Raw genomic sequence first — 137066 nt, forward strand, 5'->3', positions numbered from 1 at the left:
GTGAAAGTGCTTCTCTTAGAATTCAGTCTCCAGCCTTCTTGCTGAGAAGTGAAATGTTGGCTTGTTTTGTAGGTTTGTGCAGTCAGGCACCGATTATGTGATTTCTCATGAGTTAGTGTGTGTGTCGACTACAAGAGCTCCCCCCAACCCGTCATCTCCATTGGTTTACTTTGACCTGTCGAGAGGGCAGATTGATTTACTGTTAAAAATAAAAAAAATAAATTAAGTTACAAGTTTTGATACGGCTTCATGTTTTGTGTGCAACTATTCCAAGAAGAATACTGTAAATGTGAATGTTTTGAACAATGTCTGTATTTATTTCTTGCTTTGTGTCTTGTTTGGGTTTTTATGATATATGAGATTGCTGGAAGTGTGCTGTCATTCATCACATCTCAGTATCTTGTAACGTATCAACTGAAGCTAATACAAATATATAAACATTGTCAAGGGTCAAGTGCACTATAGTGAAAATCAGTAATCAGTGTTGGAACTGTGGGATGAACCAAAATGATACATAATAAACACACTAACATTAGACTCTTATTGTCTCTGTTATTCTTACCCACTTTTATCCTTACATTACCATGAATAAACTGCATAATCTAGTAATCATATCCAACCTTTAATATCTCAGTGCGCCAGCAGCTTTAGTCGAGTCATTATTACCGTTCATCAGAATATATGTGTGTTACCTTTCAGCAGCGCTGCTGTCCATCCTAATGATGCTTTACTCAGCCAGGAGCAGGACGCTGTCAGATTAATTAATGTGGCTTCCTGTGTGGTTACAAGCCTCTAGCCTTCCTGTTTAGGAGGAGCCTACTGATCAGGTTGAGCTAAAAGAGCTGTGAAGGACTCATTATAACTCTGATGACTCGCTGTTTTTATTATACAATTGTTTTATTGTTTTTCAGTGGGACACTTCTGGTCTCATTGAAACCTTGAGGGATGATTCTGGAAGTAAAGACATTCACTTGTTAAACACACAACACAAACAAAACATAACAAATTATATTTATTCCAATTACTATTATATAAGTATCCCTGATGACATGGTGACAGTTTGACTTGCAGTTACTGTGTTTTTGCAGTTTGTTTGACAGCATTTGGCCATAAAACCTGTGTGCCGCCTTTTCTTGCAGAGCTTTCCTCACCCTTTAATGCAACACATTTGGGTGCCCAGCTGGGTTGTACCCCTGCTGTGATGCCATGGCCCACTTACTCTTTCAGATAAAAGACCAGGCACTCTTTGCTCCTGCGTGTCTGCCCCTCTGCCAAATTTCATGAGCCAAGCCCATAGAAATCACTATCACTGACCTACATGGCCTCTGTTCCCTCACTGTCTCATATGCATTGACACAGACTTCATTCATGTCTATTCATACATATGTAACGGAGAACAATTGCTGGCAGAGCCTATTAGTAATGTTTACTTTGCATGATGATTGACAAGACAAGATGTGACAAAGGAGGGGAGAGAGTTAAAGTAAATGTGGCAACCAGAAGAGATGCTGATGAGCTGTGCAGGGTATGCATGAAAGAGAAAGTTCTTTCTTGAGTAGGAGATGGCCAGATGAAGTGCAGACAGTATTTAGATAATGAATTCTCCAAAAAAATGTCTGGCTCAGTGAAAGCTGCTTTTTAAGAACGGTCATCATCTATGAAAAAAAGTTCTATATTTTCTCAGGCACAGTCTTTGATAATCACTTGTCTTTAAAATCTTGAGCTTTGAAATACTGATTAAAAATCTGAACTTCATTATGTAAAACTTTACTAATAACCAAAGTTGATTGGACATTTTTAACATTTCCAGTAAAGCCTTAAAATCTCCAAGGGGAATGTAAGACTGTAGTTTGAGGACAGTTTGCAGTTCATTCCATTTAAAACATGCATAGCATCTGAAACCAGTTCTGCCAACATCAGTATGTACATGAGGGACATCTAAGGTTAGGGAGGTTAAGGAGCCTGGCACATATAAAATAGTATCATTGCAAAAAAATGGACATTGAAGTATTGATTTGGAAGTACTATGTTATTTATGTATAACGTAAACAGCAGTGGACCAAAGATAGGCCCCTGTGGCAATCCATTTATGATTGTAAGATGGTTTGACTGAGTACCATCTCACACAATGACAGAACTTTTGATTAAAGCGGTCTTATTGATTTAGACCAAAAAACAACTGCAAGGGAATGGGAATGTCTGTCTCTATAAAGAAATGGCAGACGTGTCTATTACTATGCAGAGAAAGGAGTCCAGAAATGTTCATGGCATGTGGTTCAAATTGGTAATGCTAACAAAATTGCTCAGCTCATATAATTATATAATTATATGGAAGATCATTTACATTTCATTCAAAGTGAAATGTTAATTCATTCACCCCCCTCAGTAATTCAATAAACATAGTTATTTTCCAGTATTTAATCAACATAATGCCAGTATTCTCTTTTTTCATTGACTGGAATTACGGATTGAAGCAGCTAATTGGATGTCAGACTCCGCTGCATAAACTTTAACGACGGCCCTCTGAAAATCTTGTTAGACCAATCACTGCTAATTTGTTGCTTGACTAGCTGTGCTTGGGCGGAAACAAATGTTGTGTGTGGTTATAAACATGAGCAGAGCAGGAAAACCTCTCAAGAAACATTAGGGCTCCGTATACTGAACGAGGTAGGGGCTGTTCCCCTGCAAAAAGCTATCAATTCAAAGTTCAACTTGAAGTTAAATTGGTTTCAATTAAAGTAGCAGTAAATATGGAAGTTTAATAGTTCTGTATACTGAGAAAAAAAGAAATGAAAGTTCATCCCTCAAAAACAGCAGATATATTGATAGTGTTTTTTGTGAGGATATTTCCAAAATAATATGTACATTATCACAGCGGCTGTGGTTTAGTGGTAGAGCGGGTCATCCACCAATAGGAAGGTCGGCTGTTCAATCCCAAATGTCGAAGTGTCCTTGGGCATGACACTCAATCCCAAATTGCTTCTGAGGGCTGTGCCTTCAGTGTGTGAATGATCAGTTAGTTTCTTTGAACTGATGAGCAGTTAGCATCTGTCATCAGCATGTGAATGGGGTGAATGTGATATGTAGTGGGAAGCACTTTGAGTAGTTGGAAGACTAGAAAGGCGCTGTACATTTACATCACATTGAATCTTCTGCTTCCTTATTTTCCGCTGAAGAAGATATCTTTTTGTCAGAACAACAAGCATGCACTTATACACAGCCACCTACGGATGTCTGATGAATCAAGCCTTTTATTCCAGTTCACATCATATAATAATATACATCTCATCAGCAGCACTTTCTGGTGCTCTTGATCATACCCTCACACAAAACATAAAGTCAGTACTCCCGTCATTGAAAAATGGGTATTGATTTTTCTCCTCTGGACTTATATTTTGCTGTAAATTACTGGTTTTCACACAGTTTAAAAAAGGGGACAGTGTATCTTCTGACATTTCATTTCAAAGAGGTGAAGGTTTATTTTCCATAGGGGAGCTCAGATTTGACTTGAAAAAATGTTTTGTGTCAGTTTGCTTGCAGCAGGAATAACTTTCTGTGCATATAATCTCTGTCCTGAGCCAATGGCCTGTTAATGCAACACTTGCAATGATGGCTAGTAACATTTTCATTCACAGGGCACTGAAGAATAACATATCTTAATGGTTACTGCCACAGTGTATTCAAAAGGATGACTTCACTTATTTCTAACTGTAATTAATAAATTGGGCAATCTACATGACATTTGGCTATTACATCTCACCACCTGAGATTTCTTTTCCTTTGGGCAAACTAAATGTGTTTCCTCCCCAATGAACAGTGCTAGAGGACAGAGAGGATATACTATGATGTTACTGCAGTGTAAACTCTTTACTCCTTCCTCGTATTTATCAAAAAAATTGCTCAACTTATAAAAAATGTAAAATATAAAATGTTAAACTTCACACAAACAGCGGCAAAAGAAAAAACAGAGTCTACATCCATAGTGGTTTTATGAGACCAGGCACTGCGGTGCTTTGAGCTAAATGCTAATGTTAGCATGCTAATATGCACATAATGACAATGTTAACATGCTGATGTATGATGTGCACCATTTTAGTTTAGCATGTTTAATTAGCACTAAACACAAAGTAGCCAACAGCTGAGGCTGATGGGAATGCCTTTAGTTTAGCAAGTGTTTAATCTTAAACCAAAGTATTGGACAAACTGAAATTTTAACCTAATGATGGTGTTAGATTGAAAGTCAAACATTTAGCAGTGGAACTGCAGGTCTAAAGCTGCAGGTTTTAAACTGATGAGACTGTGTCTCTGCACTTGTATGATGGTTTCAGTTGCTTTGCATCAGTGACACTGTCTGTCCTTGTTGTTCCTCCTTTTTCATGTATTTGTTTAATGACCTTTCTGTTCTAGAAACTAAAAACACCAGTTGGTGCCCCGAGGCCACTTTGCAAAACACAGAATATTTATTGGATTTTAATATTCTAGCATAGGCGTGACTTCACATTCCTGATTATGTGACAAATGGCCATGTCCACTTCACCTAATAAGTGAGCCATGAATGAGGCCCACAGACATACAGTAGAATAGAGTGTGAATCACACTAATAGTCTGAATATTTACCAGTTGGTAAACAAACAAAATGATCACAAAAGATTATTCCACGTAATTTCATGGGTCTCGCCCTCCCTTGTCCTCCCTTTCACACTGCAAACAGAGTGATGACTTTTGAGTAGCGAGGCAGACAACAAATGAGAGAGTCTCTGTATTTCATCAGCTACAGTATCTCACAAATCTAATTGTGTTTGCGGTTTATTCATGGCCTCACAATATGCAAATATTTCTGATGAGTGATATGTGTGAACTCAAATGTACTGCTGACTTAGAGTATAATAAAAGGGCAGTATTATTTTTACTTTCTGTTTATGCAACCAGTGACCACTGTCCTCAGATTGTGTAAAATGTTTTTTTTGTGAGGAGAATTCAATATACAATACAGATATTGTAAATAATACTTAACAATATTAACAATCTGCAGGGTTGACCTCATTTATCATGATGCAGACAAACCGTCTGCCGTGAGTGATTAAGAAACATGTTTGACCTTTAGGTTGAAACAGACTCACTATTACTGCACGTTTAAATTAGATTAACATTGTACCTATTGATCCTGAGCTCAGGAGTCAAAGATGTAATCACATTTTTCATCATCATCATTTTTCCCTTTAGATAACACTAATACTGACAGAATGGAGCACAACATAATGTAACTAATGCTGTAGTGGATCAGATTCTGTCTCTTTTCTTGTAAACTGTATTCAACAGGATCTTTTTTAAAGTGACAACATGATGTGAATGGCTGAAATGTTTGGCAAAGAATGTCTACATTCAATGTCTGCATTGAAAGAAAAATCAAACATTATCACATTGCAGAAAAGATGCCATAATAAAAATCTCTTCACTTTTCAGTTTTACAGTGACCAAGAAATGATTACAGTATTTTAATTTTTACTGGATGGCAAAATAATGAAAACAATACATCATACAAGGGAAAATAGACCTGCTCACATTCTCTGTCTTCTGTGGAAAATGCATTTCATGACCACCATTACCATATAGGTGAATATTACACACATCAATTTATCAAAGCATTCTCAACATTGCTTTTAGTAATCTGTATACTGTATCTTCCATTTCAATCATTTGGTTATCATTAGGCCCAGCATGCTCCTCTTGGCTTTCCCTGTTTCTCATAACACAAGAAATCTGTGGCCTATACATCAGCGAGTTTAAAGAAGTCAGAGTGAAGGTGACGGCAAATGAAGGTTTAACAGGACCTGAGCAGGACCTACTGACAGCGTACAAGTGTGTATGTGAAAGAGATTCAGAGAGGGAGAGACATAAATACATATTATATACTAGTGACATATTCTATAATACAAGTATATAACTATATGATGTATGGTGCACACACTACAATGAAAGCTAATGTGTCCAACCTCTATTCCCCCACAGTGCCTTTCTCCTCATAGCTACATAGGGGGTTCAAGGAGGGACATTAAAGGATAATTCAAGTTAATTAAAACATTGTAGTCACCAAAGTCATCAGTCAGAGATCTGGGAACAGGGCGACATCGCTTCAATGAAGACTAACGGGGCAACATACACGAGTGGTTGACGATCATACAGGTTGTAAACAAGCCAACAGTTCAGCTAGCAACTAAACCACTTTATTTAGATGTAAAACTCAAACTGAGCACATCCAAAAATGTCAGTAGTAATCCCTCATTGCACAGGAAAACAACTACGGTACGTATAGTTCAAAGAGGAGCTGCAAAGCATCATGGACTGCAATAACAGCAGAGAGACAGGTAAACAGGTAAGGTGGTTTAAATATTCTTCAGCTAAGATGACCATCAAATGATAGGAAAGCCGTCAAATAAATCCCAGTGATATCTGTGTTCACAGCGGAAAGTTTGGGTAATAATTTTACCATTCGCCTTCGTTTTCTCTGCCACATAATTTTGGCTAACCTGTCTGACCGCTGGTGTTTTTTGCTCCGTCGGACTCGACCTTTTAGCAATGTCGCCACATTCCCAGATTTCACCATTTAGTAACTGTCCTGGAGCTTTCATCATCAACAGACTGGAGCATAGAGTTAGTTCATGCAACGCACTCAAGTCCCACTTGCATCAGTTAACTGGCATCATCTGTGTCGTTCATGCTTTACAATCGCTGGCTCATCAGCTGACTAGTGATGTCCATTCATATACATAAAGGTGTACAGTGTGGCTGTTGTAACCCAACACTTCAAACCGTTATTGATGAGCTCATGCCAATGTCCTTTGCTGCTGCATCTCCACCACCACAACCTTTTCTTATTAAGATTTAATGTTCATGTATGTTTTTTAAGAGGGGATAAGTTCCCTCATCAGAATCTCTGAACACTTACACACCATCTGTTTGAAGTTTTGTGCCCTACTTGGCTCCTGTCATCCTCTTTTCTCACACTTACAACTGCCTTGAAGCACTTTGGACAAGATGACCATCAGCCCTCTTGATTGCCTCTTTTATGTGCAGGATCGACAAGTTTTGATCTTGATGTTGATAATCCTGAGGGTTTCGGTGTGTGCTCGGGGAATGAGGCTTATATGCAGGGCTGGCTAACTGAGCTCTGACAGGTTTTTGTGAATCTCCCACATCCTGGATACCCCAAGGAAGATAGAAACTGCAGACAGAGGGCTCACAGACTCGCTTTGGATAAATCATCCCATCCAATCCCACTTGGTCCTCAGCCAGTATTATTTACATATTCAAATTAACCGCAGGATTAACTTGAGGTTTGCGTTGTGAACTCACTGAAGCGGATGTATTATGCATCTGTCTTGTGCATGTGCTTGAATTTTCCAAATTTATTAAAATATTTGTACTGGTGGGAGCCTTCAGTACCTTTGAAGTACAAGGGGCAGAGAGAAGCAACCATGTTATACTTTCTGCTAAAAAAAATCCTTAATTTCTGCTTCTCAGCCCCCCTCTCTATCTTTGTTTCTCCGTATTCCTCTAGTCATGCATCATCAGAATTATAATTTATCATACAGTCAGGTCTCTGTGAGTAAATTGCTTGCATGCACACAACCAATCACATTACTTTGGCAAAACACAAGAGAAGGATTTTATAAATACAAGGAAAATCTGATCCCGCTCAACTCTCTGTCTCTGTCAGTTTGCTTCCTCTTAACAGAATCCTGTCTCCAGTGTCTAATGCTCAGGATGCTCTGGTCTATCATGTCTCAGTTTCATTTTTCATGGCTGCTTGTGTGTATGGCACTCATCTTCCACTTCAGTAGACAACTTAAGACCTTTGGAGTGAGACAGATTGGTGCTATCTGGTCTTGATTTAAGCTTGATAGGTGATATGGGGTGTGTACCGGCGAAGGTGCCACAGGCAGGTTTATATGACAGTAAACAATGCTTTATCTCTGGGTGGAAAGTGGCTGGTTGTCCCCTCCTAACCTGCTGTGGTATATTACCCTGAGGGGGAAACACACACTTCCTTTTTAGTGTGTGACTTACAGCCTGAGTGAATGAATTGCCTTGAAGTATAAGAGTGTGTGGGCTGTTTATGGTGAAGCAATTAGAGGATCTACTTGTGCTTAAAACACGCACACATGAATGCTATGAATGCACATGTATTAATTAGCAATAGAACACACGTGTGGGGTCTGGGGTGGTCTATGTTTTAATGGATTTTACGAATATGGGAAGGAGCTTGTTCAAGCTCACATGGGGGTGTTAATGGATTTGAAATCTTAATACAATAGTCTCATACCAAATGTTTGTTGCAAGAGTTTTTGGTCACTGTAATAATAGAAGAGAAGATCGATACCACTCCATATATTTACACTAAATATAAAGCTAGAGCCTGCCAGTGACTATCTTAGTTTAGCATAACCAGCATCTATTAAGCTCACTAATTAACACGTTACATCTTGTTTAATCTGTAAAAGAACAAAAACAAATGTGAAAGTTGTGTTTATTAAAATGTTATTTATTAATATGTTTCAGTGCTGAGTCACAGTGGAGGGATATGTCCTGGCACTCACATGTAGGTTTGCTGCCTGGACAAAAACAGGCAATAAAACCTACACGGACAAAGCTAACCACTCGATTTGGCAAACTGAGATTGCTGAAGATTCCTATTATCGTTGCCGGAACTTTTGAATTAATTAGTTTAGCTTTTCCCCTTTGCTTTCACACCACAAATTAACTGCACCAAAGTTCAGCTGGCAGCAGACTGCAGACCCTCTTTTTCAAGTGGTCTCGCACCAGAGTTTCACACCAACGTAAAGGAAACTAGCCAAAAGGATAAGCGCATTTGTACCTGCGAGGCATATGTAACACGTTTTAAAAAGTGCAATGTTAATATATTTTTATATTTTTGCTTTGTGTCACATGTATGTATGTGAACAAAAGCTTTGTAAGAATATCAATCGTCTGCCTCATATTTCCAGACGCCTCTCAAAGTCGTATCTCTTCAAACCTCACTGCATTCAAACTGCAGGGATAATAAAAGAGAAATAAGTTAGTGCTTCTCCCGCTGTGCTGGGACCCCTCATAAAATGCTTTGAGTACCGTGGAAAATCCGAGCGGACAGACTTTGGATAGAAGGGAAACACTGGCCGCGAACCCAACGTTTAACGAGGCTCCATGGGTCCCTTAACTTTAAGCACTTTGGTTTTCCGGCTGTGTCGCCGTAGGCTCTGTGTGTCAAAGACTTTCGACACTGGTGCGTATCCGTATTTCTCCACAGTAGATGTTGAAATTTGTGGCTCAGAGGTAATGGATGCTTGCATTTTAGCCAGGTGAGATCAGAGGTTTTTGTAGGCTGACTGAAACAACCGCTTGGTGAACTTTTTCCAGCACAGATATTCAGTCTGGCTAAATGTCACACCCTGTTGCATAATGTTCTTCAATCAGCCATTTTGTGCTACAATTTGGTTGACAACATGGTCTAAGAGGTAAATGACCTGTCAGTGTGATTTTACATCAAATCATTCTCAAATTGAAAAACGGTCTTTATGGACTCCTCCTAACACTCCCATTAAAAAAAAAAATAATCTTAAAAAACTTTGTCCCTGGTTCGTGTAAATGTACACTGAATGTTTATACTGAACAGGCATTCCACATCACTGAGTAATACCTCCTGAATTTTAAGACCATTTGAGGATAGAGAAACATATGCGGATGAATCAAACTTTGAGCAATGTTGATTTGTTCAACACTCTGCCAATATGCAAGCAGACAGACAAGTGAAAGTGTACTGACATGTTTTGCCTCCCTAGGATCTAGAAAATTGGATTGCTTGAGTAATTATTTTGATGCTGTGAATAATTGCATTCTTGCTGCCATGAGTGCTAAAATATCTGGCAGAAACCTACACCAAAACAAAAAAACACAGCAAAGATGTGAGTTTGAGCACCAAATGAAGAAGGGGCAGAAATAAACTGTTGTTGCATGGAAAGCCTCTCAACCACCACAGCATGTACCCTATCAAGGGCCCTCATAATTAATCATTTGCCTCACAAATCCCATTAGTGTATAATGAGGGAACAAGTGCTATTAGTATGACATGACTGACACAGTTATCTCCTAAGACGTACAGCATTATAAGCCCTGTGCAGACTGACAGGCTCACCTCTGCTTTCAGAACAAACGTAAAGGAAACTCTTTTTGTTTGTGTTCTCTCAGGAGACAATATCAACTCCACACCATCAGGCTGTGTTGGGCTTTCTACTATGACTGAAAAGATACACTGGTTTCTTTCCAGGTTTCTTTTGAGACAGCATGACTCAGTTCTTTGGTGAGGTCAGAAGCTGCATCATTAGTGGTGCTGCACAATGTGCAGCAGCCTTCAGCACCCGCAGATGAATTCTCCCTCAGTGCTACTGTCATCCCTGGAAGGTTAGAAAAATATACTTTCTACAAATTCTCCTTCTCGCTCCTGTTTTCTCATTTCTGCAGCTCTTCAAATTTTGACAACCACAACACCTCAGGTCTCCCCTCCCCCTGCTTCACTACAAAATAAGATACTAAGATGAATGTGGCAGTAAATATCATCACACAAGTGGATCAGTGATATGCTTTAAGGCATTGCTTTGGCACTTACGTTCTTAATATCAAAGGGTTTAAATCAAGAGGGCCTACATGATTATCATGCAGCGAGCATTGTCTTAATACATCAAAGGCTTTGAAAACACAGAGCTAATTTAAGATTATAATTTATGAGTGTTGCGTTGTAATCCTGAAGGAGGAGTTATTTTATTAGGTAATCTCTACTCCTCTCTCCGTAGACTTGTGAGGGATGCTAATTTCCTGAAGAGGCAAACACCATCAAGTGCAATTTAAAAATCCAATAAAAATTTTGATTGTTCTGAGCTTTGTGAATAAATTGACTTGGCCTTTAAAATGTGGAATAGTGCTGTGAGCGCATCATGTTGAAAACAGAGCACAGATGACATGATGGTCTCTGAAATTAGTCAGTTAATACTTCTGGGGACGATGTGCCAATCATGAACTAATGAGTGTAAAAAAATGATTTTCCCTCCTGTAAAATGATCATGAAAAGTTCTTCATCTTCCTCCCTTTCATGCAGTGCTCCGCCCCATTGCAGAAGTGGTGCATTTTCGAATGCCTGAATGCAGCCACTACTGTTAAATCCCATCACGACTCAAACGTTCTATCTCTCACGAGCAGAGCATAGAGACGGTGCTACAGATTAGTCCCTGAGTGAGAAGATATTTTGATGGTTTGATTTATTTTCTTTGGACTGCGGCACTGAACACAGTAAGGGTTCCTTTCTCTCATATTATGCTCAATATAGTGCTATAGCTGGCGCACACATACAGGCTGTCACAGGGGTATGCATCCGCACATTCTTACACAGCATGAAAACTGTATTGCACATACCCACACACACACATTTTGATCCAGGTCTTATGACACATTTTTTCTTTTGTGAGACACCAAACAAACAGAGAAACAGGCAAGAGCAACATCTGAAAGAAACCCAGAAACATTTTATGGTCAACTCCTCTGGGTCATCTTCACACATGACTGGACATTTCACAGATCTACATCTGATGTTTGCCCATGTAGGTCAGCATGTTTTTCGGTCCACCACTTTGGTCCAGACTGATTTATCTCAACACTTAGTGGCTGGATTGCCATAATATTTGGTACAGACATTCATGGTCCCCAGAGGATGAAGCCTATTGACTTTTCCCATAGTGCTAAGCGTTGACATTTGTGGTTTGGAGGATACATGTTACACCTCAAATTTTGTGTTATTCTTGAAACCCCTAAACATATGTCACCAACATTGTTTAGCTGTATGTTACTTCATGTGCACAAATTGACTGAGCATGACTTAAGTAGTCTGTGCACACAAATGATCAGTTATTATATTGGCTTCTGTATGGCATGCTCGTTAAACACGAGAATCTGTGGCCACAAAGTGACAATCTTTGGCCTCTCAGTGCCCCAGGCATGTTTGCTCATGGACCTTGACTGTGAGCTGGGTTGGTGTTGGGTGCTGCAAGGGTGAGAGCTGTGGTTCACTGTAGCCAAGTAGAAAACCAGATGAGCTGCTATCACACCTTGATGAATAAAATGGGGCAGTAGAGTCTTTTTACCAAACAGAGGAAAACGTGTTAAATGTGTCCTTTCTCTATTGTCCTTGTGCAGTGAGGCTCAGTTGTAATGAATTTCTGGCCACGACAACTGAAATTACTCCAAGCCTTGGGTGAAAGAGTGGTTCAGTGCACAGTCAGTACACTTGAGTTGGAGTGAATGGACATGAATGTGCCCGGCATAGAAGAAACATGACCGTCCATGGCAACTGTGATCTGAGCAGTCGTGGTCAGCACCTGGAGACGTGATGGTTTCAAGTGACCTTGAAACATTTTTAACACACAGATGAAGATTTAGACATGGAACACTTTCCCTCGCAAGATAGCTTTCACAGCTGATTTCTGAGCACACATGACACATTTTTGGATTTGTTCAGCGTACTGTGAGATTGTCGCTCTCAGGGAACATTCTAAAATGCCTGAAATAGCCAGCTGCTGACATTTTCCTGAAGTTTCACAGGCCAAGACCAAGATGGCGGCTGTTCAAAGCAATTTATGGCTTCTTCCTCTAACTTTCTGTTTATTGTTCCATTGAATCTACTGAAGAAAAGCCTATAACAGGAGGGTCTATGACAACTATGGAGATTTCACCCTCATTGTATCTTCATTATTACATAACTCCTTCATTATTACATAACTCCTCAATCTTTGCCTTCATATGCAATACAGTTTGCATACAATTTCAGACTTTGCATTGAATATTTTCATTTAAAGATTCCTTTTGATGAATTTGGTGTTAGGGCTGTCGGCAGGGGACAATATTTATCAGAAGAATGACCAAACAGCTCCATACACATCTAACTTCATCATCATATGCAGGAGGACAGTATGTCTTCGTCTCTTGGCTGTACCATTAGGATTCAGCAGAGCCTGAAATTGCATATACAGTAGCTGCCTATAGAAAGGCTGAAAAATATTCACATGAAGAGGTGAACTCAGCCTTGTTAGTGTGATAACAACTTTAATTTGTCGTGAGGAGGGAGCCGTCCATCGTGGAGACAAATTGTGTCAGTCGATTCTGTCCTGTTCCACACATCAGGTGCTGGTATGTGATTTGAACCTTTAGAATAAAAAAGGGGCTGTACGGCGCTGCCAAGCCCGAAGCATCACAAAGACACAAATGGAGTAAGACTTCCTTTGTTTTCCCTGCACATTCATTATACAAAAGCTCTCAACCCTGAAACACTGACAAGAATAGTGTTGTTGGCGAGGAAAATGCTGCTGAATCATCAGATTGTTGCAGAAATGCTTTAAAGTTTGTGTCATTGGAAAAAACACCCATTTTCCTTTCCCTTTGGAGTCCATAATCTCATTAAATCATTTAAAAAACACAGAATGAAATGTACCTTTTATCATGAAGTAAGTGCTGCAACTATTTTCATCTAAATTCTTTCATCTTTTTCCTCCTTTGCAAACACATGTTGCAGCTTGTTTCTCCAATTGCTGTTTGCTCAAAAAAGAGCAACACCAAAGAATATTTTATGTCTGTATTCTTGTGCTAAATGGATTTTAAAAAAACACCAATCAATTTGGCTTTTACAAAATGCAATTTTTTTTATCAGCTTTAAGATGATGCCAATCCGACCTGAAAGGGAGTAAGAGACAAACACAAGCCAAACTGAATGACAGGAACGTAACAAAAATAGCTGTCAGAGTATTTTCACAGTGCAAAAATCTATTATATACACAGTTTCAGCTCTTATTTACATGGACATGAACATACAAAATATACACAATCTCTCTTCCCCAAACCCAAAAGATTAATAATATGTCTTACAGAGTGCACCACATCCAAGACAAATCACTATTATAAAGATGAAGAGATGAATTTCATACTAAAATAAATAACATTCTTTAAAATTACATGAGAACATGTACAGCATAAAACCTACTCTGCCATCATAGGATGATGATGTAATTTTTTGATATTGATTGTCACTCTCCGTTCCTTCCTTATTCCAGGCTAGCAACAAAAAAGTCATTGAAATATATCATTGCAAAAGATCCAAATGTCTGTTTTATTCAAGAAGGAATTAAGGGGATTGTTAAGTGAAGCTACAAAATAAGATGGCTAATGTTTTTTGTTGCTGGCTAAACTGCAACAGATAGTAAAGAGCTGCATCCTTAACTTGACTGATTTGATTTGGTGACCTAATTAGACCAATTTAATGTTATTAGCTCCTAGTGTTGAGTGTTCAACTTTGTTCCCAGATAAACCTCCATTATATATTTGAATGTGATTTTCTTTGTAGGGTCCTATTTATCTGGTTATAAAATGTTATTGCAGAAAGCACATATTCACAATGTATCTTTAATTATATTAATTATTTGTATTTGATTGCATATTAATGGTAATTAATAAGCCAGTAATTACAATGTGTAATACAAGTGTGTTTTCCAACATACTATCAACTTCAGAGTCTTATTCTATGTGACGAAATGTGCAATTTGATTCTTAGCTTCACATTATAGGTGGAAATATACATTTCAAACTGTACTTCATTATAACCCTCTAATGTCTCATATTTCTCACACAAATCTTGGTAAAAGTTATTCCAGTTGACAATGACAAGAAAACCTAAAAATCATCACATTCAACAGATAACACAGTAGCACCCATGTAGACAGAAAATGTAGTGAGTCTGTGAGTACAATTGCCACATTAAGTTTAAAAATTAAACAAAGTCGGGTAATAATTTATATTTTTGTTTTTGTCAGCAAATCCCATGAAAAGACCAAAACTAACAATGAATTCATCCTACTAACAAGTATTTCCTGTGTTGTCAAAGCCTGATATATCTTATTCCTCTGTGCCATAGAGCTCCATTGTTTGATTGATTAACACAGGCACTGTAGTTTATTTTGAATCAATCCCACATACACCGTCCTGCTGCTGTAAATACTCACTAGAGCACCAAATGTGTATAAATGCACAGCTGAAAATAAACCCAAACAAATTGTACTACTATTTACTCCTGTTTGAGTAACATTTCATAAAAACTACAGTGCCCAGATGTTTAAGAAAATTCCTTTTTTTCACAGTTTTTAAAGATTTATATCTTCATTGGAAATGAATGGGCTTCCTGCTGAGTGCCACAGACAGGGTAAAGAGGTTGGAAAGTATTGAGAGATGGACTAATGCATTTTTGGTTTTGTCTTTTCATGGGATTTGTTAACAATAACAGAAATACAGAATTTCCCCAGCCTTATCCTTAAAGATGCTCCTAAGCCGTGTCTTTTACAAAGATTTTACTTCTCTGAACTTTTCCCCTGTCACGTAAACAGGAAAGGGATTTTCAGTTAAGGGGTCAACAAACAAATCACAGCAGTCTGAGCCAGCTAGAGGGTTTATTTGCTCTTGGCTACACGCGCTAGGATAATAAATGTTTTTCCCTGGCTGAATTGAAATGTCTGTTATCTGATAGTTTAGAAGCTTATTGGGCTTCTAAGTAACTTTTAAACATAAATGCAAGGCAGGATTTATCCAAGTTTCCACAAAACTGTTGATTTTTAAAATGTTTACTAGTGACACAAAGCAAATTCAGTGTGGCCTTTTGTTTGTATTCACACTTAAACGCACTATGGCCATCAAGATTTTTAACTTCCATCAGCCAGAATCTTATGGCACAGTTACGACAAAGCAACAATAAAATTACAAGAGTAATATGAATGTATTTAGGACAAAGAATAGATTATTCATGTTTGTTGTGCAAGATTGTGAACACGCCTTTAAGACTCTGTGCATACAGTTTGGATGTGATCTTCTCATCATTTCACCTTTAGTGAGCCTTTCCTTTGCCCTGGATGCTCATTCATACAAAAAATTCATGAATAAATATGCATGGAGGAGAGAATATCACTTTTTCAAAAAACAGGAAATAAAAGGCATTATAAGCACGACAATGTGCACCTTCCACACTTCAGAGAAACTGCTTGTTTGTCAGAATCATTGGCACAACTGAGAGCATATTTGACACATAAACAGTGAAACAACTCTTGTGGCTGTTCAACCTCAAAATAAAGTTTTTTTATTCATACATCTTTTGTGCATTTAGCTTCTTTTTGCTTCTCAGCCCTGTGATGTTCAGCATCAGCACAAATACAGCAACTGCAAAAACAACAAAGCAGTCAGGAGTGCAGCATCACAGGACACACACTTAGCACGTAATTAGGAATTGACAAGAATAAAATATTAATAGAAAACAAAAATAAATCCTTTTAAAACATTTGAACACTTTTTTTCAAATGAAACATGACATGAACATACATGAACATTATGTACACAATTCCAGAGCTTCAAGCACAGAGGGTCTTTTGAAATTTGACCTCTATCATGGCACATACGTTCAGGTTTGTGAAGTTTGTTTGTGTCCGTGTGTGTGTGTGTGTGTGTGTGTCTGGACATGGTGCGCCCCTTCATAGCTGTGACCAACGTACAGTACCCTTTGGTATAGGTGAGGTTAGGAAGGATTGGTTCTTCTACTTCACCTTAAATCAATCAACCATCAAAATCATTATTCACCTCTACCTTATGTCAATCAGAACCAATATCACCATCACTGTCACATTCAGTAGCATCATCTTGTACAGAAAACATTGCCAGCCTCCTTGTCATCACAGTCACAGTTATTTCTGTCACCACACCTCCGTCACTGTGAGCGTTAGCTCACACAGTTTAGCAGCTTTAGGAAGTGACACATGTCAAAAGCAGCTCTTGTCTCATGCCACAAGTTCTTGACATCAGAGTTCTCAAAAAGCAGCTGCAACAGCAATGTAAAGTAAAATGAAGTGTCAGGCCTGTAGCTATCCATCTCCGTCCTAATGAGCTTCCAGACCTGTATTATCGTCCAGGGCTGAACAAACCAGCCTCACTGGTTTAATCACTGAGATCTGGCAAACCGGATTCATTTTCCTTTCTTAATGTACATCTGAGTTGCTCTGCTGCTCTTCTTCAGCCGCCCCACCTCTTTATCCTCAGTGTGGCTCAAGCGTATGTCTCTCCTGATTTTAGTGCCACCAGTTCAGAGTCCTCTGTGTGGCGCCCGTTCAAGTGTTCGCTGTTACAGTCATGGTGGTACATAAAGGCGGGTTCCTCTGTGATGGAGGTGGCTGTGTAGGATGTGGAGCGCATGGAGCAGTGGTCCTTTCGTCTCTGACCCCACTGGGTTTTATACTGCATCCACTGCCTCTTTAGAGCTGCCTGCACCTGGATGACACACAGGTAAAAGAGAGAGTTCACTATCATGCTCAGAATCTATCTCAGAATCGTTTTTGAAGGTAATGCTTTGAACCGAAATGTCGGAATCAAGCATGGTAAGGTTACCATGGAATCTAAAAGTGGTATTTTTGTTGTCTTGCCATGGGAAAACATTACTCGTTGCCTTTGTCTTGTCATACAGACCACATCTCAGAGCAAATGTCAAAGGTTCACGTCACAAACATTTCTCTGAACTTTTTTCTGTTTTGCTTCTCTGTTGCACTTTGACCACAAGATTATTCCACCAGACATCCAAATTTACATGCAAATCAATATGTGAGTAAGGCAGAGCCAATGTAAACACCATCTCGTGACAATATTAATCCAACAGACGGTGATCTTAACTGATGCGAGCGTAACTGCTGCAGCATGTGTGGCCCGCTCAAATTTCAGTCACATTAACAGATGCCAGTTAGGAAATGTAAACACCAAACTCACATTTCTTGAAATGTGGCCAGATCATCACATTATAAAGGGGACGAAAGAGTTAGTCTGTACTGAGCTACAGTGGTGCGAGAAAGTGTTTGCCCCCTTCCTGATTTCTTATTTTTTTGCATGTTTGTCACACTTAAATATTTCAGATCATCAAACAAATTTAAATATTAGTCAAAGATAACACAAGTAAACACAACATGGAGTTTTTAAATGAAGGTTGTTCTTATTAAGGGAAAACAAAAGCCAAACCTACATGGCCCTGTGTGAAAAAGTGATTGCCCCACCTGTTAAAACATAACTTAACTGTGGTTTATCACAAATGAGTTAAATTTCTCTAGCCACACTCACACCTGATTACTGCCACACCTGTTCTCAATCAAGAAATCACTTAAATAGGACCTGCCTGACAAATGAAGTAGACCAAAAGATCTTCAAAAACTAGACATCATGCCGAGATCCGAAGAAATTCAAGTAATTGAGATCTATCAGACTGGAAAAGGTTATAAAGCCATTTCAAAAGTTTTGGGACTCCAGCGAACCACAGTGAGAGCCATTATCCACAAATGACGAAAACATAGAACAGTGGTGAACCTTCCCAGGTGTGGCCGGCCGACCAAAATTACCCCAAGAGCGCAGTGACGACTCATCCAAGAGGTCACAAAAGACCCCACAACAACATCCAAAGAACTGCAGGCCTCACTTGCCTCAGTAAAGGTCAGTGTTCATGACTCCACCATAAGAAAGAGACTGGGCAAAAATGGCCTGCATGGCAGAGTTCCAAGATGAAAACCACTGCTGAGCAAAAAGGCATTAAGGCACATTAAGGCTCATCTCATTTTTGCCAGAAAACATCTTGATGATCCCCAAGACTTTTGGGAAAATACTCTGTGGACTGACAAGACAAAAGTTGAACTTTTTGGAAGGTGTGTGTCCCATTACATAAGTAATACAGCATTTCAGAAAAAGAACATCATACCAATGGTAAAATATGGTGGTGGTAGTGTGATGGTCTGGGCCTGTTTTGCTGCTTCAGGACCAAAAACTCCTGAAGGAGAATGTCCGGCCATCTGTTCGTGACCTCAAGCTGAAGCAAATTTGGGTTCTGCAGCAGGACAATGATCCAAAACACATCAGCAAGTCCACCTCTGAATGGCTAAAGAAGAACAAAATGAAGACTTTGGAGTGGCCTAGTCAAAGTCCTGACCTGAATCCTACTGAGATGCTGTGGCAAGAACATAAAAAGGCAGTTCATGCTCGAAAACTCTCCAATATGGCTGAATTACAACAATTCTACAAAGATGAGTAGGCCAAAATTCCTCCACAGCACTGTAAAAGACTCATTGCAAGTTATTGCAAACGCTTGATTGCAGTTTTTGCTGTTAAGGGTGGCCCAACCAGTTATTAGGTTTAGAGGGCAATCACTATTTCACACAGGGCCATGTAGGTTTGGATTTTGTTTTCCCTTAATAATAACAACCTTCATTTAAAAACTGCATTTTGTGTTTACTTGTGTCATCTTTGACTAATATTTAAATTTGTTTGATGATCTGAAACATTTAAGTGTGACAAACATGCAAAAAAATAAGAAATCAGGAAGGGGGCAAACACCACTGTATATGTCAAAGATTTAATCATGTAATTACATATTCATTCTCCCCTACATCTGCCATCTATAACTGCTATTAGGGTGTACAAGGACCTTCCCCTCAGCCATTCCACTGGCTTCCACTCACAGCCAATCAAAGATATCAAGACAAATATTTACATTTTGTCTTCAGCCTGTAGTTTGAGGGATGTGCGCAGCCATTCCTTGTGGATACATTTACAAATTTTGCACAGCTGCCACCATGATTATCCAAAAAGGGTACATGAATGTTACTTTTCTCTATTGCATGTTGACTGAAATGTCACTCTGTATCAATCAGCAACCAAATCAAAGAGTATGCTGCTTCTTTCTCTTCACTGCTCTGCACTTCAGTAATTACACAAGCAACAGATTTTCATGCAACCATTTGGTGCCGCCAAATGGGAACTCATCAGGGGCGTAAATTATTATGCTGATGACATACTGTAAGTCACCCTTCATAATCCCTCTATTTAGTCCCTCATATGATCAGTGGTTATGGTGTTATATCAAGCTATTGATTAAAACTCCCAACTTTAAACTTCTAAGTCAGAAAATAAAGACATTTCTTAAATATGGGACAAACTGCAAATGTTTTCAAAAACTCTACTTCTTAATTCCCCTGTAAGATGGTTACCCTTTCAGAAGTTTAGTAAACTTCAGAATGACAACAACAAACTCAAACTTTTCACCCTCCAGAAGCCTAAATGCCTGGGAGAACGCAATGCTCCAAATTCGACACTCCCTCCCTCAGTTCACCTACATTACCAATAAAGCTGAACAAAAGGAAAGCATCTCCTCGTAGCTTCCTGCTGAGCTTTCAGTAACTAAAGAAATGTAACTTCAGGATACACTATTCATAAACAAATGTTTAAAAAACTATTTATTACTCTTGTGCCCCTTCTATTCTCAAATCAATCTGACACACCTACGTTTCTGAACAGTAAAACATTTCATTGTTTTCAGACAGAAATGAGTAATAAACAGCACCTTTTTAGTGGTGACATGTTCTTAACCTGCAGCTGTGTTGCAAGTATTTTGTTTGGTAATATGCACCACTGAAGCACAGTGAAAAACTGAAATTGTAAGAGCCATAAGGTGACTCCTGCATGTTTACTAAATCTTGTGTTCCTGTCTTATATTTCCTTTATCAAATTATTTTCTTTCTAAACAATTCAGCACTATGTACATATTGACTGATTGATTAAACAAGAACTGGAGTGTGAACTGAGTTACTAAAAACAGAAACCAGAGCTACAATCCTCCAGCAGTGCAATGCATATAATTTTATTCTGTAACACCCTAATACTACTGTAATTACTGCGTGTATATTAACACACAATGATCCAATGATATAAATTGTGACACTAATTGTGATAATGAGATAAAAGAGCAGCCAGGGCTTACATGTCTTGCTTGATGTCACAAATACAGCATGAAAGTGGTTTGTCTCACTGACCTAACATCACAATGGGGCCATTGAAGAAACAAGGCAGGTCTGTGCAGTTTGGCCTTGAAATCAAAAAACAGAATTGAAACCAGCCCCAGGAACCCGTGTCCTGATTATGGGAGCTGAATTGGTCATTATGTGGGTGAAGCAAACAAACCCTCTCATTCCCTTGTGACAGTTTGTGTTTGTTGACCTTGCATCACCCAGAAAGTGGGCTCCCCCTTTAGACATATGCCCTACACATTGTTTATACTACATGTGTTGTTTACATTGTTTAAGAAGATGTTGCTGTGTTCTGGCTGCTCATGTATGAGCTAATACCCGACCTATTTTCCAGGCTGAATGTATAAAACGCAACTCCACACTAGGTTGCTAGTTCCTGTGTGCCAGATACTTCACGCTGAGTATTTAAATCTGCTGATCTCTCAGTTTATGCATATCTGCCCAGTTTTCTTCTCATGCAAAAAATACCTCATAACAACCTCACTGTCTCTATATAACAGAGAATTTCACTGCACAATTTTTACTTATTTTAACTCTATATTATAAAAGCATATTAGTTTTAAACACACAGAAATATTTGTCTGTAACTGCCTGATCAGTCTGTGCTATTCACACAACCAAGGGATCTACCAACCTGTTAAAAATGCATAATTCAACCTTATAGCACGTATCATTGGTGCTTTGCTCTGCAGGGACCATGAGCTTGAAAGCATCTGTCACACAATGAGTCTGCGGAACTGAAAGGTCTCCACAACACCATTAACCCCAGGTCTGGGCTTTAATGGAAATCTAGCTCATTTGTTTGGAGAAGTGTTTGAACCAAGTTAAGGATGCTCGCAGTCAGACAGCTGCAGACAGACTTAGAAAGACTGACAAGAGGACTTGAAAGGAGAGTCAATTTCCAGCTGGGCTTGGAAACCACACAGTCATTTATAAACTGTGTCTTACTCTTCACCTGACATGACCCTTCAGCTTTTACTGCTGCAGCACTAGATTGGTCTCAGCAGAGACAAGCAGCACAATGCTTTACAACCTGTTACAATTGGGCTAATGACAGATGTAGCATCTCTGTGAAGTTACAACTATTTTACTTAAGTATTCAATGCCAAAACCCAACTTTGAGTCTGTGTTTGGCTCACTTCTTGATATGCTGTCAGGCACGGATGTAAGATGCCAGAGGTCTGACCTGGAAAAACAAAATATGAAAAAGTTTTGCCTGATGTCGTAAGCAATGAGTGGTTTTATTGCTCCATGACGGAACATCTCCCAGAGTAACATGTGCAGGTTGACCTTTATAAAAGGGCAGTTGCTCTATCAGTGTTATTTTGTCACATATGGCTGGTGAGAAATTTCTACCTTTGGAGAGAGCCAGGCTAGCCATTTGTCCCTGCTTCCTGCCTTATGGTAAGCTAAGCTAACTGTCTCCTGGCTCTATTTTATATTTAGCTTACAGACATGAGAGTGAATTCGATCTCCTCATCTAACTCTTGGCCAACAAAAGCGAATAAGGGCATAATTCCCAAAATGTCAAACTTGTCCTTTAACTTCACACAACACTGTGCAGTAGCCAAGCACTGTAGGGAAACCAAACTGCTAATATGTGTAAATACATAAACAGAGCTTACCTCTCCATTGAAGAAGCAGAATATTGTTGCCACCAGTAATCCCTTAAAAAGCAAACAAATAAACATGATTAGCAAATTTTTTGCAAAAGTAGTGGAATTTAATCAACATGTGTCACTTTCTAGTAGTGAGGTAGGACAGCAACTTCACAATCATATAGAGGGCTTTTTGAAAAAAGAAAAGTGCAGCACAGAGAGTAATTGGTGAAGCAATGTAATCCCTATCTGGTAAGTGAATGCAGTGACTGCCTACCTGGACATTTCATTGCCTGCCTGTTGTTTAATTAAGTGCCTAACTGGTGGTCAAATAAAGATAATGGAGTGGCTAACTGGTTCTTTAAAGGGTATATCAGCAGTGAATCACATCAATCAATCACAACAAACACGAGGCAGAAAACAAGGTTTATATGGGTGGAAACTTTCAAGCATGCCAAACGCCTAAATCTCGAGCCTGATGGGACCTGAGGGCACTGACAAATGTGGGCTGGGTTCAGGATCATCATCATCATGCATGCATACTGAGAGTTTGGGACTAACACATAAATATTACTATTAAGTATTACTTTCAATATTAAAGGTACATTGATTACAATTCTTGCTTACTTTTTTCTTTCATCAATGACCAGATGTGCAAAATACCTCGACCCACAGGAGCAGTGAAGCAGCACTTTTTTGCGTTTTAATTTACTGTTGAATTAACTTTGAACTGAGCTCCTACCTGGTACTTTAATGGACATTTGGATTAATTCAGTGCCTTGCTGTCAGCTCAGTGCCTACCTGGTAGTGCATGAGTATGTGCATGATGTACTCATAGACCTCCCCAGCTAGCCGGTTCTCTGGCCTCCAGGGGAAAATGACAAACTGTATTCCCAGCAGGGGAACCAGGATCAGGGTGGCTCTCACTGCCTTCATGTACATGTTGGACTCTGCCCGGTGTGTGTCTCTCAACTTGGTCACTAACACTCTTATAATATTTAGTAAGAAGAAGAGGTTCACCTGCAGAAAATAAAACAATTATGAAAAACAAAACATAATAAAAATAATAGCCAGTAGATCTTTTATGTTTTAAGAACTCAAACTACTACCAAAATAACAAACCAGTAACAGTATGTATTTCTCTTCTATTGTCTTGAAACAGTGGATTAGTCAAACTTACAAGAAGCGCTGCCACTATAGGACCATGGACTGCATAGAGCAGATGGGTTTCCACGCTCATCCAACAGCTACAGAAGGAAAAACATATCAGTCAGTGCTGTCTGCTGCCCAAAATACACATACTCACACACATACAAAAACATGCACACTCTCACTCTCTGTCGCACACAGACGAGCACGTATGGAAACATCTCCTGTTTATTTGCAGAAGTTTCTGGAACATTACTCACTTGTCATCGAAATACGTTTTCCTTGCCACAGCGTGGATGGATGCAGGCACGAGAGGAAAGCCTTGGACAGGAAAAAGATGGTGGCCACATGAGATCTTGAGTGAATTTATGCAACAGTAAAAGTGTGGTTAATTTGGTCAGTTGTTTTGTTGGTCTTAGAATTCCTCATCAAATACATTTTTACTTCGCAAATATCATTTTATATATTCTTGAAAAGGATATTCACAGTGGATCAACTTTGACATCCTAATTTCTACAAACTTTCCTATCGTAATTTTATTGCTCCAACCCCAAAAACAACACTGCATGGCTAATTTCCTGTAACAATCCTGCCAAATCTGACATTGTGTTCATAAAAAACTTTAGAGATTGGGCTCAGATTTGCTTTTTACTTTTCATCTGGATGTAAACACAAGTCCATGAACGGTCCATTTTCAGACACCATCGAGGCCCTGCAGCATATTGGCCACAGATGAACCTGACTAACTGGCCGGCCCTCCACACACACACACACACACACACACACTCACACACGGCAAAAACAGGCCTCAAGGTTATCCTCCCATTTTTAATGATGACTATCCATTTAGTTCCATCGCCTACTTGTTTGACAGACTGTACCCATTATTCCTGTTTTGAACGAGGTGAAAAGAGGACAGCACTAAGCACTAAGCAACAGGTGGGCCAATAAAGCTATCAGCATGTCCAGGTTGACATACTGTAGGAGGATGTAGGAGGAGTAAATTGTGGTTGCTAGATTGTGTCCCATCTTGTTGATTTGCTTTTCGATGACTTTTCAATCTGCGATAGAGTCCAGTAGGGACATAAAAAAATTGTCTTAACAGATACACAAAGAGAAAAAATACAGCCAATAGAGTTTTGATCAAATGCAGACGGACTCACCCCAGCCCAGGAGGTAGTACCAGTGCAGATGCTGCTCCTCTGCAAACACAGCCACCACAATGAGCGTGTGCAGGTAGATGCCTTCACAGAGCATCCAGAAATAATTGCAGCCCAGCATGTACATGTGGAAGAAGTGCAACACTTTACAGCCAACCTGCAGAGACAGCCAAAACAGGAATATTTGTTATTTGTCTGTTTTTGACTTATATCTATATAAAAAGATATCTTTAAGACAGTTCAATTTAAACAATCCTGACATCATCCCAGCAGGACACACACACAAAAAGATTTAAGAGGATGTTTCTGCACTCATCGCACAAAATCATTAGCCAGTATTAACCCTTGCAGACAGAGAAAATGTTTATTCATTTACCCCCTCTGGAGATGAGCTGAGATGGAAAACATGATTTTTCTTTGTATTTGAAGTGCTCTTTTATTGCATTAGTCTCACTTTGTGCAAGGAAGTGAGAAAAAGCCATGAAGTGCATACTAGTCTCATTATTATTATTAAATTATTATTTCTTGAAAGAGATGACTTTGATGACATATCATTATGTCAATCTTATCTAACCACAGTCTACTAATGCTATAATTACCAAGACACTTATGGATGTGCCATAAACTGTAATTCAGCTACTGACTGCTACACACTAGTTCCAATGAACCTGACTGTACTGAAAGAAAATCCAAACTTCACTCTTAAAAATAACTTTTCTTCCACAAAAGTTAATAGTGAGTTAATTTCACATTTTCTTATGTGTGCCTTTGGAAATTTTGAGACTCATTGTTTCATTTCTTAGGAGATTTGTTAAGGAGACAGGTTTTTGTCTGCTTAATCGACAGGCTCCTCAGCCAATGCGTCAGCTGTGTTGGCTGCTGCTTGCTCGTCACATCTCAGATGGCTTCCTTCCCCTGTGCCTGAATTTGGATTATGTGGCTCCAATAAAAGCCAAGATGGCTGCAAGTGGTAACCCAAATCCATCTTGAAACTTAAGGGTAATGTAACAAATTACTACAACACATCTGTTTCTCTTCAGTCTATGGTAACTACTCAAAAAGTACAATATCATACTGTATAATATTGCAAAAAACATGTTCCCTCCTAGGCTTTTGATCACAACATTTTATTAAATAAGCTTTTTCACATGTTTTGCTGCCAGACTTCTCTTCTGCCTCTCTTATTAATCTAAAGCTTGTGCTAAACTACAAGAAGACAAAATTTCACAAGAGCACAAATTCTTGAAGTTTGTACTCCGATCCAGGCTCTCAATGGAAATAAATGAAAGACTTATAAGGAATTTCGTTAGACAACAGATTGTCCTACAAAACATGTTGAAAACCTCAACCAAAAACTAAAAAATTATAATTGGATTCTTACATGGCAGCAGTTTGTTTCTCCTTCAAAACAGAAAAAAACATTTTACAATCCACTATACTATCTGTACTGGATTATGAAAATATTATTTATACTCATGCTGCTTCCACTACTCTTAAACCACTGGATGTCATTTTCCACAGTGCCATTTGATTCAAAGTTATATGAAAAGGGATGGTCATCATTGACAGCAAGAATGCATCAGCATACCTGTGTTTTCAAATACAAGACTTTGCTATCTAAATTGCTGAGATTAATATCCTTTGTTGAGTTGTCACTATCAGAATGAAGTGCAAAGCATATTAATGTTCGTCCCTCGACCTCTGAGGGACTTCAAAGTTCTGCTTTTATTTTAATAATTGTTGTGATTGTTTTAATGAGTGTGTCTGTATATGTAGTGATTGTTTTGTGTGACAAAATTGTCTTCTTGTAATCTTAAATAAAAATATTTGTCTCTCTTGCAAAAGAGATCTTGTTTTCAATGACACTTCCTGAATAAATAAAGCACAATTTATTAACTAACTGACTTCTTACTCTGAAAAACAATGTTCCTGTGTTAAAAGAGTGTGCATGCAGCCACAGTATAATTCAAAGATGCTGGCATTGCTGGCATTAACTGCTGCTCTCAGGGGTCATCTTAGATCAAAACACACAACAGTCATTCACTTCTAAACTTTTAGCCATATGTCTCTCGATCACTTTCCTACGTTTCCCTTTCCACTCGAGGAGTCTCCACTATTACAGACGTGGACTCGTATCTGTATGCAGAGAGTTAGGCCACTCACTTTTCATTAATTCACAATTTGTGAAAGTTACCGACAATGTTCTGCTTTACAAATCAAGCTGCTATAGATCATGTAGATGTTTCTCATGTTTTCAGCCTCCTCCCTGGTTTGACATAAGCTTTGGGGATTCACTCCCCCACACTGCTGGCAGGCCAAGCCAGACTCTACATCACCACACCAGAGAGAATAAAAAGAGCTTGTTTTCTCTGTGAGAGCAAATCTCCACCACAATCCACCATTCCTAAATCACCAGCGCAGAAAACAGACTCATAAGTCTCACTTTGGCAGCAGTAAATTTCTAAATGTTTCCCAACAGACACGCGTGAATCCCTACCGATGGTGCTTGTGATTTCTTTTTCTGCTCCCTCTTGAAAAGCAGGGCCATGTGACCAATTTTGTTTTGACATGTTGCGGCGAGTTAGCTCAACTTGACAGTTCTATGTCAGAAAGTAACAGATTCAACACAAACCCTTTTGACAAGTGGCGAGGAGGAGAGGCTTGAAAGTGAGCCATTGCGCAAAAATATATATATTTCCTCACATTGATGATGATGGCTGTCATTCCTGGCTGCTTCCTTGGATACGTTCAGAGACGGGATGTGAATAAAGACAGCAGTCAGGATGAGCCAGACAGATTTGGTGAATGCATGAAAAGGAACAGCAGCAGGACACAGAATCAAACCCAAATCCAGCTGAAGCCTCTGATGTCTCCTGGATGTTTCTAGTACTTTGTCGGGCCAGAGATGCTCCAGCTGAAAGCAGGCTGGGGCTAATTGGATTGTAAGCACTGTGAGCCAACTTCTACAATCCTATCTGTTGTTTTTGTATGGCACTTTGATCATCTGAAGTTCTTTTTTTTTTTTTTTTTAGTTTTTGCACATTAACATATTGGGGGGATGAAGGTTTTTAAAGTTTTTAGTAAGTAGGCAATATTCTGAAACAGTTTTTCATTAACTTGGACTTCTAGAGCCTGAAGGTGTTTTATTTTATTCAGGACATAAAAGTAAAGATGATCCATTTTTTTAGAGTTGAAAAACTCTGCAATTACAACTTTTAAGAAGCAGCACGCACTGAGTTAACAGGCTTTCATTTTTTTTTATTTCCAAAAAGGAGTGGTTCTTGAAAAGTAACACATGAATTTATGTTCAGGCCTGATAGTAAGGCATTCCAACAAGACAGGTTTATCATCTCTACCAAAGCAGACCTAAGGATTTCAAAGAATTCACTTAATGCATTCAATGTGGCTCCAAAGCTCTGACAGGAGAATGTGGAAGAGAGCAAAAAACTGTCTGTTGATCGTGTAACACTGCCAAGATATGGCACAGTGAGATGAAATACTAATTAGGATATATTTATGTCTGTTGTACAAACTTTTAAATATTTAAAATAATGAGCAACTCCAGTTAAATTTTGCTTCCTCGCCTTGCAGAGCAAATTCATTTGAAAAAGTTCATAGAAAAATTTTCTTTCTTGCATTTTTATTTGGCTTGGCATAAATTATGAATGCATTTGTATCTCATTTCAAGACAGTGGAACTAATCCTCCTCCTCACACTGTATTCTGCTAAATGGCACTTTGTAACCATGCTAGCATCTGGGTCTAGGGATGGCAATGTCGGTCGTCTGTTTGTTGGTCCGCCACGTATTAGGTCCAAACTGAAATTTCTCAACAAATATTTTTCTATACAATTTGGTAAAGACTTTCATGCCCCCCTTAGGATGAATTGTAATACTTTTGCTAAACTAATGAGCTAGCTGCTAGCATGACTGTGACTCTTAAAAGTCAACAAGATATGTTGTGTTAGTTTCCATCCCCAATATGGATGTATGGCAGCATGGGCAGTCACATTTGTTGTAGTCCTGGTGGTAAATATTCGACAGAGGCCGCACTCACCGGGTTTCTGCCTACCACTTCAGGGTTATTGACCACTGCTACGAGGTAGATGATGGTGAGGGCTGAATTGAGCACATAGGAGCAGAAGAGGTTCTTGTGCAGGGTGATCCTTTGGCAGCTCAGACTCCTGTGTGAAGAGAGATGCCATGATTGATTTTGTGACATGCTGGCAGGCCAGGACATGATGTGATAATTAAAAAAATAAAAATCTCCTCTGACATACAAAAATACAACATAAAAGAAGACAAAAAACTTGCTATAACAGATGAAGTACAAGAAGTAACTCATGACTGGCAGGCTAATAGTTTAATAGGGTAGTCAGATGTTGTGACAGTCTGTAAAATATCAAATAATTGGGAGCTTTCATCTCAGATCATTTTTTGTGGTTGGTAAAAAATCCCTGGGATCAATGAGCTGGATTGCCTCTAAATGCTCTGTACTGTAGCTACATGCTAGAAGCGCTGTTAAATAATGCATAATGGATCCCAAGGGTGCTTCCTCATTACCTCAGCTGGCCACTCAGAATTAATACCATAATGAAATTCTTGACGGGCAAAGTGAAAATAACTATTACAATCAAAATTAAATGTACCATGCTTACAGAGTGTTTAAAGCTGAATGAAACCTTGCACCAAATATATAATATATTTAGCAGAATATAGCCTTATATAAATATGTCCTCTACAGTTTAAGACGTTATATCCTTTTATTGCTTATGGCCAATTTTATCTTTGTTGAGTCATGAAAACCCCAGAGACCCATGAAAAACAGAAAGAGTGCTAAATTTCCTCAAGCCAAGACAAAACAGCATATACAACTGCACATTTTCACTGTCTTATTCAGAGGCCATGGTTATCTCTAGCAGAAGAAAAGTCTCGCTTTAGCTCCAGTCATAAAAGGAAATGCAGGAGCTGCTGCTGAATGCTTATATACAAGGGGTTTTTCTCTAATAGGGGATGTCAAAACACAGGCTGAATCCTTATGGCAGTGTTGTTCGGACTGTCACAGGTCCTAACGTCTTCAGGTCGACTGTTCCACCATCTCTGTTTTTCCACAGCAAGCTGGAGTATTTTTATCTGGGAATCCTGACAGTGTTGATGTAGAGTTGTAAATAACAGAGTAGTGCAGCTGTACACCATCACATACCACTGTAAGCTTCACATCTGGAATGTGAATCTTTTAATAAATTAAGCCTCCAATATTTTAAGTGTTTGGCTATAAATTTATTAAGTTAAAAAGAAATAAAGATTTTCTATGCCAATAACTTTGTTACTTTGTTGAGATCTTAATTTGTTAGGACTTTGATCTTGATGAATTGTGAATGTCCTGCTGAATTTCTGTGTAGCTGAGTTAAGAGTTTGACTCTCAGCAGGTCGTGGGGTTTTGCGATAATGCACCTGCCCTCAACACAGCTGCTAGATTTATGAGTGTGTATAAAAGTTTGCAGCAAACTGAGGGTCTCTTACAATATCTGTTCTGGATAACAGCTGCGTTTAGGAGGTCAACACCCTTCAGCACGTCAATACTTTACAACTGCAGCATTCAAGAACAACAGGGCCAACACAGCAACTTTTCCAAATATTGTTACAGAACATAAAGTAATTTTTTTCCCCCTAGGCTCCATATACAGGTTTCTTCACGGATATCTGCGTATAAACAGTATCTGAGTATAAACCTTATTGCGCCATTAAATATAATGTTGATTAAGTTCCTTCCTTCCTAAAGAGATAAACTATAAAGTTTCAACATTGAGTGGCCAGGCCTCATCATTTCCAAATTTCACATACATTAACTGAATATTATACCTCCCTTCCCCTTATCCGCTTTGTTATTTTGAACTCTAATCTAATTGAATTTCACCAGCAGTATCTCAATTAATTGTGCACTTTTCCCCTCTGGGATTAAGCAGTACGTTGGGATGAACAACCTTCAGAATCAGAAATACTTTACTTAATGAGCAATGCACTCAGGTGCACACGTTTCTAATAAGAGCAAAGCACAAATGTATTCAATGGACTTCACAGCTCTCCAATTTTGAATCCTAAATATCCATGAAATAAATGGGCAGCACAAGGAAACCAAGTTGGCGTGAAATTAGCGACAGTTAAGTTGTGTATAAATTACACTCAGTGAAGCAGCGGAACTATTTTCAGGTTGATAGTTTGCATTCATTTGTGACAGCAGTGCGACAGAGAAGATTTCTGTCTTCTGTATTGATTTAACACTGTGCTAATGTTAGAGTCACTATTAGATCATGTTACTTGCCCCAGAGCAGCTCTACAAGTGTATAAACAATCAACAGTCTTGATTATATTATAAAATGTGACTGAAACATCAACACTCATTAACACTGAGAAACTTTCTGTGTGTGGCTCTGGGGCAAGTGAGTGCGTAAAACTGTTAAATTCACTCTGCTAGTGTGGACAGAGGCAGAATGAAGATTTTGCTGACTGCAAATAAGACTGAGACCAAAGCACTGCCCATGATGAGTAATGAAATGTCTGGAGGAGACTATAGTGAAAGCCCAACACCATCTGTGTGCCTGTCAGATTCACTGATGACAGTAAAGACATGATTGAGCCTTTAAGGGCAAAGCTATCACTGATTAATTATCCCAGAACTATGACAAACAGTATCAGCCATTTGCACCACGTTAACCATTCACTAACAAATATAATGTGCATTATCAAACCAATAACTGCAACTGCAGCTAAATTCTCATATGGTTAAAATCTTAAATGGAGGGTAAGAACACGACATTGAATCCATTACCTGAAGTAGAAGAAGATGGCCAGAGAGATGAGCAGGGAGGCTATAGATAAAGCATGACCCACAATTGCCATGTAAAACAGGATATATGCTGACTGTAAAAAAACACAGACAAACAGGACTGAGTAATAGCAAATAACGTGTAGCCTTACTCCTTGGGAAAAATCTGAATTAGAGCTAAAGTGAAGGTATACGGAAGAAATATGATGGAAATGAGGTGTCACATGTTGTAGTTTGTGAAAAGTAAGCATTTTTATGGCACAAATGCATTCTGTATACAAAATGCAGCATGTGACACTTGGCACTAAATAAAGTGCCATTAATGTTAAATTTTGTACAATCCTCAACAAGAAATAAGAAACCTTACTTGTTGTGAGCATCACTCCTATTATGCTATTTTATTCATCAGCATAATTCTTGAAATATGGGTGCCAGTTCCAGTTTAACTGTATTATTTAAACCACTAATTTTGAAGACAAAATACACACTAAATGCCCATTATGACCTTCTGCACGAATTTTGAAACTGCTTTTCACCAAACTTTGGTTAGTATAGTAGGTCAAAGTTGAACTAGTGCAGCAATCAGCTCATCAAAAGCTTATAATGGACAGAATGGGGATTGAATTAAACATTTGCCTATGTTTTCATCCTCAAATAAGTTGTATCAATAAGATACTAACTAAGGGCTTGTTTAAAAACAAGTCTGATCATTGTCCCCTTTTGCAAAGCTGGTGGATAAAATGTAAGTATGGCAATAAGGTCCAGGAAGAAAAAACAAAAAAAAAATATAACAAAAAAAACAGGGATATAAGTCTAACCTGCAAGAATGAAACCAAACCACAACTACTTTGAGAAATGCAGATATTTACTGAGTACATACTAAGTAATACAGTCTGATAAATGAAGATTGCTAAAACAAAATAATATACCATTTGTTAATTGGAATAATGAAACAGGCTGACACTAGAATCGCGAAATGATGCATAAATGAATGAATATAAAATGATAATCAGCTGTTGGTCACAGTAAAATGAGATTATAAAGACTCAGGGTCAACAAATCTTGCAAAGGATCAAACTACACCAATGTTTTTGCATCTCAGTTGATGGTGTGGTCCTTGCTTGTGAAAGAAAGAATTAAGAGCTTAAGTTGGCATCAACTCAGTCTTATCAGAAAATCCTGGAATGTTTATTTAGCCTTATTTCTCTTTGGGATCATATTACTGAGGCTATTTGTTCTCAGAAGTTTCCTGAAGCTGGGAGGCTGGAAAATCAGGTTTCTGTGGTAACAGATGGAGCAACTGATTTTTGGTTCTGATCGATCAGCAGACTTTAAGTCTTTCTCCCAGGTTTTCCAGGACAGCTGTTCCAACTTGAACTAGTACACTGACTGGATGTAGCAAGATGGAGTTTCTTGCAGTTGTTTGCAGAAGTTTTGTTTACAAGTTTCCGTTATTTGCAATTGGTAATTTTCTCTGTTTGACATGAGAGAGCAGAGTTGTTGTTTTTTTATTTTATTTCCATGGATATTCGCATGATGAAATTTTTTGAAAGTTTTGGAAAACTTGTTGACATTAAGATAGAGGGTGCCTAATCATCAACATTAAAAATGAAAAAGTTTGCAAAAGGAAAGCCAGAAAATTTTAAGTAGTAAAAGTTACAAGGTGCAAAAATGTCTGGGAAGGCACTTATGGTTTGGAGTGCAAATGTTGGATTTATGCAAGATTTGGCGTGAAGCAAAATTTGGCACTGTGTGGTTGCACATATTCAACCAATTACTTTCATCACCCTGTGCCATTAAAACTTGTAGACAAATAGTTATAGGTTGCATAAAAACATTAACAAAACACCTTTCAGTTGTCCAACAACTCTGTTACTAAGGACAATTTTCAGCAAACACATTTCATGACCTCTTGACCAAACCAACCTCTAGCAAACATTACAACAAGTATGGTATGACCATTTTCTGTAATCATATACCATGAGTTATACTGTAGCAGGGATAATATTGATTAAATCGTATAACTAATCTGTGAACAAGTGCATAAATGAATTGCAGTGCTGATTAAAAGTCATGTGAGTAAATGCAAAATGTCTCTCAAAGTCCATGAGTGTGACTCTGATGTCCCTTCTGGCAAAATACTGGAATGAGCTATGTGGTGTCCTGGTCGGGTTTCCATGTGGTAAACGTTGTTAGCTTCTTGGTACAGCAGCCTGGTGCTGTTGGTGATAAGAATGTTGTTAATATGTGATGGTGTCAACATGAGATTATTTGCAGGGAGACTCCTCTGTCCAGGCCTGTGTTTTATGACAACTGTATAGCCTTAGGGACAGAGGGCTTGGAATAGTTTTATGGTTTTGTTCCAACAAATGCAAAATCTGTTTGAACTGTAAAACAAAACCTGCTTTACCTGTGAGATAAGAACCAAAGTACATTTTTAAATGTTCTATTCTTGCAAATAAACACATGCAGCATTAAATGTCAGCATTGCCTTTGGACTTTCACCTGATTCAGACCAGGTGTGATCTCACCCTATGCATTTACATGTTACTTTCCATCTCTAAATATGTCTGTGTCTGGTACAATATTTATGGGCAACTACATTAGAACTCTATATTTCCAGTTGCCACATTTTCTCATATCTGCCCACCCTCCAAATACCAGAGGACTCCATGCAAACAAAAAGATTATGCTGACCCAACCCACTTTGACCACCACGCAGTAGATCTATGATAGCGGGCTACTTGATCTTAAATGAATTACCTTCAACTTCGCTTTAGTGTTTTCGTTACAGAGTGTGTAGTTGGACCAAGTCCTGTTGGTATCCGGGTGGCGAAACCACTGCCCGTCCTCGCCACAGTACTTAGTGGCCTTTTCTGAAAGTAACAGTTAAGTAATAAATAAAGATTCTCCAACAATTTCTTCAAATCCATACAGCCGTGTCCATATACTTAGGTTCTGCATTGGTGAATAATTCATCCTCAAAGCAATTAATATTTTATAGTTCTTGAAAAACAATCAACAAAGGTGAAACATCATGAGAGGTTAACAAGGCATCAGCAGACCTTTAAAAGGGCAACTCTTGCGTCCCACTGCTCACCTGTGGGATCGAAGTCGACAAAATAATTGGGGCAGTTTTGATAGGTGTAAGTTCCCGCTGGAGTGTCATCCCAGCACAGCCAGCCATCCCAGTTACGACTGCAGTGTAGTGCTGTGACACCAGCAAAGCAACAGCGAGAATTATACATCCGCAGTGGAAAAGTACAATAACAGAAAGCCACGATAATGATTATCTCTACCTGATTTGTTATAAGGCGGATTTCGATTCATTTTCTCAAAGCACTTGTACTGGCTGTCAAGGATTTTCTTTCTCACAATTTCCTGCTCTTCTGGATTAACCATGGGACTGACTGTGGCCTCATCAGTGGGCTCTACCTCAGTGTCCCCTGAGAGCTGGGCGGCTGCCTTTATCACACACATCACACACACACACACACACACACACACACACACACACACACACACACACACACACACAGAGCCATGATCAGTCAAACAAATCAATGAGCAGGGAGGTTAAAAAAAGCATGACACACAATTATGACACATATGTGGAGAAATTTTACTTTTTAGTTTGTCCTGTATCTCTTTAGTTGAAAATCAGCATAGATGATCAAATCATATCAGGAACTGTTCATCATGCTTTCTACAGTAATGCTATTCCAACAAAAGAATTGGAAATTCTTTGTAAATTGCTGCATTATTAATGTAGTCAACCTACTTAAAATCACATATAGGTTTGCTGAAAGAGTCCAACTACTTGATGATAGATAATATTGTATTAGCATCTTTACTAAAAAGAGCACAGCACTTCACTGCCTTATCTTTGATTGATGTTCAGTCAAAAGATAAATTCAATTATTTCCCCAAAAACGATGCACTAATTTTTCATCCCGAAGTAGTGTCTGCACGGATTTTAAAAAGTCAGGGATACAACCCCATCCCCAGTGGAAATTACGTCCCAGATAATCTCTATGTAAGGCTTACCCTGTGAAATCCATGCTACTGTATGATATTGTATATGCTCTAAGGCTTTAGTATTGGAAGCTACATACTATTTTATAATTGTGGAAGTGGCCACACGTCTTGAACTTACAGTACATTACCTTCAACTTCTCCTTAGTGTTGACAGCACAGAGTGTATAGTTGGTCCAAGTCTTGCTGCTCAGTGGATGGTGAAACCACTGCCCATCTTCTCCACAGTACTTACTGGCCTTTTCTGAAAGTAACAGTTAAGTAATAAATAAAGATTCTCCAACAATTTCTTCAAATCCATACAGCCGTGTCCATATACTTAGGTTCTGCATTGGTGAATAATTCATCCTCAAAGCAATTAATATTTTATAGCTCTTGAAAAACAATCAACAAAGGTGAAACATCATGAGAGGTTAACAAGGCATCAGCAGACCTTTAAAAGGGCAACTCTTGCGTCCCACTGCTCACCTGTGGGATCGAAGTCGACAAAATAATTGGGGCAGTTTTGATAGGTGTAAGTTCCCGCTGGAGTGTCATCCCAGCACAGCCAGCCATCCCAGTTACGACTGCAGTGTAGTGCTGTGACACCAGCAAAGCAACAGCGAGAATTATACATCCGCAGTGGAAAAGTACAATGACAGAAAGCCACGATAATGATTATCTCTACCTGATTTGTTATAAGGCGGATTTCGATTCATTTTCTCAAAGCACTTGTACTGGCTGTCAAGGATTTTCTTTCTCACAATTTCCTGCTCTTCTGGATTAACCATGGGACTGACTGTGGCCTCATCAGTGGGCTCTACCTCAGTGTCCCCTGAGAGCTGGACGGCTGCCTTTATCACACACATCACACACACACACACACACACACACACACACACACACACACACAGAGCCATGATCAGTCAAACAAATCAATGAGCAGGGAGGTTAAAAAAAGCATGACACACAATTATGACACATATGTGGAGAAATTTTACTTTTTAGTTTGTCCTGTATCTCTTTAGTTGAAAATCAGCATAGATGATCAAATCATATCAGGAACTGTTCATCATGCTTTCTACAGTAATGCTATTCCAACAAAAGAATTGGAAATTCTTTGTAAATTGCTGCATTATTAATGTAGTCAACCTACTTAAAATCACATATAGGTTTGCTGAAAGAGTCCAACTACTTGATGATAGATAATATTGTATTAGCATCTTTACTAAAAAAGAGCACAGCACTTCACTGCCTTATCTTTGATTGATGTTCAGTCAAAAGATAAATTCAATTATTTCCCCCAAAAACGATGCACTAATTTTTCATCCCGAAGTAGTGTCTGCACGGATTTTAAAAAGTCAGGGATACAACCCCATCCCCAGTGGAAATTACGTCCCAGATAATCTCTATGTAAGGCTTACCCCTGTGAAATCCATGCTACTGTATGATATTGTATATGCTCTAAGGCTTTAGTATTGGAAGCTACATACTATTTTATAATTGTGGAAGTGGCCACACGTCTTGAACTTACAGTACATTACCTTCAACTTCTCCTTAGTGTTGACAGCACAGAGTGTATAGTTGGTCCAAGTCTTGCTGCTCAGTGGATGGTGAAACCACTGCCCATCTTCTCCACAGTACTTACTGGCCTTTTCTGAAAAGAACAATTATATGATAAATATACAGTGTGTAGCACATTATCCAAAGAATTCACTCCTCTATAAATCTGTGCAATTGTTTCTAAAAACCTTAGTCCCATTAGATACAAGATATAAGCAGACCTTTAGAGTCTCACTGCTCACCTGTTGGGTCGAAGTCGGAATAATAATCAGGGCAGTTTTGGGAGGCGTAGGTTCCCGCTGGAGTATCGTCCCAGCACAGCCAGCCATCCCAGTTACGACTGCAGTACAGACCTGCAACAAAAACATGATTAAAAATGTTTACAGGCCTCTTGTTCATATGCTTGTCAAACATGAATCCTCAAATAACAGAGCAATCACACTGATGTCCAATAACAGTATTTGACAGCAGACCAGAGTTACACTGTGAGTTTCAGTAGACAGTATCAATACCTGATTTGTTAAAAGGTGGTTCTTGATTTATTTTCAGGAGGCATTTGTATTCATTCTCAAGTATTTTCAGTTTCTGTGAAAAAAAAAATAGATGTTTCAACATTACAAAAATATTTTACAGATAAAGTGAGGATTGACCAAAAGTGTCGCTCAACTCCCAACCATTATCAACACTGATTAACAATAATCTCTTTTAGCCAGAGCTATTGGTCAAACCCACAAATGTGGTGTACATTTAACTGCAATAGTGGGGCAGAAAAGGGCAGACAAAAGGAGGCTGCAGTCTTACTTTGAAGGGAAACATTTGTTTCCACTGAAACCAAAAACCAACCACAGGTGTCATTTCAGTAGTTAGGTGTTTCCAAACCCACATCCAATCAAACAACTGCCTGAGAATTTCCAAGGTTCAGGATCCATATTTTTTGCTGACAAGATCTGTATGAACTTCTTCCCACAATAATAAGAAGACAGTAACTTCTTCACAGACCACATGGACTTTCCCCCACATGATAATGACTTGTTAGCATAAAATAATATCTTGTTCCCACCAACATTGCTGAGTCTGGTCGATGGGGCTAAGCTGGAAGCTCTGCTGGTTTCTGCAGTGGTGGACGAATGTTTTTTTCCCTACGACACCAGGCAACTAAATAAGTATGCTACCATAACTTATTTAAGTAATTATACCTTCAGTTTATTCTACATTAATGCACATTTGTATACTAAATCCACTTTGTACCTTTATAATGGATCAAAAGGTACGCATCTGCTCTCATGTGGATGGTAAATCTGTGTAAAGTGTACTTTCAAATACAAAATTTTACTTGACCTGTACTTCTATTGATAGAGTGTACAGTACTGTACCACTACATACTTTTATGCTGTATTTGTACTATATATGGTTTGAGGTCTGAGTAGTGGAAGCTAAATACATATTACATATTTTATAATTGTGGAAGAGGCCACATGTGCCGAACTTGCAGGGAGACCTACAGTAGCAATATTGTTAAGCCTAGTGACCAACAACCTGTATGCAAAAAAATGGAAATATTCCACAAAGTGCAAAAACAGTACTGTTCATTACCCTCAGCATCTTCTCATGGGTGGTTGCACACAGTGTATAGTTGGTCCAAATCCTGTTGGCCTCTGGATGGTGAAACCACTGACCATCCTCCCCACAGTACTTAGTTGCCTTTTCTGGAAAGAACAATTATGTGATTAAGTCCAACCTCTCTAAATACAGTCAGCAGAGGATTAAAGGTGAATTCATCATGAGAGGGTACCAAGACATCAGCAGAATCTCACTGCTCACCTGTTGGGTCCAAGTCGGAAAAATAATCAGGGCAGTTTTGGGAGGTGTAGGTTCCCGCTGGAGTATCATCCCAGCACAGCCAGCCATCCCAGTTACGACTGCAGTACAGACCTGCAACACCAACAGTCACAAAAATAAAGAAATGTTTACAGGCTTCTTGTTCATAAGTTTGTCCAACATGAAAACTCTACATATAAAAATCACATTGATATAAAATAAAAATAATTTGTTGGTAGACCAGGGTTGCAAAGTGGGTTTCAGTAAACAGTATCAGTACCTGATTTATTATAAGGTGGATCTTGTTTCATTTTCTCCAAGCATTTATTTTTGTTCTTGAGGATATGTTTTTCCAAAACACTGCCTTTTTCTGTGTTAACCCCTGTGGCCTCTGTGGTTGGCTCTCCCGCAGCATCCCTTAAAAAATGGGGGACTTCCTTCTGAGAAATAAAAAGATAGTTCAACGTACTAATTAATGTACAGAGCAACTGTGGCTAGATTCATCTTGTTCTTTCATTACTTATAGGTAAACAGCCAATGACCAAATACCTCTAATTTGTTTTTTGAAGCTGGTTGACAAATGGACCAAGTCTGGGCCCAGTTACCCAGTTCATCACAATATTTGGTCACTTTTTCTGTAAAGTAAAAAAAAAACATGTAATGGTCTTAATGGCAGCTTGACAATGGTATAATCCATCAGTGATGATCCTGAACACTTCATATACCATATCGAATTACTTATAGGTGCATTATTGCTTCTGTTTGAGGTTCATGTCCAGCAGAGAATCTCTATATTCTTTGGTTCTGTCTTTGTTTTTCAGCAGTAGTATGTCGGCATCATCCGAACACCTAAATTGGACCCTGAAACTTGGCTTTACTGAACAACTGCGATTAATTTAACTTGGCATGCATCTTCAAACGTTATGTCAAACAGAAAATTCCCTCTTTGGAGTAATTTTCTGGCAAATTCTCAAATGTCGGGTTTAAAACCACATGTACTGTAGAGCTATGACTGGGCTAAGAATGAGATCACATTATTCCTGACAACAACAACCATAGCCCGACTGCCGAGGCTTCTCCGACAGCTCATCAACTGTTCAGCAACCACTTCCAACTGTACGTCTCCCCCAAAGCCTCATATCAGCAGCATCAGCTTTCAAATAAGGAGCCATAAGGGGACTCTTAACGTCACAGGCATTTTGGGAAGATCCTTTATGAGCCTTCTCTTACAAAACACCTTCTCTCTCTTCTCATTCATATTCTCTCTCCCCATCCATCTCTCTGACTCCGACTTCTCTGTCTTTTTTGTAATCCCTCTTTTCTTTGCTTCTCTTATTCTCTCTATAAACACTTCATTCTTCTCTCTGCCCTCTCCCTCACTTTCCCTCTCTCCATCATATCACATCTCCTAAATCAGACTTGACTCTGGATCTCTTCAACTAGACATTATTGAGCCTTGCATTCCTCACAATATAAAAACTGCTCATACTGTAGAAACTACTTATACTTTCATCCAAACATTAAGTATACTTACATAATCAATTTCCACAGTCAATATCAATATAAATGAATGTCTGTTTTCATTCAGTCTGACTGAGGACTGAAAAGGCTAATGAGTTACCCTGTAAATCTCTTATACTAGCTGTCCTTTACACTCACTGTTGTGTAAGTCTTCCTCCAATGTAACATTCAGAAGCAATAGTGATTTGTTTGTTAAGTAGACTAGCCATGCTAGCGGCTCTGCAAGGCTATACTTATAGGCTTGGCGGTGCTTTGAGCTAAATGCTAACATTAGCTTGCTGATATGCTCACAAAGACAATGCTAACATGCTGATGTTATTTGGTCATTAACCAAACTGTTGGACAAATTAAAATTTGACTTGATGATGGCGCTAAATGAAAAGTCAAGGGTTTGCCAAAGTAATTACAATTTATCCTGAGGGGGGAAATAAATGTCTTCACCAAATGTCATGGCAATCAATCCAATAGCTTTTGAGACATTTCCCTGAAAACCACAAATGTGCACCTGGTGGAACTAAATGAAGTCAGGGGATCACCAAAGTCATTAGGCTACATCCTCTGGGAGCCATGACTGTCGGTACAAAATTTGGTGCCAGTCCACACAGTAGATATTGAGATATTTCACTGGATAAGTGGCGCTAGATGAAGTTATTAGGAGTCATCCACTGGGCACCATGAATATCTGTACAAAATTTTTGGCTTAAAGCCTTTTGGCTTAAATGAAGAAGTGTCATGTTTCCTCTAATTTGTTGTACTTTGCAGTACTTTTACTTTATGTAATTTTTATCTCTATTACTCTAAGATGTACCTGTGTTCTTTTGTCTCTGATGTGGTGTTAATGCATGGGGTGTGACACTTGGACATTGACTATGGCATCTCCCACTCTGGGATTCATTATCCAATAGATTTGAAATCCTGTTCAACCAATGCTATATACCTGCATGGATTTCATTGGACTACTAGTCAGCTGATGAATGAGCCAATGATTGGGAGGCACGTATTGAACAGCTGATGCCAATCAGCTACTGCAAGCGCAACCTCAGTGCTCTCCCTCAGCTAACTTCATACTATATTTCTTACTTAAAGTGAGGCGTTTCATTACATTTTAAAATCATATTACAATATTATTCTACTGTTGCTACTACAATATCTGCAGTTCTTGCATTATGAGTTGACAAAAGCTCAAAACTCATAGCACAGCCTAATAATGAACTTTCCACTGACTGTCTCATGGAAATATCTAGTAAAATCATATCAATTCTGGCCAGTGGACCGTTATATCATACAATCAGCCCCATGAGCTTTGACCTCCATCACACACAGGAGTTTGGATCATTTTCTATGTTGCCTGATGACCTGGAATTAAAAAGTTATGCAGAAAACCCTCTCAACTTCCCACCACTCTCAATTCAGTGAGCTTGTTGTTGTGTATTGGTTTGAGGAGTGCACATCTTTCTTACCACTTGGGTCCAGGTCAGGGTGATCTGGACAGTTTTGTGTTACAGATGTCCCGGCCGGTGTCTCATCCCAGCACAACAAGCCATCCCAAATACGTCCACAGAACGTACCTCGAGAAAGGAAAAAGGAAAAAAGTGTAATGACTATTCTGGGTTATTACCAACACACATTTTCTGTATCTTCAGTTGTGTATAGTGAAAGTGTATGTCAGAGTAACATAATTTCTCTACAGCCTTGAAAGCGATTACAACCCCACAGCTGCTACTCCAAAAGCTCTTTCAGATCAGTTGCGCTTAAACCTCTGTTGGCAACACTACCATTACCTTGAACAAGAACAACAACAGTGTTCTGATCCCAATCCACTGCCTTACAACATCACTACACCTGTGATGCTCTCCCAGAGGTAATCCATCTGGCCTTAAGAAGCCTTAAAATGATTTGGGCCTCTCACCGGTTCTGTTTTCTTGGTGATCTTTGTTGGACAGCTCAAGACATTTGTATTGACCCTGGCTCACCGCCTGTGACTGCCCCTCTGTCATGCTCTGTCCGGGCTTGAGCAATGGGTCTGAAATTGACTCAGTGCCTGCCACCGCCCTGCGCTGTGGAGACAACATGACACCAGAGGTGAGAGCAAGGAAAGAAGGAAGAAAACATGTTCTATACTGACTTGGAACACAGTATGGAGTGTAGATAGGGACTTGTTAGTGTGTGTGTTTTGTGGTTGGTGCTCTGATCTACATTCCCTTGACTGCCAAAAATATGATAAGCATAAATATTACCTTGGATGATGTTGTTAGCTACATTTGTAATATTTCACAGTTTTATCATGTTTAGATAAAGACATGCACCCTTACATAAGTTCAAAATCTAAATGGAAGAATAAGCATGGGAAGTTTTTGAAGCATCTTCAAAGCTGATCTGATGAGGATTTCACTCTGCTTTGAAATTCTAGTCATTCACCATTCATGTAACTCGTTAAAGTGTGTTTGGGAGCTCACAAATGAAGTTAAGCAGCTGATTTTCTCCAAATGAATCTTATCTCTGCTCTATTGTTTGTATTTGGAGGTAGCATTTAAAATGAAGAAGCCTGCCATGTGAAATGCTGATTTTGATAATGCTGCTCACTGAAGGATAAAGAGGCCATTTTGCTGTGACTTATCTCGCAAATCTTTTGGCTGAAAATTAAGCCTCTCAGAGTTTCAGGCTCATGCACTTGCATTTTCTGAATTATTTGAGGAATTTTAATACTTTGCCTGGAAGATTGTGTGCACATGCCTTACCACAATTGAGATGCAAACCTCCTACCTCCCTACATCTCTTTGTGGAGAGAAAAGGAATTCTTATTAGACCAAAATATGATTCTTACCCATCGGATAAATGCTTGTAAAAGGCGAAACGCTTTAAAAAAAACAGTGACTTTTGTGAAAATGCTGATGTCCCGTGTAGCAGTTTAGCAGCCGTACATATGATGTCACTCCAAACATTGAAGTAAATGACGTCATACATACGACCACCAGGCCACCACCAATATCAACAGATGAAAAAGATAAAAAGCTTCTCTCATGTCAAGGCCTCTCTTCACCTATTACAATTCAATAATCTTCCTCAATCAACATGACAATACCACTCAAAAAAGAAAACATAAAGCAGAACAGAATAGCTACATTAGGCATTTGACAGTTGGCAGGGATACTATCCAGGACCTCAGTGTCATGCTTGATGCTGAACAGCAAAGGAAATTGAAACAGTAAACTTCCATTTCACACTGACACAGAAGAATAGTGGACCAAATGTTTTTTTCATAAGGGACAATGACTCATAAAATGCTTCTATTTTTCTGCTGAAAAACGAAAGTGAACATGTCCCTAGCGAATGATGCCGACATCCCTGTAGACTGTTGGTAACAGGATGAATATTGTCTCTGAATTTTCGAAAATTTAGAGCCATGGTGTTGAAAATACCATTTATTATAGACAATTAGTGTAATGTGATTTGTAAGAAGAGATGCAAGTCCATTAAAAGGACATTTCAAAGTTTGATTTGTTTAATTATAACACCTTCATCAGGCAAATCAGTATACTTTTAAATGACAGAACACAGGGCCAAAATGTGTCACCTTAAATGATTTGTCGGCAATATCACAATCGTGTTTACATCTTTGATTGATGATTGCAACACCCCCATAAAGCTAATTGCTGTAATTTCTCAAACACTGGAGCACACTGTGACTATGACTCACCTTTCAAAGATGAATTGAAATCAGATGATAAGTGCCTCAGATTAAGATTTCACATTTGGTGGGCAGGTGTACAAACCACCAATGCCCACTCAGACCCTGCAAACACCCTGGCAGTAAACTCAGAAAACACAGACATGATGTGCCTTGCGATGAATTGCTGGAAGACAGTCCCAGGAAATGTTGTCCACAATAAAATACTATGCAGAGTTATAGTCCCACAACAAATACACAATGAGGCATTACAGGTATTACATTTTCCTTTTGTGCCTATATTGCAAGATATCCAATACTGTACATCATCTGCATAAAATAATAGAGATCAGTTATAGTAAGAAGGTGGCAAACACACACAGAGACACATGCAGCCATGGATCACATATACTCTCTTTTGGGTCATTCAAGTTTGTAATGAACATGCTGAGCTAATTATAATTATTAATTATAAAGGGTGAGTGAAAATTAATCATGAGATTTTTTGCTGAGAAAAGAAAACCACTAGACCACAGCATATGACATGTCCATTTTTTGAAAATTGAATCCCATGTACAGCATACATAATGGGCAAATAAAGATATAGGGTAAGTTTACCTTACAGCATTCCCTTGAATTAAAAAAATTAGAGCTTACCACCAGGAGAAACCAAAGGATCCAAAGGGAGCCCGCTAACTTCATATCTTTCTCTCACAGGCAAATCTCTAGAGAGAGAGAAGAGAACGACGAGTTACCACCATAAGAAAACAAGTTGTCTACTGTGAAAGTGACTGACTGAGCAAACATATGGCTGTTTCAAATCAGCATTACGGCCTCTCAGGAGAAAACAGCAACAGCGATCATTAATCTGAAATGCAAAACACTGCAGCAGAAGCACTGCAGTCTGTGACATTTCACACTTTTCCTCACTGTGTGCGTGTGTGTGTCTGAGAGATAGAGAGAAAAAGTATTGTTTGAGCAAAAGGAGGAAGAAAAACACAAGACAGAGAAACAGTCAGACAAAAATAGTTGATGGCCATTAATCATCTTGTGCTGAGCCTCCACTCCTGTAGGACGCCAGCAGCAGATCTGCCAGTTTAGTAACTGAATGCATGTGAGATTAGAATTCACTTCAGGTCTCTTTGCTTTGGCTCGCTGAGTCCCTGTTGGAAGCCCATCACTCTGCAGTTTGAACAGTTAGGACGACCTACTGGTTGTTCTCCACACCCCACAGTGGCCCAGGGGGCAGGCTTTTCAGCAGATAGACATGCGTGAGCAAGTCCTACAAGTCACTGTGAAAGGTTAACAGGATTGATAGTATTTGTTTTGGCTTTCAAATTCACACTGATGGTAGGCTACTTAGCATTAGGATGACAAATAAAACTGGAACTGCATCTGCCAAGAATTTAAGACTGAACGCTGATCTCTGACCACAGATCTCCTCGAATTTCCCCCAAATTTCTCATTTCTCATTCTTGACTTCTTGAAATAGCTCTACAAAATGCAGCTCTACAATATAGTAATACTAATTGCATTTGGACATTCATATAACTCACACTACATTACTTAATTTTTCAGTTTTTATAGTTGATGGTCACTATTTTTCCATGATGAAAACAACAGATAAAAGGATCAGTAAAAAAGTGGTGGAAGGTGGTGTGATGGCTTCAGCAAGAGCTCAGAAAACAAGAAAATAAACTAACAAATCTAATTAAGAAATTTTAAATTGCTGGCAGTGTTTTGAAGTTACAGTTCATTTGATGACTCTCAGCGTCTTATAGTATTTCCTGTTAGTATTAAATTGTCCAGTTGATTAATTTCTTATATACAAACAAAATAAGATACTTTATGACATATACTATATCTTAACAAACACCTGACAATCATTTCTTTGATTAATCAATTATCATTATGTAGTCTGTAAAATAATAAAAAAAAGCCCCTTAAAGTTTCTTTAAACCTAAAGTGATGTCTTCAAATGTTTGGTTTTTCCTTACCAACAGTCCTAAACCCAAAGATATTCAATAGACTATACAATGATGTGAAACAGACTAAAATGACTCTAACCTGATAATCAAAATAGTTGCTGATAATTTTCTGTTGAAAGAATGAATCTACAGATAAATTGTTTCAGCTATAAAAAAAATGTTTTATTTTAAATTTTATTGGCAATCACCATAAACCTCATTCCCAGTCTGAATCAGAATCTCAGTCCCAGTGCCAATCATTCTTTCTATCAGCCATTTTCAGCCCAGTACTAAACTCTGCTCAATATGTCCAGTATAACAAAATCCTATACAGTATACCAATAGTAATAGAATGGATATAATAATATAATAATAATAATAATAATAATAATAATAATAATAATAATAATAATAATAATAATAATATAATGGATCCAGCATGCTGAAAAGCTCAGTCAAGGACACAGCAACTAACCATACCATACCTCTGCTTTGAAAAGAAGTAAAGAAGGAACATAAAGAAGCACACAAAAATACCAATCAAAGACAAAGGGATAACAGAAGACAGAGGAGGTAAATGGAATGGCTCCCAAATGTCCTCTCGGAAGAGAAGATCTATAAAAACCATCATCAGCTAGAGAGCAGAGGATTCACACCAGTCAATTATCAGCTAATCACCTCTGGGTGTGCATGAGCATGTGAATTTGTCTAAAAGTGGGATATTCTCTGAGAGAGACGTGTTTCACGTAAGAGATGTAAGTCAAACAACAGTAGAGACACATCAGGACAAACTGACACAACTGGCTTCAAATTTGCTGTCAATTGTGAAACTACGAGATTTCATAGGTATAACTAATGTATTGTTGTGGACGAGAGAACAAAAGTGCATACAGACAGGTAAGAGTGTCCTCACCAAAAACAAAAGAAGCACTGGCCAACATTTAAAGGAATAGTTCAACATCTTGGGAAATACACTTATTCACTTTCTTGCGGAGCGTTAGGTGAGAAGATCAATAGATTAACTCTGATATCTGTACAGTAAATATAAAGCTAAAGCCAACAGACGGTGTGTTTAGCATAAAGAATGGAAACCTGCCTTCAACCGGTGCCCACTTTTCTTCAAACACAGAAACAGCTGTAGAGCCTGATGTGTGTTTTGGCTGCACCTCTTTACTGGATATGATCAATCTGTCTTTATTAACAGGTTATGTACCACAATCCTTTAAAGTAGCTGTAATTAAACCGCTTCTTAAAAAGCCCACTCTTGATCCAGGGGTTTTATCCAGCTATAGACCTATATCTAACCTTCCCTTTCTTTCTAAGATCCTTGAGAAAGCAGTCGCTAATTAGTTGTGTAACTTTCTAAATAACAATAGTTTATTTGAGGATTTTCAGTCAGGATTTAGAGTGCATCATAGCACAGAGACAGCACTAGTGAAAATTACAAATGACCTTTTAATTGCATCAGACAATGGACTTGTCTCTGTACTTGTCTTGTTAGATCTTAGCGCTGCGTTCAACACCATTGACCATCACATCCTATTACAGAGACTGGAACATGTAATTGGCATTAAAGGAGCCGCACTAATACTGGTTTAAATCCTATCTATCAGATTGATATCAGTTTGTACATGTTAACGGTGAGTCCTCTGTGCACGCCAAAGTTAGTCATGGAGTTCCACAAGGTTCTGTGCTAGTACCAATTCTATTCACCTTATATATGCTTCCCTTTAGGCAATATTATTAGGAAACACTCCAAAACTTTCATTGTTATGCAGATGATACCCACTTATATCTATCGATGAAGCCAGATGAAACTAACCAGTTAACTAAACTTCAAGCATGCCTTAAGGACATAAAGACCTGGATGACCTGCAACTTTCTGATGTTAAACTCAGACAAAACTGAAGTTACTGTACTTGGCCACAAACACCTCCGAGACACAATATCTGAAGATATAGTTACTCTAGATGGCATTGCCCTGGCCTCCAGCAGCACCGTAAGGACCCTCAGAGTTATCTTTGATCAGGATTTATCCTTTAACTCCCACATAAGTGACATTGCAAAAATCAGGCACATCCTGTCTCAAAATGATGCCGAAAAATGAGTGCATGCATTTGTTACTTCTAGGTTGGACTACTGCAATTCCTTATTATCCGGCTGCCCGAATAAGTCCCTTAAGACTCTCCACTTGATCCAGAATGCTGCAGCACGTGTACTGACAAGAACTAGGAAAGGAGATCATATTTCTCCAATATTAGCTTCTCTGCACTGGCTCCCTGTAAAATAGAATTTAAAATCTTTCTCCTCACCTACAAAGCTCTTAATGGTCTGGCACCATCATATCTTAAAGATCTTATAATACCTTATTATCCGACTAGGACACTGCGCTCCCAGAATCCAGAATTACTTGTGGCTTCTAGAGTCTCCAAAAGTAGAATGGGAGCCAGAGCTATCAGTTATCAAGCTCCTCTCCTGTGGAATCAGGTCCCAGTTTGGGTTCGGGAGGCAGACACCATCTCCACATTTAAGAGTAGGCTTAAGACTTCCCTCTTTGATAAAGCTTATAGTTAGGGTTGGCTTGGGTGAGTCCTGAACCATCCCTTAGTTATACTGCTATAGGCCTAGACTGCCGGGAGACTTCCCATGATGCTCCTCTTTCCTCTCTCCTTCTCTCCCTCTCCATGTGTATGCATTTTTATCCCATTACTGCATGTTACTAACTCGACATCTTCTCTCTCCCATAGTTTTGTGCTTTCTCGTTTCTCTCCTCTCTCCTTCTGTCGCTTTCAGCAGGTATTTTTGCCTCCGGAGCTGCAGAGACTGGATCTGTGGTTGTGGGCTACCTACTGCCCCCGTGTTCCTGCTTGACAACTGCTACTACAGTTGTTATCGGCTCTGTTACTAATACTGACATTATTTTTCCTATAGCTGGCATTCCTATTCTTATTAAGTTATTAATATTAACACTACAATTAGAATTCTACTATTTAAAAAAAAATTCTAGGTGGTATTTGCATTGTGCCCCCCCCCCCCCCAACCTCTCTCTCTCTCAAAACCGGGGCAGCGGCCGCCCACCATTTAGTCTGGTTCTGTCCAAGGTTTCTGCCTCTTAAAGGAAGTTTTTCTTTTTCTTGCCACTGTTGCCAAATGCTTGCTCATGGTGAGATTTGTTGGGTTTCTGTAAATAATATTATAAAGAGATTAGGAAAAGTGCAATGAGATAACTTCAGTTATGAATTGGCGCTATATAAATAAATTGAAACAGGAGTAAACAGCTAACCTAGGTATATCCTGAGGTAACAAAATCCTCCCACCAGCACCTCTAAAGCTCACTAAATAAAGATCCACTGTGTAGGATTTAGTGGCATCTAGAGGTGAAATTGCAGATTGCAACCATTTGAATATCGCTCACCTCACCCTTCCCTTTCCAAGTGTGTAGGAGAAACTACAGTGGCCACAAAACTCGCGAAAAACGCGAACGGCCCTATCTAGAGCCAGTGTTGGTTTGTCTGTTCTGGGCTATTGTAGAAACATGGCAGTGCAACATGGTGGCCGCCATGGGAGGGGACCCGCTCCCTATGTAGATAAAAACGGCTTATTTCTAAGGTAGTGAAAACACAACGATTCTTATTTTCAGGTGATTATACACTAATGAAAAAATATTTATAAATATTATATTCCATTTCTGCCAATAGCTCCTCCTAAATGTTACACACTGGACCTTTAACACATCCGTATCTTAATATCTCTGCTGCACATGTGACAGTTTAACTCAAACCTCCCAGCTATATTTGACTTTCAGCGGGGGGAGGTGTGGGTTCTTTTAACAACCTTGTCTTTCTGCCTTACACATTAGCTCTTTATACATCTCTAAACATAGTCCCCAGAGCATTTTGCAGGCCATTAGGTCCAATGTGATATGAACAGTAAGGCTTGAAGCATTTTTCCTGGAGCTATGTACTTTACAAAGGTACACAATAAATGTGTAGCTGACATTCAAACTTATTGGGTCTTATCTCTTTGTATATCCCTCTCATCAACTGGTTTCATTATCCCTATTGTCTTTGATTGTTAACCATAACAAATCCTTTTAAAACTCAAGTCTGACTCAAAATACATTTGTTCATGCAAGAAAATGTACTTTTGGTTTGTGGCAGTCATATGGCCTTAGGCTTTCTTTTGTTCTTCCTCAAATCTCTGTAAAAATTTAATAAAAGTGTCCTGATTTTTATTAGTATTATTATTCATGTGTTTTGTCTTTGGTCTCGATCTTCTGTCTCTTCCTCTCCCTCTTTTTCTTCCCGTCCTCCTCAGTTTACCCCTCATCTCCTTTCTTCTCCCTCTCTTTTTGTAATCCTTGCATCACTCTGACAGCAGCAGATGGAGCCACGCATCTCTTGTCATTCCTCTTGCAGTGAGCGGTTACAGGCACGGTGACAACACAGTTTTGTGCTGACATCACACCAGTGATGGAGGATGCAGCAGCTCGATGTGCCTCCCCCCGACTTTTCACCACTTCAAAGCCCATCACTCAGTCTGAAAGGAGCAGCCACACAGACGTGATTTGGCGTCCCATTCCCGGGCCGAGACAAATGAGCTGGATTACAATGCAGGCTCAGGTGGATTAGTTTGACGAATGGACAGATTGTGGACATTATCCACAAGTCTGTCATATAAGCCTTGTCTAAAGAGCAATATATTGCAGTAATCTACACACTACATGATCTACAAGCTATATTGAAGAACTTTCCTTACTGCTTACTGCTACTGAGGTTTCACAACTCTACAACAACACATCCATAATCACACTTCCCATTAAGTGATATTTAATGCACAACATGTCATGGCCTCCTGACTGTGCTTTCAGAGAGAGTTATACACATTGGTGAAATCTTCAGGTGCGCTGTATCTGTGTGGGCTTCCGTGAATATACACAATGAAGGAATATTGATATAGAGGCATAATATTGCATGGTAAACACGTTCTGAATGTATACTTTTTAAAATGCATTTTTCAAATATTATGCAGAAAAACATATCATCTGGTAAAACTTTTAAATTCTTTAAAAGACTGTATTTTGTGCACGTTTTAGGTCAATAAAACAATATAAACAAATAATATACATATGCATAGAAGTAAGTGATATGAAGAAAATCCTCTATTACTGTGTATGTAATTTTATATCACTATATCAATATTTATCATGCTATAGGCCACTTTCTAGTAAATGGACAAACCCTAAGTGATAAAATAACTAGACTACAATGTCTGTTTTTGGTCTAATTTAGTACTGGACTTAATCAAACTGATGCAAAAATCATAAAAATATCCAATATTTCCATAATGCAGCCCTGCTCATTGATTTGCAGCATTGCCACTAATGGATTAATACAACCAGACTTACTGAAAGGAAAGCTACCATGGTATATACAGTAAATCAAAATCCACGACAGCTCACAAATGTATCGTCGTCATAGAGCTCAGTTGCAAGAAGGGACTGTTTTTAAAACTCTTCCTTGGTGGAGCATTCAAACACATTCTGGCATCCGGAATCTAAAACCTCATGCACATCCCTTTAATGGCATTAATGCTTGCTTATTGGTTGTTTTTCAAAGGTTTGAATTTCTGACTAAAAAGCATGTGGATATAATTCAAAGAACTAAACTGAATGTAATTCTTTTAGCTAATGGATGTTTCAAGTCTCTGCAAGTTAATTTACAACTAATACTGAAATAAATGGAAATGTCTAGGTTATCAATCTCAAAACCTATATTACACTTTGTAGGGCTGGTATTTGCAGTTTGGAGGTACTGTGCTGAAACATAAAATGTTTTTAAAAAATGACTTATTATGATAAAGTACCATACAAATACGCAAGACTCCATCACACAGTTCCAAGCACATGGACTGATCAGTCAGTTTAAACACCCTGCTCTGAGTCTCTTTTCAGCACGTCTTTAAGCGAGCATATTTCTGTGTTTGAGTCAAGATCATGCTGAGGTGAAACAGGTAAGTGAAAGCGGTGAAAGCTCTGCTGTTTGCCTTTTTTCATGTTTTTGGCTTTATCATCTATCTAAAAATATACTGAAAAACCAGTCTCTCCAATTAAGGTAAAAAGTACAAGCTTGCATCGTTTCCTCACATTTACCTCCCCCTACTCACCCAAATTGCACTTTTCTCTGCGTTCTCATTTCCTCTCTGTCTTCTTTTCTTTTATCACTTCCATATATCTTCTGCTCCTTTAATGTATTTTCCCTTCTCACCTAATTTCTCCATCTCTCTCTCATCCACCCCCCCCACCCGTCTTTTCGCCGACTCCCCCTCTCCGCCATTCTACAATCTCCCCCTTTAAAAGCCCTGCCCTTCTGCCCTCCAGTTGCCTCTTTCTCCCCCTTTCCAGCTACATTTTCAAGGCTTTCTCTCTGACTCTCTGGGCAGATCCAACAGATCCATCAGCTAGCACATCCTTTAAACATTAAACAGGTTCCTGTTATGGTGACACATCATATTTTCAACTAATCTGTCTGTCTTTCACAGAATATACACACACATGGCACAGTCCTAGTCCTATTCCCTGTCCTACTGTACAGTATATGTGACCAAGCAATCAGAGAAGACACAGAACTAATATAATACTTAAATTACTTAAAGAAAAGCAGCATTACAGAGAATCAAATAATGTAGAATTGTTAAACTCTATCTTGTTTATGGATTAAATAAATGGGTTCAATGATGTTCTTTCAGTGGATGGAAGATCTTTTGGGATGTAAAGATGCTGTTACCAGTGAAAAAGTTTGATTTAAAGTTTAACCTTATGTTTCACTTTTTAAAGCATTATTAATTTGGATCTTCTCCTTGACTTGGAAAAAAACTGCAATACCCCTCCCCTAATATTTTAAAAAATAGCTTAATATGTTACTGGTATCTTAATAAATAATTTTAAATAATTCTTTTATGTTTGTTTGTTTTACAATTAATCTGCAAAGGAAAATTTAAATAAAATGTGAATCTGGGCTGAGAAAAAATTAAAAGACCCTTCCCTGCTCTCTCAAAAAAAGTCCCTAATCAATTCACTACAAGCTATAATGTTAGCTGTAATACCTTAACACCACTTGCTGCGAATATGAGAATGTGAAAACCAGTTTGCAGGTTTTAGAGGACCTGAAAGCCAAGCTGAACGTGCACCTCCTCCACACATAAGACGGTCCAGCCTCACACAGTGTCCTCCTTGAGCAAAAGAAGGCTACATTTCTTGGATGTACAGTATGTCTCGTTTAGCTGTTATGGCATATCAGAGGATCCAACTCCTGATTCTACATAGCTATAGGCAACTGTTTGGGCACGCTGTTAATAGAGATTCAGAAAATAATGATGTGTCGTTTTGCTGCGTCAAGTTCTGCAAATCTAAACTAATTTTCCACATTTTTGCCAATTTAGGCATTTTATGACATGATTTATGCATTTTTTACTTCACTAGATGTTGAATTGCTACTGCGTTTCAGTCTGCACTATGTCAGTCCTCAATATCAAGTGTTCATCAAACGGCCGCTCAGTAAATTAGTTAGCAATGTCTCAGCACTGGAACAAAACAATGACGGTTATAGTCCATCAGTCAATGCTGTTGTTTAGCTAATGCTTTTAATATGATGAAACGAATTGGATATTCATGTAATCTATGTTGATTTTCTTTGTAAAACCCAACACAAAGACAGTGGATTGATCACTTTTGAATGCAGACTTAGTAGCTTATCAGTCAAAAATCCTTTGACTGATTGTTTTCAACGAAAATGAGTCTTAAGTAAACATTACAATGATGGCCCTGCTGCAATTAAGGATTACTGAGGCCTGATTTACTGTCTAGTATGCCAAACAGCCCAAGAATGTGTGGATGGTTGACCAGTGGAAGACCAAACAGATTATGACAGGGAAACTCATCTCCATGATGAGTAAACAAATTAAGATGCATCTGAATACACAAAGCCTTCATAGTCTGGATTGATTGGACAGTTATCTCCTCCAGCATGATGTGATTCATCTTCAGGAGGTCATTGTATTTAATTGCAAATACAATCTTCCTAGTTACATGTTATGCATCCGTGAGTCACTTAATAATCCAAAATTTTCAGTAATGATTACCCTGCGGTAAGTGCACAAAATTGATTTTTATTTGAAGTTGTGCTGGAGGTGACCAGCGTCCATATCCTTTATTAAAAGCTCTGTTGTCTGCCCTTGAAGAGACATTTAGTGCTGTAACTACACCCTAAAGGAGTTATATTGCCTTCCAGCATTTGAGCTCAAGCACCTTTTTCTCAAATCCTGCTTGTTATTCACTGGTGAAGTGGCAGACATATGGTTAGGGGTGTTGAAGCAAGAGAGCATTGTGTGCTCTAGTGTTCCAGCTGTTCAAAACAAGCCTCCTGTAATAAGAGGTCTCTCCATGGCTCTGTGTAAACAATTGATTTATACCTGATCTCTAATGCCATGATATCCCACACACTTCCTCTCCTAGACCAGAAAGAAATTGAAGGGGCAGACAGGGGAGGGATGGGGACTGTAAGGGAGGATTAAGAAGGGAAACAAGGATAGCAGCGCAACAAGACTCTAGTGAATATCATCTCGTCATAGTCTAGACTTTGTCCAGATATATTAGCTTAATCCAGTACCCATGTTGTTGCTCCAAAGTATGCCGCCTCCCTTTCATTCTAATTCTAACTGGCATGGACTTCTTTCAAGTACTAGAAACATACATCATATTTAAATTGGTGTTATTCAGTGTTTGCCAGGCAGACTGATGGGAGCCATCTTACCATTTCCTTTTCTCCACTTATGACTCCATGGAACAGGTTGGAGCCCTCAGAGCCACTCTTCAACTCCAACAGCCTTAGGTGTGCCCATGCATCTTAGGATAACTGCTGTATTTTACTGTGGGGTAACAGCCCTAAGTGAACATGTTTTTTCCATTTCTGTGACATCCCAAAATGAGCCTAAATTGGACATTACAGTAGTTTTCGCAATCTGTCTGGAACATGTCTGGGAAAGTTACGTTGTGTACTATATTTTGCCTGCCATAAATAAAAAATGATGTGCATCTCTGGTTCTATACTGTATGTCTCCTGAAGAACAACAAATTATTTACATCCAGAACCTGTTCAAGTCTCAGATATAAGTAAATGTAGGACAGAAAGTAATGACAGAGCAGCAACTCTGAAGCTAGCAGAGATTCACTGGCTTGCTTATGGACACTTCAGCACAAATATTTGGCTACATGAAATCAACTCATCTGGTTGAAGAATGTTATTTGCAAGACATTCAAACTAAAAGTCTGCTTAAACCTGCAAAAACTGATTTTTTTTTACCACACGGAGCAACATTAGTATCATTTGGAGTCATGTTTCTGGCCACCGGACAAATGACTTTTGGTACTGAGCAGGTATTGTACAGTGAGCTTTTTGCTGAAAACATCTGCCTGTTGAAGCTATGAGAGCAGTGAGACTTAACCAAAACAGTAAAATAACGGGCCATAAAACCAAAACAATGAGCTGAAAGACAAAAAAACTCTGTAGAGCTGAGGGGAACTGCAGAGTTGGGTGCTAATTCTCTGAGTTCATCACTATGAGCGGCCCCTTTCACATAAAAGTAGCCATGCGCTCCATTGTTGATACAAAAATATTGATATTAGCCGCTTTAAAGTGAAAAATAATAACTGAAGTCAAGATGAAGAACCATACTTGATTGCCAAAAGAGAACTCCTCCCTGCATTCAGTTATATGCTCCATATGCATCCTGTCTGGACCTGCATCCATTATGCTCTGCTTTTTGCAAACTTCTTCCACTCCTTATTCCTTGTTCTCTGTCTCTCTTTCTCTCCCACTCTGTTTGGCTCTCAAGGTTACAGTCACGGTGGTCTTTGAATTAATTAGCGGCGGGACCACCAGGACACTAAAGCCAAAAGATCCAGAGTATTCCCCATCTGTCTCAGACCAATTTTCAGCTGAACCAACCGACTGCCCAGTTCATCCCACTGTCTGGCCAGCTTTAGCTCATTCAGACAACCTTTTTCCGTTCTTTCCTAACTTAAATGCCATAAAGTAATGGTCCTTGCCTCATGAAAAAACTATGATGATATAAATGATTATAAATACGTACATATAACAATAAGACATTCATATGATAAATGGCATGTAATGGCATTTAGAGTTGCAGATTGGAGAATGAAATTTAAAGGGGCACTTGTACTACTCAACTCGAAGATTATTCAGCTTTTGAAAACAGTTGTATAAAGATTACTGTGGCTCTTGAGGGAGGCTTCAAAAGTTATGACTCAGATTATGTCACCAGGGTTATCTCGGTGTGGGCTTGAAACTTTTATCAGAAAGCCTGCATTACAAAATGGAGGTGTGGGGTTTAAAAGAGTTGGCATTTAGGACGCAGGGAGGGTCTAATGAAAGATGCTATCAAGTTGCAAGTGTAGGATCCAATGTTTTTTGGAGCTTGACCCATACTAAAGACCTGTACCATTACTTTTGTTTCTCCTGTCATAACCATTCTTTTTTTAAATCTGTCTCTTGTGAATCCCCCAACTTTATGGAAGTACAATACTAATTTGCTAAAGTGCGAGATCCTACGATGCAGTGCCACACAATAGAACACCACAACCAAAAAAAAAAACAGCCTGAGAAATAAATTTAGAATTTAACCTGCACCTTTTGTGGAGACACCACCTAAATCTAAAGTTCTAGGTTTCAATAAGTATTTTCTGACATAGTAATTATTGCAGGCTTATTACATTGCACAGAAATTGGGGTTGTTGACTCCACCACTAATCAGAGATTTCTAATTATTTTGGAGTTATAAATACTTCTAAAAAGCATTGGAAAAATGTTTCTACTCTATTTTCAGCTACATCAAAACTGTAACACAGTAACCTGCTTTGTTATTCCAGAAGCAGCAAATCTGCCAATCAACAGAACTACATCATTACAGAACATAATAATCAGATGTTAAACAGTGTCAGCCGTGCAACCAGCCTGGCTAACAAAAGAGAGACACTGGTGTGATTGGCCCTTTCAAAGCTTCAGCTGATTTGCATACAGGTGATTAATTCATGTTAATGTCACCATATCCCGAGGGTTGCTGCTGAGATGGTGTTTGGTTGAAAATCTAGTTTCATGCCAATATTATCACGCTGTATCTGGAGCAGAACCGTGTTAGACTAAAGTGTATTGGAGAACTTTTTGACTTGTAGAAACACCTTCTTTTTTCATATCACCATTTAACAATAAGCAATCTTGAGGACAGCTGTTCCTTTCATTACAATGCAAGTCTGCATTTACAAGGTTTCATTTCCTCGATGTTTGCCATATGGTAATATGAGGCGGTCAGAACATACAACCAATACTAACAAGGGCTCCACTATAAAACTGCGTATTTAAAGTGGATTAATATACATCTCATGCATACATAGTTTATGATGCTCATCACTAAACATGACAGGATTTCCAATAAGTACAGAGACCACTCAGCTATGTTATCAGGTTTATTGAATATATCTCTCCCCCCAACCCTCGTTATATAATCCCCTGAATAACATTTTCTCCTCCTGATACCAGTAAACAAAGGAGTCTGTTTACGAGCACAAGCTTTGTTCTGTCAAATATGCAGCTCCCTCTCTGACACTGACATCTTCCCACTAAGTTTTTGTTTATTTCCTGAACCGATTAAGTGTCACTCTATACTTTCAGCCTCTCAGAGGCAGTGTGGAGAGCTTCAGGTGCTTACAGACATCTGCCACTGGATGGAGGGTATTTTCAGGGGATCAAAGTCCTTTCATCTGGCAACCTTTCCTTTCCCCAGCCTCTTCATGTCTTCTTGACATTCCACTGAGTGTACATCTCATCTGTCAACCAACCAACGACGTTTGTTTGTCTCATTTCCCAAAAGCAGAGAGCAGAGGACAGATGGTGAAAGCCGTATGACCTCTGCCAGGTTTGGGGAGTGGGGAAAACTCATTTCATCTCTTTAAAACACTGAAGGGATAGTTCGACATTTTGGGAAATATGGTTATCCACTTTCTTGCTGACAGTTAGATGAGATGACCGATATAACTCTCATGTCTGTCAATAAACAAATTAAATATAATTCTAATATAATATAATATAATATTACTTATTGCGCTTTAGAGGTGCTGGTACATGGATTTTACTACTGACAGAGCCAGGCTAGCTGTTTCCCCCTGTTTCCAGTCTTTATGCTAAGCTATGCTAACCAGCTGCTTGCTGTAGCTTCACATTTACCGTACACACATGAAAGCAGTATTGATCTTCTCATCTAACTCTCACCAAGAAAATGAATGGGCATATTTCCTGAAATTTCTAAACATTTCTTTAAAGGAGCAATTAATAAGAATTTTAGTTTAAACATTCAAAAATTAACTAAAATTAACAACAGAATGTGAATAAATAATGTTACATTGCCACTATGTCAAAGATGTCTATGTATTGTGTTCCAGAGATATCTACTGAAGTTAGCATGCTAACCAGCTAGCCCCGGCCCATCCTGTCTCATAATACCACTTTGTACCTCAAGAGGCGATAGTGAGTCACTGTGGCGTCCAGTCTGCCCTCAATCCAACATGAGAGGATGAAGAAGTAGTACTACCCCAAGGGCAAGAAACCATGTTCGGTGGCAAAGAAAGAAGTGATAGAAATAGAAGCAAAACAAGAGTTAGCATTGCCGTTGCTTTCCACTGCTGGAGACAACTATTGGCGAGTAAAGGGATGAAGTTTGATGCTGAACATTTCTTCTGGACTGGTAAGTAAACAGCTGTTAATGCTATCGTTGGCTATTTAGCGATAGCTAATAAAGGTAGTTAATTGTATAATGTTATTGACAGTGTTAATATGTTTGCTACATTAGCTATTTGTTGAAAGAAAGAAAGACCTATGGGAGGGACGGTGCATTTCTTTGTTTCTTAAAATAGGGGTGGACACCTCAACTTTCCTGTAAATGTAAAGGTATTTTAGGAGGACTGAGATTTCTATCAACATGCATATTGACTGGAATTGAATATAGACTGAATCACTGAAGTCCACTTGATGTCATCCATCTGGAGAATTTGAATCTTGGGAATTTTCTTTTTTTCCACAGTTTCCCCTTCCTGTTGCATGCATTATAAGCCCACGCTTGGCTTTGCAAGTTGAGCCCTCTAGAAGTCCTTCTTTTGAACAAGATCAAAGGTTATATCTTTACTCTAAACCGCCACATTGAAGGCATTACTAAATTATAAACAGGATCAAAATGCAACTGTAAAGAGCTGTATGGAAGAAGACAAAGAAGAAGGTACAATATGGCTGCACAGAGTAGCTTGTAGAATCATTAGCTGAGAAGAGTTGCTACATAATCAAAAATAAGCCCCTCTGGATCAGGGATCGCAATCAGACAGAAAATGAAGCCCAGAGGACAAGATCAGAGACCCCGAGGGCAGAGATCCATCCTGATCCTGCTACTCAAACTCAAACTCAAACAAGACAGTTCAAAAAGCATCAGAAAGAAAGGGCTTATTTGGATGGAAAATGATAGGCACCTATTGGAACAACTAGTAGCTTTGGGATGTACACCAGGTGAATGGAACAAACATTCTCAACGATAAATCAGGCTAGGTGGGAGGAAATAAAAAAAGCAGTTGACAGAAATAGCTCCGTTACAGCAGACACAGCAAAAGCACATCAGAGGCACACAGCACAGTCATTTCAGTTAAGGCTCAGAGGGCATATCAGTCTTGCATGATCCAATAAGACTGCAAAATAAAGACAGCAAAACACATTCCCACATGCACACAAACACAATGAAAAAATTCCATTCAATGGATGCAAAATACCATAGTTCTCTCTGTAACCTCTTTGCAACCATGTTTCCATCATAGGAAAATCTTTAGCAGATATGGAAACACATTTCCAAGAAACTCAGCAAGCATTTCCCTAAACCGATACGCAGTTCACTGCCACACAAAACATCACCATTATTGGTGATGTGCCTGCGGAAAAATAATCCACAATGAACATACATTGAAAATGACCTGACAGAAGAATAACTGCACAGAAATGTATGTGCAATAAAAATAAATCAAACCAAAATACTCAAAGAAAAGCAAATTGCAGTCCTCATGTCTGCAGGCGACTAATGCACATGCACAGTAGCCTATTTTCTAAGCCCTAGCTAAAAGTAAACTATATGGAAATGACTTTAGATGACAGAGAAGCAGCAGAAAAAGAGGAGAGGATGGCTGTGTGTGAGTGTGAATGAGAGATGCTAGCCCCCCGCCCCGTGTGTGTGTGTGTGCGAGTGAGCGTTTGTGTGTGTGAAAGCACAACATAAGTGTATCTATAATTATACACTGCTAAATTTATTACTGACTGCATTTGTGTATGATTACATACCGAAGTGTTACAAACTACTTGACACTCATATTAACACATTGGTGGTTCCTGTGTGTGTGTGTGTGTGTGTGTGTTTGTGCGAGAGAGAGAGAAAGAGCGAGAGAGAGAGTGTATAAAAGTGCTCTTTTCTCCACGGGAAATGTACTGTAACTGTACTTTTACTGTGCATAATGCATTTGGAGGACATTATGTATGAAAACAACATAAATAAAAGTTCCTGTACAACAATGATAAATAAATAGTAGATAATTAACAAATAAAAAATATAAGTATGTACAGTTACAAAAGGGTTTACAAATACTCACTGAATTATATATGTTTCTGTTGCCTGGTTCTCAGTGGACAGCTGAATTTTGACTTATTTAAAAGAAGATTTCTTTTTAATGCATAGTGTATGTGAATAAATACATTGTTATATGACTGAATACTAGTAATAATACTACCTAAAACACATCATCAACTTCAAGTCCTGGTGAAGATTTCTGACTCAAAAAAAATGTGTAATCAAAACGATTCCAAATGGTGTGACTTCTTTGTTCTTTCTACTAAGAGCTCAAAACGTACTTTATTTACTGTTAATGTTAGAAAATGATTGGGATCTTTTTTTTAGACAACATTCATTATCATTTCTATGCTGACACACAGCTGTAGTTCTCCCTAAATCCAGGTGAAGCACATGATCCTCAGACTCTTTCAAATTGTCATGTGAAATTCTGAGATGGCCAAAGATTTTCTCCAGTTTAATGAGATTAAAAGAACGCAGTGTTTTCTTGGATCTCTATCTTCACATGTGCACATAAGCAAAAAGCTTTTGGAGATCTTACATGCTTTTATCTCTTCACATATCTCTCTATATGGGACTCAGTCAGTCATCCCTGTCTTGCTCATTCAACAACAATTGCAGCAAAAACAACAAATATTTTTGTGGGATGGTCGTGATGTCGCCCCCGCAGGCCAACAGGTGAAGCACTGCAGTTCAACTTTGACCTAAAACTGATTGCTGTTTTATTCTATGCTGAATAAATGAGTAACCAATGTCCATGACCAATTCCATCCTGCTCATACTCATGACGAGAAAACAACACTGTTATGAAAGTGTCATTGTGAAATGTTAAGTCTTGTTATTGTTATTGAACACAAAGGGGGAGGAAAATAGCCACTTGGAAACATATCAACTAGGAAAAAAAAATCTTCATTCATGTATTATAATAACAAGCTGATAATTGTTTAATTATTTATCATTGTATTTCAGCATATATGATGCTGTTTTATATAAACATCAAGTCTATAACAACACATTATGTCCTGCATGATGCACAGAGCCTTTACAGAGGCAAACTGTTGATAGCAGAATAACGTCAGAATGAGGCTTTGATGTCCTCCTTTGGGAACATTAGGAACCCTGGAGGTAAAGATGGCAATCATTCACTCGTTCCTATCGTTTTCACACATACACACACACACACACACACACACACACAGAAACACACACTCTACCTTCCTCTTGCAGTAGACCATGAGTTATTTTTAGCCAAAGAGTAATAATCTGTTGAAGATCAGAGAAGCCCTCTTAACTATTCTTCTTCTGCATATTGTTCAGCAAAGACAGAGCAGCACCAACCCGAGCCACACACACACACACACACACACGCACACACACACACACACACACACACACACACACTTGACTTTGCTGCCTTTAGCCAACTGTTCAACTCAATATAAATACCTCCCATAATTACAACCATTTCAGTGGCATATTTCTAACTTAATGTATTTGTCAGAATGTCATTGTCTGGCAGGTGAAGGGGGGAAAAAAGCTCAAAAACTCCAAAAACAAATGCTGGAAGTTTTCAGAAACGGTGGGAAAAAAATCACTCTTGATTGGAGGCAGCAGATAATGACAGGCTTGAGTGCCGCTGCCTGAGCAGAATTGCCTGGAATGAAACCAAGCCCACATTGATAAGGCTCCCAAATCATTAACAGACATGGGCAAGCCGATTTTTATGGTCCCTGAATAATGGATCTAATTATATCATTGGGGATGGAAAGGATGCAGCTCTCCTACCCAAGGACAAGCATTTTCCTCTCTACTCTGCTCCAGTAGCTGTAGCCTTATGCTAGGTTTTCTTCATACTTCCTTAGTGTATTTAAATATGAATATGAGGCCATTTTAATCCTCAGTCTGACATACCTTTGGGTGCCACAATGCAGAATACACTTGAAAAGTTACAAAGTTTAGTGGCTCTATAGCATTGATTAAAGGTGCATCATTTAGACCATTTCCTGAATTATGCCTCACATTCTATCTAGTGCAATACTGCATAGTGCATTTGCAATCCTAAGTCACAAGTGGCTGTTGCTACATGTAATGTAAAATAGAGGGGTAATTCCTTCACACTCTGTGATTGGTCATGCCCAGGTACCTACAGTAAAACCACATTAAGCTTTAGCACAGCATGGATTATTGACTGCAGTTCAGAGCAGTGGTGACAGCAAAACTCCTCTATTTCATGTGCAAGTAGCCAACTCCTTAACTCTCCCACACTCCTCTACCCCACCCTTTAAGGATTATTTTCGGTGGCAGAAATGATCATTAATGGTGCAATTCTAAGTGATATGCTACACTGTCCTGAGATATTTAGAAAAACATGCTTATTCACTTTCTTGCCAAAAGTTCTTCTTAATGAGAAGAACGATATCACTCTTATTTTGTTGTTTTGTTGTGAAGCTACAGCCAGAAGATAGGTAGCTTGATTTAGCATAAAGACTGGAAACAGGGGGACACAGCTAACCTGGCTCTGTCTGAGCTCATTGACATGACATTTTGTCAGGTACACACAGTATCAGACAAATACTTAAAGATGCTTTGAGTATTATTTCTTCAAAGTGATGGATGTAAGGGCTATTTGGAAAAACAGCAGCATAGATAGGCCTACTTCATCAAAAGACATTGTCATGCAATAGAGGTTAGCACATGAACAGTATCATGCAAAGATAATTAACTAAAACATCTGCTTAGGATAACATGACATCACTGCTCTAAAAATAACTCCAAATGAGATAATCACTCTTTATTTCAGGCTCAGTTTCTTAGAATTTTCTATTCAAGACCATTAGAATAAATTAGAAAGTAGGGGATCTGTTTAATAGCTTTCCCTCTTTCACTGGATGCTTGATCTGCCTATGCATTCATTTGGTCGATGAGTTCAAAGTGGCTTATCACAAAGCAAGTCTTTATTAGTGGCGGCTGAAGGTATTCTTTCACACGTGGAATTGGCTAGAGAGGAAATATGTGCTACTGGCTTCACTCCAGTCTGAACATACACACACAAAGACGCACGGACTGTCACATATATTCACAAAGGTGAAGAGAGTCTCTCTTTCTCCCATTTCCGCTCTGTCTGATACCATTACCATTATCCGTGCCATGCTCATGTAAACCATTTAGAGCCCAGGAAGAGTCTGGCCAGCAAAGTACACTGCAAATTGCCCCACTATTAACTAATCAGTGGATAGATGTACACTGATGTGCCTGATGTTCTGCACCGTTACTATCACAGTTAGCCTCATAATAAACCATTAGAACCATCAAAATTAAGTTTGAGCATGAAGATGTGCTCGTACAAAATGCTTCCACCACCATACGTGTAGTTATGTACACAATTTTCACTGTAATTAAAATGTGACTGACTGAGTACCTAATCATTAATTTAGTAATTAACTCAGCAAAAACATGTCACCTGTGAATTCTTTGAATTCTTTTTTGAATGTTATATACAGCTGTATATTTCTTTATCTTGAAGTATTTCCTTTTCATTTACACAAGTATTAAACTCTTGGTGTTTTCCTTGACTGGGTAATGCCTACTCAAATAGTGATTTAGAATTTTTTTTTGCACTGTTGTTAATTACAAAGAAAGATGTTTGGGCATAAACTTAACTGCTTTTCCTACAATTGACTTCAACCTTGACTGGCCTACAGTTGTTGTTTTTTTGTCAAATTTTGTGCATTCATTGATGATGCAATATGCTGTATGAATACAATTTTTTATCAAATTCAATAGAGTTTACATAAGTACCTATGGTAAGCCTTAAACCTAAGTCATGCTAGTACTGTCCACCAAATTATACATTACTCAGTTGTAATTAGTTATGAATTATATGACTTATAATTGGTTTATTATTGATATATAATTAGTTATAATTATTGCATAATTAGTTTAACAATTCCTGTCATTGTTTTTAAAAGTTATTAATTGTCATTTAAACTGCAAATTAAATTTAACTGCTCTCTTAATAACCAATATATAATTAATTATATTAACTCATCAATACTAATTGGGGTTACATTAAAAACCTCTCCATTACACTTTAATTAAAACTGCACTGTTTTTGACATTAACTATTTTACTGTCGTAAGAGCTCTGTTATGGTTCACTTAACTAAAAGCAGACATTTATAAATCTTTATAAAACTGTAACAGCAGGGATTTTATACAGGCAAACAAAAGCACATGAATAGATCCTAATAAAGCTAAATACACACATCACAACCACAAAGTCAAAATTATAGAAAGAGTTCAGACAGTTACACAGTACAGACACCTCTTAAAGGCGGTCTGTCTTAAACCATCTAAAACATACATAAGGGATTGTGAACGAATATCATTAAAGCACTAAAAATCACAATAAGTACTTTATATTGTTGTCCTAACACATGATAAACATATTTATAGTGTAATGGATGACATTTTAATGTCCTAAATTCAATACTTTTCAAAATCATTTGGTATTTTGTGAATTTTAATGTTGTTCCAATTAGTCAAAAATTACTTTCATAAGTATAAGGTTCTCGACCCTTTTTCTGTAAAGTCACTTTCATGTGTCACTTTAAAAATATTTTTTGAATTTTGAATTTGCATAAACAGGAAAACATCCCTCTCAACATCTTAAGAGCCTGTTCAGACCGAAGAAACACGGTGACAGATGGGCTGAGTCGAGGCCTGCTCTGTCATCTAGATGACTTACTGTACGGTACTCTCCATTCCCTTTCTCCATCTGCAGATCATAATTTACAACTTAAAGATAACCTTGCTTTTTCAATTCCAGAGAAATAATAAAAAAAATAATGCACACATTCTTCCACAGTATGCTCTCAATTATCACTGCGAGGGAGGACCCTTGCTCAGGAGGCCTCCCCCTCTCATCCTTTGCTCTTCTTTCCACATTAAATATGTTTTTCAAAAGAATTAAAATCTTCTATCAGTCACTGAGCCGATTTGGCAGGAAAAAAATAAGAGAAATGAAGTCAGCCAGCATCAACATATCCTAAAACATGCCGGCACACAAGCCACAGCATCCTTTATCGAACCGGAGGTGGCAGATTTTTGCATTTTGGGTTTTCTTTTCCCTAAGTCTTACTCCTTTCAAGGTAAATGAGATAAAACCAGTATAAGGGATGATATTAACTGACCAGAATAGGATAACAAAATAGACTAAGATTGATAAATTGCTATGTATCACAGCAAACTTTTTTGCAAAGATGGATATCTGCATGCAATACAGATCCCATTAGGATACGCCTTTTGTCCTGCATCAGTGTGCAATTGGAGAGGAAGCAGACTGCAGCTGAGGGCTATGGGAAAGCAATTAAAGAAGTATTTTGTCGCTGGGCTTCGGCTGAAAGGCATTAACTACAATTCCCTTCTGGGCACAGTGTTCCTAGTACGCTCTGTTGGGTCAGAGAGTGGGATGTGTCTGGGTGCTACAAGCTGTAAACAGACAGAGAGAGAGAGAGACAGGCAGAGTGAGAGAGATGGGTGCTGTTATCACAAGTACGCATGGCCAACAGGATAATTAAAATAGTAGCACAAGCACTCTTCCAGTCCTTTAATATTGCGACCAGAGGGTAAACAAATAGGGAAATTTAAAGAGGTGGAAATAAAGAGAGTAATGAGAGAAAGTGAGGGAGAGAGAATGGGCATTACTTTACATACAACATTACAATAAACATTCAATTAACATTAGGAGCGATAAGAGACAAACTGAGAACAGACACAATAGGAAAAGAATCCAGTGACAAAGGAGAAAAAGAGTAAAGCAGTAAGTGAGAGCAGAGAGCCTTTCAGTAACAGAGTGGTTATGCTGCAAATCACTCTCTGCACAACAAGCCCCTGAAGCCTCATTCTGAAGCCCCCGAAGCCCTCTCAGACCCCCAGAAAGAGTCAGCCTGGACCTTTCTACTGCAACAGCAGGGCATATTTACATATAGTAAACAGCAAGAGTTTACTTCAATATCTCACTGTGTTTTTCTGTTTTTGTTTTGTTAATTTGACAATTAATTTTAAAAGGACAACACCAATGTACATGCACAATTAAGAGAGCATCAAGGATAACAGAAAAGTCACAGGACTTATTTCTATTGTGGCCCTTGTTGCGTGCACGTACTTTCACGTGGAGATAGTGGAGTATGGTATTAGCGGCATATAAAAGCCAGATTTACTACACTGGACTTGGTGTTGTGCCTGTGAGCCTCTCTGACCTGCGGGAAGACGTTTAATGAGTAATTTGGGGCCACACCATTTACAATTTTATGAAGCTGACAGGGAGCCAGTTTAGCTGCATGAACTGCTTCCTCGTAAACTCTGGAGTTTGTGGACATCAGATCTGTAACATTTTTTTTGTAACATTTTAGAAGAATCCGGTATAGTAGATCAAGGAGAAGGAGAGGACACCAGTGTGTAATTATAACCACGATCATAGACATCATTGCTGAGGCTGAAAAAAGGCATTGTTTGAAGTTTCACAGACATTACGCAGAGAATACGTGGCTTGGAAATAAATAGCAACATCTCTCTGCTTTTTCAACAGCATCAAGGTCGCATCCAACTTGAAAATGCACCTCCAAATTTCCAGAGAAAATTGCCTAATGCAGAGACCAACTGAGAGAGGAGAAAATCATTGGCCACAACCTCCAAAGACAGCTAACGGCTTTCCCTGGGTGCCACTAATCAATCACGGAAACTTAATTGGTGGTGATTACACCTGGTATTACAGCTGACCCTGTGAGTCATAGAGAGGCTTGAAGTGCGAGCCAAAATGAGGGTGAAAAAGAGTCAACGGCAAAGGAAATCAATGAGTGGTCTGGTAGTCTAGGGATATTGTAATAAGAATTAACAATGTCTCACAGCAAACAGAAAGCTGCACTTGGAGGAAAAAATAAGCTACATTACTTACTGTCAACCACACTGGGCTTTGCTTTCAGTCCCCCTGAGAGTGAGACTTCAATGCTGAACAGCAGGGGGCTTTTAGAGGGGCTTGATGTGTCACTCATGCTCTTGCTAGATATTTCTTTGGACCTCAAAATAATTTCTGAATCATCTACTGTCTTGTGTCGAAAATGTCTGGATGTTATTTCATTGTCAAAACTTTTTATCAAGGTCTACCTTCTGGCTCACTCTCTACTAGTGTGTGTGGTGTATATTCTTCACTATTTGGGCTAAAACACCACCTTATCCACAAGCCTGTCACTTTATCACACACACAAACTTTTGTTTGAATAAGTGTTTTGGGAAATATGTTTATTCACTTTGAGATCAATAGCACTCTCATGTCTGTACAGTAAATATGAAGCTGTAGTCAGCTGCTTGTTAGCTTAGCTTAGCACAAAGACCGGAAACCAAAGATGACAAAATCCACCTAAAGCACCTCACTAATTAAGTGTTTACATTGCGTTTATTTAATCTGTACAAAAACTGAAGGCTGGGAGCAGTAATTTCCTGGAGTCTCTGCTGGTTGTCTAGACACTGACACCAGCCAAGAAATAGCTTTAGAGGGACTAGTAAGTCAATTTTGTTATCTTTGGACAGAGCCAGGCTAGCTTTTTCCCTTGTTCCCAGTCTTTATGCTAAGCTAAGCTAAATATAGCTCTAGGTATCTAGCATACAGACCTGAAAGTGGCATCAATTGTCTCATCTAACTTTCGGCAAGAAAGCAAATAAATGTATTTCCCAAAATGTTGAGCTATTCCTTTAATGGCCTTTTCATGTTTTCTTTGACATGTGAAATTTTCTATGTAGTGCAAAACACAAGTTCTCGTTAATAAAAAGATCACTATCTAAGCCGTTGTCTTTACAGATTGCAGGCACATATGCAGACAGATGCATCAGTGCTGTGTGAGAGCGCCAAATCCTGAGAATGGGAGCCAAAAATAATATTCCAGTGCGTCACTCTAAATGTCAGTGTTTATGAAAAAAATGGAAAAGTATATCTGGAGTGATAATCTGGACACCTGGCTGGTAAACAGCAGGGAAGATCGGAGGTGAACACGGACAGAAAAGCATGGAAGCAACAGCTTATTTTAATGGAGATTAAGGACATTATGAAAGGTTAAATCCTCTTTTTTTGCTCTAAAATTTAGGACCTTGAATTTTCAACCAGACCGACTTGAAACACTGAAAAAAGAAAATCTTTTTTTAACTATTAAAATTGATCTTTTTTTCAGGCTTTTTGCCTTTATTAGATAGGACCAACTAAAGAGAGAAATGCACAGGCTGGAATCGAACCCCAGGCCGCTGCAGTAAGGACTCAGCCTATAGTATATGGTGCACATGCACTCTACCAGTCTTGTCTTTTCAAGACAAGCTATCAGTGCCCCCATTTTTGTCACTGACCCTGAATTATGTGGACTCTGTGACTGTGTGTCTCCCAAAGTGACAGAAAGCTATGAGGGGTTGACACTTACACACGGAAAACCCCCAGGAAGTGTTTTCCAACTAAACACAGGAGGGAGCAGGTGAAAAGATTTAGAGCAAAAGACAGGAGAGACAGAATGCAATTCTCCATGAAGGACAAATACTGAAAGGATAGAGCAACAACCGAGGACAGAGATGAAGAGAGGGGATGACAGACAGAGACAGTGAAAATGAAATCAAATAATAGAAGACAGGCCGGTGTGTCAGTCTGGCCTCTGATAAACTTAAGCAAAGGGGAAAAAAGAACAAAGAAATGAGACTGGAGAAGCATGAGGTATGGACACTATGAAGATGAAATGAGATAGTTTGGAAATACACAAGAACGGAACACACACGCAGTAAGAGTAAAGAATATATTGTAAAGGAAGAAAAGGAGAATAAAAGCAAAAAAGAAGCTGTGAATGAACAGCAAATGGCGGCAAGATAAGCAAAAAAGTTAGACAAGTGTGTTGGATTACTTGCTGCGCTGACAGCAGAAAATAGAAGCGTATGGACATTAGCATGCTAATTGGATCCATTATACAGACGTGTTTTTTTTTTCCATTTACTGTCAAAGTCATCTGGAAGGATAAAGATGGGTTTACAACATGTTGCCTTTTAAAGGCTCTATCAGAGAATTTTAATTTTACAGCATACACTATATTGATAAGGCACTTTGATCTTACCCAAAGGAACTTGCAAAGGCATGGCTGCTGCTATGCCACACCACTGCTTTCACACTCAATGAAGGCTTCGTGTTAGATTATTAACAGCGTTAAACATTTAGTAGAGTAATGCTAATTGTTGTTTGCAAAGAGTCACTTGTTAAAGGCATCCTGAATAGAAGATTTTGGATGTTTAAGAAAGTTAACAGCTTTCTTAGCCTGGTGGAAATTTAGAAACTATTCTGGAGAATTGAATTTGCACTAAAAGCCCAATTTAACAGCTGTTAGGAGGCTTTAATCAGTCCTTCACACAGACTAACAGCTATTCAATAATGAGCTACCTTACCATTTAAACAGCTGTCCATTAAGTTATAATAACCCCAGAAAATATTTTTTTTATCCTCATCAAAACTTATAATGTGATTTTTATGACCTTAAGATAAACTTGTGGAACTGCATGTTCCTTTGGCTCTGCTAACAAATCTTCATGATTTCAGACGGAGAACATTCGATCGATCAAGGAAGTTTGTCTCATTAGCTGTGCAGCTGTAGCGTCTTGTGTAGCGGTGCTGCAAATTGAATTCATGTATTAGAGGAGGGGAAGAGATCACAGGCCAGAGGAGACACAATGGCATTTTTATGAAAATGTTAAACCATCAGAAAATGATCTGTCTGTATCTCTGTCTTTGTCACAAACACACACACACACACACACACACACTACTCATCTGTTGTATAGACCTCTGTTTACTAAGCCATCAGCCATTCACTCTATTCTAGCACCACCTATTGATACTACTGTTTATTTATGATGTAGATGCAGCACTGTTTACAAGCATGTTTCACTGCATAAAATGGTTCCATTTGTATTAAAAAAATACCTTTTTGTTTCATGACTGGCATGTGCGTCTTTCCTGGAGTCTTCAGTGAGTTCAGTCACAAATCACATGCAAATGTTGCAAGTTTCTATTATTCTGAAACTGCTCATCCAGCCACCTGCACTTGGTAAACAGCTTAACGTGGCAGAGATAACTGCAACAGATGACTATGAAATTGAATTTTACAACAGCAGATCCCCTTGTCTTCATGGAAAATCATGAACAAGAGCATTTGCCTGAATAAAATTCATATCTGACTCATACAGAGAACTGAGAGCTAACATGAAACACAAACGGAGAATGTCTACAGTTGCGCTGCACATATTGCAACACTTAACTTTAATCACATCCTATAACAAGTCCAGCTTGCTCAATAGTTTCAGCTAAGTCAACTTCATTGTCTCTTACTGCTCTATAAATGTCTTTTTCATTTTACACAGACCCAGCTGTGTGCTGATGTGCGTCCATGGTAGCATGAAATGAAGAAGTAAAGCCTGACCTCTGGCTCTGACAACACAGTCCTATTTATTATGTAATGGAAAAGGTTAAACCACACCCTTGGAGCTGTCTGAACCTGATGTATGGCTTGCTAGCTAGGGACCCTAAACCTTAATGTGTGACATTTCAGCATTAGTCCAAATTATGCAGTTTCAATCTCAGCACTTTTAGCCTGGCTCCTCTTTCAAGGTTTGCAAGGCAGCCAACATAAGTAGTTAACTGCGTTACAGCAAAATTGTCCACATCATCCAAGTGGCTTAAGACAGCATGGGGTCAAAAGTAGAGGGCTTTTCCGCATTGGCAACTCCGGACCAGTATCATGTTAATTCACATGATTCTTGATTCCTCTGATTTATTTCACCAAGGGATCGTTACACAGCAGTAAATTTGGCGTTGTCTTGTTCATGAACACGTTGATTATGATGCCCAGACAGAGAGAAAGAGTGACTGTGGGTCATTGCATGTACCAATGAATAAAACATAGAGCATTAGCTTGATTAATATTGAGGAATAACAACAGGCAGTGTGCGTGTGTGTGTGTGTGTGTGTGTGTGTGTGTGTGTGTGTGTGTGTGTGTGTGTGTGTGAGAGAGAGAGAGAGAGAGAGTGAGATAGAGAGACGAGGAAGGAGACATGAGCTGTGCGTGCAAGTGTGTACTGCCGTGTATTTGCATTTGTGCAGTGTCTAAATGCTGTTTTCCCATGGCGACTACAGGAGTATTGTAGTCCAAAACCCAAAATAAGATACAAAAACAGAAAGAAGCTACATAAGTGTGCATCTCCCCCATTCATCCACCTCTCTCAATTGGGCATAAAGCTGTAGAAGCTGTTCCTCAACCACTTGGAGAGCATTGATATCTAACACACAGTGGACACATTTTTTGGAATTCGAGGCACAATGCCCCTCTGAAAGGCCTATCTTTCCTTTTTCATCTTTTCACGCAGACCTCTTGCTCCCGTCCCTTTAAACAGGGAGCAAATTTGCCCCTTCCTCGCTTACCCACTCGGCCATCTCTGACCAGACAGACGGCAGACCGACAGACAGACACCGTGTGGGATGATGAATGACGAACTTATCTCTTAGACTCAGAAAGCAGCCGCATTCGTTACCAACCCAGCCCAGCTCCCTGTAGGGGGGCGCTGTACATATCTCAGCCTGTCTGTCTGCACGTATCTCTTCATTGCTGCCTTTCCCGTTCCTGAGCTGTTTCTGTCTCTCTTTCAGCCTTACAGCCTGACTGTGTGTCTGTTGCTATTCTTGTCTTGGTCTGTATTGCACAGTATGTGTATATCAGTGATCTGCAGAGAAGCTCTCGTTCCTCACAGTCATATCAGCTCACTGAAGCCACTTCACTCACCATTGCCTCTAATAAAACCCCAGATGACACAAGCCATTACTCTAAAGATGGTTATGCAAACACAAAGGCATCCCCAAAAGAAGAATCCCAATTTAGCTGCAGACACCTTCGAGGCAGGCACTTCAGTTTCTGCTCTGTTTCTGCCACAACTGGAGACTGAACTGAGGCAGGCAGCATTCAGCAATGATTTTGGCTTATTTTGTTTCTGGCTTGTGGGGACAGTGGGTCCATGAAGGAATGCTTATTTTCCCTTTCCACGAATTTGCTAATATAATCAATATGAGGGTGAATGCATGAGGGTGGTTTAAAACAGTGTCAAAAATTCTCACGCAGAAGAGAAGAGAGAAGAAGTCCTGGATTTGGCTCGTGAAAATATACATACTCATACAAAGACAGTTCTTTCTGAGAGCAAAGCAAAAAGCAGCTTTAGTCTCTGCCTCCATACAGAGCTGTGTTCTTTAAGCGTGGCATTATGATTAATACAGCGAATGCACAAATGTTGCATGCATTGACCTTTAATCTGTGTATACAAATCTACTTTTGTGCATTGTGTGCTGCCTGATTGCTCACTTTATGTGTGTCCTGGTGTGTATTTATTAGCTTGTAAAATTATATTTATTACTAGGAACAGAACAGATGTCTCTCCATTTTTGTTCTGTTAATTTCTTTGAAGAGAAGCAGGAGCCTGTATGGATACAACGCAATTGTGTGTGTGTGTGTGTGTGTGTGTGTGTGTGTGTGTGACTTAAAGGATTCATCTGTAACAATCCTTTACATCTCTTTGACTGCAAAGAGGAGAACAAGTTTAGAAGAGCCTCCAATTTGCCTTATGTGCACAATTTGTAGCCCGCTATTGAAAATCCCTCTGTGAATTTGCATTGATTCACCAATCTGCCAAAGTTGGTTATGGTATTCCTGAGCATAATTGCATGGATCATTGCATTTCATAGAATTCCTTCAGGAGAAGCCTAAAAACACTGAAAAAGATTTGCAATGTGTATAATGCATGCACCCATTACAATTTTAAATCTTTTTTAGCCTTTACTTGAGTTTTGCAGCCATATAAACAGAGCATCGCAGACAACTGTACAGCACATGAGTATGAGTCACAATCTGCATTTTCTGTATTTTTTCCCGTGCTTAAAATAATTTTGGGCTAAACTGGTGCTTAGATTTAAACACCCTATCTAGCGCTATATAATAATAACCCTTTTACAGCATATACACAGGAAAATGAAAATCCAATTCATATTGCGTCAACAGTCACGGTCAACCCAGGCAAAGATAAGCGGATTCTCCTTCATCAGTCCAGAAAATGTGACATAAAATAAGGCAAATTGAGATTTAAATTAATAACTAACTAATCTTTACACCTTCTCCAGCAGTGACTTAAAGAAGTTAAGAAGAAAAACCTGAGTCGGTGACTTACCTTACTTCAACAGATTTTAGAAACTGCAGTCCCAGAGAAAGAGTCAGGCGCTGAGGACGGGAGCCCGGTGCTGTCCTTCCTCGGAGACGGACTCCCAGCTTCTGCGCTCCTATTTAACGCCGCGTCAATAAAAAAGTTTTTTTTTTTTGGTAGTTTTTTTTTAAATCCACGGAGATAAAACTCACCATAAAAATCAATCAAATGTCAATGTGTGAGATGAATTAATGACCGGCGGTGCGCGCGGTAGAGGAGCGCTGGGCAGGGCGCCGCTGTAGCTGTTATGAGCGGTGACAGTTGACTGCCCGGTAATCCAAGTGCGTCTAACAGCCTTCCGTTTACACGGATGAGCGTGAGGTGGTGTAGCTCCTCCTCGCCTTATCTCTGCCTGTGTGTTTTACCGACACACACAGCGAGGAGAGGCAGTCTCGCCACAGCGTGTGTGCGCTCGGTTTGGACACCGGTATTAAAACAAACACCATACTGAGACATTATAGTAATGTGATACAGGTCAGTGACTTTATAGTGACGGTTGACGTTATTTAGGAGCATTTTTCTTATCTCCTGTCATATCACTGCAGCTAAAATCCATTATAAAGATAGTAGTGACCTCTATGTGTAGGTTACCATAATTTTGTCTTTTATAAATCTCTTGTTATCACTAACATATACAGCATAACTAATTGTCAAATGATTTGTGACAAATCACATAATAAATTGTTTGGTTATCAAACTGATTATCTAATCACCATAGGCTTATTATATCCCTCCTTCACACCGTATATTTCACACTATATGATCATAAACATTAGATTTTGTCAGTTGCCTACTTGAGGGGTCTTTAAGGTTATCTAACCTTAACAGTCTTAAACTAAGATTTAAAGGTGTCCTGTGGAGTTTTAGACCTCTAGCAGCGCCATGGAGCTGTTTTTCTATGAGTGGGTTCCAGTTTAGTTTTGAGACGCACATGCAGGCAAGCGAGCATGCACAGTCCTACCAGTGGAGTCACACTATTCCACTGATGAACAGGTGGTGGTAATACACCAACATTATGCTGTAATGCACCAGCAAAGACAGGGAGGAAGAAGACTGCAAGCTGGTAAGCATGGATGTAAACAATGCTGGATCTGCTTTGCCAATCTTTTGTGAGGAAGAAAATGTACTCACCTTTGTTAGACTGCAAGGATACACACGATGCGTTTTGGTGAGTGACACTGAATGTAACCAGAACTTTTGTTTGTTTAAAAGAAAACACCACAGGGCCCCTTTAAGGTGAGCACAGAGAAACTTCCCCCTTCAGCAGATGAATGTGAAAACAGCCTTCTAGTGTCAAACTCTGCACATCCATCATTCTGCACAGTGAAGCTCAAACATCCAAGTGAAAGAACAATAAGCAAAACACATTTTTGAGTGGAGGGGGGCTGTAAAGCCTGACCTCAACCGCAGAGTAACAATAAACAAGATGTTGAATATCTCTGATCTGCTTTTGTTAATGACTCAGGAGACTCAGGAGAATAGTGGCATTATAATCAGTAGTGGACCCTCCAAAATCAATGTGACCATAATTCAGTCATGATGGAAACACAGGAAACTGTCACACAAAAGTATTTCTTAAATGTTGTGACAATAATTGATAACTGAGAATTAGACTGGAGCTTAAACTTATCATGCTTTATCTCATTACTGCTGTTCCCCCCCTTTTCTTTTTCCATATCATCATCACTTTGTAGTTATAATTTTTGCCAACGTTTATGATCATTCAAATCAGTATGGGAATTAAACACCCATACTCTTTATTTATTCGACAAAGCTGCAGATCAAGTTGATTTCCACTGGATAGCTGATGAGTTGTTGGTGGATGTCGTCCAATATCAAAATTTTTCCCCTAGTTTTTTCTGCAGATTTGAGACTGTTTGGTCTATTTAGTCTTGACCTGGGGATATTATTATTGATTAGTTTTTTAAGAGAAGGAGTGTTGTATGATGAGGCAAATAAAAAATCAAAATCACTGTGAGCATAAAGCACACACCTAGCAGATGATTTCCTTATTAGAGGCCTGGAGATTTGATGTCTGGTACTCAGACTTGCCGTTTACATAGCTGGTGGTGTATAAAACAGAAAACATCTGTGGAACACCTTTGGGTGTACTTAAAAACAGGAAGTGTTCCTGATTGTTGTCTGTTTGTTTCAAAACTTTCACTTTACACTTAATTACAACACAATCAGCTGTTTGTAAATCACAAATGTAACACTCATCTCACACACATGTACACACAAACATACACACACACACACACACACACACACACACACTCATAGACAAGTCAGTGGTGGACATGTAGCTGCATATTAATAACACATTATAATAGTAGAAGACATGATGAGGCTGTCGTCTCTAAAGCCAGGAGTTCTGCAAACAAGCAGCACAGCCGTTAAACCAGCAGAAAAGACAGAACATCCACCCAGGAGAAGGAGACGAGTGGACAAACACAATCCATTTGGAAATGTTAGCCATCTTCCAAAGCTGAAAACAACATTGCCCTTGTCAGCTACATTTGACATGCACATCTGCACACATAAGCTAATTCGATTGACCCGAAATCATACTACATAACAAAGAATGTGACTTTCCAGTAGCACTGATTTCTGGATAGGGAAAGAGAATCAATAAACTTCTTTGATTGTCAGTGACAGATTTGTCTCTTTTTTCACCTTCAAAGGACTTCCTTTTCCACCCTATCCACACCTGGATAAAAGTCACTCTGAACATGCAACACCATAGTTCCATCAGAAATCCTGGGAGTATCCCCACTTCAATTTGACGTGCTGCAGATGGTATTGTGGTTAGAGGACACTTCCATGAAAAAGCAAGTCCTCTTCACAGAATCCCCTCATTATGGTCAGTTATGGTGATGATGGAAGGCGGTGGATGAATGAGGAAAATGTGATGTGAATCTAGAGGCTAGTGATGCCAGAGAAAAGGCCGTGTGAGTCAGAGTTTGAATTTAGTAGGACGTCACTGCATCAAATTCTGGCATAAAGGAAACAGATTTTTCTTTTTTACTTGGAGATACAGAAAACATAAGAACAGATGAGGCTGGAATGATAGTTAGGTTAAAGATGACTTCTGCTTCTACTAAGCATGTTAGAGTTTCTATCTACGGGATGATTGTTTTCATATCTTTTCAACAGTGATTACTGAATATCTAATTAGAAATGAAACCGAGAACATTGTGTATTTACATTGATATTGTACAAACACATGCAACCCTTTGATGTCTCAGCAGGAAATAACACCATCAAGACTTGAATGGCTGATGTCATCAGGAGAGTGACTGACTCTGTGGGTTCATTGAGTGTTTGTCTGTGATATTTCATTCATAAATGTCTGATTTTAATGTAGGCTTCCAGCTGTGAATCAGGAAATGTGCCCATGTCCCAGTAAAAAATCACCATGGTTGCTGTCTACTTCAGTTTCTATGGAGCAGCTCCACCATTTGTCTCTTGATGACATGATCACTTTAGTCTGTCCCTGCATTTCAGCTTCAGGAAAGATTGTGCTGAACAATAGTATCGAAACAACATTTTTGAATTCTATTTCAGGGCATATCTTTGAAAATGAAAGCTGTTATAATCAATTTTTTTATATTAACAAAGTATCGAAAGACTGATATAATGTGAAATTGGTCACTCGTAGTGATCTACACAGTTATTATCACCCAACTTGAGCTTTTAGTAAGTGTCTGCTCATATCCTTGATTATTGACAATATATCCGATTTAGTTTGTAGCAGGTATCACAAAAGACAGATTGTCCCTCACCTCCAGTTTGGATACAATCCTGCTTATTATCCTGTTCAACCCTCTCCTGGGGAGCATGTGGTAGGTCAGCTTTCCCAAATGTGATATATATTAAAAACCCATTATTAAGCAGCAAAATTAAATTGTGCCAATGTGTTTAGCCGCTGAGTCTGCAGAGAACTGCAGTGCTCAATACAAAGTGTTCAACCTCTGGGCAGCTGGTAATTGAAGCGTACAAGTAAAGAAAGTAGGGGAAGAACCTCCAGCTCAGATTGAAATCCTTATTTTAATTTTAGCGCTTTTCAACTGTAATGAGGAAAAAGTCATCCTCAGGTTTAGGGAAAAATAGGCATCTGTTTTTTTTTCGTTCTGCTCAAACCATTTTTAATCTTCCCAACCTTGATGAAAAAGGATTCTGGCACATTTGCAGGAGGGTGAATGCAGTAGATTTATTCACAGCTGTGAGTCATTTGCTGCGGGGGGTATTCTCAAACAACAAAAACACAGTATGATTGTTACCGTAAAGACCTGTGTGCAGTGGGAAAGATTTGGTAAATATGTTGTTACAATAATTTAATAATTTCTAATTCTTACACAATAAGGTAGAACCCCTCTATCACCATAGAATCTGTCATAAAAACAGACTAGTATTAGTATTAGTATTCACCTCAAAAATCAACTGCACCACTACCAGAGCCAAGGCAGGGTGAAATTACATTAGGACTTTAGAAGTGGGAAGGTAGTGTAATGACTATTAGTAAACCTCGACTACGTGCAGGTGCACAGGCAACACACATGTTGACAAATTAATCTCTTTCAGTTGGCATTTCTCTGGGAATCAATTGGTAATTTGCAAAGGCTTCCAAAACATCTCAGAAGCAGAAGTATAGAGTTCTTTGATTTGTTTAATTATACAACAGCTACATGTGTTTGGCAGCCAGATGGACAGTGAAGAACAGGCCAGATTCTTATCACCAGATGAATCAATCTTAGGTGTGTGAGGGGAAAGGAGGGGCTGAGATGTTCCACTTTACCCAACAGAGGGTGATGGATGTTAGGGGAAACTCCGAAGCCATGGCAGACAGGGAAGCCTCCTGACATGTTTGGTCTGCAGTTTAAACAGACCAAGCTCTGACAGCCCAGAAATTATGGTGATCTTAAAATAAAAAAATCACTTCAATGTTACTCCTTTGGCCAGAGTTCAGTTTCTGTCAGCAGGTTTAGTCTTCCTTAGCGCTAAAAACCCCCCAACACACTTACACTGCTGTGATTTAATGCAGCGGTTCCCAAACCTAGAGATCACAACCCCACCAAAGGGTTTGCAAGATAAATTTAATGATCAAAACTTAATTAACAGGAGAGATGTCTGCTCAATAAAACTGCTGTAGCTTTATTTTTCCAGAATTTGCTCAAATATTTTTTCTTGTGAAATACATGAAGTTTTATAACTAGATTCGGGAACAAAGACCATGCCTTGAACACATCCCACTTCTGCGCACAAGTATTTAAGCACACCTTATCCGTTCCCTTTCCCCTTCATCTCAGTTTTCTCGACTCCCCTACTTCCCTCATGTCTTCCCGCCACCAGCTGGCTTTGGTCCATCATCGTACTCCTCCAACCATCTGTCCACGACACCAATTTCTCCCCTCATCCCTTCATCACTCATCCCTCCTCCCCTCATCCCTTCATCCCCCTACCTTCATCCCTCTACCCTCACCTTCTCATCCCTCATCTCTCCCTCCAGACCCTCAATCCATCCCTCTTACATCTTGGGTCTCCTCCAGTCATAATACATAATAAACTATTCTAAATCCATAGGCCTAGCTTTATTGCCGTGGTCTTTTGGTAGTGAATGTGAATTTTGCCCAAAATTCATTCAACAATCTGTGAAGGAGAAAACAATTACTCCTTGGTTGCACTGGTTTAAACTGGTAGACCTGTCACACATTAAAAAGGTTAGGAACTGCTGATTTAGTGGACAAGAAAGGAAAATTTACATCCCATGAGGTTTGTTTCTATTTAGCACCAACATTTATAAACATTAGGCTCACATCCTGTTATATTAGCTAGGGAGTTTTCATGGACAATAACAAAGTTACCTGTCAATCTATAGACACGGCTGTTTTGTTTGTTGATATAAATAGCTATAATGGATTTCCTGTTTATAGCTTAAGTGACCTTGTCAAATTGGACAAGATTGATTTGTCTTAAACAAAAACAATTCTATATCTGCTTAGGATAATAGTTTTCTTCTGAGTAACTGTGTCTTTTAAATATTCAGTTCATGCTTGTCCATCCAGCAATGTCAGTTTTCTTAGATGAGAAACATAACATGAAGTGGTTCTGTGCCAAAAAAGAGAGAAGAAACTTGTAAACCATGTTGCTGGATCGCCACCCATTGGTTTTTATACTCCAGTGCTGCCAAAGCTGTGAGAGCATTCTGAAAGCCAGGCTCATTTTAGCAAACAAGATCCACCTACAGAAACAGATTGTAGTAGAATAAATGCTGCTGGTCAACACCTGAGCAGGTTTTACATTACACAACAGTTTTTATTACAACTTGATAGAGAATGTTTACAGAAACTTGTACCCCGAAATAGAAGTGTCAAAGTTCCTTTTGTTGTTTGATATTTGAATCTGCCACCAGGGGGCGTCTAAGATACTCCCCTTCACCTTCACCTACAGCATGCTGAGGCATTTTAAAAGCAATATTCATTTGGTATCATGTTAAATGTTGAATTAGCATACTCTATCTGCAGTAAGTATTTAGTGTTTAACAGTGCATTCAAAAACAGTGCACAGACATTACACATGTACGCGCTTTGAAATCAGTATTTAAATTTGATGACAACTTTTAAAACCACAAATACCAAACAATATTACTGTCTGACAAATGGTCTAAGGTAGCATCCTACATGGAATTAATCTCGTTTTAAATGAAGAAGTGTGTTTCATTGTAAACGACCATTAATCACCATTAAGAATGAGAGACAAAATTAGCATGCCTAATGTACTGCGGCTAATGTAATAACCAGAGCAGGATCAATTCATCTCAAGCCTTCTGATCTTTTGCAGTCAGTATTATACTGCCACCCATTAATTGTCCAGAACAGAGCTTTGTTATATTTAAACGTTAACCACTGTGTCCATTTGTACCATCTCAAACATTTTTCATGTTTTTTGGTGACTGAAATATTCCGTAAGAATATGTTGCTACAAGGTGTAATTTAACTCAAAACAAATGATTTGTTACCATAATGGTCAGTTTTAAAATAATCTGCAACAGAAAAAGAGTGAACAGATTGTATCTCATAAAATATACTGTACTGCATCATGCTTAAATTTAATCAGGTGTCCATAAGCCATTGTTTTGTAGCTTTAGAAGAGTCATGAACTACCACTGACCTGTACTGGATGAGGTTTAACTCACCTCTTTTGCCGTTCTACTTTCTACACCTTTAAATACACTATTACCTGAATTTTTATTGATTGAAAAGTCCATCTGGGGAAGAAAAGTTTGCCTCAAAGAAGGAAGTTGAAATAAGCTTAACCTCAATTCCCCCAAAATACCAGTAGTGATGATTTCAAGATTATGTGGCTTTTGAGAAGCTGAGTGCAGACTGTTAGGAAGACATCCTCTCTCATATTGCAATCGAGTAGATGATTTAGCTTTGGTTCTTAATGGCAAAGGACCTAGCCAGATGTATTAGCCTACCTTTTATGGCTAGTTATAGCCAAGCCAGATGGTTGAGCAGTTTCCTTTGATATCTCCCATAAATATTTATTGTCTGAAAAATCACACAGCGCTTCAACTATTCTATTATAAGAAATGGAACAAAGCAGAGATTTAGGAAAGTCAGTATACTTAGAATTAATAGCTTTTTTTCCTTAATGGGGTTACAGAGCTATTCGATTTCTCCTGTGGTACATAAAGTATATATGTTATCTGAGAAAACTAATAAGTATTGACCAAAAAGAGGAAAATCCTATTCAATAATTGAGCTGGGGAGAAAATATGTGTGTGCATACTGTGCCTACCATGCTTTGTGTATGGATGTATCCCAGTTTGTACATATAATTGTGTGTATTTCACTATAATTACATTATAATTGCAGAAAATATTGTTGGAAGCTCATGACTCACATTTTGTAAACCTGCAGATACCTCTCCTCTAAACATGTAGTAAAGTTCTGATGAACCTGCCACAGTAGCGTTTGCTGGTCCGTGATTATTTCTTTCCTGATCCAAGACTAAGCTGAAGCCACCAAGATACCCTCAAGTGCAAAATATTACCAGATAAGGAGGGAAGACAGCAGCATTAGTAAGGAATGGAAGAGGTCTAAAGATAAAGTGAAAGTGACTGAGAGAAAGTAAGAAACGAGCCAAGCCTGTTTTATTTTGTTGAGTTTATTTTTTGGCTGCTTTGTTGTTGTGCTTCAGTAAAAGTAATAAAGTCTCTTGAAGGTTATATGCATAAAATTCAGTGGGTGAAGAAGTTGTAATCAACACATTTTGAGTTAGTTAATTATTCAAATAACACACAATACAGTCATTTACTGAGAATAGCAGCATAAAAGTGCAAAAAAAATGACACAATACTTTATATTTTATTTAAAATATAATTATAAAACAGCGAGTAAAAAAGTTATCTATCATAATGTATCATAACTTCTTATATAAAATATACATTACATACATACAGTATCAAAATACACAATCAGGAACATTAGTGCAGTAGTAGTAACAAACTTCATCAACAGCATAATCACATTTGAGATTGCTCTTAAATCGTTAAATACAAATACAGTGAAAATGTGTGTATGTGCCACTGAAACTCTTACGGTAACAACAGAGAAGGTCAACATTTTGGCATAAAAGTCTATTTATTAAATGTTAGTTTCCATTAAGGGCTTGTCCAAGTGAGAGTCCCTGAGAACTTGTCAGACGTCTACGCCTGCAAGAAAGTGATGAGATTATTTCTATTCCGTCTCATGCGACGACCTTTTTCTTGTCTTGTGTGTTTTCTCCCTCCTGGAAAAAAAAAAGTAACTACTGATCAGTATAATAACCTAGAATTCTAATGCTTGTTGACTTTCTATATTCACAATTAAGCAAATGGACAGGCTGCAGTACGTAAATGGCTTGGAGGACATCAACCCCTGAGTGTATGGTAATGGATTCCTCAGATGCCAAGCAATTTTTAAGCCTGATAATGAAATCAGCTAAGCATTGTTTGGGTTCCTCCCAATTCCCCTCTAACTAAGTCTAAGTCTAAGTCTCTCCAAATTCAAACCAACAGGTATCTCTAACCGGCAATCCAAATACTGTCATTATTAAATTAAGGAATCTCTGCAAATTCTCCTCAAATTTTCACCTTCAATTACAGGCTTCATTGTGGTCAGACTTTCACCACATGCGTTCCCCAATTACACACCTTTAACACACACGTCCATGCAGTTCTGCCTCGAGACGAAGTTGTTGCTGCTGCCTCCGCAACCTGAGTAGGCAAACTCCTCACACATCTTGGTGACTGCGTTGTAGTAATACCGAGGAATGGAGGCTGAACACTTCCCTTTGTCCAGAGGGCCCAGGCAGAGCACAGGGACAGCTGTAAAATAATACACAAAGCACAATAAGACCTCCAATCATAGTCTTTGAAGAGGAGAACAAACATTAAACAATGGAAGGGAAAAAATTATTATACTTTTGAAAAAAGCAATCAAGAACTAGAAATTCTTCTAAATTCCTTATGACGGAAATATCTATTGTGTAGTGCATTCTCACAAATGCATGATGGAGCATTCTTTTCACACATACTGAATGGATGAAGTTCTTTCTCAGTAGTAGCACTAAATTGCACCTGAAATGCTTGTTTGTTACTTCTTTCTTAACAATATAATTCAAATGTTTGGAAGCGAATCATGGCTGGTATTTCAGTGATTAGCAGTGCTACTGCCACACTGTAGTCCACTCATGCAGAGATGCCAGTGAGCATCACTTCAGGATTACTCAGTGGCAGCATGTCAGAGTAGTTTATACTAACTTTTTCGTGGACTGCAGTACTCCTTGCAAGAGGTGAGGTCTTGGAAGCGATTCAAATTGCCCTGGCAGCCACCGTAATAAAAGGGCTCACACTGCATGGTGGTCATGTTGAAGAAGTAGCGGTGAAAGAGGGCACGGCAGGGTCCAACCTCTTTAGGAAACCTGCAGATTTGGGGAATTTCTGGGGAGAAGAATGAACATATTTGAGGTTGGGATTAGATCAAATGGCATCCTAAGGTGTTCTTGTACCTTTTGCACAAAAAGATCAAACTCTAACAAAGTCTATAATCAAATATAGCCTACATATATTTTCTTAGTATTCAAGGTACATTTTCAAATATAGAATACAAAGCGAAAAGCCACACCCAGTACACATTCAATAAATTTCAGAGGTGGGCAAGGTCACCACTATCATCTTAAGTGTATGCTCATCACGTTGAAAACTTACTTGGGATTCTGAAACATGTTTTCTGGCACTCCTGATAACTCTTGAAGTTATTGGCATTCCCTTGGCACCCTCCATAGTAGAAAATCTCGCACTTTTGGGTGATAGTGTTGTAGTAATAGCGCTCAATTTCTCCTCTGCAAGGTCCCTCGTCCACTTGAAGGAGACATACGCCTGAAGGAAGCAAAAATATTGTTACTGAAACACGAAACCACCACAAAATATAAATATAAAGCTGTAATTAAACTTTAAACATTGCTGCGCGTTTCTCCTTAACAGCTGACAAACGGGCGATCTATACACGTCTTACCTTTAGGTGACAGCGCCAAAACGTTGTAAAACGAGGAAAAAAGAGCAAATAGCGCTAATATGTAAAACTCCATTGTGCCACTTTTGCTCCAACTCAAGTCTTTTCCGCTTAGCAGACCATCCACATCCAGCTTTATACTTGAGTGAAGGGTTTCCCAGGGGAACTTTAGGGGCGGGGATGTAGCCTAATGACTCATTTCCATACTACAGTGCAACCAGATCAGAGTGGTGATGCATTCATTAATGACATCAGAGAGGGTCGTTATTACTTGGTAACATTTGAGGACTGACAATTTAGTGACAAAGGGCATATTCATTCAAACTGGAAAAATGAGAGATAAAGTTCACTCACTCTGTGAACTGTGAACTCACTCTGATTTAGGAGAGTCATACAACTGTATTCACTGGCCACGGATGAAAATGATATACACAGATCCAATAACCCCACACCATCCCTGTTATTTTTCCACATAATAAGTATTGCATTGAATAAGGGTCAGAGAGACACTCTTGTGAAACACTCCGCCCCACCCACACACACACACACCTTCACTCAAAGCCTCAAAGCCCTGTCGCCTACATTTCCAAACTTGTGGTCTGTTATCTTGTGTTTAGCTTAATGATTGCAGCCGCCTCCAACATAATTTCAAGGAAAAAAATAAACTAAACTAAGCGCTCAAAGTCCCCATTCCTTAGACTTGAAAGCAGCATTATCTGAAAACTTAAGTAAAAATGCACACTAAAATACAGGTTTTTGGTTTCACCCATTTGCATAATTCTACCCCACTGGTTTGTTCCATCTATTACTGAGGATGTTATTGGAAAACTGCCGTGCAGTCATGTTTAGCGCAATGATGTGTCTCCATCTTGACAGGTGGAGGCTAAATACAGATTACCCTTCTTATCAAAGTGACCTGATACATGAGGCACCACCCCTTAACTCATTTCTGAATATGAGAAAAAGCAGAGTCAATATAGCACACATTTAATCTGCAATATACAGTGAATACTTGTTTTACATATAATTCAATAGAACCCAAACAGACATCTGTGTGATTCACCATCCTGTTTGACAGCATACTTCAGATACTGGCGTGATCATACAGTAGGGCCTTGTTTTAATCAGATTAGCGGATTAAGGTAGTTTATGCAGATTGCTTTATAACCCAGATTGAGGGAGAGGAGAGGGAGTCTTCAGAAGGATTTCGGGGGTGAAGGACTGCTTCCTGTAAGCATCCGTAAGTAACCTACATTTCTATTCTTTTTTCTTTTTGTTTTGTGAAGTGTGAGTTAGAATCCTTCAAGATGTTTTATCTGTCATGTGGCTGTAAACATTTTGCTAAAAATGCTGAATGCCGTTTCCTTTTTTGACAGAGAATGCCGGTCATAAACGTAGACGACCTGACAGACAAGGACAAGGCTGTAATGGAAGTAAACCAACTTAAAATTGAAGTGAAACTTGAGAGGTGGTTGGTAAGTTTTTTGTTTTTAGGGGTTGCATTGAGGTGATGAATATGTCAGTGCCTTGATTGTTTTGAAAGATACCAGTGAATAAATCCAGACTTTCATCCATGACAAGTCATTTGTCAACCTGTTTGAATACAAATATAAAAAATGCAGTTAATTCTTGCATTCTTACAACAGCATTTAAAACTGAGATAAACTGCTGGATAAGACTCTCTCAACACCTTTGTCCGATCACTTTAGACATCTAAATGCTGTGAGGAAATCAAGGAGTACATTCAGGCTGGAGAGGAGGAGGACATCCTCTTCAAAGGAATTGCAGAGGAGAAGAACCCCTTCAAGGAGAAAGGTGGCTGTGTCATTTGCTAGACTGGACCTGAGGAGCTTTTCATATCTCAGATTAGCACCCAAGGACATTCTCCCTCCCCTCATAAAATGGATTTGCAGACTGAGAAGACTAGAAGGACATAATAAAGAAAGAATTTATAAACCTTACCCATGTAAACAATTCCCAATCTTCTGGCCAGATTTGTAGCCTTATAATTTTATTCTTTGAAAAGATGCAATAAATAAGAGTTGTATTTGGCAATGGTTATATAATGCTTCTGTCTCATGTGGTGTATATAGTCTGAGCAAATGGGCCCATGTGTTGTTTCATACACAGAAGCAACTGTCATTAAATGTGCTTGTTTATAACTCAGCCTGTCTCCATCATTCACTGTGGGAAGGTTTCATGACAGGGTCGAGAAACAGATAAATCTTCATAACTCAGTTTGCATACATTTAGAGTTTGACCAACTTTTTCTCATACATTTTTACGAGATCATTAACATTTTTGTTGCATACATCTTGGTAAAGATCACATTTAAAAGACCAAAGTGTGTTTGCAAGGTTTAACTCTTTTTCTGCTATTTTCTGTATAGTTTCAGATTGTGTTGATGTTTTCTCCCTGTAGTTCCAGAAAGCCGTTTGTTTTCATTTATTTCTTTATGAAAATCATTTAGCAGACAATCTTGTATGAATATATAATGCTGTATGGAAATTAATGAACTGCAGTAGATGCCTGGAATATAAGAAAAAGTACATTAAATGAGCTGTAAATAGGATAAAACATGCAAATCAACTGGTATAATCATTTAAGATCCCTTGAAGATCTCTTAAAATGAAGCATGTCAATTTATGACCCTTTGTCACACATTGCATGACAGGACTTCCATTGAATTTCTCTTTACAAATTGTTTCGTTTAACGGTGATCCATTCAATGATTTCATTTATTTTTAAAGAAGATTAGAGGGAAAAAAATAATTTTGTGTAGGGATTTTTTCCCCCTTCTTTAATATTCTGCACCTGTGATACCGATGTGATACTGTAAGTGGAGGAAGCTTTTTTGAAAACCACTGGGTTACCAATTTTCTATTTGTCTAAAGGTGGTATTTCCCCAAATGTTGGAACCCGAAATCAAACATTACCAACACTTTAATTTTCCACTGGGTTTAATGTTTTATCCCGGGAGAAACCTATAACCCTGTCTGCTGAGTCACAGCATGCGCATGCGCGGCTGTCAGCAGAGATGGCGCTGCGCGGAGGAGCTCTACGGTTAAACCTGCTAGTCAGCAGCTGTAATTTCTACAAATTCACCTCATTTGTTGGTGTCCGGTCGTTGTCTGAAAATGTGTCATCTAAACCCGTAACGTCCAGTGCCTCAGAGACCACGGGTGACCATTTAATCTACACACAAGAGCACTTTGCATTAAAGGAGTCCCTCAGAAAGGTATGCTAGTATGCAGGACTGCTAGCATTGTAGCAAGCTTTGACGTTACCATGAAAACAAGGCTAGATTTTGCTGTATTTACCTGGTGACAGTTGGATATTTTAATACCCATATGTGTTGTTAGAAAGCAACAGTATTATTCCGCCTTATGTAACTGTAAGAAGCAGCGGAAGGGCAGTATAGCCCAGTGGGTGAGAGGTCACTATGCTAGCTTGTTTATATAACGCTAGTCAGCTGGACTGTGTTGATGTCTGCAGTCGCTGCTCTGTATTATAGCTTCCCCAATAAGAAACAAACCACCAAAGTTCAAGTTGAACATTGTTTTGACGTTGCTACTAGTGTTAAAAAGTAGTGTTAATGTATCTGTCTGAATCCTCAAATGACTGCACAAGCCTACAGTTTTTCCCCCTGTTGCTCTGGGTTATGGGAAATTGGTGAATAAAGATAGCAAGGCAGAGCGCCAGCTACACTGGATTACAATAGCAAACACAGCCTCTGGCTTGTGTGTTTTCATGACCGATCCTACACTCCCACATCCCACTTGATTAATGTCAGCCCTGATCTTGCCAACGTGTGCAGCATCTCTGCTCTTGCACTGGGATTATATAAAGCTATTATTTTTACCATTTGGTATTATATGCCAGGAATCATTGTGTGACTGACAGATCTGGATGCACGCAGTATGTTACTTTTGTGGAAAAATTAATATTCAGAAGCTGTGGTCAGGCTTGTATTGTGTTGAAATTCTACACACTCTTGACACTCCTGACAAAATGTGAATATGTCCCCTAACATAATATAAATCAATACTGCAACAAGAATACATTTAACACCCATTTTTGCAGTGTATGCTTTGTTGATACCACAGGTTGCATGTGTCTCAGAGACTGATGTTAGCTAGACAGTATTATCTTGCTTTGGAGGACAGTGTTGAGTGTGTGATGACACTGTAGACTTGCCTGCACTCTTACATTTACAGTCAGCTTCATATTAAAAACATTTTTTCTCTTTGGTAAGACAGGTCAGTACACATAACTCATATGTGAAAAAGTTTCTGATACCAGAGGGTTTGCTAATTGGTGGTTATTTGTAAGAGTAGTGGAACAAGATAAACACTGATGGTGGCTGGACAACTGAGGGGGCCATGGCATTCAGATGAAACTGCCAAAGCAGATACAACTTGGCCCTGAATCATATGTTACATCTCCCTTATCTAGAAGCCAAAGATCTTTAGTTGCACACTTGAGAACTGGTATTCTTCCTCTGGCCATTGAGTTTGGCAGAATCAGAAATATTCAGGAGGAAAACAGATTGTGTGATATGGGAATACTGGAAAGCGAGTCCCATTTTCTTTTGTATAGTACATACTATGATGATTTTAAAAATGTCAATTTTTCACAAAATTATTCAACAAAACCCTGAAATATTCTGGTGTACAGATGATTAAAAATTGTAATGGTTGTTTAATTTGAATGTGTTAAAATTAGTTTGCTAACTTTGTCTCAAAGGGCTGGAAGAAAAAGCAAGATGGACATCGATATTTAATTAGTATTTACTCTGATTTCTCCTGTATTTTATAGCCTAGTTTGTGAATTGGGTAAAGCAGCCGACTATTTGCTCTCTGCTTGAGCACTGGTAGGTTTCAAAGACACTTTAAATATACGTTAGGTGAGGGTAATGGACATTAGCAGACATCAGATAACTGAAAAGCCCTCAGCCCATTCAGATGCATTCAAATTCTTTATTCAGCAACATAGGTTTTACTCCTCTTTCAGAAATAAGTTTTCTTTTTCCCAACATCTTCCACTTAAACTCAGTCTGCCTTGCCTTTCTTTGCTACAGTTAGTGATTTCTTACATGCAGCTCTTTTGTTTTTGAAAAGCTAAATATCAGCAGCTGCAAATTATGGTAGTAAAAAAATCTAAGCAAGCATTAGTAATAAGCCTGACTCATTTTGGATATATGTTACTAGACAGACATTGGAGACAGAGGCTGCAAACATAACAACAAGTGCCTGATTTAAAGCAGGGAGCAGCATAGATGTTGCGGTAAATGGAGGGAAGCTTGTTGTGTGACTCAACCTTCAAAAGGATGCCAGGAGGTTGAAAATAAACCAGTACTGGGAATAATGGGAAGAATGAAAATGTGAAAGGGAAATGCAGGACAATATGTTGGCAGTGCAGGAAAGGGAACTTGAGGCAATATGGTTTATTAAAAGAATTCACTGTAGTGTGTGTTTAAACATGGTATACAAATGGGGTTATAGGAAATCCTTTAGTGACTGTTCAAGGTCAGACATTCATAGTGCTAATGTGGCCACTACAAATTTTCTGTTAGTGGGTGGGGAGAGTGTAGCACCATGCTAGACTGTTGTCAATGTGTGTTACATAGTGTGATATTCATGTGCATTGATGAGACAAACAACTTCCCATGCTAAGAAATGAGTCAGACTTCCAGAGTCTCCCACATGTACAAACCACCAAACCGTCCAAGGTTGTTGTGTGTGGAATTAATGAGGACAAGGAGCCAAAAGAGATTTCCTTATAACCTCTAAATCCACTTTGGTACTTACACTTATTTTAGCTTTTATACTTATATCCACTTTGTACTTAATTTATCTTACCTCTATTATAGTGTATTATATTTTAATTTGCTTATAACTTCTATTCCTGTGTGCATTGTTGTGATAGTGAGCAGCTATAACAAAAGAGTTTCCCCTCTGGGATCAATAAAGTATTTCTGATTCTGATTCTAGGAAGAGGCTCCTCATGTGCAGCCTCCAATGGTTTCAGACTGGGATTTCCCCCCCATTACAAAGCCATTGTAGGCATTTTACCAGTAACAAATTACCTTTTTATATTTCCATCCTGTGAAATTGGTTGGTGTTTTAAATCAATTAGTGCAGTGATTTATTACATTATAAGTTTGAGTCCTGTTTAAAGTAATTGTAAATTTTTAGGAGTATGGTTTCTTATTAATTTACACATACAGTATATTGCTAGTCTTATTGACTGACTGTCTTGTTGTATAGCCTATATTGTGTGAGTTACCTGCTTGGTAATACCGCAGTTAGTATTGGCAATATGGGTGGGCGATTTGTATCTATAATCTTGTATCACGGTATATGTGATGTTGTATCATGATATTGATTTATATTGTGATATAGTCAATTTTATCGTATTCAAATTTGAAACAGTTTCTACATTAAATAACCGGATGGGAATGTCTGTTGCTAATTTGGTGAATGAATTACCTGAAAATATGTGTAAGAATATGTACTTCACAATGAATCAAAAATTCTATAAATCCAGTACTTGGCCGCCCTGCTGATAATGTGCAACATTGCCTGATATGAGAAAATATAAATATGAATATAAGACAACCAGAGAAATGGTATAGCAAAATCTCTGATGGCTGACAAACTTATATCGTCACAGTATATGTCGTCATATTTCCCTACCCTAATTGACAAAATGTCTTGATAGTATCATATCTTGAGTAACCTCGTGATTCCCAGCCCTAACGTTATACATTATATATTGTGATATAGAAAAGTAAATCCACGCTAACACATTTGTTTGGGTTGGACAGAGCAGCCCAGTCTTTATGTAGTTTTCCAGTATCCCAGGTGCCAGGGGAAAACCACAGACACTCCACACTGGATATTTTGTAAGACCTGATAATGCAATGTTCTTGACCCTGTCTTACTACTTGACAATTTCGGTGATGTGAAATTGTTCTGGTATGCAACACAAATAGTCCACATTAACCTCTGTGAAGAGATGTAGGATCACTCCCAGATGACATTTCTGTTTCCCTTTCCAGCAGCTAGTCGTCCCTCCTTTTCCCTCCTCAGGATTTGAACTTTGAACATGGATGAGTTTATTGCAGGTTAAAGGGGATCATTACCTGCCTTATTTACTGCTTGTTCTTATGTTTGATGTCATGTAAATTTGCCTTATTCTCACAGATTCAGGTACAGGCATGTATCAGTTGAAAGTAGAGTCTGTTTTCAGTTTTGAACGGTAAAAGCATGTTGTCTGTCTGCCTTGTATTCAGATGTTTTCTCAGCCAGTATGTTTTTATTGGCTGGTCGAGTGGTTGGCTGGTTTGGGTTTGTTTGTTTTGGAAGGAGAAAATGAGTGTGTGCAATCCTGGAAAAAAACCTGTGAATTCTTCTTCAGTACTTTGGGTTTTTTTTAGTTTGAATTTTAAAACACAGGCCCAGTCTAGCTCATTGCTGGTTGTGCTTTCACTCTTAAGCAGTTATTTAACAGACAGACATGAAAGAATAATCAAATGAGGTTACTTTTTTTTACAAATCCACATTACTGCACATGGCTCATTTAACTCCTTTCATTGGCTGAGGCTTGAATTTGATGTTTCCTATTTCCAATAAATACCTTTCTTTTGTTTTAATCATTATTTTTCATTGACTTCACCCACCATTTAGAGCATATTGTACTGAGTAGAGAAACACATTTATGAAGCAGATTGTCATCGGTCTGTTGAAACCATGGCCCATTAAAAATGTTGACGCATTAAAGTGAATAACACCAATAGCAAACCAGTTATAGTTGTTTATTTTGGTTGACAAGTGCAGATCCATTTGTTGGAGGACATTTAAATTTGAAAAGCATTCAGCAAGAAACAGACAAGGAAAGTCACAGCAGATACATTTTTATTTTATATATTTATTTGTTAATTGATTTGCTTTAAATGGCAAGAACAACACTTAATACCAACATTATTGTGTGCACTAAAACTTCTCGTTGACAAAGCCTGCAGTACAAGATTGAATTGTTTAAAAAAAATTTACAATAAAATACCACATGAACTGTAACCCACACTATAGATCTACAGCCTATTTTCTGTGAAGCAGCTTGAGTTCCCACAAAAATAGCACCTTATGAGGGTCTCAGTAGATTGTCTCATTCATGAGTGCTTCTCCAGCTGTGGACCACTTCCAGGTGCTCAAAATGAGTCACGGCATCAAGGTTCACTCATTCCAGAGACAAAACAAAAGCTGCTCTCACTGAAGAATATTATGTAAAATTCAGTGACGAGATTACCAGAATCCATTTGATCCTCCCTTATGAATTAATTATTTTTATGTAGTTCTGATTCAAATTAGCACAAAGCTGGGAGATGTATAATATAAGGCTGTTATTAAAATCAGATACTATTTGCCAGTTAACGTCATTCACCTCCTATATAGTGAAAGTTATTCCCTAACCACAACTGCACACTGTTTGTTTTTTGTTCCTCTCCTAAAGCGTATAATATAGTCATCATTCATTTTTCGGCAGTTGGGTATGCCAGGCTCTGTGGCTGAATAGATGGAGTGGCTGCAAACCCAGAAGGAATGTCATTAGTATGGGTTTCAGTACCAAGCTTTATTTTAGTGTGCTGTTGTAAATATTAGTTAGGAGGTTTTTCTACCCTGCCAAGAATAAAATGGTGGAGGAAACTCTGAGTCATTAAAATATTGGCCTTCGAATGGTTGAATGGATGATGCGGACAGCATCAGCACAATAGTATCAGTATCATCCCTCAAAAAACCCATATCCCAAAAAACTCTGTGTCATTTGCAGTGTAAGTTGTATTGGACAACTATACCACTTTGTGTTACCAACTTTGTAAGTGAATTCTGTTACAGTCTTGTTTTTAGCACATTTTTGGGATTGAGGCCAAACCCCTGTCATTATTTTATGGGCCTGCAGCTTGTCATATTGTATGTCTCTAGCCAGGCCAAAGGGACTAATAACATGTACATATAGGAAATGGCTTGCCATGCATACTGTCACTGTATTCACCATGTATTACATTTTTCCATCCTGCTTTCTATTCAACCTTATGGCTGTCTGCCAGAGATAGATTACATAGACTTATGTAGAGATATTCACCGCACATCAGGAAACCCATATGTCACTGTATGTGTTTTTTTCACTCATAAGGGCGAATTCACAAAAGGACTACACGGCTTTTGCGGCCGCTAAACCTGCATAAATTACGACAAAAATAAACTGTAATTCCCAAAGCACCCGCAAAGGGTGAACTGCACCCCTAACTGCGCTGCCAAGCAAATAGCATCTTGGTGCTCCGGTGCTATTTGCAGGTATGTAAATTAGGTAATATGCATACATTTGGCGCAAAAGTACCCCTTTTCCATGCAAATGAGCCTCATTGAAAAGCAAGGTCAAATTCACAAACACCAGCGCATAAACCACATGCAGTTAGAGTGAAATTATTAGCGTCTTCGGAGAATTGGTGGTGACTGAAGCGCATTTATAAGAGGCGTCACACCCGGATTTTCGAGTGATCATGGCAGCAGTGATTGTAGCCAGGTGAAGCAAGAGCGCATCACAGTACAGGTGGTACAGAGACAGTACAATACCTGATATTCACCATGAGGGATTGAAACTGTAAAACCACATAAAACCTGCTGCTGTGAGAAACAGAGATGGTGGTTACGCACTTTAACAGTCCAGCACAGAGCAGAGTGGGAGAGAAAACAGCTCTCCATGCGCCCAGAGGCATGAGGGAGAGCGCACAGTTAAAGCACCCCAAATAACTCCATACCGAGTGAGTCATAGAAAAATGAGACATCCCACAGACAGAAACGAATGAAAGAGCAGGGGGAGTTATTAGATAATTAGAATAGTTATAATTCTAATTAGAATAAGTTCTCTTTCAAATCAAACATCTCAGTATTGTTCTTGCAAGTGCATTTGTAACATTTTTTGACTCAGACGTTGCTTAACCATGTGATATGCTACTTCAGTACACCTTAAGAACAAATATTACTGCGACCATTACAGAAAATTGCAGATGAACATTTAACAGACGCAAAACAATGGCAAATTGGAGTCAGCTGCAAAACCTTATGGGCATGTTTGCGCTGTAATATCATCAGTGCAATATCTTTTGTGAACCCGACCTTGAGACGGCGCAGATAGCGGTTGCAAATAATGCACAATTCATGGTGCTATCAGCGGCTGCAATTTATTCTTTGTGCAGTCGCCCCATAATGTATACCTAATGTATACCCTTTTGGTGTTAGTTATGACACAGGAGATAGCAGGGTTGTCATATGTTCATATTGAGGTTTAAAAAAAAGCAAAGAAAATGTGTGCATGTTCGCACAGAAACATGCAAACATATGCACAGTTATGCCTAAAATTCACTAGGGGAAAAAAATGATGATTTCATGTACACTATTAAAAGTACACACACACATAAACGTATCATATCTCTCCAATATAGATCATTGACCAGGAGATCAACCCCCATGTGGATCAGTGGGAAGCAGAAGGGACCTTTCCAGCACATAAAATCTTCAAGATTTTAGGAAGTGCTGGATTTCTAGGAGTCAATAAACCAGTCGGTAAGAGATTACTAAGCTCTGAGACATTAGTATTCAAAAACCAACAAAAGTACAACATTCATTTTTATAAACGCATTTTTGTGAGCAGTAGCTCTGTGATTAGCGCCTCACAACAACAATCTCCAAAGATTGAGTTCACCACTTCTGTTGTGGAATTGGGCATGAAATTACCAATATGAATGAAAGTTGGTGTTTGTTTGGCCACCTGTATCTTTTTTAGATCTGTATTGATAGATTGACTAACAGTGCATGCTGGGGTTCAGCCCCTGTGACTCTGAAAAGGAATTTAGGGTTGCCTACAGTGATTTTGTTTTTTAAATCAGAGACAACTGCTTCTGAAAAATGGTGAGTGTTTAATTAATCTAGTAGGTTTTTGTGCAATATCTGGAGCAGAGTAATAGGAGAAAGGTCTGTTTGATTTAAAGACCCACCTTTTTATTTTGGAGGAGGCTTGTTTTCTGTGGAAGGATCTAAGGATAAGCCTGCCGGGAAATGATGATAACCATCACATCAAGGTGCCAAAGTCAGTGCACCTTTCTTGTTTTTGGAAACAAAAGCCATTTTGCCTGATGTGTCTCACTGACAATGTTAATTTTAACAAGTTAATACAGTAAAATTTGAGTAAGTTGATATAACAACTTTGTTTAGACGTGTCTGTGAGCAAACAACTAAAAACCTACCTGCTTCTAACCTTTTTTACCTGCTTTTTACGTTAACCTGGTTGCTTTAAATGGACAAGTCAAGAGCATAAAAAAACAGTTAAAAACCCAAAGATGTTTGGCTTGTGTTTGCAGGGTATGTATCCATTACATAAAAATGGCTCTGGAAGTGTTTCAAGGGCATTTTCTGGCACAAATGTTAGTCCATTTGTATTCTTGGGAATTTGAGTTGGTAATCCATACAAATATGACGACTGATTAATTACCTGTGCCTCGGCCTACATGATACATGTTTTTCAGACGTGCTGTTTCTGTTGCCATTGCAAAAACTCCAATTATAAATCTGTAACATATCTGGGAATTGAAAAGGCCTTGGCACAACATAAATATTGCTTTTAAGGATAGAATTTTTAATCCAAGAATACACATGAATAACAATCACTCAGAATCATAATTTAAGTAGTCGTTAGAATTTACCTGAACCAAGGAATAGGTGGATCCAAAACGTGTCCCGCAGCAGACCAGAAACTGAGGAATCCTTCGCTGTGTGTGCAGTTTGACCATCTCTGCTTCAAAGAGCATTTGGCATTTCTTTTTCACAGCTGAATTCATTTTACATTCATTTTCTTTCTGTTTGACAGCCATACATTACAGTTGGTCTGGTTTAGAAATGTTCCCACTGTGATGATTGGTGCTGGTGTCACAGCAACATCCCACAACAGCTGTCTGCTATCCCATTTCCAGATGTGTACCCAGCTGTGTCACTGATGGGGTGGAGGGGGGAGCGGGTACAGTACGGTACAGTACAGGACCACGAAATAGTTGTGGTTGTGATGTGTCATTCATTCAGAATATGTGAAGAGATTCGTGGAAAGTGTTTGACAGTCAGACAGCAGAGATCTAAAGTTTCACAGTTCGTATTCAGTCATTCCCACAGTAATCATTTCTCTTAATTAATTTGCCACTTCTCATCTTTGTCTTCGTCTTGCCGTGATAACATCACTGGTAAAAACAACTGTATCTGACATTTTATGCTGAAAGAACAAATCTGTGAACAATAATGTTGGACACTGAAGGTTCCACCGCAGGTCTGTAGGTCAAAGAAGAGGGAGGGCGAGGGAATTAAAATGTGCTGAGTACACAAGCCTTAAGCATTAGTTGACAGGATTAGAGAGGAGGAGCGGCCTAGCGGAAGACTGTGTGAAGACATGCTGTATTATCAGGAAGATTACCTGCTATCATGTACAGCACAAGAAACATGCATAAGAGATACTATTTGTAAAACAATTCTGAAAAAACAATAGAGGTTCAAATATACCTTGTAAATCAGAAACAGCTGTCAGGGACATGGTCAGGTTTTAGTATGCAATTTAAATTGACCTCATGTACAAGCAGTACAGTATATAGTCACTGATTCCAGTCTTTAAAACTTAAAATGTAAAAGCCTCCCTCTTCTAAAAAATGTTTAGACTTTTAGACAAACATTGTCATTGCAGAGAATTCTGCACTGGGTTAATTGATTTAGAGGCTGGGATTACAGGAATAGGGATTTAGGAGTCTGTTCAATGGAGAAACGATTCATCAGGTGGACTGAGAGAAGTGGTCGACCAGAATCAAGTGATATTGTCTTGATGTGCGCCATCTATATTATTCTGTCTTGTTTCAAGTTACAGACACTCGGTTATAGAAAATTCTTTAAAAAGGACCTGTTGTCATTCCCCATCTCTTCCTGATTTCCTGTCATCTCTCTACTATCGCTATCTGATAAGGGCATAAAATGCCCCCAAACATAGTTTAATAAAAATAAAAATAGATAAATAGATAAAACAAATCTGAGGGCTCGGCCCAAGCAATGATTTAGCCTATTTTCAATTCCTGTTTCTAGGAATTTAATGACGTAGTGCTCCTCCATCGTAATCGATGATAAAAATCTAGGAAAACACAGCACTGGGATTGGACTTAATAGATTTATGCAAGGGTTTCAACTTTAAATGGCTGTATGTTTGAAACTGGCAACAAAGCTAATGATCCTGTATACATCTTTTGGAGCCAGCATATTCCTTTATTCCACTGACAAGAAAACTCAACACTCATTTTCCACTCCATGTAGAAGAAAAGGCATGAGTACAGGAAGTTTTCACAAGGCAACCACGTTCAGGGAGAAGACAGGGATGACCCTTGGCTCCCTGCCTGTTTTCCTCTGCTCTGAGAGAGAGGTGTCCGCACTTCACATTATGGCAATGGCCTCTTGTCTCCTGCCTGACAGATAGATCCTGGCAGCCTGCGCAGTTTTCCCTTTAAATTAATATTTTTGATACTAATGTTTAGATGACTAATCTCTTGTGTGTCAAGGCTGTTTCCTTCCTCACAATTTCTACTTTAGTAATACTACGATACATTCAAACACATTACTAACACAGTGACTTTCCAGATTTTATAGTACATTGCAATAATGGTATTGCATGCATTTGGGGCGTTTTCTCCCTCCAGGGAGATGTGGTTTTATCATCAGGTCACTCAAAGTTGAATAGAAAACGCTGTTACTCTCTTCGACCTTTAAATTCTCTGTCTTCATCCTTCAATATGTGCTTCATATGGAGCTCCACCCGATGAGAACCTATGCTGAGGAACATCTGGTGTTCAAAAGAAACATATGTGCATAGGATTGACATTTGTGACAGTTTGTTTTTCTTCTGCTTGCTTGTTCAACCAGTTGGCCTGCTGTTTTGCTTAAAGTGGGATAGACCTTGGTGCTTCCCTTCATCCACATTATCCACCACAGGGTTTCCTGTGCTCCGAGACTTATCGCAGCACAGCTGCACCTGTTTCCTCTTATTTTTGGCTCCCCTACGCCCATGTTTACTTGCCCCACTATATCTCCCTCTTTCTCTGTCCCCATTTATTTTTATCTTTTTTTTTACTCCCTGTCTCTCTCTGGCAGTCTGCCAGACTGTGCTTTCCATTATTCAATAACTAGTCTGACAGGTGATATTAAACCACTTTGCTAGAGTTGCAGGCCTCCATGTGATAAATTCACTGATAATTATTCATTGTCAGTCACTCCTAGTATCCAACATCCAGTGGCTGGCGTACTGCAAGTCATGGGAAAACTGTGCACCGAGCATTTCACAAATGCTCCGTCTTGTTTCTTTTGGCTGACCGAACATTATCATCAAGAGATTTCTCGTAAATCAGGTTACATTGGCTAGACCAGCAAAAAGACCATTCATTTTCATATTGTCTCATTTTAAAAGAATGTGTGTATGTTTACCACAAACAGCTTAAAAGAAATGCAGTATAAAAGCGGGTACATTAGCTAGCTAATTCCATGAGTAGCGGACAGAAAATTGGCCTTTAGCATTAAGTATATTAGTATAAAAAGCAGGCTATTCATTTCACAATAGATGCTGCAACTGATGATGAAAGGCAAAAGACAGGAAAGGCAAAGAGATGGCTCTTTATGAGGATAACTGACAGAAAGTGGTGTTTTAAACATGGTTTGTAATGCACTGTTCAACTCCATTAAGGACCTAAGGTCTTTGCAAATGTCTCAACTTCTAAAATGAAGGAAATAGACATCCATTTTTGACTTTTTCAGTATATGCGTTGTTTAAGAGATCAAAATCAAGTTTGATATGCTAAGCAGAACAGATGAGATGACACTGAGATGACAGTGACCCTTATCCAGTCTATGTATGCTGCTGATCTCCCAGCAGTGCTTTTTACACATTATTGCAGATAGAACAATTAATGATAACATCCTGTAATTAATTTTAGTGCATGCTCCAGTTCCAACAGATCAGTTCAGAATATAATGTACGTATACCAGTGTGCATATGTGTGTATGTGTGCAGAAACATGCAAGGCAGTGATTTTTATTAACAGGTAAGATAGAAGAGAGACAGGGAAGGTGGGTGCAAGGCTAGTTTAAGGTGACTAATGTAGTGATGGGGTATATTTATCCAAAGTAAAGCATTGATAAGCCAGCTTAGTAGTAAAGGTCCACATCTATTATCAAATGTGCATGAATTCTATATACAAGAATCCACACAATATACAGTGAATTGTCAGCCTTGAACAGTCAGCAGTAGTTGAAAGAGTGTGTTTTGTCCCGTGCAGAATATGGAGGCTTGGGTCTTGACTTCAGCTACAGCGTAGCGGTGTCAGAGGAGCTGGGCAACATCCGCTGTGGAGGCATCCCCATGGCCATCGGTGTACAGACTGACATGGCTACTCCAGCACTGGCCAGGTACAATCCCACAAACTTTAGACATTTAGACAAACTTTTTTAGAGCATGAGTGATATTGGATTCTTTGATACATCCGCTGGTATTTTCACTACACCCCTAAAGTCAACTCCGAACAGTTTAAGTTGGTGACATGTCCTTATGTAAATGAACATTTTGCCTGTGACACGAATCTCCCTCCACTGCTGCCTTTTCTTATCAGAAGGACAACAACTAGTCAGTGACTCAGGCAACAATGTCTGCTTTGTGTTTTTTCCTTTTTAAACCACCACTAGAGCCACTTGTGTCAGAGCTGGAGTACATTTTCAAACATTCAGCCTACAGGGATGTGTTTCATTTTGAGGTGATAAAAGGTTGCGTGTATTGCTACCTCTGGCAACAACTGTCTCCCTGTTTAGTCTGCAGACATCTGTGTTGTGTTTGATGTATGAGTTTTTAAAACCAAACCATGTCCAAACCATGGAAGAAGCACCTTTATTTCAGACATTTTCTTCATTCTTACTGTTAAATCTTTCCTGGTCAATTCCTTCTTTAACTGTGGCATCATGTATCTTAGTTGTTGTATTATAGTTACGCTAGAAAATACAGCCTGTTGTACAGCCCTTTATCAAAGTTACACTCCCTAGAGGAAATGTGTATTAATATATTTGGTAATTGTTTGTCTCACCCCTGTAGGGCCTTGACTTGTGTGATATCCTCCTGCTATGAAACAGCTGCTGGTGACACAAGACAGAATTCAGTGAAATTCATTCAGTGGAGTCTCAGGAGCTTAATTAGGGGATCTACACTAGCCTGCAACAAGTTCTAAGTACTAAGAGAGCAGGGATACCATGGGAGCTTCAGAATAAGACTCCCTCCTCTGTCCCACTGGAACTGTAATTGCCTCAAACATGGCAGTGTTGTTTTACGGCGCATCTACTCCTCTGTCTTCCACAGTTAGACAGTACAGTTAAAGAGTTTCACACAACTTTTAGATATAGAAAGTATTGGAGACATCTGCGTTTCCAGGAAATCAACTAGGGATGCTCTTGGATTCCCCTTAGTGTCAAAGAGTAACTGCTAATTTATAGTTACTAGTATGTTTTCATTTTCATTTCTTCCTATGTGTGTGTATGTGTGCAGGTTTGGCTCAGCTGAGCTAAAGAAGGAGTTCCTCCTTCCCTCCATCTTGGGGGACAAAGTGGCCTGCCTCGGAGTTAGTGAAGTCGGAGCCGGCTCTGATGTCTCAAGTATGTCTCTCCTTCGTCATCTTTTGGTAATTTATTATCATATAATTTCCTTTTTAGCTCCTGAAGGACCATTTTGAATTCACTAGTGCTGCAAAAATGATTGAGGAGCCAGAAATACAGCAGTTTTACAATCAATTTGGCACTGATATTTTCTCAGGAGAGAAGGATGGCATGCTGAATGTGACATACTGTATATGGGCCTAAGTTTACTGTCATCAGATGTCACCACTATTTGGCTTCTTTTCTCTTCTATTAGTATGTAATATGTTTGACATCTAGAGTAACACACCAGCTTTAGACTCAGAGTAATGTCATTGGTGAAACTCTCTGCTCTTAAGTCTTTTGATTTAAGGGCCAATATTGTATTTCTTTGTTTATTCATCCATTGAAACTTTTCTCGCTCTCTCCATCCATTGAAACTCTCCACCACATGTTGATTCAGGTATCATGACCAAGGCAGTGAGGAAAGGGGATGAATATGTGATCAATGGGGGGAAGATGTGGACTACCAACGGTACCCAGGCTGACTGGATGTGTCTCCTCGCCAACACCAGTGACGGACCCCCACACAGGAACAAATCTCTCATCTGTTTGCCCATGAACCTGCCAGGTAGGAGACAGTTAGTTATTTGTGGGATGCTTTTCCTATAAAAGCAGAAAGCCTTTTCTTGGACAAAAACATTTAAGCTGAAAATTAACCATTGTAATTAACATTCATCATCTGGGATTCATGTATATCTAGAAACAGCCCTCAAATTTAAGATTCGGCTCTACTAAAAATACAGATGATTTACTGCAATATACTACATTATATGCCTGAGCGTTCTTTCTTTCGTTTCCTTTCGGCTGTTCCCTTTCAGGGGTCGCCACAACGAATCATGTGCCTCCATCTAACCCTGTCCTCTGCATCCTCTTCACTCACACCAATTAACTTCATGCCCTCTCTCACTACATCCATAAATCTCCTCTTTGGTCTTCCTCTAGTGCTCCTGCATGGCAGCTCCAACCTCAGCATCCTTCTACCAATATATTCACAGTCTCTCCTCTGAACATGTCCAAACCACCTCAACCTGGTCTCTCTGACTTTATCTCCAAAACATCTAACATGAGCTGTCCCTCTGATGTACTCATTCCTGATCCTGTCCATCCTTGTCACTCCCAAAGAGATCCTCAACATCTAAAGCTCTGCTACCTCCAGCTCTGCCTCTTGTCTTTTCTTCAGTGCCACTGTCTCTAAACTGTACAACATCGCTGGTCTCACCACCGTCTTGAACACCTTTCCTTTCATTCTTGCTGATACTCTTTCACAACACACCTGACACTTTTCTCCACCCGTTCCAACCTGCTTGCACTCGCCTCTTCACCTCTTTTCCACAGTCTCCATTGCTCTGAACCATTGACCCTAAGTACTTAAAGTCCTGCACCTTCTTCACCTCTGCTCCCTGTAACCTCACCGTTCCACCTGGGTCCCTCTCATTGACGCACATGTATTCTGTCTTACTGCGGCTAAGCTTCATTCCTCTGTTTTCCAGAGCAGACCTCCATCTCTCTAGATTTTCCTCCACCTGCTCCCTGCTCTCACTACAAATCACAATGTCATCCGCAAACATCATAGTCCATGGAGATTCCTGTCTAACCTCATCTGTCAGCCTGTCCATCACCAGAGCAAACAAGAAGGGGCTCAGAGCCAATCCTTGATGCAGACCCACCTCCACCTTGAACTCCTCTGTTACACCTACAGCACACCTCACCATGGTCTTACAGCTCTCATACATGTCCTGCACCACTCTAACATACTTCTCTGCCACTCCAGACTTCCTCATACAATACCACAGCTCCTCTCTCGGCACCCTGTCATACGCTTTCTCTAAATCTACGAAGACACAGTGCAACTCCCTATGACCTTCTCTGTACTTCTCCATCAGCATCCTCAAAGCAAATACTGCATCTGTTGTACTCTTTCTAGGCATGAAACCATATTGCTGCTCACAAATGCTCACCTCTGCCCTTAGCCTAGCTTCCACTACTCTTTCCCACAACTTCATTGTATGGCTCATCAGCTTTATTCCTCTGTAGTTGCCACAGCTCTGCACATCTCCCTTGTTCTTAAAAATTGGCACCAGTACACTTCTCCTCCATTCTTCGGGCATCCTCTCACTCTCCAAGATCTTGTTAAACAAACTAGTCAGAAACTCTACTGCCACCTCTCCTAGACACTTCCATACCTCCACAGGTATGTCATCAGGACCAACTGCCTTTCCACTCTTCATCCTCTTCAATGTCCTCCTCACTTCACTCTTGCTAATCTTTGCTACTTCCTGCTCCACACCAGTCACCTCTTCTACTCTTCGTTCCCTTTCATTTTCCTCATTCATCAACTCTTCAAAGTACTGCTTCCATCTTCCCATCACACTCCTGGCACCTGTCAATACATTTCCATCCTTATCTTTAATCACCCTAACCTGCTGCACATCCTTCCCATCTCTATCTCTTTGTCTGGCCAACCTGTACAAATCCACCTCTCCCTCTTTAGTGTCCAACCTAGCATACAAGTCCTCATATGCTCTTTGTTTGGCCTTTGCCACCTCTACCTTCACCTTATGCTGCATCTCCCTGTACTCCTGTCTACTCTCTTCAGTCCTCTCAGTGTTCCACTTCTTCTTAGCTAACCTCTTTCTCTGTATACACTCCTGAACTTCCTCGTTCCACCACCAAGTCTCCTTATCCACTTTCCTCTTTCCAGATGACACACCAAGTACCCTCCTACCTGTCTCCCTGATCGCATTAGCTGTAGTGGTCCAGTCATCTGGGAGCACTTCCTGACCACCCAGAGTCTGTCTCAGCTCCTCCCTGAAAACTACACGACATTCTTCCTTTTTCAAATTCCACCACTTCGTCCTCTGCTCTGCCTTTGTCCTCTTCATCTTCCTCACCACCAGAGACATTTTACACACTACCATCCTGTGTTGTCTGGCTACACTCTCCCCTACCACTACTATACAGTCACTGGTCTCTTTCAGATTACAACATCTACACAAGATGTAGTCCACCTGAGTGCTTCTACCTCCGCTCTTATATGTCACCCTATGTTCCTGCCTCTTCTGGAAGAAAGTGTTCACTACAGCCATTTCCATCCTCTTTGCAAAGTCTACCACCATCTGTCCTTCTGCATTCCTGTCCTGAAGACCAAACCTGCCCATCACATTCTCATCACCTTTGTTCCCTTCACCTACATGCCCATTGAAATCTGCACCAATCACCACTCTCTCACCTCTGGGGATGTTCTCCATCACTTCATCTAACTCACTCCAGAATTTCTCCTTCTCTTCTAACTCACATCCTACCTGTGGCGTATAACCACTCACAACATTGAACATCGCCCCTTCAATTTCCAGCTTCAGACTCATCAACCTGTCTAATACTCTTTTCACCTCTAGAACATTCCTCACAAACTCCTCTTTCAGAATAACTCCTACTCCGTTTCTCTTCCTATCTGGCCCATGGTAGAACAACTTGAACCCTGCTCTTAAGCTTCTAGCCTTGCTACCTTTCCACCTGGTCTCCTGGACACACAGTATGTCCACCTTCCTTCTCTGCATCATGTCAATCAACTCTCTAGCCTTCCCTGTAATAGTCCCAACATTCAAAGTAGTCCCTACTGTCAGTCCTACATTCTTAGTTTTCCTCTTCTCTCTCTGCCTACGAACGCACCTTCCTCCTCTCCTTCTTCATCTTTGACCAACAGTAGTCCAATTTCTACTGGTACCCTGTAGGTCAACAGCACCGGTGGCGGTCATTGTTAACCCGGGCCCCGACCGATCCGGTGTGGAAGTCATTTTCACGATTTGCATTTTTAATTTGGCATGTGTTTTACGTCGGATGCCCTTCCTCACACAACCCTCTGCATTTATCCAGACTTGGGACTGGCACAAGAAGACACTGGCTTGTGCCCCCTTGTGGTTGCATTACATTATATGCCTGAGCGTATTACCCTAAATACTAAAACTCTCTACAGAATTTCTGTATCCGTTCTATCAATAGGATTTGTTATAATTAGTGTGCCTTTGCCAAGATGCATGATGATGTTTATTTGTGTTTCCTGTTCTTGCCACTGTAGGAGTACACATCGCACGCAAGATTGATAAACTCGGTATGTGGTCATCAGATACAGCTGAAATGTTCTTCGATGACGTTCATGTGCCGTGCAAGAACCTCATCGGCCAGGAAGGCATGGGCTTTACCTATCAGATGCTTCAATTCCAGGAAGAGAGGCTCTGGGCAGTAGCCAATAGTGAGTGAGCCTTTCCGCAGTTCTTCATCTCTCCCTCTCCCCCAGCCATATCCAGTCATCAGATGTCATCCTTCCTAGTTTTCTTTATTTTTTCACTTTATCCTGTACTTACCTCACTCTTACCTCTGTCTTTCCCCACATCTCATCCGCTTCCTACAGATCTTACTGTAAATTGTACAGTTTATGGTATTATGGGTATAATTTCTGTTTTAGTTTCCAAAAATGAGGGAGTTCAGGTCACATAGTTCAAGCCATTAATCTTCTGTAAAGTAGTTGTTTGCTTTTCATTTTGAGTAGCAAGCATGCGTCTTAAAAGAGAAGTGAAACTGTGCATGCTTTTACTGAATCTGACACTGATGTGTTAGTCTGTCTCGCCTGGTAAACTTTTGTGCATCATATCATAAGTCAGAGACACAATTGACAAGCACTCACAGACAACTATTACTGCCATTAAAGAAAAAAAGAAAAGGTGACAACTTGCATAATCCCCATCAGAACACTTGCAGTGCAGGTGGAAGCAGTAGTAGTAAGGTGACATCTCTCTCTCTGTGTCTTAACGCCTCCAGTCTTGACCACGATGGACAACATCATTCAGGAGACCATTCAGTACACACGGCAGAGGAAAATCTTCAAGCAACCCGTCCTCTACCACCAGTCAGTTCACTTCAGGTTGGCTGAGCTGCAGACGGAGGTCGAGCTGCTCCGCTCCCTCCTCCACCGTGCTACAGGTGGGGTCACTTTACAGGCAGAAATATGACATAACGAAAAGGAAAGATTAATGTTAGCTTGGTAATATTAGCCGCATCTGAATGACTCTGTTCCCTCTTAATGTCTGCCGTGTTTGGCTCAGAGCATGGAGACACACAGAATGAGTACAGTAGTAATAAAGCATCTGTGTGTGGTTTGCATCATCACAGCACATTTGTTTTTTTAAATATACATATCTGCAACCACCTTTTCTTCATGAAATAAGGCAGATGAGTTTATTTCACCTCCAGATTTTGCATATTCAAAATACCCTTAAAATACAGTTCTGGATTAGGAACATATATTGCTTGGATTTGCATTTGCAGTATTTTAGGAAAATCACACCAAATGAATGCCTGCAGCTGACACTCATGGCACGTATTACCATAGATAAGACTGAGGCCTCAGTACCAAAGGCCACAGTTTACTCAGCTCTGCAAGAATGATGTGAATGCTAAACTAGCCTTGAGTGACTAATTTGTCCATGTGTAATGCAGCAGGTTGGTTTAAAAGACAGAGGGCATAGAGCAGGCTGGAGAATAATGTGGTAGCTTACTATTAAGCAGAGATAAGTTAATAGTGTGGTTGTCTGGCTATAGACGGAACAATAATTGTTAGATTTAGTATCAAAACTGCTCACTACTAGAAGCAACACAAGGAAGATTTCATGGATGGAGTTGCCTGAAACCGATGTCTGGATTTTCACTCCATGTTTTAGCTGGAATTAAATTCTATTCTTATTAAAGGGGACTTTTTAAGCCATATCTTACAGACATTCAAGAGCAAAGTACTGTTGTTTTTTGTGTGTAATGGCATAACTTCAAAACCCACAGTTTTGGCCACCTGAAAAACTGACAAATATCCAGTTCTTCCAAAATACAACCTTTACAGTGCAGTGTTTATGATATGAATATGTGGGTGCATCTGTCGGGTGGGTGTCCAAGGACTTGTGATTTTCTCATTGTGTTTATAACCACTCCAGCTTTGAATTAATTAATCTAACTGGTAACAGTTCAAGTCCGATTTGTTGCCCAGGAACAGATCAAAGCTTTTGCATCTGTTTGGCACAGGTAGATGAACACACACACACACACACACACAAAGTTCTTTACACACTAAAACAGGAAAAATCATGCAGCTCACACATGTTCCTCTGGAGGGTACCTACAATAGAGGCATTGATCAATTGCACTGGGAAAAGATCTGAATGGGAAAAACACTGAATAAGAGCCAGCCACAGGTGACTCTGAAACTGAACCACATTTGTTTATTGTATTTGTTTTCCTCTCTACATTCTTTATCATTTCTTTTTATCCACCTGGACATTTTTCACTCTTTAATGCTTGTGTCACTACTTCTGTCCTTCATTTTCCCTGCAGCATTGTACATTAAAGGCAATGATGTCACCCAGCTGGCATCCATGGCCAAATTAAAGGGGGGGCGCCTGGCCAGGGAACTGAGCGACAGCTGTCTCCAGTATTGGGGAGGAATGGGCTTCACCAGTGACGTACTGGTCAGCAGATTTTACAGGTGAGACCCCTAACATTGTATGAACCATATACCAGTGAGTGTATATAGCACCATGTTTTTGAATTTTTTCCACCCCTGTGCACTTTGTTCATCTCATGAAAAAAACAAAAAAACAAATATATGACCACAAAACCATGACGTAGCAGCACCAGCACGTGCTATATAAATAAACTTGACTTTACTAACACAGGTTGCCAGCCAACTGTTATTATAGTTGGCTGCCGACTATGTGCACCTTTGTGAGGGTTTAACGTTTCTATGGTAACAGCAACTTCAGTTGGCATGAGCTTGATTAAGCTCGTGATCAATGTATTTTGTTAGGACGTTAAACAGGATTCCTTAATTGCATAGCTAGAATCAGATTGATTGATGGCTTCTACAGAAACAGCATGTGATCAAGTAATAATAATTCTTAGAAGCATGCAATTAGGCTCAGTGTCCTGTTATGCAGTGTTGGGCTAGGAGTCTCCACTTTGGTTTATTCAGTGTATAATCAAGTAGTACTGTGTTTGATTCAAATTCTCTAAGCCTTTATTTTACACTGTGCTGACATCTACTGATGGGGCAAATAATGCAGCAGAACAAGGCGTTCAGGATGCACAATGTTGCTGTCAGTGAGAGAGAAGGAAATCATTGCCGCAATTATTTACTGTAAGTGCATCTGATGTTGAAGGAAATTCAGATGATTGTTACAGTTTGTATTAACTTTGTCTTTTCCACAGGGATTCCAGGTTAATGTCGATTGGTGCAGGGGCTGATGAGGTCATGCTGGGAATCATCTCCAAGTACATGGACACACTACCCAAGAAGTGATGTCATCAACACTGCTGATAATGTACTAATCATTCACAATGTACACAGATCACCTAAGTGCAGTTCTGATATGTTTAAACTCTTGACATATACCAGGAAGTTTGATTGTTTTGCCTTTGATTGTTTAAACTAAATTAGACTGAATCTATTTTTTAGAATAGATTAAGTAAAATTATGTGAATAAAAATGACTTATGTAAAATAAATATCCAGCAAAGATTCTGACTTTTTATGTCATTGTCAAATTTAGGAAAAAAAAGTTACATTTTAATGTTTTCAGCACGTTCCCTGTGTGTAAGTTGCACATACTGATACTGGTCAATTCAGAGCATAAAATTTGTTTATTTACATTAAAAACACTTTTTACAACATTGAAACAATAATGAAGAACACTGCCATTATTTTTTGTGTGGATGCTAAATGCTGTAAAATATCCATTCATTCGTATAAGCAAATATGTTTCAGGTAGCATTCTATCAATCACTTTAACACAACTTGGGCTGATTATCCATTTCATCACTGTTTATCATACAATGTGCCCACATTAAGGTTTTATGACAATAGTTTATTCTATGGTTGTTACATGTTTATTGTTAGGTCTCAGCTCTTCAATCCATGTACATTGGGCTGATATCAGTACATACATATACTAGAAGTGTCTACTTCAGATTTACATATACAGTATGTGATTCCTACTTCACATGGTCATAAATCATGTAAGACCCCTTGGGACTCGATCAAATAGCATCAGTAGGCATCCTTTCATGACTCAATTTTGGGGTCATTCTATGAAATATTCAGAAACATGGGCACCTATAAAGCTGAGACACTTAAAAAGAAATCCCTGCCTCTCCTAATCATCATTATGTTGGTCTAGTTTTGAAATGCATCAGCTTGGCACAGACCGGGGAGGAAGATGTGGAGGATCCAAGGACCAAAGCCCAACAGGGTCCTCTTATCACCTCAGCTTGATGAACCAGTACAGGACAAAGAAGACAAAAAAGCAGAAGAGCAGCATGTAGCACAACAGTTTGGTCTGACTGCCTCTGGACAGCTGCTTGACTCTGCCAATGGTGGCACCCAGCAGGCCGCCTGTTGAGTCAAAGTCTGTGTCCTAGTGTGGGAAAGAGAGATAAGCAGTCTAGATAAGTCCAGGCAGGCGAGCAAACAAACATATTGTAACACTAGGAAATGTTACTATATTTGACATTGGTGGAATGTAACTAAATATTTACTCATTCTGTGCTTCATTACAGTTGTGAGACATTTTAATACTACTACTCCACTACATTTCGGAGGGAAATAGTGCTTTTTACTCCACTGCATTTATTTGACAGTTATAGCAATCATTTTACATATCAAATATATGATCAGCCTTTAAAATATTGATTAGATTAAACTATCCAACATATATAGCAGTTATAAGTGGTGCCCTCTCCACCAGCTGCAACATTACAATGATGCTTACATGCTGATGAATCGGCATAACCCTCATAATAAATTTACTTTTATACTGTTAATTCTTTAAGTACATTTGCTGATAGAAGTTTTGAACTTAAGATTTTTAATGCAGGACGTACTGTATTTTTACACTGTGGTATGACTACTTTTACTTAAGTAAAGAATCTGAATACCTCTACCACCACTCATATGTTCTTAGTGTTTAGTCAGTAAGAAAAGACAGTGAAACTCACCATATCATCCAGCATTTTATTCTGGTATTTTACTTCCGTTCCAATGTCGATAGACAGCTGTAAATATCAAGTATCAATATATAAATATCGATATTTAAGTATAATACAATAAACAATAAGTTCACACTATTTTAGACCTGTAAGATTTTCAATGAGATACTTATATGTTATGTGTAACGTTACAGACAACACAGACGTCGCCTCAACTCTGACGTCTCCGCAGCTTTTTCTATAGCATTTACCAATAATAAAACATTTAACGATTACATTTCATCAATAGTTACTTACACTTTTCAAAGCGCTGACTTTAGCTCTCAGTCCTTCCTGTAAGTGTTCATTTTCCTCTTCATACACACTGTATCCACTTGCTACATAATTCCCAGAGCCTCCTTCACCTTTATGAAACGAAACGATAATTAATACACAGTTAGTTAAGTTAGCCATTTTGTCCGTATTTTAATATGACGTTAAAGTCTGTAGAGTTGTATAAACTTGAGCCTGGAGAACAAAATAACGAGCATTCATTATTAATTTGGTAACATTACAGTTAGCTAGGGTTTGCTAACTAGCAAGCAAGCTAACTATAAGCTTAAAATCAAGATGCTACGTTAGCTACGTCTGTCTCTTACCCAAACCTGCGCGCCTCATCTTGAACCACTGAAGGTAATACTGTCTGGTGATGTATGTAATGTGTAAGAAAACAAATTCAGACTAAATACGCTAGAAATTACAGTTAACTGTTATCAGTAATCGGGTAATTGTAGCAAGTTTGTGCACATCAGCAAACGCCACGACATCATACGGTGGCCGACGAGGACAATCTTACCCTGACGTAATGCAATAAGAGAGAAATGCTGCAAAAATAATAACACTGTTTGGACGGTGTGTGTTATTTCCACAATTAATTAAAATTGTGAGAAATGTGATTGAATTGATTTTAATACAAGGGATAAAAATGAACTGAATTTGAGGTCTATGTGTGTGTCATGCTTGCATGTGTTTCTTTGCAGTTTATGGTTGAGTGTGTGTGTGCCTATACAGATATCTATATTAAAAGCTATGTGACTCACAACAGAAATTAACATGTGAGCTGCCACTAACAAAGACAAACTACAGTCATCAGCAAACCCATCTGCATCCATCTCTATATCCATCTATATACCCATAACACAAAAAAACATGCCAAATTATTTCTGTCTGTTGTCCAATGCATGATTTACATATAAAAGAAATACAATTACAAAGACAGAGCTCTGTAATTAAGAAGAAAAGCACTGATTTTTTTCCTCGCATCTTAAACTCATCTTTGAAACACAGTAGGTCCCACAGCGACAAACATCAATGGGTTAATCTCCCTTTGGTGGGAGAAACATAAGGAGAAAATTGCTGTGATGTTCCTTTTAGATGCAGACAGATTGGTTCCTTTTAACATTTTGAAATGTGACCACCATAAAATGGAGACAAATATCCTTCGTGGATTTAATAACAGGGCTTACTGACACATCCATCTGTGCTGTGTAGGATAGAAAAGAGTTTCTCAATATTTCCAAAATCCTAGAGGTGCTGTTTAGCAGTGATTAGCTTTCCTTATCCCCTCATACATCATCCCTCACCTAGATTTGTGCCAATATTGCAGGAGACAGCTAATACGATATAAGAGATTAAAATGGCTTTCATGATGTTAATTTATTCCAATCCAATATCTTATAAATAAATACAACTTTAAGCTCCTATCTACCATAATGCATTTCAATTCCCCAGCACTCATCTTTTTATGTATCACCCAAAGGCTTTACTGTATGCATGACCTTGATATGAGTGTCAAAGAAACAGAGGATATTGATTGGCCTGTGTGTACATCTCAGCCTTTGTGGATCTGAGAGGATTGGGTTTTATCAGATGGGTCTTTAGAGAGGAGAAAGGCGTTTGGACGTTTGGAAACTGGTCTTAATCCTCATTGAAACTGGTCTTAATCCTCATTGAAACTCTGTTTCAACTCAGAACACCCCTGGTGCAGTGATCAACACACACACTTTGGCTTGAATGTACACACGTGCACATATGCCTAAACTAGGTCCTGTGTACACAGTATACTGTGTGTTACAGCCAGCTTGTTTCCATCCCTTGAGATATTCTATATATGTATACATGTATATTCTACCCTAAGAGTTTTGAAACACTGTTTGTCTGCACCAGATTTGAATGTTATGTGGTCATACTGCCTGTTATTATCTGCAATGAGGACAATTATATCTGACAATTTATCGGACACACAAGCTTCTCAGAGACATTACTTGTAATATCAGGAATAGTTAAAGGAATACTTCAACATTTTGGGAAATACACTTATTTGCTTGCTTGTGGAGAGTATAGGCTAAATGAGAAGATTGATGCCACTCTAATACTTGCACGGTAAATATGAAGCTACCGCCAGCAGCCGGTTAGCTTTAACTGAAGCATAATTTAGCAGACTGAAAACAGGGAAACAGCTAGCCTGGCTCTGTCCGAAGGTAACAAAATCCACCAGAACCTCTAAATCTCACTAATTAACACATTGTATCTCATTTGTTCTATCTGCACAAAAAATTGAAGTGTAAAAATGGAATGGGTTCGACGTTCAACTATTTTTCTGTCTGGGACTAGTTCCAGGACAAACAGGCAAGCTACAGGTCCCGGCCAAGGAATCCAGCACATAACCCCCCATAAGATAGTGAATTGTCTTTTTACCATCCTTTAACAGTCTTTTATTGTGCTTTTACACTTCGTTTTTGCTTTAGAGCTGTTGTTACTTCAGAGTGGTATCAATATTCTCATCTAACTCTCGATAATAAAGGGAATAAGCATCCTTTAATTAGTATTATCAAGAATCATTATTTTGTATTATCAACCATTAGAAAAAGAAATAAAAAAAGATAGCACTTGTTGGAGGAATTATGCATTGACTACTCTGCACAAAAAGTTAGGAAAATAATGTTCAGATAACTAATTTCTATGATGGATTAGGATAAAATAGATACTCCCTTTTCAGTAGTTGCTGAAAAGGTAATGCTGCCATTTTGCAAGACAGGGCCATAATTAGCTAAAAATGAGAATTTCTCACCTATCTCTAGCTCTATCTACACTGTACCTCCCACTGGAAACTGCTTACTGATATCTGGCTCGCCCTGATTAGCATCATTTCTCCAGAGAACAGAGCAGTGAATGAGTCAGATGACGAAGGAGGAGAAGTGTTGAGAAAAACATGCCGGAGGAAAGATCAAAAGGACGCTATTGTGTTTCCTACTATTAGTCTCAGGAGAAAGGATTTTCATTCCCACACTTAACATTGCTTTGAACCGCAGTCAAAAGAACTCTGCCAAACATTTAGCCATGCTCGAAATTCTCTGGCTTGTAAAGTGTTATTATATGAGGATTTGGATCCTGAATAGATGGCTGTGTTGTTCAGAACCTCAATCCTTTCATTCATCAGTAAATGGATTTTAATGAGTTGTGGAGGAGAATATAACTGTGATAGGGTGAGGTGGAAGTGAGAGAGAACTAATTGACAAGGTAAGAGAGAGAGGATAGAGGCTAACATTATAGACAAACAGGCAACTAGATAGAATCTATGGAGCCCCAACATGTTCAGTATTAAATAAATGAAAAAGACATCATGAAATAAATAATCATACAAATACAAGTAAAATATATTAAAAAACAGTTATTTAATAAATTACTAAAACTCAATTCAATATTATAAAATGTTATCTCATCATTCTTTTCATTATCATTTTTATTTTAAAATGCCCGTTTTTCTTTCATAATGCCTTTATTCCCAATGTTACTTTTGTTTCAGTTTTTTGTCTAATGTTTCATTCCAGTGGAGTTGTTCCCAGTGCCTGTCTCATCACTTTTCAGCCAATCACCTGTCTCCCTCTCCCAGCTAGATTCATTTGGTTACAACAAACCAAAACGTCTGCATGTTTTTCCTCTTCACAGAGTTTCGTGTTTTTCTTTGAGAACGTGTAGAATCACAACGCTGAAGCAGTAACACTAAAGTAATCAGCTAGCTGCATAATAAAGTCATGCTCACAAGCCAAACCAACCCCCTACAGGAGGTGGGTACTGGTGGTAACTCCACTGTCATGAAAAGTGACACTATGAAATAAAAGTGCCATTGGGGAAATTGCCATTATGAAATAAAAGCTGACCTTTGAAAAGAAATGAGTATTTTTTAATAAAATAAATAAATAATAAATGTCTAAAAAAAAAAGAATGATAATGAGTTTGGTTTTCAAAATAATGTTTGGGTTTTAAGAATGTATTAAATTATTCACAATTTATTTGTTCATTTATATATTTTACTCTATTTATACATATGATTATCTATTTCACATTGTTGTATTTATTTATTTAATATTGAACACTTTGGGGCTACATACGAAACTATCACACAGTCAGCGTCAAATATAAAAAAAAGTCTCTGAGAAGACCATGTGGGTTTGAGCACATAAGGACAGAAATGATACCACATGGCTCTAAGCTGAGAGAAGCTGTCCTAACTCTTGATCAGTATGGTGATAAGAGTAGGATTTTCTGACTTTCCTGAGATCTGGAAGGCTGGTGACCACTGGGAAATTATGGAGGAATCTGTGTACTAAGCACATCAGGCAAAATGTTTTGCAGCATCATAAATGCCAGACTTCTTAACTTTATATGAAATACAAAAGCTTATGGAGAGGCTGTCTCAAAACACAGAACAACATCTACCATCACGTCAGAGAACACTGCTCTCCTTTAAACCTTGTCTATATACATTATCTTATGAGCAGACGCAGACATGTGTGTATATTTATTTGTATATTAAACATTATAATTAAATCATTATATAACTTATGTATTGTCATCTTGCATTGTTCTGTTCAATTGTAATTTGTCATCTTATTGCTTTTGCAGGAATGGCCACCAACCATTCATGCAAATAAAGCATAGCTGAAATTGAAAATTGACATTGAGAGAGAGAGAGAGGTTGGGGGAGGAGTTTTTCAGATTCATCTATTTAAAAGCTCACATTTAGGCTTCATGGCTATTCCATGTTGCTGAATTCCTTCAGGGGTTCTGCCATCACTCCCAATGAGCAAGACTATTACTCAAACTAAAAGAAGTTGTCACCCTGTTGGATCCATGTTATTATTCACTCATCTGTGTGTCAGTGTGTGTGTGTGTGTGTGTGTGTGTGTGTGTGTGTGTGTGTGTGTGTGTGTGTGTGTGTGTGTGTGTGTGACGGCAACCTGGCGACCCCCCTTGAATTCCATTGAAATGCAGCAAAATTCCCCATTCAAAAAACCCTTAATATCTGAGCTTCTTGTCTTTCTTGTTCAAATTGAGCTTTGATTCATGGGTTGACACTAACACTGAGTCTCTTGGCAAAGGAGATGCAACACCATTTACAATTGAATTGAAATATTGATTCACTTTAGCATTGTTCGCCCCACTGGGAGCTGAGCTTGAGTGGCTTTGTTTTTATTCTGATGATGATGTACACAGGACTGTTTAGTCCTTTCTAACAGATAACTTTTTACTAATGAATGCCATTCAGAGTGCTTGTGATTGCAAATTACACCTGTGTCTTCTTATTTGACCCTTGATTCAATGTCACCCGACTCCCGGGCTTTGCCTTTTATCCTCTCTGTCCTTCTCTTTCAGACATGCACACACACACTTGCACACCTCTTATAGTCAACCCTTTCCTCTCTATCTACACTTAATGCACAGCAAATGTGATATCACTGTGCTGAATGAACACCGGCTGGGAGAAAAAGTGAAGATACGTGAGCTGTGTGTTTACACTGATATTGGCCTTTGCTATTGCTATGGTTCACTATGGAATGAAACCATGACACCAAATAAGGGAGATCACATTCATATAGTTGTGGCATATATTCGTTTCATTATCTTTAGTACAGCTAAAATGATTAGTTGATTAGTTTATTTGTTGATGGACAGAAAATTAATCAGAAATTATTTTGATAACTGATAGTTTAAATCATTTTTCAAGCAAAAAACAAAACAAAAACTCACTGGTCTCAGCTCCTTAAATGTGAGGATCGGGTGCTTGTCCTTGCTTTAAATGATAGTAAACTAAATATTGTGGGGTTTTGAGCTGTTCGGACAAAACAAGAATATTGAAGATTATGTAATTATATAATAAAACAGTCCATGAGTAAGGATGTTAAAATAGATTGTGGACCAAAATCATTATAGTATATTGACACAGAGACCAGCATTTATTTGCAGTTTATGTTTAACAAGCCATTCAGCTCCAGGACCCAGCGTCTATCTTTTTCACTGCACATCTTTACTTCTGAGTCATCTGCGTGTGGTCACCGACTGCGCTTGCCTGACCGAGGATACTTTGCTGAACACACTCTCGTGCCCATTAGCTACACAGATGCATTGAGATTCAATCAAGCCCACTGCGGGCTGTTTACCTCAAGGCATGATGCAACAGAGTGCAAGTGAATCTACACCTGGTGGAAATTATCTTGCATTATGGCAATCATGGTGAAATACCTTCTCCCTTTGCATCATTCAGTCTGAAGCTATTTTTTTCCAATGCAGAGGTGAAAAGCAACTTAGTGCAACTACTGGAGTACATTCTTGCCACAGATAATTTGCAGTACTTTTAAAAGTATATTTTTTTATTTCATTATAAACACATTACAAAATTACTGATACACTGATAACCCTATTACTCTTTCAGCCTCTGTGTGAGTATTTTTTAATTAAGTAAAAGTATGTTCTTTTGTCAGTATACAGTCTTGATCGGATTTGACCTTTGCTTACTTTCCTATTGAACTCCCTTGGGTATGCAATTACCACTTCTGAAACAGCATTGACTGGTCTGCCACCTTGGAGGAAACATGGGCCAAAAGTTGCCTAAGGCTATTAAGTGGGTTAGATGCCATAATGTCAACACATATGAGCGTTATTTATACACCATTTTTTAACTGAGTGTACAGTAAAGCCATTTTAAGACACTCATCATGTTACACACAATATGCACTGTGTGGCCCAGTTACTGTGGTTACTTGTACTTTGTCAGTCTGTGTGGATAACCATGATCAATCAGTTCTTCTGTTGTCCCAAATGTGCTTTTCTTTCTAATGGACAACATTTTGTCTGTTGAAGTGGTAGTTTTAGCTGAGTAGCCCTTGTCCTACATTCAAAATCTTGCTGCAATATTGTGTGTTTTAATGTTGTAATTCCTGAAAAAGTGACTCAGTGAGTGTGACAGAATTATCAATGTTCAAGCTACATTTTTTAGTCATTCTACAACACAGGGCTGCACAATGAAACTAATGTTGTAGCCCCATTCAGGCTACAAACACAGAAATATAATACCAAAATCAGAATAGAATAAAAATTTAAATTAAAACAATGTATACAGTTACTTATATACATACACACACACACATACACACACACACATATATATATATATACATATAATATATATATTCACAAACATAAACACACACACACACACACACAATGTATATATATATATATACACAAACACATCTGTGTGTGTGGGTGTAAGTAAGTAAGTAAGTAACTGTATATATCCACCACTGGGCCTGATCTTGAATTGAATGGCCTGTTGTGAAGGAGTGGAGATGAAGTCTGTTATTTCCTTGATTCAGGCAAACATTTGTCTCAGGATGTTTGCATATCGCAACCTGTTTTGGGAAACACATCCTTTCATCAGCAAACATTTGTTACTGACAATTCTTTAGTTTTTTCATTCATGAACTTTCAAGCATGTTAGTTGTGCAGCCATCCTTTTGGCTATTTATTCTTTAAAATAAAAAGACAAAGTTGCACGTTTATTAACAGTAGGAAGCAAAGACAACATTTTTCCCCAACAAAGGAAATGGTCTATTTTATGCTCTGCCTCTGTGTTTGTTGGTAAAAAAAATACACACATGTTGTATTCTCTTTCTTTTACTGTTCCCACTTATTTAAGTTGGAGCCATGACACAAAGCACAGTATGTAACCTTAAACTCTGCTGCACAGCTACAGTGTGAGCTACATCAATAAAAGCAATTTCTCTGTCTGCAGGATCACGCATGGTGTATAAAGTAACCCACACACAACTGCATGTCTGAGTGTCCCTGAGCTTCATAAGTCAGTTTGACCTGTTTACAAAGTCTACGAAAAGAACAGGGTTGGGTAAAAACAAATTCACTTACTTTAGTAAATTCAATAAAGTAGGTGATTGCATTTGTTTGAGAGTCATCCAAGAAAAACAGGTTTGGTGGAGGGAAGTGTTTGGGTTTTGTTTGGGTTTTTTTTTGTGTGTGCAGCTTATAAAGGTGTGAGAGTCTATCCATAAATGTTTATCCTGTTCAGCGTCATGGGTCAGATTGAGCTTATCCCAGCACACACAGATAATGAATCATGATAATGAAAAGGCATGCATAATAATACTATTGCACACTAATTAGCTTTTCCTGTATGTCCACTTGAAAAGTTTGTAAGCTGAAGAGACACAATTTAGCAGAGTGAGTCATAAGCCTGCCAGGAGCAGATTGAGCTTGTTGTCTTTGATCATATTGAGAAAACATTTCTGTCATCTCTTGAAATTCCTGCAGCCAAGTTAGGCTCTTTCATTTCAATGTGGTAAGACAAGAGCATTAATGTGCAAGCCGGTTTTGCTCTGGCCTCATTTTCATATGCACTTTCAATTTTAATGATGGTGAAAGTTGGATAACTGACCACAGGGACGTGCTGATACACCGCTGAATCAGTTGCTGCTACCGCAGGCCTGACAGTTTTCTATTAACTGTCATGAATAGGACTCTTTTTCTCTCAGCAAAAGAGCAAACCAGAAAAGGCCTACCCTGATGTGAATTCCATTTGAAAGGCTTACCAACACACCAAAAACAGAATCACAATTTTATGCACTGCTGTGTCCCTCATGTCACCAAAGCTTTGGTCTACTGCACTTATGTCACTGCACTGCATGCCTTTGTCCTGCTATAATTGAGTATCACCAGGGCTCAATTCCAGCACCCTCTTCTTCGCCTGGTGCTCTGCATGACAAGCTTTGACAAGTAATTCATAGTTTGCCGAGTAGTGCTATGAATTGCTTTACAGTAATCTCCCCTCAGAGATGAGGCATAATGTCAAACCTCCTGTGTTGTTGACTGAAGATGGCCTGGCCCAGGTATAGTTTATGTATTTATGTCCAGACAGGAGTGGGTTCGGGCAGTATTTCGGGGGTGAATTCCCACTGATGTACTGCAGTGGCAGATGTGCACAACGATGAAGGAACCATATGGTGGTCATAATGAGGCTTGTTTATAAATCTCACACAGGGAAAAGCATAGCAATCTGCTAAATTTGGCAATATTTACTATTGCATGGGCTGAACTACAGCCTGTTTATTGCAATACATCATTCCTGCAACACTAGTGCTAATATTCTCCCAGTGCTCTGTGGCCTGCAAAATGTTCTGCTTATTGACACATTGCCACAGATTACTGTGCTGCTCTAGGCTAGTTAATGTCCATTTTAGTCTAATCTTGTCTTATCTGATTCCCTTCAGCTGCAGAATCGAGTGATGATTCTTTGTGGCTTTGTCACCACAAGTGATCCATTGTTGATATGAATATATTTATTATAGCAGCTTAACTAGGTTTTCTAACCTTATTGGGGTCAATGATGTCCCTGTAGAATGTGAATAGTTTACAAAAGCATCATAATCACTTAAGAACATTGGCAACTATTTCGAACTCCATAGCCTCTTCGGCCATTAGGGAGAATGCAACACACCAATACTTTATAACCAACTATGGCAGCTCATTTTGCACATAAGGAACAGAGCTATTGATATATTGACTGATGGATAGATACTAATCTCATGTGTAAGCCTCACTTAGACACTGAAACAATTTAAATGTCGGCTTACCGCTGTTAATTATAGCCCTCAATGAAGCCTTGATTTTTTTTAACGGCTTTAAACAGCATATCATATCTGAGCCTTTGCCTACTATCCAAGTAGCAGCTTTCATAAAACTGAGGGTGAAGCTGTTGTTTTCTGAAGTTTCACAGATGTTACACAGTGACTTTAAGTTCATAACACACCCTCTGAAGACGCCCGGTATCTTCAAAAAAGAGAAAACAAGTGTGGGAGGAGCAGTCAGATCCCATGCTGCTTTTTTCATTTTATAACATCCTGACCCACTTTCCGCCTTGGAAAGTACAGTTTGACTATATGAGCTGTAATCTGATTGTAAAAACCAGCGCAGGTATTAGTGCCACAGCATTTTCCAAAAAGAGCGATTGTGAATCTCTGAAATTTGTCATACCTACAGTATGTCAATGAGAATCTAAAGCCGGAGGCCACGTAGCAGAACGGGATTTATCTTTTGACTAATGCAGCAAGTGTATCATAATCACAACACGACTATTATTATACAGCACTGTGTAAGATCACAGTTTTTATTACTCATTCTTTTTATTGTAAAGATCACAGCACTATGAAATCACTAGTATTGTTGATATCTTGACCATGACCCAAATATGTCACTGATCACATCAATCACAATGATCTACTTAATAATACAATGGCACTTTTTCTCTTTCAAACAGTATTAAGACTGAAGGAGAACATCTCCATATCTGTATGAGAGCAATCCTCCTCACTGTCCAAGCTCTGAAGGAACATTCACCTTTAATGGCAAGGCATTTAATTAGATAATCTGTATATTAAAATTGATTGACATGATGAGTGATGGGCACAGTCTGTCTGTTCCTGCTGTGTCAGTGCAGAGAAGATCACATTAACATACTGCTGTGGGGAATACATTAGGCACGACCTTCCCTGACATGTCTTTGGTGATAAATATTTGTGGGAAGAGTCTCTCTCACACACACACACACACACACACACACACACACACACGAAAAGACTTTATTTAGACAGACACATCCTAATTAGTCTTAGGTCAGCTCTTCACAGTGTTGTTAATTCCTCACATGACACCATGCAAATGACAGCTTCCCAACATCCCTCTGCCCAGCTCAATGAGTCATCATAGCACTATCAGGGGAAAACAAACAAACTGAAACTGTGGCAAAAAAATCGTGATTCAAGACAACCTAGTTAAATGAGAATATTTGAATGTTTTTCTGCATCAAATGACACAATTACAAATGGAAGCTTTCAGCTGGCATTTATTTCCCTCCTTTGTTTGGTTATAGGACTCCCAAGGTCAAATTACTGCTAAGCTAACTCCTGATTGTTTTTGAAAATCACACTGAGGGACAGAGTTATAAATGGAGAGTTGAAGAGTGAAGAGTTCATTTGTTGCAAAGTTTTTATGGTATAATTTTCAATCCCCGGGCTTGGCGACTGGCTATATCAAGTCATTCCAAGAAAAAAAGGCTATTAAATTATATGTGTTAAAATCAAATTGCTGAGTTACATGTCTTTTTTTTTTTGTCAAGTCAAGTCTAAAGTCATCAGATTCATGATTTGAGTCTGACTCTAGTCCAAGTCATGTAACTTGAGTCAGAGTGTACTCTGAGATAATGCAGAAACAACCTGATTCATTTCCTCAGTTAGTTCCCTGACTTTGTCAATAATAAAACCTTTTTCGCAATATATCTGAGACATATATAAATGTATATTAATAAAAATGCAAAACATGTAGTTAAATTAAACTTACAGTTTAAACGTCATTGAAGTAACACTGCGTCTGTTTGCATCGTCTTTTCTTTTGGTCTTTTTTTTTAGTGGAAAGAATGGCTCAGGTAGAATGAAAGATAAAAGATAAGAAAATGTTAAGCCCGCATGAAGAGCACCCATTCAGCTTGCTTTTATACAGTCCAGGAAATGAAAAATGTTTTCAAATAACATACATTTTCATGGGTTGTGATTTCAGCCAAAAACCATTATCTCTGACAATCATTATACTGTAGAGGATATTTTGCTCTCTTCTATCTTCTTGAGAGCCTGTTCATGCCTATGCTGAAGATGCAACATGTATGCAGATTTGAAAGCACTCCAGGGAAATCCAGACTTTTTTTTTCCAGTTAGTTTACAAGGAGAACTCGACAGAGTAAAAACATTTCATTGAAATGCGTCACAAGGCTTCAACTGACAAATGCCCATATGTGCCAAAAAAAGAAAGGACATTTTACGCAATATCAAATTGTACAAGGTTAACATCAGCTGTCACCACCACAAAAATACAACACACCCTTTATCATGCAACTCCATAATGGAAATAAATGTCACAGTGTCATTAATTGACCGATCAACGCTACTGAAATTAAGCAGGTCTAATAGTCTCATTCAGTTCTCAGCCTGCAGACAGTTCAGACCTTCTGAGTCCCAGTCCATTTTCAGCTGTTAGTGACAAACTAAACAGGCTTAATATGTATCCTGAAGACTCCCAAACAAATCCACAGTAATCTGCTTATGCATAAGTGAGAGTGATTTAAATTCCCAGTTGTTAACGAGCAAGGAGACTTTTATTGATTAACAGATTAGTGAGTTATCTCTCTTATGACTTGCTCACTGAACACAAGCAGAAAGAACAACACATTATTAAAACTTCCTCCAGCAAGCTGACCTATGCTAACTACATTCACAGTGGTAATTTGAGGAAAAGGTGTAATGCTGTGTGCCCTGAGCTTTGTTATGAAAGGCTGAAAAAAAATGTTATGGAAGTAATCTGCAAGGCTGCTTGGTGGAGAATATCAATCAGCAAGCAGCAGAGGTTTCTGGACACTGATGAGCCGATAAAAAGGGAACGTTTCCTTTTGTTCCCTCTGTCTTTTAGATGTTGAGCTGCAAACACAAGCTTTGAATTCAGATGTGTGCTCTCTTCAGTGCTTGTGCCTTCCAACCTTCTTTTATTTTCCTCCTCATTTCAGCTGCACCGTCCCCTACCGCAGCGGAGATGTGCTGTGACGTCAATGTCATCCTGATGTTCTCTTGTCACAATACGTTCAAACGTGACAACTTCAGATCTGCAGGCTTGGGGACACGAGCAGAGCCCAGGAGAGCTTTATGTTTAAATATAGAATGAACGCATGGTAAAGCTGAGGTGAGGCTCTGGTCAGATGAGTCATAGCGAGGTTGATGGTAACATTAGAAAACAAGGTGCTGGTCATAGTGTGAGTGAAAGTTGAACAGTTCAGTACAAAGTCTCTTCCATATATTGCCACCAAAGCCACTGTATCTAATATCATGCCCTTTTCTCTGGGACTGTCATTCAAATGTGCACGAAATCCCTGCTTTGAAGTTAAATCTTGGACACAAGGCAGCTGAAAAAGACAATGCACATGAAGAATGACAGCAACAGCAACAGCAAAACACAAAATGATCAGCAGAAAGATACAGACCATTATTTAAGCACAATATAACATTAGCAGCGATTAGAGCTTTGCATATAGCCAAAGTAAAAATCCATATGGGTGGTTCTGACTGACAGGATTATGATGTGCTGTTGCTGAAACAGAGAGACAAGGATTTCAGAGTGATTAGTGAAACTTATGTGGGTTTGTGCAAATCTGTTGTGCATTAATGTCAATCAACATGAAAAGATTTCCTTCTCCAGCCAAATTAAGAGAAATAACGTTTACTGACAATAACAAGAGTTCCAATCTAAACCCAGTGATACTGTAAAGCCTAATGATAATTGTTTACAAGGAAAATAAAGTTTTTAATGGATTCTATGTAATTTTATAGCTGCTTAATTTCTCTCATGTGATAAGCCCATACATTTAGTTCTGAATGTTCTATACTGTTCTGTTCTATACTTGGAAGGTAATTCACCAGCTCCTTCTCTTCACTACCCCGGTTGTATTCAGGTCAGAGCCTGATGTCAAACAAGGCTGCAATTATTCACTGTTGGTTGCCGGAACCAAGCTGGCTACTATAATGGAAAATCCATGAAAAATCATAATTTCTGCAGTGTGGGGTGGCTTTGTGGTGAATACATGTTGTAAAACAACAGTATTGTTTCAGGTACTGTCTGTCAGCTGTTCCTTTCAAGGAAACATAATACTGCACAAAAAGTATGTGTTATACGTGATTGTGTACAAAACTTATAGGTGCACCTCAGATATTTCTACAGCCGTGGCAAGTTTAAATCAACACTATAATGGGCAGCGCATGCTAAATTTTCACAATTCATTTTACTTATTTATTCATTTTGTTTAGTTTTGTATTGACCTTTTTTCCCCTTTAAGTATATTGTTTATATTTAAATAATTCATAAGTACAAAGGTGCACATTTTAACAGACAACAGTGAACATGGGTATCTCTTTGTTTATATTACTGGTAAAGACAGAACATATGATTTTAATCTATTTACATAACAGAGACTTTGTCCTTGCCTTGTTTTTATTTATTTATTTGTATTATTATTAATTTTATGTGACCAGTTCCTTTAAGTTTGACTGGTTTACTTTGTTACCAAACCATAAACCTCAATAGAAATACTATTAAAAAAATAAAGAAATGAATAAAGAAATTCACAGAGCAAAAACACAAACATGCAACAATGCAAATCAGCATTTAACTTACTTTACAATACAACATTGGTGTAACAAGTGGGCCCAGTGATCAGTCCTTAAAAAAATAAACTGTTTAATTTTACTATTATTAAAATAATCCAGATTGGATAATGTCTAAAGTGACAGAAATTCACTTTTAGCATCACAAAGCATAACCTTTGGTTAAAGGCACACACACACACACACACACACACACACACACACAGGTGTTTTCATTTACTCTGACTAATTAGACCTCTTGTCAGGATGAGGTTGGGTGGAGCTATGCAGGGAATTACTTGGTGTCACCAAACTGCTGAACTAACAATAGGCTTTTTATAATATTAGTGATGGTTCTATTAAAGTGTCCCAATAAGCCATGACAGTATGAAGGTGAGCCAGCATGCACAATAGCAGGACCCTGAAACTGAAGCAGCTAAAAGGTAAAATAAATAAATAAAATAAAATAAAAATAAGCAGCTAAAATAAATTATTTACAAATTTGCTTTTCCTGCTGCATCATGTCAATGCCTATTGCAGAACCAGATAGGACATAAATAGGGGCGCGTTCAGCCCAGATAAACGTAGCAAAACGTTTATTTAAACGGAAATACTGGTGCGTTGAACACCCTGTTGTGTACGCAAGCGCACTGCACTTGCACGGGACTGTCCCCTGTAAGTACACTAATAGCTGATGAGGAACAGCTGGGTGAGCAGGTGAGTGAGTCAGGTTATTAACAAAGGAGGGAAACTCAGTGGGGGGACAACTAGTGAGCAGGTAAGGAATGTCAGAATCTAGAAAGTTGTTAAGAAACATTATGTTTTCATCTGTGTTAGTGTTTCTGTGTCAACAAAAATGGAAAAACTGATGAGCTGAGATTTGTACAGATGTTGTCCTTTGCAGGACTGCCTGTCTGACATAAAAAATTGGATGTCGATAAATTTTTGTCAGCTCAACTCAAATAAAACAGAAATTCTTGTTTTTGGGCCCCAACATATCACAAAACAAATACTGCCATCTACTGGCTACCTGTCACAACATATCAAGAAATCTTGTTTATATTTTGAGCAACATGTCACTAAGCTTGTCCAATCATGTTTTTATCACCTCAGAAACATTGCAAAACTACGATCTATTTTAAATCTTAGTTAAGCAGAAACTGTTGTACATGCTTTTATTGCCTCAAGCCTTGATTATTGTAACAGCCCGTTCACTTGTCTTAATCAAAAAACTTTGAAATGACCGCAGACTGTACAAAACTCAGCTGCTAGGATTTTAACCAGGACCAAGAGGTATGATCACATCACACCTGTTTTTGCCTCTTTACATTGGCTCCCTGTTTGTTTTAGGATTGATTCTTCAGGCAGGGGCCTTCTGTCTGTTCCTGAGTCCAGGAAGAAAACTACGGAGGACGGAGGTTTTGCCATCAGGGCCCCGAGGCTCTGGAACAATTTGCCTGAAGAAATTAGGTTGTCTGAGTCAGTGTCTCCTCTTTAAGTCTCTTTCAAAACGCACAGAAAGAATATCCTGATCATGTCCGAGCTGTCTGTTTATTTTACTGGTTTTTAATTAATTATTATCTCATATTTTGTTTTTGCCCTTCATGTATTTTATCATTCACTGTGGTATTTTATTTTCTCTCTGTGAAGCACTTTGCACTTTGTTTTGATAAGTGCTCTATAAATAAAGTTTATTCGTTTATTATTATTATAAGATTAATTAATTTGATTTGGTGGTGATCTGGATGTGGCACTTTTGTTGTTCAACTCTAATTGTCTTTTAACCTTTTACTGTGAAAGTTTACTGAGATACTTGATTTCACACATCAGCAGTATGTCTTTCAATAAATAAATTGAACTCGAATGAAATTTGTTTGGCATTGGCAGTGATTTGTGTGCTCTGAACACCTTCTGATTGTGATTTATTAAATAATAATAATGCTTGAAATTGACTCAGTATTACTTATTACTGAAAAGCAACACAATCCCTGCTAACTGACAAATAGTCCTGACACTTTTGCAGCTTTATGGAAATCTTAACAAATTAGTGAGTTTACTTGAGAGTCACTTTCCAAAACACACTTATGTACATGTTTTCTAACCCCATGCTGTGTTGAGAACATGGAGTCTTCATGTCAAATCAACACTAATCACCTGGGCCCTGGATGTGCCATGGACTCACAGTAAGCTAATCAAGTGTTTGCACACTTCCACCCAGGGTGACAGGAGGGAAGGTGGAAACAGCCGACCTCCTAATGGTCTGGACCCATGACTGATCAAGTGCATCGTCTGCGCAGGGCAGAGGACTCTCAGTGTGACGCTATAGAATACACATGATGTCTTCCTCTAAGGTGTGAATTTACATAGAAAAGATAAACAAATCTATAGATGAGTCATGTCTATGTCCACAATAATCAGGGTCCACCACAGGTAGCTGGAGGTTCAGGACTGAGCCATAAGGTAACAGGCAGAGCTAACAGGAATGTTCCCAACCACAAATAAAAACTCATTGTTTGCTGTGGCAGTGCCTGTTGAGCTCGCACATGTCAGGCAAACATAAACACTACTTTCTCTCAGCAGGTTGACAATCTCATGTGCAATGCATATACAGTATGTTTGCACTGTGGCACAAGACCTATGAGCAGGAGATTGCTAATTTGAAAAGAATGGTTAATAGCATTGGCTAAATAGAGGATATGTGTATAAATAACCATTAAGAAACTAGGTTTGGGTTGCACTAGGTATTCATAAATTACAAAGTTTGTGTGTAAAGTTCGTCTTGAGTTCTTATAGTTTCAAACTAGTGCTTTACTAAATCAGGTTTCACCATTAAAACTGAGGAAATGTCTCATAGTAAAGATTTTAGAAATGTGTAAATCTGTCGCTTGGAAACACATGAAGCACAGTCCAATTAAAAGCAGGAACAGAATTTACAGTAACATCACAAGCTGTAACATAACTTTTTAAACAAACTTTGTGTAACACTTTTTAGGAGGCCAAATAATACATTAAACCAATCCTTTGTAAATATGACTTTGTATGTAATTGTTTCCACGCTAACCTAACTGACGCTATTTGGTCATTTAATCTTAACATATTGACATAATGTTTTTATTTGAGGTGTGTTGTTTACATCATAATTAAACATGATTAAAGTGCCAGGTCAGATATGTGACCTCTTCTATTACTCTTCAATTTAAACGGTTCATAGCCAACTATAATTAGCTAGCTTTGTCCAATGGTTCAGTTAGTTACCCAAAAGTTCCACCTGGTAGTTAGTATGTGTAAATAGTAACAACTAATCTCGATGTAAGAACTAGTTTGTGACGTGCAACCCGTATTAATTTAATGATGCATAACGTTAAATCTCCACTTAGTAAACACTAATGTTATAACTAGCCTAAGTTGGAATTTAGGAAGAGCTGGTGCAACCTTGCTTTAGGACAGATAGTGTTCCTAGCAGTAACATTTTCCTCAAAAGTTTAAATTGTGACTATTAGTTAAAAGCGGAAATAATATATTTTAAGAATATTCATATTTATAAGCTTGTCAATCAACGGTACTGACTCATAGATCATGTCAGCAAGCTTTTAAAATGTAAACCTTTTCTGCACATACACATTTAGAAATTCTTTGGTTGGTAATAGAAGTCTCTGCCAAAATTCACAGATGGAATAATGCCTCGGTAAGATCTTCATGAATCCAGTTTTGGAGAGTACCAACAATAGATGATTGATTATAGATAGATCTATCTATGATATCTATAGATTATAGATTATTATGACTGTTTATTATTATTATTATTATTATTATTATTATTATTATTATTATTATTATTATTATTATCTGTAGTTTCATTGTGTTGCATGGGTCACACTGATTTTTCCAGATTTGTAAAATGTGTTTTTCTAAAACACATTAGTGAGTGACTATTAGTTTGTAAAGGAAAATGCTTTCATATTCCTTGAAAATCAGTGTAATTTCAAAGCCAGTCCTCCAAAATTGCCAATTACATTTTTGATGGAGCTACAAACCACCATTAAAGTCACAATATATCTGAATAAGCTATTCATTATATATTTAGAAAATTTAACTATGACAGTAAAAAGGATCAGTTCTAGTGAACGGTTGTCAGAAAGACATGGAGAAAAATAGTATTTGATTGCAAATGATTTTTAAGCATGCGGCACTACTGTTTCCCTGCTTGTTAATTAAACAAAATATTCACCAAGTTGGCCATTACCCAGCAATTGAAATTAAATCTTTAGAGCCCCCAAAATACTTTATTTCTTCTCAGGGGCACATTTCAGTTAACGGAGCCAATTATCATATGCATGTCCTGGTGGCCTATCTGTCTCTAGTCCGCTGATATGTGTCTCTCTCCTCCCTTAAGCTTGTCTATGAAGTTCTGACACTTTTTAAAACTAATCTTTATGTATGGCTGCTGTCGTGAGCATCTGTCCACATTTACAATTCTAATGTATGCAGATCAAGCTTTCATTTCCTTATTGAGTCTCCTGGTGACTCTTGAATGACTGAATGAGACCTTTGGTAAATACAGCTAAGCAGGGACAGGAGAAGCAAACGTGGCACACGTCAGACTAGATTTAAAGAGGAGTTCTTCCAGTGAAGAGAATCAAAATGAGAATAGATCGGACACGGTTCATTCTGCTCTCAAAAGACGTCGAACATCACAGACCACATGTGACTTCTTTTAGTATATCAATATCAATAAACTGACAGGCCACTATTCCCGTATTGGTAGTGTTATTTGGTAAAAGCAGCCAGATCAGAAAAAATTCAGGAAGTTGTATGATGATACTGGGTGAGAATGTTTCACCTCATAAAAAAAAGCTTATAGAAATAGTAATGTGTCATGCTGTATAATGGAAACCATGAATGAAAGAGGGAGAGAGTTAGCTAAGATGTACAGTGTAATGAAAGAGAGAGCTTCAGTAAGACATAGCTATGATCCCAATGTAAAAGCAACATGTCCCTGACCAGTATTATTTGTGGTGTTTATACATCAATTTCAAAGCATTTATACATTATATAAAGATAAAAACATTTCAAATTTGAGCAGTTGCCATAATGTGTTTGTTTATGAGTGTCAGTGGTGGAATGTAACTAAGTACATTTACTCAAGTGTTTTTGCAATATTTTGCAACAATGCTTCACTACATTCACCAGCTAGCTGCTAACTGTTTGGTGCTGAGCAGGTATGCAGTGTGCAGTGAGTTTTCAGAGCAGCTTTTTCGCTGATGAACAACACCTTTCACATTGTCACATTGTTTTTATTATGTCATTTGATACATTGTAAATATATTATACCCGCTTTAAGTAATATTTTGAATGCGGGACTCTTACTTGCAATGGAGTATGTTTACACTGTATTGTTACTTGTACTTAAGTAAGGGATCTGAATACTTCTTCTGCCACTGATGTGTTTGTACCAGTATGTCCATGGGAGGAGACAAATTTTCATGTGACATTTATTTTGTCTCCTCTCTTCTCCACTGTCACTTAGAGATGGCTTTAATTGATCAATTTTTCATCATAATGATTTAAAATGCTGCAATACACTGAGCATGTAAATCAGTACAGTGACATTCTGCTCAAGTGATTCATCTCAAACTGTTTTATACTTTGTTCTATTTTTGTCTAACCAAAAAAAGAAAATGATTTATTGTTGCCATATGTTCCTTAATAAACGTGGACTGACAGATCACTCATTCATTGGGTAGTTTTGGTGACCCGTCTGTCATCCTGCGTCATCACAGCCATACAGCGCCGCAGGAGAAAATCAAAACAAAATGTATTCTGCAGACTGACAGCCAAGTCACGCTGCGCTTGGAAGTTTTCTTTATTTTCTGTGGTGGTCACAAAGAGTTCACAAAGAAATATTTGGATGTGACTGTTGTTTTTAGTGGTGACTGCAAATGGACTCTGGAGTTCTGGAGAAATTATGCAGCTTGTGCCACAACATGAAACCAGTGATGGAGAAATTTGTGCCATTATCAGGTCAGTGTGGACATTGTTGAGGACTACCTGGGAGTACATATGGACAATAAACTGGACTGGGCTAAGAACACTCAAGCTCTTTACAGGAAGGGCCAGAGCCGCCTCTATTTTCTGAGGAGGCTGAGGTCCTTCAACATCTGCCTGACAATGCTGAGGATGTTTTATGAGTCTGTGGTGGCCAGTGCTATCCTGTATGCTGTTGCATGCTGGGGCAGCAGGCTGAGGGTAGCAGACGCTAACAGACTCAACAAACTGATATGTAAGGCCAGTGACATTGTGGGGGTGGAGCTGGACTCTCTGTTGGTGGTGTCAGAGAGGAGGATGCTGGCCAAACTACATGCCATCTTGGACAGTGTCTCCCACCCACTCCATGACGTGCTAGTCAAACAAAGGAGTACCTTCAGTGAAGGACTCAGCCCCCCAAAATGCACCACAGAGCACCAACGGAAGTCATTCCCACCTGTGGCCATCAGACTCTTTAACTCCTCCCTCTAAGTGTCAGTCTATATGACCCTTAGTCACTAAACAGGACTTTGATCATTAACATCACTGCAATACTTGAAATAATTGTGCAATATTCTGTGTTAATACTGCTGTGCAATATACTCTTTTCAGTTTTAAATTACCTATTTATTGATATTTATTCATACTTCTATTACTGTTGTGCAATATCCACCGCTCATAATCATCTTAATAAGCTACACTTGACAGTTCATGCACTATTACTTTCTACTTGTATTATTACATTGTATTATTAAACCGTATATACTTATCATCAACCGGTAAATCCACTTTGTACTTTACACTTATTTTAATTTTACACTTATATCCACTTTGTACTTAATTTATCTTACCTGTATTATAGTGTATTATATTCTGATTTGCTTAGAACTTCTATTCCTGTGCGCACTGACGTGATAGTGAGCAGCTGTAACAAAAGAGTTTCCCCTCGGGGATCAATAAAGTATTTCTGATTCTGATTCAGATTCTGAAACGAGTTAGGTTTGCTTAGAAGCAGACAAACCTTTTAGGCACTCTCGATGTGGCTGTTTGGTCCACACCATGGTTCAAATTTCAGTGTTGTCCCCAGCCTAAATCAATCTGAATAAATAGGAAAATGCACCAGAGTTTGTGTAAGGTTAGGTGTAAACACAACCTTCTCAATCTGCACAACAAAAGGCTTTAATTTATTTCAACATGCACAATGCTTTCAAGGATTTGAACACGCTGGGGTCGTTTGAGTTGAAAGTGGAGAGACAAGATGAACAAGCACTCAATAATTCTACTCTACTGCCCAGAAGAGACTACACATAAAGAGGTCTTGGAAATCACTCGAGTGGTTAAATACAGGTTATTATGTGATCACCGCAGATTTGTTGTGAAAGAAATGTCCTATCCTAATCTCTGGATGCTCCAGGGGAGATATAGTAACCAACTGATCTGACTGTGGTTGTATTGGGCAGCCTCTATTGTAGGTGTGAATGTGTAAAGCAGAACGTACATTTACACTGCACAATTACAAGAGAATCACAGCTTGTCACAAAAAAGCCACAACAACTGACAAGGTGGACAGAGTTTTAGACAGCTGCTTTTACAGAATGCTTCACAAATCAGCAAGCAGTTGATGATGCCTTTTGCATTTTAAGAAGGAAACATGCTAGCTGATGGTACAGTATGTGATGTAGTGGCACCCTCCAGTGGACAATGTGCCTGTGCTTTCCACCTCTACTTTGTGTAAAGAGGATACTACAGTGTTTGATATTTTATTTCCTGCAAGAAATATGTAAATGCATATGCAAAAAAAAAAAAAAAACTTTTTCCTTCCATTTTTGGAGTTAAAACTATTATATGCAACTGTACAGTTTACTGTAGTTTCCCTCTCTGACAATTCCACTGTGCTCAGTAGAAACACCAGAGAAAGAAAGGGGTGAGGAATCCAATATGGGGAGTGTCTTGTTTGTTGAGCATTTTAACCAGAAGAGGATGCTGCTCTCTCACTGATGAAAGGACAGAAAAAAACTAGCAGTAGCAAGGCTGGCGTCAGAAGTCTTTGTCTGACAGTAACAGAAACAAGCATCAAAAAGAGAAAACGATGATACACACAGTTAATATAAGCAAAAATCCAGCAACGGTTTGACACAATGCTTTTTGGAGATCAAGACACTATTGGATGGCACATTGAAAGAAAACTTGACAAATATGGATGCAAAAATCTCGGACGAATTATGCAAATATTTGCCTCTTGTTGTTTATATTTTGGGAGAAGCAGTTTATTTTTCTTCTTCTCTCTTTTGTCTGCAGATGGTTGGGGCGGCCCCTAGAAAGGATTGTGGGAGGTGTTTAGACGCTTCACGTTTCTCACATTGTAGCCAGAGGCATTCGAGGTGAAATGCTAGTGTGATTCTCTAAAATATGTTTAAATGTTGTAATGAGCAGGTAGAAAGAACTACAGGTTAGATCTCTGTAGCCTACTGGAGCTTTAGTGAGAGACAGCAGTCTAGACACTAGAGACTGTGATAAACTGTAATGGTTGATCAGCAGTGTGTGTGTGTGTGTGTGTGCGTGTGTGTGTGTGAAGCATATGCATTTGCTGCCATGACTGGATAGTCCCAAGTGCTTTTATATTTCCACATATTTATTATTAACGCAGTTCACTTTTTGCCAGTTGTCCATCACATGTTAAAGCTAAACTTCATTCTCTGCTTGATAAATCTGGAAATTGTTTGACTTTATGAGTCAAAGTGGAGTGCCCAAGTTAACCATGAGTTTTGGTCTGTATGAGGCTGCACCGTCTCATCTGTGGAGGAGGAGCAGGCTGGCCTTCAGGTCCTCTGATGGTGCCACCTTCATGGACCCAGCCCTTGAACTGAGACACAGCTATTTACCAGGAAATGACTCATTCATTTGCACCCTACCAAATCAAGCACTGTACATTCCTAGCAAAAATATCCAGTTGATACAGAAGAATATTACTGAATATTTCACTATAAGGCCTCATGAAGCATACAGGCACCCTGGCAGTCTAGCGGTTAAGACACATAAAATATAACTGCAACGTCCCCAGTTTGATTCTGGCCAGAGACCTACAGTATGTTCACGTTTCTACTATCAATCAATTAAGGCTTAAATCCAGGGGGGCTAACATTCCTGTTTGCTTAGAAAAACTCACAAATTTATGTGACAGATTTAATAGAAAAAACAACTTGACTTTAGACTTGTGCTTCAGCATTTCATTGCAACTACAGTATATTATAGTAAAATACAAAATAAGATACACAACCCAAATATAGTGCATAGATACAATAAAACAATACAACATACTTCTTCACACATTTATGCTAAAAACTATACTTTTCAAAGCAAGGTTTCAGTCTGTTCATTCTCAGTCAAACAACTGGCAATAATAAAAGAAACTGCTAATCAAAGAGCTGTATAATAATTTTCTATAGTTCAATAAAAATATTTAGCAAGAAAATGTCTTGAACTGAATAAACTGACAATGATTAAGCACAATACTGCTATACTGTTTTTCCACCACAGTGTCCAATTCAACTGCAAGCGAGTCTTAACTTTTATCAAACATACAGCATGCATTGTGGGACCCAACAGTGCATCTGTCTAAGTCCTGACAAAATGAGAGAGCACAGCTTGGTGGAAATGGCTTGTGACCGAGATGCAGCAGCTAAACCATCACTGCGCCCTTCATGTGCTGCTGTGTGGTCACCAAGCTGGCATTTAGACTGCAAAGAGCACAGGAAGTAAGTCGACTGGACTGACCCTCCCTTCATCCCTGCAAGAACCACATCATATGAAAGAAAGAAAGGTATCATCAGAGAGAGAGAGAGGCTACAGAAAGAGACGGTGAAAAAATAGAGAAGCAGACTATGGTCAAACACGTAAAAAAAAAAATCACAGTGAGAAATGTAGAGCAGGGGAATAAGGAGGAGACAGAGACTGAGAGAGAAGAAGGGGAGAGACAGGGAGGGGAGAAAGAACAGGAGAGACAACGTGGCAGGAGGTTTTGTCCGATGTAGACCTTGGATGGGATGATAGGACTCTGGGTTCATCTGAGGATGAGTGCTGGAGGAAAGCTCTGCATAACCATTCATAAGTCTGCTGTAACTAAACAATCATTAACTTTCAAACCCCTTTAACTGCTGTTTGCACTATAACTAATGGGGCATTTTGCATCATGCAATTTAGTTTTCACTATCTATTTGATGCCACACCCCACAGCATTAAATACAGTTTAATAAGGGGCATTTTCTTATAAATTAAGCCATAAATTAACATAGTCTCCATGTAATAGCAGTGATACAAAGAAATGCATAAGTATTATGAGGGAGGATTGCTTGGTTTGACTAAACGTATTGTGTTTCCAAAGCACAATCCTCTCCTCTCTTTGGATTTTCTTCTTGCAGACAGACTTTATCACAACGATCAGATTGTCCCATTAAAATGGAACTTCCTGTTTACCCCCAAGAACGGACAACTTGGCTGTTGAATAAATCAGGAGCCTCTATAAGGTCAGTGCATACTGAAGAAGATTGTTGAATAAAACAAATCCTTGCAAAACTGTGAAAAAACGGTTTGATTTAAGGAGATTGACCTTTGCATTATGACTTGTTTGAGCTCTTGTTATCCTTGTGGCTCAGGGTTTCAAATGGAGTGTTTCCGACTTTTTATTGATGCAGACGTTAACACTTATAGGATACCTGCTTATGCCAAGAATAGAAATCAAAATTAATTCATTTTTTACAGGACTAAAACTGTCCGTGCTTTTGACACCTGCTGCTGTAGGGAAAACTCTGTAGCTTATTAAATGTGTAAAAACTCTTCTTCATGCTGTGTTTCTTATTTGCAATTGAATACATTTCAGTGAAAAGGGGCTTTCAGGTTTCACTGTAACTCCATGCGATTGTTACACTGAGGGAATATAGATACACTGCAGAGCAGACGGCAGGTAATTGTGGGTTTCACCCCTCCTTGGCCCACCTTTCAATTTTACACTTTATTGCTGTTGAAATAGGGGGATTCTCTCAACGTGCAATCACAGGCCACGTGCCTGTAAAGACAAGGTATGGCTGGCACACCCACACACTTGCTTCACACACTTCACCTCACGGAACCAGACGTGGGATTTACAGGTGTGTGTACAACTGCTTTCCCTTCTACGAAAGTTCTAGCTATGTAACCGCGTCATTTGTACAACAACCTCTTGTTTATATAATTACAAAAGAACTAGAAAGGCTTCAAAATCTAGTTTGTGCATCTGTACAGTTAAAATTCAAACCCTCTCCTTCATTTCTTTTTTCTTCTTGTCTGTCATAGTTCATTGTGTATATTTGTTCCCCCCCAATATCATAATCTCTTACCCTGTTATATATTATATATTACATTTGAGCGTATTGTCACTTACAAAGTTGTTTGTAATCACTAAATGCTGCTAGCTTAAAGTTCCAATAAACTAAGCCCCTGTTTTGCCTTTTTATTTATTTCATTTGTGTAGGAGCTGGCAATTTTATGTCATTGTCAGAATACACAGACATCAGCTTCAAGGAGAGCCCGGTGTCACGGCATCTTCCTTATTAACCAACACAACGCAGAAGCCCATAGGTTACGCCTAAGCTTAAAATGTATGTTGTTTATGATGAGTTCTGCATTATTTTCATGATTCCTGTGTTGAAAGATACTTTGACCCTATGATCAAATTTCATGACACATAATTAAAGAAATAGTTCAACATTTTGGGTAATACTACTAAGTCTATTCGCTTTCTTGCAGAGAGTTAGATGAGAAGATTGATACCACTCTCGTGTCTGTAATTATGA

The 137066-nt window shown here is 38.8% G+C and overlaps 6 protein-coding genes across 10 annotated transcripts in view; 3 read left to right on the top strand and 3 right to left on the bottom strand.

Annotated features, from left to right (window-relative positions):
* Positions 1-537, top strand: part of vps50 (VPS50 EARP/GARPII complex subunit) — a 105778-nt gene extending 105241 nt beyond the window's left edge. For both annotated transcript variants that reach the window (XM_044171017.1, XM_044171018.1), the window contains one exon: positions 1-537. This exon is cut by the window's left edge and continues 1157 nt beyond it. The gene's annotated coding sequence lies outside the window, so the exon portion shown is untranslated.
* Positions 538-15416: 14879 nt separating this feature from the next.
* Positions 15417-74592, bottom strand: calcr (calcitonin receptor). 4 transcript variants are annotated; one of them, XM_044171023.1, is made up of 25 exons: positions 74231-74585; positions 44923-44990; positions 42508-42655; positions 42059-42166; positions 39627-39712; positions 39358-39514; positions 39081-39191; positions 38853-38965; positions 37772-37844; positions 37502-37612; positions 37241-37353; positions 36385-36550; positions 36186-36296; positions 35849-35961; positions 34982-35147; positions 34783-34893; positions 34446-34558; positions 31686-31777; positions 28914-29040; positions 24862-25015; positions 23959-24019; positions 23730-23796; positions 23351-23569; positions 22577-22618; positions 15417-17388 (listed from the first exon to the last, which is right to left on the bottom strand). In XM_044171023.1, the coding sequence occupies exons 2-25, from the start codon at positions 44965-44967 to the stop codon at positions 17167-17169; spliced, it is 2829 nt and encodes a 942-aa protein (XP_044026958.1). In that variant the 5' UTR covers positions 44968-44990; positions 74231-74585; the 3' UTR covers positions 15417-17166. The 4 variants fall into 4 exon arrangements, with proteins under 4 accessions (XP_044026958.1, XP_044026957.1, XP_044026959.1 ...); XM_044171022.1 differs by having other exon boundaries at positions 39358-39517; positions 74231-74584; XM_044171024.1 differs by lacking the exons at positions 44923-44990; positions 74231-74585 and adding an exon at positions 44296-44460 and having other exon boundaries at positions 39358-39517.
* A 7827-nt stretch (positions 74593-82419) lies between these two features.
* On the bottom strand, positions 82420-84984 carry tfpi2 (tissue factor pathway inhibitor 2). Its single transcript, XM_044172431.1, has 5 exons — positions 84826-84984; positions 84519-84689; positions 84072-84251; positions 83463-83636; positions 82420-83059 (listed from the first exon to the last, which is right to left on the bottom strand). Exons 1-5 carry the CDS (start codon positions 84896-84898, stop codon positions 82977-82979), a joined length of 681 nt encoding a protein of 226 aa, XP_044028366.1. The 5' UTR covers positions 84899-84984; the 3' UTR covers positions 82420-82976.
* Positions 84985-85933: 949 nt separating this feature from the next.
* gngt1 (guanine nucleotide binding protein (G protein), gamma transducing activity polypeptide 1) lies at positions 85934-86988 on the top strand. Its single transcript, XM_044171539.1, has 3 exons — positions 85934-86062; positions 86199-86297; positions 86532-86988. The coding sequence occupies exons 2-3, from the start codon at positions 86202-86204 to the stop codon at positions 86655-86657; spliced, it is 222 nt and encodes a 73-aa protein (XP_044027474.1). The 5' UTR covers positions 85934-86062; positions 86199-86201; the 3' UTR covers positions 86658-86988.
* An 844-nt stretch (positions 86989-87832) lies between these two features.
* Positions 87833-109345, top strand: zgc:85777 (uncharacterized protein LOC405871 homolog). Its single transcript, XM_044171981.1, has 9 exons — positions 87833-88060; positions 95327-95447; positions 100226-100355; positions 101476-101582; positions 102025-102192; positions 105700-105873; positions 106440-106601; positions 108000-108150; positions 108873-109345. The coding sequence occupies exons 1-9, from the start codon at positions 87860-87862 to the stop codon at positions 108961-108963; spliced, it is 1305 nt and encodes a 434-aa protein (XP_044027916.1). The 5' UTR covers positions 87833-87859; the 3' UTR covers positions 108964-109345.
* On the bottom strand, positions 109285-111477 carry bet1 (Bet1 golgi vesicular membrane trafficking protein). The gene is made up of 4 exons (XM_044171982.1): positions 111286-111477; positions 110945-111051; positions 110657-110713; positions 109285-110076 (listed from the first exon to the last, which is right to left on the bottom strand). Exons 1-4 carry the CDS (start codon positions 111302-111304, stop codon positions 109921-109923), a joined length of 339 nt encoding a protein of 112 aa, XP_044027917.1. The 5' UTR covers positions 111305-111477; the 3' UTR covers positions 109285-109920.
* Positions 111478-137066: the final 25589 nt, after the last annotated feature.

The sequence above is a fragment of the Siniperca chuatsi genome, linkage group LG17 (genome assembly GCF_020085105.1).
Source record: "Siniperca chuatsi isolate FFG_IHB_CAS linkage group LG17, ASM2008510v1, whole genome shotgun sequence".
Taxonomy (NCBI): domain Eukaryota; kingdom Metazoa; phylum Chordata; class Actinopteri; order Centrarchiformes; family Sinipercidae; genus Siniperca; species Siniperca chuatsi.

Coding starts and splice junctions, on each gene's coding strand:
- gngt1 (XM_044171539.1), top strand. CDS start 86,202: ATGCCGGTCATAAACGTAGACGACCTGACAGACAAGGACAAGGCTGTA. Junction 86,298..86,531: donor TGAAACTTGAGAGGTGGTTG/GTAAGTTTTTTG, acceptor CGATCACTTTAG/ACATCTAAATGCTGTGAGGA.
- calcr (XM_044171022.1), bottom strand. CDS start 44,967: ATGAAGTTAGCGGGCTCCCTTTGGATCCTTTGGTTTCTCCTGGTG. Junction 38,966..39,080: donor TTCCGACTTGGACCCAACAG/GTGAGCAGTGAG, acceptor TGTTCTTTCCAG/AAAAGGCAACTAAGTACTGT. Junction 36,297..36,384: donor TCCGCCTTATAACAAATCAG/GTAGAGATAATC, acceptor CTGGTGTCACAG/CACTACACTGCAGTCGTAAC.
- bet1 (XM_044171982.1), bottom strand. Junction 110,714..110,944: donor AAGTCAGCGCTTTGAAAAGT/GTAAGTAACTAT, acceptor TGATATTTACAG/CTGTCTATCGACATTGGAAC. Junction 110,077..110,656: donor ATAAAATGCTGGATGATATG/GTGAGTTTCACT, acceptor TTCCCACACTAG/GACACAGACTTTGACTCAAC.
- zgc:85777 (XM_044171981.1), top strand. CDS start 87,860: ATGGCGCTGCGCGGAGGAGCTCTACGGTTAAACCTGCTAGTCAGCAGC. Junction 88,061..95,326: donor TAAAGGAGTCCCTCAGAAAG/GTATGCTAGTAT, acceptor TCTCCAATATAG/ATCATTGACCAGGAGATCAA. Junction 105,874..106,439: donor GCTCTGGGCAGTAGCCAATA/GTGAGTGAGCCT, acceptor TAACGCCTCCAG/TCTTGACCACGATGGACAAC.
- tfpi2 (XM_044172431.1), bottom strand. CDS start 84,898: ATGGAGTTTTACATATTAGCGCTATTTGCTCTTTTTTCCTCGTTTTAC. Junction 83,637..84,071: donor GTACTGCAGTCCACGAAAAA/GTTAGTATAAAC, acceptor ATTATTTTACAG/CTGTCCCTGTGCTCTGCCTG. Junction 83,060..83,462: donor CATGGACGTGTGTGTTAAAG/GTGTGTAATTGG, acceptor TTTTTTTTCCAG/GAGGGAGAAAACACACAAGA.